The sequence below is a fragment of the Musca domestica genome, unplaced genomic scaffold (assembly GCF_030504385.1).
Source record: "Musca domestica strain aabys unplaced genomic scaffold, Musca_domestica.polishedcontigs.V.1.1 8, whole genome shotgun sequence".
Classification (NCBI taxonomy): Eukaryota; Metazoa; Arthropoda; class Insecta; order Diptera; family Muscidae; genus Musca; species Musca domestica.
This window is the reverse complement of record NW_026712409.1, coordinates 23048445-23168135: the sequence shown is the minus strand read 5'-3', so window position 1 is coordinate 23168135 and position 119691 is coordinate 23048445. Positions and strand designations below refer to the sequence as shown.

The following is a 119691-nucleotide window of genomic DNA, read 5'->3' as shown; positions in this document are numbered from 1 at the left end:
ATAATAATAATAATAATAATAATAATAATAATAATAATAATAATAATAACAAGAAAACAAGTAAAAAAGCTGTAAGTTCGGCCGGGTCGAACTTTGTATACCCTCCACCATTTAGTACAAATTTGGCAATTTTCAAAAAAAAAAAAATAAAATCCGTTAAAAATTCTGTTGAAATTTTAAAAACACCGAATGTAGCCGTATATTAGGTCCATACGACGACGTGGACCTGCATAAGCAACTTTGTCACAAGCTATTACAATATTTGAATGCGAAACTTAAAAAAAAATCTGTTTATAATGTAGCTAAAATCATCAAAATATAAGGAGGTACCATGGGGGTTATTAAACGTGGAGCTGCACAGACAATTTTCTGTCATAGGCTGTAGTATCCAATGCGAACTTCAAATACCAAATTTGAAACAATTCCGGTGAATAATGTCGCTAAAATCAATAAAATATCGAATATCGGGAGGAACCGTTATATGGGGGCTATACGAGGACGTGGATCTGTACAGATAATTTTCTGTTATAGGCTGTAGTATCCAATAGGAACTTCAAATACCAAATTTGAAACAATACCGATGAATAATGTCGCTAAAATCATCCAAATACCGAATATCGGGAGGTACCATTATATGGGGGTATACCAAGACGTGGACCTACATGGCCCATTTTCAATACCAAAAGTCCTGCAGACAATCAATCAATCTACTTCATTTCGCTCGGAAGCTAGAGTGATTTCCACAGACGGACGGACATCGCTAAATCGACATAGAATTTTATGCAGATCAAGAATATATACACTTTGTGAGGTCTAAAATGTATATTTCGAGGTGTTACAAACGGAATGACAAATTTAATATACCCTCCATACTATTGTGGAGGGTATGAAAATAATCATGTGAGCCCTTTTGTTAGAGCGCCATCTCCTGGAGAATAGTCAAACCTATCACATCTCAAATAATCTTTCTGTAGAGGCGGAAGATTCGGATGTTTCTGGTTTGAGGTTTTGCTAGAAAATGCGTTCATTTCGAAATTGTTGATGACATAGCCAATGTTGAAAGCAGTATTTTTACTAAAAGAAAATAATGCCAAGTTCGATATGCCTTTCCCCCTATTTATACAGATAATGAACTCGGAACTCAATTGGAAATTTCTTCTTCGATACGATAATACCATTCTTTGACTGATCTTGAGTAAACTGACCTCAAATGGCTTTTATGAAAAGTCAATTTTTAGAATATTCCATTTGATTTCTTTACTTTTTCATCGGATGGACATTTTCAAATACAATTTTCGAAGACTGAGAGATCTGAAAATGGGGACTTAAAAATTTATACAGTTTAAAGGATTTCCAGAGCTACATTCGCCAATTCTTAGCAACATATCATAAGAAGAACTGCTTTTCGAAAAAGGACTAGTGAAATAATTGACTGACTGAGAATCAACGCCCAGACAAAACGGTTGAAGCTAGGATCTTTAAATTTTGTAAGGTGTCAGTCCTAGGGCGTAGCATAGGGTTTTTTTTTAAATTCCTACTAAAAGTGTACAAAAAGTACTAAAAAATTAATATTTTTTGAAAATTTGTACCAAGTGTGCGAACTGTACCAAATGGTACTAACTTTGGAACAGTTTGGTTTATGCTAAACGGATGATGCTGGAATTTTAAAATATTGTATTGAGTTCACTGTTGGTGACAGGTTTGTGACAAAGAGGAGTTTTTGGAAATGTTTACTACAAATGCACGAATAGTACTAAATAGTACTATATTTAGTACAATTTCTTATTGGGAGAATAGATAGAGCTTGACATCTGAAATTTGGCATTAGGGTCGCTGTTCATATGTAGCCTGGACATATGAAGGTGATTTTGGAAATTCCTATTATAAAGTAAATACTACATTTTACTAAACTTGTTATTTGGTAAGGGATTAATTTGGAAGTCTACAATTTTGCATTAGGTTCACCTTTTCTGCAGATTTGGTTGGTACATGTCGGGGATTTGGAAATACGTACTAAAAAGTACGAAAAGTTCTAAATAGTACTAACTTTGGTATTTGGGTTGTATAGGATAAACAAACTAAAGGATTTTCGCATTTCTAACAATACGTGTACCAAAAGTACTAAAATGTACTAAATTTGATACAATTTGGATTTATATGAACGGACAGTGGTAGAATCTGGACATTTGAAGGGATAGGGGAAAAATCCGAAATTTGATATTTTTATACCCTCCAACATCCTTAAATAATCGTCGTAGACCCCATAAAGTATATATATTCATAATCAGCGTAAAATTCTAAGTAGATTTAACGTTGTCCGTCTGTCTGTTGAAATCACGATACAACCCACATTATTTGACGTAGAAATTTAGCAGAGCAATTTGTATTGTGTCTAGGATGGTTGGTATTGAAAATGAGATATATCGGTCCACGTTCTGGTATAGTCCCCATATAACGGTACCTTCCGATATTCGGTATTTTGATGATTTATGTCACATTTTTTCACGGATTTGTCTGAAAATTGGTATTTGTAGGTCATAACGGGTCCCTGTGCGTGTGGCAAAACATTGCATGTATAGGTCCACGTTATGGTATAGCCCCCATATAAAGCTACCTCCCGATATCCTGTATTTTAATTTTTTGCCACATTTTTTTCACTGATTTGTCTAAAAATTGGTATTTGTGGGTCATAATGGGTCCTAGTTCGTGTGGCGAAACATTGTATGTATAGGTCCACGTTTTGATATAGTCCCCATATAACGGTACCTCCCAATATTCGGTATTTTGATGATTTTTGACACATTTTTCAAGAATTTCTCTGAAAATTGGTAGTTGTAGATCATAATGGGTCCCAGTTCGTGTGGTCATTGTAATTATAGGTCCACGTTTTGGTATAGCCCCCATATAACGGTACCTTCCGATATTCGGTAATTTGATGATTTTTGCCATATTTCTTCACGGATTTGTCTGAAAATGGGTATTTGTAGGTCATAATATGTAGGTCCACGATTGTATGTAGGTCCACGATTTCGTATAGCCCCCATATAACGGTACCTCCCGATATTCCGCATTTTAATGGTTTTTGCCACATTTCTTCTAATGTTTCCTTTGCCCTAAGGTGGAGGGTATTAAAAGTTTGACCCGACCGAACTTAATGTTGTTTTACTTGTTGAATTTCTGTTAGTATCTGTATTTGAGATTTGGCGGAGGATTTGTAAATTTGTGCTTTAATTGTACGAAAAGTACTAAATGACATTAATTTGGTATTGGGTAAAGGAATTGAGCTGAAGTTCTGAAATTTGATTTTAAGGTATCTGTTGATATCTGGAATCGAGATTTGGAAGTGGTTCGTAAATGCGTGCTATATTTGTACAAAAAGTACTAAATAGTACTAAATTGGGTGTTGGGTGAAGGAATAGGACTGAAATTTGTTATCGTGACCTCTGTTGCTATCTGCGTTTGAGATTTGGCGGGGATTTGTAAATGAGTGCTATATTTACTAAGGCCACTGTTGGTATCTGGAATTGAGAAAAATAGTGATTAGGAAACACGTCCTATGTTTGTAAGAGAAGTACTAAATGGTGCCATATTCGGTATTGGATGAGGGGATAGGACTGGAATCCCGAAATTTGACACTGAGGTCTCTGTTGGTATTTGGGATTGAGATATGGAGGTGGTTTTGGAAATGTGTACTACAGGTGCAGTTGCACGAAAAGTGCTAAATAGTTCTATATTTGGTACAATTTCGTATTGGGTGCACAGATAGTGCTTGGGATCTAAAATCGCTATTCATGTGTAGACATATGGAGATGGTTTCGGAAATGTGTACTATAATTGTACGAAAAGTACTGAACGGTACTATATTTGGTATTGGGTGAAGGGATAAGGAATCCTTAAATTTGATATTGAGGTCTCTGTTGGCATCTGTGTTTGAGATTTGGCGGTGGTTTGTACGAAAACTACTAAATGATGCCATATTTGGTATAGAATATGAATCCTGAAATTTGATATAGATGTCACTGTTAGTGTCTGTGGTTAAAATATGACGGTGGTCTGGAAATGTGTACTATATTTGTTTGAAAAGTACTAAATAGTACTAAATTTGATATTACGTAAAGGAATACAGCTGAAATCCTGAAATTTAATACTGAGGTCTCTGTTAGTATCTGGGATGGAGATATGGAAGTATGTTTAGAAATGTGTACTACAGGTCCACGAAAATATTTCTATATTTGGTACTAAATAGTTCTATATTTTGTACAATTTTGTATTGGGTGAGAAGATAGTGTTTGAGATATGAAATTTGGTTTTTGGGGTTGCTGTTCATATGTAGGACACAATTATAGGACACATTTCCGAAACCACCTCCGGATGTCTAGTGGTTTCGGAAATGTGTCCTATTATTGTACGAAAAGTACTGAATGGTACCATATTTGGTGTTCGGTCAAGGGAATCCCCAAATTTGATATTGAGGTATTTATTGGTAACTGGTATTGAAATCTGGTGGTGGTTTTGCAAATGCGTACTATCATTGTTCGAAAAGTACTGAATGGTACTATTTATGTAACATTGTTGGTTCTAGGATTCTGAAATTTGATATTAAGGTCTCTCTTGGTGGTAGGTTTGTTATAAAGAGGGGTTTTGGAAATGTGTACTATGATTGTACGAAAAGTCCTGAATGGTACTAATTTTGGATATCTGTTTTTGTTTTATAGGGTTTACCTATGAAAATGTTGAATAATTTTGGACAGTTAAATCGAATCTGGGTTCATTGTGCAAAGGTTTATTAAGTTTAAAGTTTTTATTAAAGTTGTTGCAAAATGATCAGGCTTAATCCCTTTATTGTTGTTTTTATAAAAACAAAGTTTGTTTATTATTGGAGAACGATGGTAATGTTTACCAGGGGGTAAGGCAGGGAATACCTAGGTTTCAGAAAGAGATTGGTGGCTCTTTCCGAAACCTAGGAACGAATCTACAATTGTAAGGCGGACTTTCTGCTAACTTAGTTTTAAAATAACTATCTGAATTTTTTTTTTAAATATTAGAAAATATTGATCATAGCCATACATCCCCTCCCAAACGACTACCTCTGTTTGTTAGAAACATCTGGATTGTTATTAAATTGACATAATACATTAAGAGGACATTGAACTGTTTATGACATGTACGCCACATTGACATGACGTTAAATGCATGTCCACCCTCCAATAGCCGTTCATACATACTTACCCGTTTGCCCGTCAATCCAAATTTACGTCCTTCCAAAGCCCATAAAATAAAAGTTCGAAATGAAAATTTTAGAAATAAAAAAAGAGTTCAGTTGTTTTATTAAGTCGTGTTTTTTCAGTATTCTAACAAAAACATAAAATGGTGGTAATTGTGGTGGGGGGATTTCACTAAATGTATATATGACAAAAAAAAGGATAAATTAAAATATTTATGTATATATGTATGTTTCTATTATGTGTAGTAGTAGCAATTGTAGTAGTTTGGTTGGCTTGGCTTACTTTCCCTAACTTAAAGCTCCGTGATTATGGCTAAAAAACGAATTGTGTATAACTTATGGATTAGATAAGGCACCTTTGTGATTGGCTTTTCTTGGCTTACATTTGCATTTGTTGTATGTATTTTAAATTACTAAATAATACAATACAGACAAGTTGTTTTTAAATTAAACTTAATAATTAACTTATAATTATTATTTGTCATCTTCACCATCATCATTATTATTAATATTTATCACTAATTTATACAGGGTATCCTGTAGTGGGATTTTTTTAATTTTTTCGCTTTTTTTGGGACACCCTGTATATGTCTGGCACTTTGTTAACATAATACTAAACAAATTTAATTAATATATCTATGCAGAAATCAAAAGTGTCAGGAGTATTATTTTCTAAAAAATAATGTATTTCCCATTAAAAATTTACATCTAATCTATCAAAGCTTTAATAAAATTTTTTTTTTTGAAAACATTTTCCTGACACTCTATTTCGGCGAATAAAATCAAAAAATAAATAAAAAATAATTATCACTATACAACTACGACTATTTATAAATATTTGAGGCACTTTCCTATTCTTATCTAGTAGCTAAGCAGTTTGTGATTTTTTTTTGTGTCAACTCCTTTCTTAGGCGTATATAGGTGTGTGTGTATATGTATGTATTTGTATCCTTAGGCAGTATCACAGCACAACAGTTCATCGTTGTGATTACAATGGAATTCCATTTCCTTTTTGTTAATGGCATTTTTCGGCGATATCACCAGACTTTTTCGTTGCAGTGCGGCAGCACGCAATTTCTTGTTGCGTCGCTTACGCTTGCGATGTATGCAATACCAGACCACTGTGCAGAGGAGAAGAAAAAAAAGAAGAAGTCGATTATTAACACCTTTCGTTTTTTATTGTTTTTGTCAGTTTTTATTACTTACATAGAAGCACCACCAGAATGCCACCACAACAGCCGGCCACAAATATCCAAAGGTTACGAGCTTCCGCTTTGGCCACCGACGTCTTGCAAGTGTGAAAAGTTTCCGAATCTAGGGTAAAATTATATGGCAGTGGACAAATGGAGGGATCCAATGTTTCTACAATTAAAAAAGGGAGGGGGACAATGAAATTCTATGATTTATTCTTTTTTTAAATAAAAAAAAAATAATAAAAAATGAAACGGAAAAATACGCTGACTCCATTCTAAACAGATACCAAAGAGGAACATATAACAATTAAACAATTAAATAAAAAATCAAGAACAAATATTCCATACTGGCAAGTGTCCGCTACTACGTCAGCGAAAAGTCCGTCTTTTAGGCCAGTTTACAAAAATTTTTAATCAAAACTTCATACATGATACTTAGTTTTCAGATTTTCAAGTTTTTCCTTTTTCGAAAAGAATTATAGGAAAATGTTTAATTTTTACACCAAAAAGTCTTTAAAATATTTAATTTTGAAATTTACCGAAGTGGATATTAGTACAACTATTGGGCAGTGGATCAACATCCAATGTTTCTGTTCAAAACTATTTCAACGTCTCCATATGTAAACCCTAAAAACCAACAGAGACCTTAATATCAAATTTCAGAATCCCTTCATCCAAAACAATCTAAATATGTCCATCCTAGAAACCAACGGTGATCCAAAAGTCGTACAATTTAGTACTTTTCGAACAGTACACATTTGCAAAGCTACCACCAGATACCAACAGAGACCACAATATCAAATTTCGGGACTCAAGCTTTATACATTCACTTAATACCAAATTTAGTAACGCTTAGTACTTTTCGAACAATTATAGGACACCATTTCAAAACCACCTCCATATCTTTACCGCAGACTCCAACAGTGACATCTATATAAAATTCCAGGATTTCAACTCTATTCCTTCACCCTATACCAAATTTAGTACTTTTCGTACAATTACTGTACACATTTCCAAAACCACCTCAAAATCAAATTTAGTACCATTTCGTACATTCGTACAAATATAGGATACATTTTCAAACCACAGCTAAATCTCGAAAACAGATACTAACAGAGACCTCTATATCAAATGTTGGGATCACATCCAAGACCCAAGTCAGTACTATTTAGTGCATATCGTACACATTCCATATGTCAATTCCAGATACCAGCAGAGACCTCAATATCAAATTTGAAGATTCCAGTCCAATGCCAAATTTAGAACCACTTAATATAATTATAGTACGCATATCCACAGCCAACTCCTTATCTCAATTACAAACACAAACAATGACATCCATATCAAATTACAGGATTCCAGCCCTATCCTAAATTTAGTACCATTTGGTACTGTTCGCACAAATATATATATATATATATATATATATATATATATATATATATATATATATATATATATATATATATATATATATATATATATATATATATATATATATATATACGGATTTCCAACAACACCGCCAAATCTCAAATAGAGACACCATCAGTAATCTAAGTATTAAATTTCAGAATTTTATCTCTATCCCTTCATCCCATATCAAATATAGTACCATGCAGTACTTTTCGTACACTTATAGTATACTCTTCCGAAACCACCTGCATATGCCTAGGCTACACATAAACAGCGATCCTAATATCAAATTTAAGATTTCAAACACTCTCTGTTTACCTAATACCAAATTATATCAAATATAGTACTAATTAGTACTTTTCGTGCAATTGTAGTACATATTTCCAAAATTAAATTTTATTCTCAATCTTATACACTAACAGTGAACCTGTGCAGTTCTTACTCTTATTACACATTTCCAAAACGACCTTGTTGTAGCAACCCCATTTCCAAGAATTGATACTCATACCAAGTTTCATGATTTTACCACTATTCTTTCACATAATTCCTAATCGTACCGAATTCAGTACATTTTAGTACTTTTGTTACAGGTATTGTTAGAATTTGGAAAAAAAACCCTTAGTTTGTCTATCCTACATAACATGAAAGACTCTCATTCCAAATTTCAGATTTCTAGCTCTATTCCTTCCCCAAATACCAAAGTTAATACTATTTAGTACTTTTCGTACTTAACAGGGTGAGATGAAAGAAACTGCAACCAATTTCAGACTGCTGTCATTTCTAAGCCATAAATGAAACTTTTGTGTTTCGTTCCATCGCTCGTTACCGATGTTACGAGATACTGGTAGCGTAGCCCGAAGTCAAGACCGGAATGGATGGAAGAAAACAGCAACATCAGCAGAAATGGTTCGAAAAGTAAAGAAGCGACTTGATCGAAACCAGCGTCGCAGTGGCCGAAAAATGGCTCGTGATCTGAACATATCCCATTCGGCAAATATTGAAAAATGAGCTGGGGGTGAAGCCATTGAAATTCAAAAAAGTGCAAAAATTTACACCGCAACAGAAATAAAATAGACTCAAAAGAGGTAAAGAGTTGCTTCGCTTAGCCGAAAGTGGTGAACTGCCGAATTTGGTTTTCTTCGATGAGAAAACATTCGTTGTCCAGCAGTTTGTAAACAAACAAAATGCTCGTGTTTACTTGTCAAAGAGGTCAGCTGAAAATATGCACCTTCGGTTGGCCACCAGAACTCAAGCCCCGGCCATGGTGATGGTGTGGGCCTCCATAACAGCCGACGATCGCTCTCCGCTCGTATTAATTGACAGTGGCATCAGAATAAATGCCGAATATAATCGCGAAAATATTCTGGAGGGTGTATTAAAGCCTTGGGCACGCAAACATTTTGGCCGCAGACCTTGGGCATTCCAAAAAGCACCATCGCACTTAGCACGCGCCACCCAAGAATAGTTACAAAATGAGGTTCCTCGCTTCATTTCCAGCGCACAATTAGCACCAAAATTTTCGGATACCAATCCGTTGGACTATTATGTCTGGAGTATTTTGGATAGCAAGGTTGGCACTCAAAAATACCAAAGTGTCGATCACCTCAAGCAAGCGCTTCGCCGGGAATGGGCCAAAATACCGCAGTGCAACATTTAGGCAGCGTGTGACGGTGTCATTGGCCGTTTGAAGGCCATAATTCGTGCCAAAGGTGACCAATTGGAACAAATCTAAACTTATTCTAAAATTTGATGCTATTTCCGACATATTTTGCTTTCATTCTTTTGACTTTTCCGACTCTTGACTTTTCCTTACTGGTTATTATTATTATTATTATTATGATTATTTTTTTTACTAATTTTGGTAATTTTTTTTATTCGAAAATCTTGATTTTTTACAAAATCTTTTCTTCAACTCACCCACACAAACAGGTACAAATTTCGTTTTGACCGACAACGCCCTCAAATGATTATTGGCCTGTTGACACTGGCACTGATCCAATTGGGTCCGTGTCAGATCGATACTCTTTAAATTGCACATATTTGCAAAACGATCTATGCTGAGATCCATCAGGGGATTCATTGAGGCATTTATGTGCCATAGTTCTGCAAAAAAGGGGAACATAAATTAATAAATTACAATTGTAGATGATTTTTAATCGAACTTACTTGGTAGTATACCCAAATCGGGTATATCTTGCAGACCACAGTCGGCCACATTGAGATATTCCAGTGGCGCCTTTATCGGTCTGTCCAAGGCCTCAAGATCACGTTCCAAGTGGATCAATTCATTGCTGTCGATGTAGAGATTTCTCAGCGAAGGCAGCTGCAACAGTTCCAGGGGTATGGTCAATAGACCGTTATTTGATAAATCAATTTCCTGTAATTACAAAAACAAAAATGCAAAAAAAAACTAATTAGTTAATGTAACAATTTAGCATCGAGTTAATTGAGCGCAACATGTGAACTGTCTACAAAAGTCACTGATGATTGACAAGAAGTGTCATAATTAGTTTGAAGTAGCGTGCGAGCATCTTCCCCATCCAATGTGACAATTGCATGCAAATGTTCTCTACAACGGATTTGTTAATTATTTTTTTTTTGTGAATTTATTTTTCTCGCATTCAATTGTCTATTTTGTTTAATTAACCGTTACATTGATTTGTTAATTTACATTTCGCATTTGTTGTTCAAATTTTGTTGGAGATAATATCGCTTACCTGCAGTGATGTGAGATGGGAAAATGTACCCGGTTCCACCGATTGTATCATGTTGTCATACAACAATAAATATTTAATATTTTTGTAGGGTTGAAATGAGCTGCGCTTTAGCTTCTTGATGCGATTGTAGGATAAGTCCAAGACCTGGAAGAAAATAGAAAAATGTTTTTTTATTATTAAAATTTAGAAAATTAAAAAAAATAAATAATTTCAAATTAAATAACGAAGTATAAAATATCTGAACTGAAGACAAAAAAGTTTATTGACCTTTAGTTGAAAAATATCAAACATTCGAAATGCAAAAAATTGAGTGTAAGAAAAAACATATAAATATTTATATTTTTAATAAAAAAACAACTAAAACCAGTAAAGAAAGTCTTAAAGTCGGGCTAGGCCGACTTTATGATACCCTACACCACTTTGCTAATTTAGTAGAGCTCCACATAACAATTAAAAGTTTTTATGGGATAATTTAATCATACACGCTATGATTATAATTATAATTTAAAGTTCAAAGGACTAAATATGCCGAAGCATTTGTATCTTTTAAATTCGGAATTGTATTGCCCATTTGGTGCACAATTATTTTGAAATCGGATAAAGATATATATGGGAGCTATATCCAAATCTGAACCGATCTCGATAAAATTTGGCAAAGACATATCTGAGCTGTATTTGATATATGTCCCTGAATATCGTTGTTACGGAGTGCATATTAAGGTTGTGGGTAACAAATATAACAAATCGGATGAATAATATATATGGAAGCTATAGCTATATCTGAACCGATCTTCACCAAATTTGACATACTAGCTTCTAGACTCAATTCGGTCGTAAGTGCCAAATTCCATCCCATTTGGACAAATATTAGACGTTTGGTGCACAATCAAAGGTAAATCGGACGAAGTTATATATGGGAGCTATATCCAAATCTGAACCGATCTCGATACAATTTAGCAAATGTATTTCTGAGCTGTATTTGATATATTTCTCCAAATATTGTTGTTACAGAGTGCATATTACGGCGGCGGTGGACAAAAATAACAAATCGGATGAACAATATATATGGGAGCTATAGCTATATCTAAATCGATTTCGATCAAATTTGGCATACATATTTTCAGGCCTAATTTGGGTGTATATGCAAAATTCCATACAATTCGGGATGATATTACACGTTTGGTGCACAATAAAAAGCAAATCGGACAAAGATATATATGGGAGCTATATCTAAATTTTTACCGATTATCTCCAATTTCAATAGGGTTCGTCCTTGGGCCAAACAAATGATCTGTGCAAAATTTCATCTGGATCGGGCAATAAATGCGACCTGTACTTTGTTTACAAAAATATATTGACAGACGGACAGACGGACGGACGGACATGCATAAATCGACTCAGAATGTGATTCTATGCAGATCATCAAAAGGAACTATGGGTCTATCTCGTTTCCTTTTGCCTGTTACAAACAAATGCACAAAGACATAATACCCTGACCACCTTGTGGTGTAGGGTATAAAAACTGTAAGTGCGGCCGGGCCGAATTTTGAATACCCTCCATCATTTGCAACGAATTTGGAAATTCTCAGAAACAATAAAATCTTAAAAACACCGAATGTAGCTGTAATGTAATGGTCTATACGACGACATGGACCTGCATAGGTAACTTTTGTCATAAGCCATTACAATATACAAATGCGAAACTTAAAAAAATCGGTGAATAATGTAGCTAAAATCATTAAAATACCGAATATCGGGAGGTGCTTATATATGGGGGCTATACGAAGACGTGGACCTGCACAGACAATTTTCTGTTTTAGGCTGTAGTATCCATTTCGAACTTCAAATACCAAACTTGAAACAATTCCGTTGAATAATGTCTCTAAAATCATCAAAATACCGAATATCGGGAGGTACCGTTATATGCGAGCTATACTAAAACATGGACCTACATGGTCCATTTTCAATACCAAAAATCCTTTAGACATAATATACATTTGAATAAATGTTATCAATCTACTTCATTTCGTTCGAAGGCTAGAGTGATTTCCACAGACGGACAGACGGGTGGACATCGCTAAATCGACAAGGTAAAAAGTATCAGTCGGTTTTGCCGACAGATATATACCCTCAGCCAATGTCCGACTATTTAAATATGTTTTGACTTCTGCTATGATTATTCAATTGTTGACCCTCTTTGGAGAAGGTTCCGAAGCAATGAACCATTATTGTTCATTTCGTATCGGTCCTACATAAATATGATATAAATATAGCGACGTATCAGGTTTGGATTATATTGATTACTTCCTTCACTTTATATGAGACTAGCTGAACCCGGTGCGCTTCGCTACCCCTTTTGATTTTATATGCATTCAAAATTTTATTTACGAATATATGTTGGATAAAGAAAAACAAATTTAAAAATTAAAAAAAAATATTGCACTAATTTAATGCGTTAATAAACAAAATCATTACAAAAGCAGTAACATGACATGCATACACGAAGGGTTTGTCCTTTTGATTTATTTATTTCATAGCAAATACCAAGCGTGCAGGAAACTGCAATTTTTTTAAGTAGAGTGGCATTTCTATTGCTATTAGTGAATTCGAGATAGCAACATACTTCGCCGTAATAAGCGTATTTCAAATAAATTGTTGTGTTGTTTTTTAGCGTTAGCCTAAGGCGTTGTGGGTCAATGGTTCTTATTAAAATCATATCCCAATCTGATCCGATTTAAATATAATTTTAAAAAAATTACTTTTACACCAAACTCCGCCACACCTTTCATATTTCATTGAAATTGGTGCGTCAAATATGTGAAATCGGCCGAGAATATATGTATGGGAGCTATATCCAAATCTTCACTAATTTCCAATTTATTTATCACATTTATTATTATAACCAAATTCCGCCACACATTCTGAATTTCATTGGAATCGGTCATATATATCGTGTTTGGTGCATAATATGTATGAAATCGGCCTCAACTGATTTCAATATAATTTGGCAATTTTTTCTGGTGCCAGATTTTGTCTTCTCGCTTTGGGTGCATCAAATATGTGAAATCGGCTGAGTATATATATGGGAGCTATAATCACATCTGAGCGTATTTGAATATATTTTATTTTTGTACCAAATTTAGCCACTCATGCCGAATTTCGTTGGAATCGGAAATACGTATCGTGTTTTGTGCATCAAATATGTGAAATCGGCGGAAAATATATCTGGGAGCTATATCCAAATCTGAACCGATTTTAATATAATTTGACTAATTTATTTTCTAATCAAAATCCCGTTACATATTCCAAATTTCTTTGGAATCGAACATACATATCGTGTATGGTGCATAAAATACATGAAATCGGTCGAAAATATATATGAGAGCTATATCCAAAACTGAACCGATTTCAATTTAATTTGACAAATTCATTTTGGCTCCCAATTCCGTTACTTATTTTAAATTTCATTACAATTGGAAATACATGTCGTGTTTGGTCCACCAAATACATGAAATCGGCCGAAAATGTATATGGGAGCTATATCCAAATCTGAACCGATTTCAATATAATTTGGGAAATCAATTTTTTAGATAAAATCTATCACACGTTTCAAATTTCATTGAAATTGGGGATACATAGCCTGCTTGGTGCATCAAATGCTTGAAATCGGCCGAAAATATATATGGGAGCTATATCCAAATCTGAACCGATTTCAATATAATTTGACAAATTTATTTTCGGATTAAATCCCGTCACATATTCCAAATTTCATTGGAATCGAACATTCATATTGTGTTTGAGGCATCAAATGAACGAAATCGGTCGAAAATATATATGGGAGCTATATCTAAATCTGAACCGATTACAATATAATTTGGAAAACTTATTTTTGTTCCAAATTCCGTTACGTATTCCAAATTTGGAGACTGTATCTTCAACCAATCAATAGATATGTGCATATAAAATCTAAATTTTTGGGAGGTACCTCCGATTCTGATGCTATATCTCCAGTTCCAAGTGGAAATTCAAAAATGTATATAGCCTATGTTACTTTCAGGCGATGTTGCAGTATATATGGAAATTTTCAGGGAAATCTATTCAGCGGTTTTCGAGTCCATAAATTACAAACAAACATACAAACATTTTCCTCTTTTATAGATATAGAAGATATGTGATAATTTTTAAAAAAAATGTTAAAATGTGCTTGAGGTACCGGATATAGTCGACCGAAGTATTTCATACTTCATCTAATACAGATAACAATATTGGAAATCAGAAAATCGAACATTTGAATCTAATTTTATGCAAAATCATAAATTCCATATTCCTCTCAGTTTCTGCAACGCGAGATATATTTAAATATAGCAAGCAGTAAAGAATCAAGTTGTAAAGTCGCAAGTTATGACAGATCAAAGTATTGTGACCCTTTTTGGGTCAGGTATAAAATAAAATTTAATCTAAAAAATAATAAAACAAGTAAGCAAAGGCTACAGTCGAGCGGGGCCGACCGTTGAATACCCTACAACACTATAATAAACCATACAGTTGATATAGGCAGATACTCGAAAGAATTCCACAAGATTTTGTGACAAATAATAAAAGAAAACCATCGGGTTCCGTTCTCTAATTTTCGAATAATAGCAACTTAAACTAATTTGCTCATTTCCAATTTATTGGTAGATGTTGCACGTAAATGGTCTTCCTAGATCTGGAACCAATATTTCTCAAAAAAATGAGAAACAGACATTTGACTATATTCTTCAACGAAATCAGCGTTAACGAAATAGTCAGAAGTGCGTCTTTCCTGTATTTGTGAATTCTCCAAAAAGTCACTGGAATCGACATTTTCGTATTTTGTCTACAAAATTTGGCAAACTATTTCACACATTGAATATTTTTGGATGGCCATCCAAAACTGCTTGGCTTTTGTAATGTCCGGTAACCCCCATTCAAATGTGCGTGAGGATCGGGCGACAATTTTGCAGTGTTTTGGTCTATTTCAACCCCTAAATATATGGCGATCATCTCCAAAAAGAGTAGGCTTCTATTCTGACCCTCATCTTATCGCCATGCAAAATTTCGTAAGGATCGGTCCATAAATGCGATCTGTATATGATATCCTGATATCCCAACTACTTAGTTTTGTTAGCTGTAGAATTAGTACTAAATGTTTAATTCAAAATGAAAATATGCCAAAAATATGACAAAATTGAAAAAATATGAGAAAATTTTACAAAATCAATATTTTCATCTTTAGAGAGATATTTTTATGAGATTTTTTTAGACGCTTTTTCTTTCCAGCCAAGAGGCCATTCTAAACTAATGAGAACTTTCGAAATCGGTTCAGCCGTTCTCGACATATAAGAGATTTTTCAAGCATATCTTCTTTGATATACATATATATCGCACATATTTTGCTATATATCCGTATTGTTGGATGTTAACATCAGTGTAAAGATCAGAAGTAACCTTGTCATGGCTTTGTGATTTCGCCGGGATTTAAAATATTCGCGGTTTAATGAAAAATTTTGAATTTTTTCAACACAAAATATATGGTCTATTTCACCGCTAAATGTTATCCGATGACCACCCAAATTGGTAGGCTTCTTCCCCGCCCTAAACTCTAGCTACATGCGAAATTCCGCGTCGATTGGTCTGTAATTGCGACCTGTATAGCTACTGCAAAATCCGACATTTTTTCAGTATTTGGTCCATTTCAACCCCTAAACAATTGGCGATCATCTCCAAAAGAAATAGGGTTCTATTCTGACCCCAGTCCCACCTCCATTCTAAATTTCGTGAAGATCGGGCCATAATTGCGACCTGTAGAGTGATTACAAATTAACATGGACAGACGGACAGACGGACAGACGGACGGACGGACATACATAGCTAGATCGACTCAGCTCGGCGAGCTAGGAAGATCCATATATACTTTCCTATGTGGGAAACCAATATTTCGAGGTGTTACATAATTTTTGGGCCAATCAAACTTATAATACCCCCAACACATAGTGTTGTAGGGTATAAAAATTATAATAAAAACTTCCAACTTTTGATTAACTTTTATTAATTAATAAGATTTAATAAACAACTTTACTTTTCCTACAACTTTGTTGTCTCGACAGTTATGTTTCAAAAAAACGAGAATTCTCTTCCCACTCCAATTGTGTGCGAACAATGTGCTCCACACTAGAAGACCTCATCCACCAAGACTCCACAACAATGTAAACGAGGTATTATTTAGCAATTAAGACCAATTGAGCTTCATTTATGCAAGGGGCATGGGCTTGGAATTGTGGCTGGGCCAGCATTTTTTTTTTCGAAATTTACCAGAAAACCACAAATGAAGAACTCAGACAAAATAAAATTAAAAACAAAAACAAAAGTGAATTCAAAAAAGCTCTGCTCTGAAACCTCGGAAATTTGTGTGTGAATGCAGCACATATTTGGTTTCATTGAAATAAATTGATGGCCATGATGAACGGTAAGGGCGTAGATGTCTGTGTGAATCAGTTATAAACAATTTTGACATGTGATTCCAATTGGACTGAGTTTAAATCGAAAACTAAGAACCTACAGAAGGGATTTTCATGCAAGGTCTTTACTGGTCTTTCCGTAAGCTTAAAATATTTAGCAACCTTCGCCGTGTACTCCTATCCATCATCTATTTCTAGAAGGCTTCATTGATTTTCATTGTAAAAAAAATCCCCAATGACTTTCGATCAATCTTCTAACTATTGGTCTTCTATCTGTGAACAACTCGGTGGTTTTCGAGTTTTCTAACAAGAAGTAAAGATTCCGCAACCTTTTTTTATACCCTCCACCATACGTAGCATGGAGGACATATTAAGTTCGTCATTCCGTTTGTAAGTCATCGAAATAATAATTGTAGACCTAACATAGTATATATATTCTTGATCAGCGTAAAATTCTAAGATGAATTAGCCCTGTCCGCCCGTCTGTTGTAGTCACGTAAGAGTCAAAAAGTATATATATTCTTGATCAGAGTAATATTCTAAGATGAATTAGCCCTGTCCGCCCGTCTGTTGTAGTCACGTTAGAGTCAAAACGTATATATATTCTTGATCAGCGTAAAATTCTAAGATGAATTAGCCCTGTCCGCCCGTCTGTCACGTTAGAGTCAAAACGAATAAAGAACGAAGCTAAAATTTTGCACAGATCCGTCTTTTGTCTGCAGGCAGGTCGAGTTCGAAGATGGGCTATAGCGATCCACTATGTCGTATCGTATTCTTAGAACTTTACTCCATGGAAGAGAATTGTCCATGGGTCCACTATATCCTGAAGCTCCCGTATTTTAACGAAATTTTCGACCGGCTTTGTTTTTAATTTGGCGACATTATTTAATGAAATTGTTATAAGTTTCGTATTTTCGTATACTTATGCAGGTCCATGTCTTCCTCTAGCCCCCATATAACGGTTTTCATTTAAGTAATATTTTTTGACGGTTTTTTTTTTTTTTTTTGTTTTGAAGATCCTTCAAAATGTTGGAAGGTATTAAAAGTTCGGTTTTCTAAAATTAAAATATCATCAAAATTCCGAATATAGGGAAGTACTTTTTTATTGGGGCTATACGAAGACGTGGGCCTTCACACACAATTTTACCGAAAAAGGGAGGTGCCATTATATGGGGGCTATACCAAAACGTGGACCTACATCACCCATTTTCAATGCCAAAAGTCCTGCAGACATAATACACATTTGAGTAAAATTTCATCAGCCTACTTCATTTCGTTCGGAAGCTAGAGTGAATCGACATAGAATTTTATGCTGATCAAGAATATATGTACTTTGTGGGGTCTAAAATGCATATTTCGAGGTGTTACAAACGGAATGACAGACTTTGTAAATTCTTCACAAAAGCCCACTATTGTTATATTTTTTTAAGTAATAAGGCTAATTATAATTTGTGAATGTCTCTGATCTTTCACAGACATACGCAAAATACTGGAACTCTTTCACAATCTGCCACAATCCATGCTTCTTAACAATCCATGCTTCTCAACAAATTTGGTACCAGGCCACAAATAAAGGGAACAGAAAATATTTTTTTCAGATTTTTAGGTATTATATGAAACGTTACAGCTTCAATGTATTCCCAAGAAATATTCCCCAAAGGGTTTCCAACAATATTTCCAAGCACACTATGTTACAAAAACGCAAGGGTTACGAGGAGTCATACAATTTATGAAAGTCTATTAATTTTTACTCAAAACTAAAAGCATTGATACTCCCTCTCTCTCTCTCTCTCTCTCTCACTTCTCTCATACGAATGCAATTTGATGCCATGACATGCAATAAACTCCTCTTCATTTAATTGAAAATGTAAATCCCCCACAACAACAATAACAACATTAAAACCGAATAGAATATCCAGGGCCGACACATTGACTGCACAAACATGCACACAAACACACTCACAAATTATGCTCGTCTGTCCGCCCTTTATTGTCATTCCTGCATTCAGTCGCCCGTCTGTTATTTTCGTCAACAACAACAACTACAAATCAAGTCCACTTAAATTGCAACATAATGACAATAATTGAATATCATTCATTCAATTATCATTGAATGAATGAATGAAAGAATATGCAACGACTGAAATTACACACCCGATGTGCTAAAGCAAGTTTCACGAGACTCGGACATTAGACGAAACACAATAACCGCTATGATGCACGACATTTTAATATTACACATGGAACCAATATAATAGATATTGGAATAGATACATTTTGAATATCGAACTTACCTCCACCGATGACTTGAGATATTGCGGCACCTCCTTCAGATTCATGTCGAAACAGCGTATCTTCAGTAATTTCTCCACTCGTAAATATTTGCATTTTCGTTCTTCGGGTCCGACGAAGCCAAATGCCAACATTTTGCCAAATATCGTGAGGAAGGATATTTGCAAGATCACCGAACTGAGTTCCATACTGAAATGAGAAACGAAACAGGACATTTCAATTTGGGAAGGTCAATGAGCAGTTGAGGAATGTTTTTTTGTTGTTTTTGTTGTATTTAAAGATGATGATGATGAAATATGCAAAAATATTTACGGTATTCGAATAAAACAATTTATGTTGATCTCATTATGGTGGCGCATGCATGTTTCGTATGTCGCGATGTATGTGTATGTTTGTGGGGGGTACTTCATGAAACCACTTCAACAAGTGCTAGAGGTATGTGTATAAGCTTGAAACGGCAAAAAGAGAATTTCTGTCGGGAGTGAAATATAAGAAGGATATCTTATGGACTATTCAACCCAATAAACGCACAGGAGGCAATGAACACTTTGCGAAATAAATATAAGTACATGAGGAAATTTTACCACAAAATTGCCACGCGACATTAAAGAGAGTGCGAGACGTAAGAGAGTGATGACGTAAGAAAAAAGTGAATTCTCTCATGAAGGCCTGTAGGATGTGTCCAACTGTCCAACCCCTATCGAAGGATTTTCAAATGTAATAGTCCTGCAAAAGGCCTTCCTGTCGAGAGTAGGCCCATGACTTCAAGCCATGGAAGACCTTCGGAAGGCTTTCCATTTATTTTTTATGTACATAAGAACTCTGTCCAAAGAAGGCGTAAGGTCATTCTATGGACCTTCTGTCCATAGAAAACCTGTGGAAGGTTCTTTATCAGTAGGAGATTTTTGGGAAATCTGTTGTCCCTCGAAGACTTGTGAATTTCTTGTGACTATTGAAGATAAGATGGAAGATCTTTTTATCCCTAGAAGAACTGTCCTTATCAGTAGGAGACTTTTGGAAAATCTGTTGTCCTTCGAAAACTTGTGAATTTTTTTCTGACTAATGATATGTGGAAGGTTTTTCTTATTGGAAAATCTTTTATCCTTAGAAGACCTGTCTTCAGTCCATAGTACATAAAATAACTGTGGAAGATATTTTGTTCCTAGAAGACCTGTGGAAGAATTGCGGAAGGTCTTCTGATCGTAGAACAGCTATAGAGGGACTTCTGTCAATAGAAGATCTGTGAAAGATTATTTGCTTTTACGAAACCTGTGGAAGGTCTATATAAGACTTGTGGGAGGTCTTCTGACTACAGAAGATCTCTGGAAGACCTTCAGTATATAGAAGACCTGTGGAAGATCTTCTTCTTCCTAGGAGACCTGATTGAGCCTTTTTGACTATATAACAGCTATGGAAGTCTTCTGTCTATAGAAGACCAGTTGGCGGTCTTCTGACCATAGAAGGTCTGTGGTAGGTCTTTTTAATATAGATGACCTCGGAAAGAATTTTGGCTATATATCTGTCCATAGAAGATCTGTGAAAGGTCTTCTGACCATTAAAGGTCCGTGTAAGGTCTTCTTAATATAGATGACCTCGGAAGTACTACTGACCATAGCAGACCTCTGGGACGTCTACTGGCTATAGAAGACCTTAGAAGATATTTTGTCCCTAGAAGACGTTGGATTGTCTTCTGATTAAAGAAGACTTGTGAGGAGTCTTTTGTCCCTAGGAAACCTGGAGACCTTCTCCTTCTGACGATAGAAGACCTGCGGAAGGTTTTCTGACTATAGAAGACCTGTAGAAGGTCTTCTGACCATTAATATAGATGACCTCAGAAGGTCTTCTAACTATAGAAGACCTGTGGGACGTTTACTGACTATGACGTGTGGAAGGTCTTGTGACTGTTGAAGATTTAGGGCCCTTGGAAGATATTTTGTCCCTTGAAGACCTGTAGAATGTCTTCTGATTATAGAAGACCTGTAGAATGTCTTCTGATTATAGAAGACTTGTGAGGAGTCTTTTGTCCCCAGGAGACTTGCGAAGATCTTTTGTCCCTAGGAGACCTGTGGAAGGTCTTCTGACTATAGAAAAACTGTAGAAGTTCTTCTGAATATAGATGAACTCTGGAAGGTCTTCTGACTATAGAACAACTATGAAAGGTCTCCAGACTAAAAAAGATCTATGGAAAATCTTCTGACAATTGAAGATCTGTGGAATACCTTTTATAAATAGACGACCCTTGGAAGATTTTTTGCATTTGGAAGACCTGTGGAAGATCCTTTGACTATAGAAACCTTGTGGAAGGTCTGACAATAGCAGACCTGTAGGGTGTCCGTCAAAATTAGAAGACTTATTGAAGATCTTCTAAATTAACAAGGCCTATAGAAGCTATTTTAACAACATGGAATGTGTGTATGGTCTTCTAACTATGGAGGAGGTGTTGGAGGTGTCCGTCAAAAATAGAAGACTTATTGAAGATCTTCTAATAACATGGAATGTGTGGATGATCTTCTAACTATGGAGGAGGTGTTGAAGGTCTTCTGATCGTAGAAGACCTGTGGATATTCACCCATCTATAGAAGCCTTGTTCAACGTCTTCTCTCTGAAAGGTCTGTTGAAAATCGTCTCTCTTTGAAAGACTTATTGAAGGTCTTCTCTCTATGAAAACTTCGAGAAAGTATAGGTCTTCCAGAGAGGATATACTTTTCACAAGTTTTTAATAAACAGAATTGTGGAAAATGTCGTCCATTTGGAAGATCTGTAATAGGTCTTCTAAATGTGGAAGATTTTCCAACAATAGAAGATCTGTGGACAGTTGTTCTATATCTAAAAGACATGTACAAAATCTCTTTACTATGTTTAGGTCATAGAATTGCTGGAGGAGATTTTTTACTCAATGAAGATTCTTCTCTTTCTCTCTCTCCCTCTCTCTTGAAGAACTAATTTCTATAAAAGACTCGTCGATATTTTCCTGAAACACGTTAAAAATATATAACTTTTTCCTTCACCTAATCTTACCCTATACAAACAAATCGCAGTGTATCTAAAAGAATAATTTTCATTAACATTTTATTGCTGTTGTTCTTGGTTCTTATTAGTATTGTTTTGTGAATGAAATTCGTTTTCAATTCCAAGATTGTTGTTGTTTCTGTTTTTGGATTGAAATACGATATCCTTCCTGTATGTCTGCTCTGGCAGGACATGCTACGAGACCCTCGGGCATGCAGCCAGCAGTCCATTGTGCTAAAGTGTAAAAATTTCGCTATAGCAAGGTAAGGTAATTTCAGGGGAATTCAATTGAAATGCTCGCACGAATCCATATATTCACAGATTCTTTGAAACAGTTATGGCATAAAAATTGAAATAGTTCAAAAGTTTCCATTTTTTAAACTCTACTTTGTGTGACGTTTTTTTTTTATCAAGCAAATAAACAAATTAGTACCTTTTTTGTTTCATTTTATTTAGAGAACATAAAAAACTATTTTGTTAAAATAAAATAAATATTATGGGGCGTTGTTGTCGTGAATTTTCGAAAAGTTAATCTATCATTCAAAATTCATTCATGCCTATCGCCGCATTCATCCGCACGTCTATTCATTGATTATTTGATTTTTCTTTACGCTAACGCTAGCAATAATTTTTATTTTCATTTTTTTTTCTTTACTTGACTTCCAAACAATTTGTAGCGGAATAAAGTAATCACATTTCCCTCGAACAGAGAATCCATCAAATTAGAATGCCACAAATTAACGCAGCAGTAAAAATGTCATCGGTCTAATTCATCATCAAAAAAAAAAAAAAAAAAAAAAAAAAAGAGCCTTAGAACAAAAAGTCAATTCACCGCTCGCTTGAATTCATTCAGAGAATGTAACACAATTTCGGTTAAGATTCAAGTTCACAAATAATTTAACGCCAAGCGGCTGGGAAATTGATCAACCCACCCACAAAACGGCACACTCCCCATACACCATCCCCAAAAGCAGAGACAACAACCAGAGGAAATAATAAAAAAGCCAAAAAAGAAAAAAAAAAACAGAAAAATGTAAACAAATAGAGGTGTGTTTACAGATATGCACAGTGGGCCATGAACAGTAAATACAGATAACTTGCTTTATAGTATAATTTTGGATTTGAAATCCTGGCTTATTATTGAAAAAAACGTAATAGATTGCATACATTGGGGCCTTTGGTGTGACTGTAATATGGAATTGAAAAAAAAATGCAGCAACATTTTAGAAAGTGACCTCGATACCAAATTTCAAATTCCATCCCTATCCCAAAACCCACAGCACATTTTGTAACACTGCATTTTTCGTTCATTCAAAGTACACATTTCCAAAATAACCTCCTCCTCTCAACTATAGATACAAACAGTTACGCTCATATCAAATTTCAGGATTACAGCATTATTCCTTCACTCAATACCAAATTTAGTACTTTTAGTACAATTTTAGTATATATTTCCAAAACCAAAATTCCAGATACAAACAGAGACCACAATGTCAAATTTAGAGATCCTATCCCCTCACCCAGTACCAAATTTAGTACCATTTAGTATTTTTCGTACAAATGCTGGAGGCATTTCCAAACCACCAGCAAATTTCAAACACAGATAATATCAGTAATCTAAATATCAAATTTCAGTTTTCTCTACTTTCACCCAATACCAAACATAGTACCATTAAGTACTTTTCGTACAATTATAGTACACATTTCCGAAACCACCTCTATGTGTCTGGGCTACACATGACACAGCTACACATAGTACTATTTAGTTCTTTCCGTGCACTTGTAGTACACACTTCCAAAACCACCTCCAGCTCCAGCTCCATCCTTTCACCCAATACAAAATATATTACCATAAAGTACTAAGTTTCAGATCTCAAGCACTATCAAATTTCGGGATTCCAGCTCTATCCTTTCACCCAATACCAAATATTGTACCATAGAGTACCAAATTTCAGATCTCAAGCACTATCTTTGCACTTGTAGTACACCTTTCCAAAACCAACTTCATACCTCAATCCAACAGAGACCTCAGTATCAAATTTCGGGATTCTAGCCCTATTCCCTTACCCAGTACCATTTAGTACTTTTCGTACAATTACCATGCACATCTCCAGAACCACCTCCAAATCTCAATTCCAGATACCAGCAGAAACCTCAATATCAAATTTGAGTATTCCAGTCCTATCCCTTCAACCAATACCAAACATAGTACCATCAAGTACTTTTCGTACAATTATGGTACACACTTCCTAAAACCACCTCTATATTTCCAGGCTACCCATTATCAGCGACTCGAATACTAAATTTCAAAGCACTATTTGGTTCGCCCAATTCAACAAATTTCCAAAGCAACCTTCATATCTCAATCCAAGATACCAACAGAGACCTCAGTATCAAGTTTTGGGGATTCCAGCCCTATCCCCCTACCTAGTACCAAATTTTGTACCACTTAGTACTTTTCGTACAAATGTTGAACGCATTTCCAAAACACCTCCAAACCCCAAAAACAGATACCATCAGTAATATAAATATCAAATTTCAGATTTTTTCTTTGCCTTCGCTCAATATCAAATATAGTACCATTAAGTACTTTTCGTACAATTAAAGTACACACTTCCTAAACCAACTTTCATATGCCCAGGTTACCCATTAACAGCGACCCTAATACCAAATTTCAGAATTCAAGCACTTTACCAAATGGTACCAAATATAGTACTATTTGGTACTCTTCGTGCACTTGTAGTACACATTTCCAAAAAAACTTTTTTTACTACAAACTAACCCCAAAGAGTACCGCAATTCAAATTTTCAAAGTCCCAGCTTCATCCGTTCACCCTAAATCAAACTGTTCCAAATTTAGTACCATTTAGTACAGTTCGCATAATTAGTATATATTTCCAAAACCACCCTTATATATCAAACTTACTTTAAATCCTTGATTCTCATACCAAATTTCAAGTTTTTAGCTCCATACGTTCACATTACACCAAATGGTACCATTTTTAGTACCAATTTAGAACTTTTCAGAACCTTACATTCTGAATTTTCAAAATACTTTCGGCAATACTAACCTGCACTTCACCAAATTTCAGAATTCCACCTCATTCCGTTTGTTTTAATACCAAGTATTACATTTTTAGTACATGTTAGTACTTTTCGTACCCTTGCCGTACTACAAACATCCAAAAACCCAGCCTACGTACCAAATTTGACCCTAGTGAAAAATTTTAAGATTTTAGCTGGCCGTTAATTTTCGGTCAGTCAGTCAGTTATATCACAACTCTATGATATATATTGACAAACCCCGAGGCCTACATAAGGTCGGTCAGAGGGCCCATCTGACAACTAAGTTTGCCGGCAAAATATATATTCTGGTTTGAAATTCAGAGAGAGTCAAATCAAAATATTTCAAATACTACTAAGTTTATTGTCAAATTGTTGTCAAAAGTAGTCATCTTGGCCGACCTTGTGTAGGCCTTTGAAAACACATTATTTGGTAATGAGCTTTCATGTTTTCTTGTTAGAACAGAACCACTGTATTTACCTGCCAATTGTCTATCGGTCTGGGTAGGCAATTTATGTGACCTCTGTCGTATTGTGTGCGCCTTTCATTCCAACACAAATTGTCGTCACTTCCAGTAGCAATGATAATTTAATGGTTCAGAGTATTTGCATTACACAAAATTATAGGTACAAACCCCGAGATGTCTGACCACATTATGGATGTGACAATCATGAATGGTGATCGTGAGTGATCACACGCACACACTCAACTAAACATATCTGAGTTACATGCAAGAATATATATGATCTTCACACACACACAAAAAGTAGTGTGCAATTTTCTCCTCGATTTGCGAATCAAAATTCTGGCCCACAAAAATTACTTTCAAAAACATACTTGCAAATATAATTTGAAAAAGTCTTAAGAAAATTATACCCCCCGTAAAAATGTGTTGATTGAAATTATTAAGATTGATTACAAAAAAATGGCCAATGCTATTCGCTATAAATTTCCAAAGAATTATGTATTTTCAATTTTGTGGAACTTTAAATTGACATAGAATTTATTTTTTGATGCCGGTGATTAATCACCCAATCAATGGGCCAATTTCCTTTTAAAAATAAACTGAACCTGCTCTTTTTTATTATTATTAACAGTTAGTGTATTTTGGGCCAAAAATTACTCATATTAATTATAAATGTTTATTTATAGATTAAATTAAATTTAACTATTTGTTATTTTAATAAAACAAAACAATGTTATTGTGTTTATTTGGATATATTATAAATTATGGTTATATTATTGTGTTGGTCTTTTTATACCCTCAGCCATATGGCTATAGAGGGTATATATCATTTGATACGGTCAAATAACGGTTTTAGACCCTAGGTCTCTTGGGACCAAATCCGTTTCAGAACATTTGGAGAGGATCTAGCGATGTCCGTCCCTCCGTCTGTCTGGCTGGTGCGCACGATAACTCTCGAAGGGAGTATCCGATTTGGTCCAAACTTGGTACATCTTAATATTTTTTTCAAACTTAGATCGGGTTCGGAGATGGGCAATATCGGTCCACTCCTTCTGGTGGAAATTTTCAAAAAAAAAATATTTTTTGCACATCCTAACATTTGCGACAGTGCTAAGTTAGGTATGAAAATAGACAATATCAGTACATTCCATCAAGTACCTCCCCCACAAATGGTTAAAATTTTGAATAATTACAACTCTTATAAAATGTGATGTAAGAGTCCGTTTGTATTCAAATTTCACACATACCAATATTTATATTAACCCAAGGTCTGGTGGAATATATCGGTTCACCCCTTCTCGTACCTTCCCCACAAATGGTCGAAATTTTCAAAAATATACGTTTTTTGCATAAATAGAGAAACGATAATCCGATTTTGCTCCAAGCTTGCAAATCCTAATATTCGCGTCAGTGCTAAGTTAGGTATGAAAATAGACAATATCGGTACATTCCATCAAGTATCTCCCTCACAAATGGTCAAAATTTTGAATAACTACAACTCTCATAAAATGTGATGTAAGATTCCGATTGTCTTCAAATTTCATACATCCCAATATTTATATTAACCCAAGGTCTGGTGTTAAGATAGAATATATCGATCCACTTCTTCTGGTACCTCCCCCACAAATGGTTGAAAATTTCAAAAAATACTTATTTTTTGCATAGAAAGAAAAACGATAATTCGATTTTTCTCCAACTTTGCATATCCTAATATTTCCATCAGTGCTAGGTCTGGTGCGAACATTGACAATATCGGTCCGTTTCTTCTGGTACCTCCCTCACAAACGATCAAAATTTTGAATATCTATGAAGCTCATAAAAAGCGAAATCCACATCCGATTCCATTCCAGACATGGTATAACTAAAATATTCCCAACAACACAAGATCTGAGATAAATATGGTAGAGATCGGACCATTTCTTTTGCTACCTGCTCCACATAGGGTTCAGGATTTTGAAAAACAAAACGCTCAAAAAAGCGAAATAAGAATCCAACTCTCTTCAAATTTCACACATACAAACATATTTGCTAACATAAGATCTGTTGCGAAGATGCTATATATATGCGAACCCCTTCTGGTACCTCACCCACAAAGGGACACAATTTTCCAATACTTTTATCTGTCATAAATTGCAAAACAACTCAGCGATTCTTTACAACTTGCTATATATAAATATATGTCTCTCAACAAGAATCCTGAGATGAATATGGAATTTAAGATTTCCCAAAAATTGGATATAATATACTAAACAATATATACTAAACAAAACGTAAACAATTTTGTGTATTGTCAAATAAATGTAAATTATTTATTATTTTCTAGATGTAAGACATTTCCCTTGGCGTTTCCTTGAAAAAATTATGAATTTATTAACCTTTGCTGGAAAGCAAATTTTTGACGACCTTCTATGCAATATAAGTTATTATTTTTTTTGCTAATAATAAAAATCATAAATTACATTAATATTATTAATTATGTTTTGGATTCTTTAAAACACTCATAAATTCTAAAAAGCATTTTGATGTAGTTCCACGGCAAAAGTCGTGTAATACGCCAACACCAACACACCACCCTTTCCAAAATATTTCCACACAAATTTGTCAACAACTCAGAATTATAGCCAATAAAAACTTTAAAATTTTATTTTTATGTTTTCAATTTAAAACCATTAAAAAAACAATATGTGGCTAAGGTGTTTAATAGTGTAACGAAAACCATAGAGAATTACGTTGTAATATGGAGAGCATCAGAGATATTAATTTACTCTCAGCTATCTGTTGGGCGCCACTGTTACAGGAATTAAAAATATGTCATCACTGCCATGACTGGGGAACATTTTATGTCACAGACTCTTTTTAAATATTGGAAAAAAATCTATCGATTGCTACACTTATTTTAATGTCTCCCTAGGGGGTTAATGAGGTGCATTATACATTTCAAAAATCTATTTGAAAAATCACTAGGGTTATAAATTTTACAAGGCCAATTACACATTTAACATGATGCTTAAAGTGAATTTTAACCTTTTATGTACAACATTTTTATAGTAAACATTTAAACATTCATTTCATACCCTCCACCATTCTATGGAGGGTATATTAGCTTTGTCAATCCTCGAAATATTCATGATAGACCCTACAAAATATATAAAATCTGGATCAGCGTAAAATTCTAAGACGATCTGTCTGTGTGTCTGTCTGTTTGTTTGCCCATCCGCCTGTCTGTTGTAATCATGCTATTTTTCAAACGAATTGAGTTAGAAGGCCAAAATGTTGCATATGCGTGTATTCTGACAGAAGTTAGGTTTTATTCAAAAATGGGTCATGTCGCTCCACGTTTTTGTGTAGCCCACATATAACGATACCTCCCGATATTCAGTATTTTGATGAACTGACTGAATTGTTTCAAATTTCGTATTTGAGGATCTTAATGGGTACTACAGCCTATGCCAAAAACTTACTTATGCAGGAGCACGTCTTCATATAGCCACCTCCCGATGTTCGTTATTTTGATGATTTTCGAGACATTACTTACCGGAATTGTTTAAAATTTCGTATTTGAAGTCCATAATGAATGCTTTAACCTATGACAGAAAATCGGTATTTTTCGTGAAACCGTCACACGCTGCACAAATGTTGCTCTGCGGTATTTTGGCCCATTCCCGGCGAAATGCTTGCTTGAGGTGATCGACACTTTGGTATTTTTTAGTGTCGACCTTTCTTGCCAAAATACTCCAGACACAAGAGACACAATAGTCTAACGGATAGGTATCCGGAGATTTTGGTGGCCATTGTGCACTGGAAATGAAGCGAGGAACCTCATGTTTGCGTGCCCAAGGCTTTAATACACCCTCCAGAATATTTTCACAACAGTATTTGGCATTTATTCTGATGTTGATTAATACGAGCGGAGGGCGACCATCGGCTGTTATGGCGGCCCACACCATCACCATGGCCGGCGTTTGAGTTCTGTTCTGGTGGCCAACCGAAGGTGCACATTTTAAGCTGACCTCTTTGGCAAGTAAACACGATCATTTTGTTTGTTTACAAACTGCTGGACAACGAAATTTTCTCATCGGAGAAAATTAAATTCGGCAGTTCACCACTTTCGGCGAAGCGAAGCAACTCCTTAGCTCTTTCGAATCTATTTTCTTTCTGTTGCGGTGTAATTTCTTGCGCTTTTTGGAATTTCAATGGCTTTACCCCGAACGCATTTTTCAATATTTTGCATTTTTCAATATATTGCCGATTGCGATATGTTCAGCTCACGCTCCATTTTTCGGCCACTGCGAAGCGGGTTTCGATCAAGTAGCTTTTTTACTTTCCGAACCATTTCTGCTGATGTTGCTGTTTTCTTCCGTCCACTTCCTTGACGTCGGGCTACGCTTCCAATATCACGGTAACGAGCGATGGTACGAGACACAAAATATGTATTCACATTTAAACGCTGGAGTGCTCTAACGATAGCCACTTGTGGTTTTCCAGCCAAATATAAAGAAATCACACTATCACGCTTGAATTCCATCACGAACAACATTTTTTCTGGAAAATTCTCATCAAATTGCTTTTATACGATTGTAAAAAATATAGTGATCTGTCATTGGAATAATTTTAACAACTGTCGGACGAGTGCCTTAGAAATGACAGCAGTCTAAAGTTGGTAGCATTTTTTTTATCTCACCCTGTATAAACATTCAACTCAACCAAAATTTGCTCGACACTGTATTAAAAGTTATCTATCTGTACCTTGAGATACCTCTACGATTTCTTCATAAATTTATAGAACAATTTGCTTGTCTTATCAGAAACGCTTGCTATCAGAATTCAACGTAGATATGTACGAACGTAGTTGAGAAATCTTGGAGATAATTGTTTGTTTTATCAGCCTAAAGAGGAGGGTGAAGAAAATAAAATGCACAAGAAAATCGTTTTCATAAATAATCAGTCCAATTATAACAATTCAATTCCGTGAGGAATTTTCTTTCTTTTCCCTTTCACGAATGTTCCAGAAATTATGCCACTTTGTACCTAACCACAATTCTATTCCAATAATTTAAAAAGGGACAATAGAACATTGTTGAAATTGGGAGTTCAGAATCAGGGTAATTCTTTAAGATTAATACGAGCGGAGAGCGACCATCGCCTGTTATGGCGGCCCACACCATCACCATGGCCGGCGCTTGAGTTCTGGTGGCCAACCGAAGGTGGACATTTTCAGTTTACCTCGATCATTTTGTATTTTAAAAAAAGCTGCTGGACAACGAATGTTTTCTGATCGGAGACCACCAAATTCGGCAGTTCACCACTTTCGGCCAAGCGAAGCAACTCTTTAGCTCTTTTGGGTCTATTTTCTTTCTGTTGCGGTGTAAGTTCTTGCGCTTTTTGGAATTTCAATGGCTTTACCCCGAACGCATTTTTCAATATTTGCCGAATGGAATATTGCGATATGATAAGCTCACGAGTCATTTTTCGGCCACTGTGACGCGGGTTTCGATCAAGTCGCTTCTTTACTTTTCGAACCATTTCTGCTGATGTTGCTATTTTTTTCCATCCACTTCCTTGACGTCGGGCTACGCGGTAAAGAGCGATGGTACGAGACACAAAAGATTTATTCACATTTAAATGCTGAGGTGTTCTAACGAAGCCCCATGTGGTTTTCCAGCCAAATATAAAGAAATCACACTATCACGCTTGAATTCCATCACGAATAACTTTTTTTTTTTCTAGAAAATTCTCAAAAAAATGCTTTTGTACGCTGGTAAATAATGTAATGAGCTGTCACTAGAATAATTCTGAGCCACTCGTCCGACAGCTGTCAATGTCGGACGAGTGGCTTAGAAATGACAGCAGTCTGAAGTTGGTTGCAGTTTTTTTCATCTTACCCTGTATTTACTAGTTTTTTTGTTTCCGTGCAAAACAAAGGAAAGCAGTTCTCTCAGAGCCGATATGAAATCTCGATTTTTTATTAGTTTTACCATTAAAAAAAACGTATGGCATGTATTAAAGTGTTCATTCGGTTTTTTTTTCCACAACAGCTAATTGACTTCTAGTTACTCAAATTTCTCAAAATCATAACGAATTGCGGCTTCAGCAAAAAAGCAACTTTAGAACTTCTTGCGTTCATTGAAAACTAATAAATTCTGCAATAATGTCATTCGATAAAGATAGTGTTTAAACAATAACATATTAAATTGTATTTTATGCCTTTGTTTATTTTTTATTCTTACGACAAAATGTTGATATCAGAACAAAAAAAAATTTAAAAAAAATCGATCAAGAAAAAAACGCAAAAAATGGAACAATAGCCAGAAAATCTCGGTTATCGCGATGATAAACACAACATCAGCAACAATAAATAAACAAATAAATAAAATAGCAAACATAATCACAATCGTTCTGGTCATTCTACCTGTGCTCAAAAGAAATTGCAAATTGACACCTCATGAAATGACATGACATGAAACTTAAATCGTCACATGGAATTTATGATTGCCGGGGATGTTCAATGAATGGCTGGATGACTGACTGACGGGTGGCATTTCAAAATCTCATGAAAAAAATGGATTTTCATAACAGAGTTGGCTTAAGTTTGACGTGTCATACAAAAATGTTCAACTTCCTCACAACGGTAAAACGCTAGGTCCAATCTTTAAAACGACCAACTAATAACGTTGATAATTTTCAAAATTCTTCCAATTGTTTTATTTATACCCTACAACACTATGTGTTGGGGGTATTATAAGTTTGATTGGGCCAAAAATTATGTAACTCCTCGAAATATTGATTTCCCACATAGGAAAGTATATATGGATCTTCCTATCTAGCCGAGTTGAGTCGATCTAGCTATGTATGTCCGTCCGTCCGTCCGTCTGTCCGTCTGTCCATGTTAATTTGTAATCCCTCTACAGGTCGCAATTATGGCCCGATCTTCACGAAATTTAGAATGGAGGTGGGGCTAGGGTCAGAATAGAAGCCTATTTCTTTTGGAGATGATCGCCAAATGTTTAGGGGTTGAAATGGACCAAATACTGAAAAAAATGTCGGATTTTGCAGTAGCTATACAGGTCGCAATTATAGACCAATCAACGCGGAATTTCGCATGTAGCTAGAGTTTAGGGCGGGGAAGAATCCTACCAATTTGGGTGGTCATCGGATAATATTTAGCGGTATATATATGTGCGTATAAATATGTGCGATATATATGTCTATCAAAGAAGATATGCTTGAAAGATCTCTTATATGTCGAGAACGGCTGAACTGATTTCGACAGTTCTCATTAATTCAGAATGGCCTCTTGGCAGGAAAGAAAAAACGTCTAAAAAATCGCATAAAAATATGTCCCTAAAGATGAAAATATTGATTTTGTAACATGTTCTCATATTTTTTCAATTTTGTCATATTTTTGGCATATTTTCATTTTGAATTAAACATTTTGTAATATTTCTACAGCTAACAAAACTAAGTAGTTAGGATATCAGGATATCATATACAGATCGCATTTATGGCCCAATCCTTACGAAATTTTGCATGAGGATAAGATGAGGGTCAGAATAGAAGCCTATTCTTTATTTAGGGGTTGAATTGGACCAAAAAACTGCAATATGGTCGGCAGGTCGTAATTATCGCCCGATCCTCACGCACATTTGAATGGGGGTTACCGGACATTGCAAAAGCCAAGCAGTTTTGGATGGCCATCCAAAAATATTCAATGTGTGAAGGAGTTTGCCAACTTTTGTAGACAAAATACAAAAAAGGTCCATTGCAGTGACTTTTTGGAGAATTCACAAATACAGGAAGGACGCACTTCTGACTATTTCGTTAACGCTGATTTCATTGGAGAATATAGTCAAATGTCTGTATCTCATATAGATGCGTTTCAGTCAAAAACCAATAATAAATGTTAATCTTTTGCCACTTCTGTGAGATTATAGGTCTTTGGGAAATATTGGTTCCAGATCTAGGAAGACCATTTACGTGCAACATCTACCAATAAATTGGAAATGAGCAAATTAGTTTAAGTTGCTATTATTCGAAAATTAGAGAACGAAACCTGATGGTTTTCTTTTATTATTTGTCACAAAATCTTGTGGAATTCTTTCGAGTATCTCGCCTATATAAACAGTATCGTTTATTATAGTGTTGTTGGGTATTCAACGGTCGGCCACGCTCGACTGTAGCCTTTGCTTACTTGTTTCCAAATACAAACATTCACAAAAATTAAAAGTTTCAAACAAGTAAGCAAAGGCTATAGTCGTGCGGGTCCGACCATGTGATACCCCACAACACTACAATATGTTAGAAGCACCCTTATGTCCAAATCGATTTTAAAAGAGTTCGCTTTTGATATTATGTCGCGGAGCACCGCCCAGATATTACCCTTAGCATTTTGACCAGAGACATTTGCCCAATATTTACGCACTCCGTCATGCTGTTAGTTCTTGTGGTCCATTTTACAGCTAAATATAATCCAATGGTCATCAAAAAGGCTAGAATTCTTTCTCGTCCTTTACTCTCTTCTCTGGCGTGTCGATTGGCTTCAATTGTGTGATGAGGAATTTTTTTGCTGTTTTTGGTTCATATTTTGCGATCTTCTCCAAAAGCAAGAGGCCCCTCTGTATCTCTAAATTTAGACTCATCTATATGATTTGCTTGTCTACGATATTTGGCTATATTCGTCAACAAAATCAGCATAAAAAGGCCAGAAGAATTTCGCCTGTAAGTTATTTTTTTAGCGTTTCGGTGGAATGGAAGAGTTGGTATTTTTTTTTCACAAAGTCAGGAACATTTTTCGTTGTTGGTCCATTTCAACTCCTAAATATATTGTAGATATCTTTGAAAGCAATAGGCCTAGCTCTTCATGAGCCTAAGCCTACCCTTGTGAAAATTTTCATTTTTCTGTATATAATAACCCCAACCTGTGTTGTGAGGTGAAAAAAATATTATAAAAAAAATCGCATGCGATGCTTCAAAATCTCTATTAACATCACCATTTGCATCTTTTTATGCGATTTTTTTAGATTTTCTTCTTTAATGCTAAGAGGGCATTCTGAATTGACAAAATTTGTCAAAATCGCTCCAGCCATTCTTGAGATATAAGAATTTCAGCTAACATCCCCTTCCTTTTTATATATGCATTGTATATATGTCGCTATATATATCCGATTGACCCTTTCGTCTATTTGTGATTTCGCCGGGATTAAAAATATTGGCGGTTTAATGGTAAATTTAACTTTTATTTAACATAAATGTTCTGGTCTATTTCACCCACTAAACATTACCCGATCACCATCAAAATTGGAAGGCTTCTGCCTAGGCCTAAGCTTTAGCTCCATGCTAGCTTCCGTTTTAATTGGTCTATAATTGCGACCTGTAGAGCAACTGCAAAATCAGGAAAATTTTCAGTTTTTCAATTTCGACCCTAAATATTATGCGATCATCTCCAAAAGCAATAGGCTACTCTGGCTCTAGCCCCACTTCCATTTTAAATTTCCTGAAGATCGGACCATAATTGCCACTTGTAAAGTGATTACAAATTATAATGGACAGACGGACGGACATACATAGCTAGAACGACTCAGCTCGGCGAGATAGGAAGATCCATATATACTTTCCTATGTGGGAAACCAATATTTCGAGGTGTTCCATAATTTTTGGCCCAGTCAAACATATAATACCCCAAACAAATAGTGTTGTAGGGTATAATGAGCTTTAGAATCTTAAAAACATTTCCATTCAAACTTTTACTGTATTTTTTCCTCCTCCTCTCCCTCTCTCTCTCTCTCTCTCTCTTATCCCCTTAAATTTCATAAAATATGGGTCACTTTCCTGGGTCGATTCCATGCGTCTTACATACCCCCATTACCTATGTGCAAAAACACACGCATGTAAATTCTATTTCCTCGCTAATTTTAGTGTCCAACTTCATCATTTACAACTTCATACATGTTTGACCTACAATAATTAAGAAAAACACACTTGCACATTTGGCCGATATTCAAAAAAACTAATAAAAACCGGCGGAAGATTTGCAAATTAAAAATAAAACGAAAATTTCCGGTGTTTCTTTTGCATTTTCAAAAAGATAAAACGACTGAATGACTGCCAAAACAAACGTAACGAAATGAAGAAGACATTTGGAAGATGAAATAAAATTGTGGCATATTTTCAATATTGTTGTTCTTATTTTGTTTGCTTCAGTGCAACATAAGCCCAAGAAACGGAAACTTCAAAATAAAGCCAAATGTTGGCAGGCGTTGAAATCTATGAAAATCTTCGAATATGAAATGTGAAAAATTTACACACATTACTCATACGACGTAGATGGCCAAATACGCTGGAGATAATGGATGAAAGAACGAGGGGAGGGTGTTTATTAATGGCGAGAAATGGATACTAAAAAAAAATTAATAAAAAAAAATATTCAGGGAAATAAAATCCTTCTCAGTACAGAGAGTAAATTTTTTTAGAAAAAAAACTGAAGAGTGGGTACCGGTTTTTTTTTATGAAAAAATTACCTCAAATTTTTATTAAAAAAAAAAACGGTCCTTATGACTCCTGGTGAATTCTTTTCCATACGTCTGTGTTTTTTCTAAAGCAAAAGTGCAACACTTCCTCAAGGGCTTTCAGGGCCATACTTTTGGACTTTAAAATTTAATTTTTCTTTTTAATTTTTTATCAGTACTTCCATAGCTATAATTGGGGTTTAAAAAAGGGCATTTGTTCAAGAACTTCCAGAGTTATATTAGAGATGTTAAATGACATTTATTTAAGGACTTTCAGAGCTATAATTGTGGACTTTATATGACATTTGTTCTAGGTTTCTCAGAGCTATATTTGTGGACTTTAAAATTACATTTCTTCAAGAGCTTACAAAGCTATATTTGAGGACTTTAAAGGACGTTAGATCAAAGAACTTTGAAAGACTTTGTAGGACATTTGTTCCAGAACGATAAATATTGATTTATTGATTTTAAAGGACACTTGTTCCAGAGTTATAATTGTGGACTTAAAAGGACACTTGTTCAAAGACTTCCAGAACTATAATTGTGAACTTCAAAGGAACATTGTTTAAGGGACTTCCAGAGCGATAATTGTGGATTTTAAAGGACACTTGCTCAAGGATTTCCAGAGCTGCAATTGTGGTCTTTAAAATACTTTCGTTCAAGGACCTCCAGAGTTATAAATTTTAATTTGTTGAAAGAATATTTTTCCGTGATTTTCGGAGCTGCAATCTTTCGGAAATTAGATTTCAGATTTTGAAGGAATAATAATAAAATAAGGATTTTGAGCGCTTTAAATAATAGATTTTTATGATACCATCAGAACTATGAAAATGAATTTTGCCTCATTTTTTTATTTAAAAAAGATCCCTACAACTCCTTGTGAGAGACCTCAATTCTGAGGTCGGATAATTTTTTCTATAGAAAAAAGTTGAGACCTCAATTCTGAGGTCGGATAAGTTTTTTCTATAGAAAAAGGCTGAGACCTCAATTCTGAGGTCGGATAATTTTTTTCTATAGAAAAAAGTTGAGACCTCAGTTCTGAGGTCGGATAAGTTTTTCCTATGGAAAAAAGTTGAGACCTCAGTTCTGAGGTCGGATAAGTTTTTTCTATAGAAAAAAGTTGAGACCTCCGTTCTGAGGTCGGATAAGTTTTTTCTATAGAAAAAAGTTGAGACCTCAGTTCTGAGGTCGGATAAGTTTTTTCTATAGAAAAAAGTTGAGACCTCATTTCTGAGGTCGGATAAGTTTTTTCTATAGAAAAAAGTTGAGACCTCAGTTCTGAGGTCGGATAAGTTTTTTCTATAGAAAAAAGTTGAGACCTCATTTCTGAGGTCGGATAAGTTTTTTCTATAGAAAAAAGTTGAGACCTCAGTTCTGAGGTCGGATAAGTTTTTCTATAGAAAAAAGTTGAGACCTCAGTTCTGAGGTCGGATAAGTTTTTTCTATAGAAAAAAGTTGAGACCTCAGTTCTGAGGTCGGATAAGTTTTTTCTATAGAAAAAAGTTGAGACCTCAGTTCTGAGGTCGGATAAGTTTTTTCTATAGAAAAAAGTTGAGACCTCAGTTCTGAGGTCGGATAAGTTTTTTCTATAGAAAAAAGTTGAGACCTCAGTTCTGAGGTCGGATAAGTTTTTTCTATAGAAAAAAGTTGAGACCTCAGTTCTGAGGTCGGATAAGTTTTTTCTATAGAAAAAAGTTGAGACCTCAGTTCTGAGGTCGGATAAGTTTTTTCTATAGAAAAAAGTTGAGACCTCAGTTCTGAGGTCGGATAAGTTTTTTCTATAGAAAAAAGTTGAGACCTCAGTTCTGAGGTCGGATAAGTTTTTTCTATAGAAAAAAGTTGAGACCTCAGTTCTGAGGTCGGATAAGTTTTTTCTATAGAAAAAAGTTGAGACCTCAGTTCTGAGGTCGGATAAGTTTTTTCTATAGAAAAAAGTTGAGACCTCAGTTCTGAGGTCGGATAAGTTTTTTCTATAGAAAAAAGTTGAGACCTCAGTTCTGAGGTCGGATAAGTTTTTTCTATAGAAAAAAGTTGAGACCTCAGTTCTGAGGTCGGATAATTTTTTCTATAGAAAAAAGTTGAGACCTCAACTCTGAGGTCGGATAAGTTTTTTCTATAGAAAAAAGTTGAGACCTCAACTCTGAGGTCGGATAAGTTTTTTCTATAGAAAAAAGTTGAGACCACAATTCTGAGGTCAGATAATTTTTTCTATAGAAAAAAGTTGAGACCTCAATTCTGAGGTCGGATAATTTTTTCTATAGAAAAAAGTTGAGACCTCAATTCTGAGTCGGATAATTTTTTCTATAGAAAAAAGTTGAGACCTAAATTCTGAGTCGGATAATTTTTTCTATAGAAAAAAGTTGAGACCTCAATTCTGAGGTCGGATAATTTTTTCTATAGAAAAAAGTTGAGACCTCAATTTTGAAGTCTGATTTTTTCCTATCGATAAAAGTGAGACCTCATTCCTGAGGTCTGATTTTTTTTCCTATCGAAAAAGTGAGACCAGTTCTGAGGTCTCAAGATTTTTTTTATAGAAAATTTTTCTGAATATTTATAATCTGACCTCGTTTTCTAAAATTTATTTCAATATTTGCGTTGTTTTTTTCAAATGTGTTTTATAAACGATTTTCAATTATGATCGATGTGGGTATTCGATTGGTTATTGATCACCGGCCAAATGGTGGCCAAACAGTGGTGGTCTGGCTATTAAGCCTTGTGGCGGCATGGCGGATGGATACATATGTCCATACATACATATACATATTGTTAACAAAATATGTATTAATTGATTCGGAAACCAAGCCACAGTACTTTGCAACAACAAAGAAAAACAATAATGATATTAATAAAAACAACAACAACAACAAATATATATGAAATGAAAAGGCTATCTATAAATAATCAATATGGATATTTGAGAGTCAGTTTTATTGTTGTTGTTATTGTTTATCATCCGGAAAAACAGAAATTCTAAAACATTTAGAAAAAAAAAACAAGAACACTTAAGTAAACATTTATTACACCTCCAAAGCCTTTAGCGATGTCTTGCCATTGTTGTTTTTTTTTTTTTGTTATGATTATGGCTGTCCATTGTCTTTTCAGAATTTGTTGTTTTGAATTCAAAATACCAGGGATTTCGATTTCAAACTTCAAAATTGTCTACGCTTTCCGTTCAAATGTATCTGATGTCAGAATGTTTGTGAATTATGGAAAGAAATTTTCTTCCATTTCCCATTCTCCTCAACTATCTAATACTTTTTCGGAATCGATTTGGACACATATGTAGGTGGCTACTTGGGCAGGCAGATTTGTTGTTCCTTTTTTTTTTTTGTTCTTTCGACTGGATTATTGGCCATAAATTCGTTAAGAATTCTTCTTTATGCTGTCATAGATGAGCTGGACCACACGCCACAAATCGAAAAGAACATTTGTTGCACATTTTTCTCATTCATTCATTCGTAAATATTTTTAATACTTCCGTTTATGATTTGTGAGCGGGGTGGGGGAAAAAGTGGGAAACTTGAAGAGAATTTCAAACACCAACCATAAACGTTTACATTGGGACCGTATAAAAATACGAGAAAATCCAAGGCGTTACCTGAAAAGAAACGAAATAAAGAAGAAATAAGATATGAGGAAAAATAGATTTAAAAGAGAATTAAAAAAAAATTTAATTATTTTAAGAATATTTTTAAGGACTATTATAGTCATAAACTAGAATTTTTTCAGATATATTTTTCCAAGGTCTATCAAACCCATAAAAGTGGATTTTAATACAATTTTTATGGACTATCAGAGTCATAAACGGTTATTTTTAAAATAATTTATTTCAAGGATCAAACGTGGATTTGTTAAAAAGACATTTCAAGGACTATCGAAATCATAAACGTGGAGCTATAACTACAGACTATGTTCAAGGACTTCTATTTCCTTTATGTGCACTTTGTCGAAGGATCTCCTGAGTTATAATTGTAGACTTTGAAGGACCTTTGTCCAAGGACTTTCAGAGCTAAAATTGTGGACTTTAGAGGTAATTTTTTCAGAGTTATAATGGTTGACGTTAAAGGACATTTGTTAAAGGACTTTCAGAGCTTTATTTATGCACTTCAAAGGACATTTGTACAAGGACTGCCGGGGCTTTAATTGTGGACTTAAAATAAATTTATTCAAGGACTTCCAGGAATTTAAAGGACATTCGTTTAAGGACTTTCAGAGCTATAATGGTGGACTTTAAAAGATATATTTTCGGGGACTTTCAGAGCCATAACTGTAGGACACCTGCACTAGTTTTGTCACAGCTATATTTGAGGAGTTTAAAGGGTATTTGTTCAAAAACTTCCAGAGCTATATTTTTTGACTTTTAAACTTAATTTTTTTAAAGAATTGTTTCCAGAGCTTTTAAGGGACATATCTATAAAATTGGACTTCAAAGGAGATTTGTTCAAGAACATTCGGAGCTACTATTGTCAGTTTTTAACGACATTTGTTCAAGATTGCAAGAGCAATCTTTTAGATCTTTAAAGAACCTATGTTCAAGAACTATAATTGTGGGCATTAAAGGACATTTATCAAAGGACCTCCAGAGCTATAATTGTAGACGTTAAAGGACCTTTGTTCAACTACTTCCAGAGCTATAATTATGGACTTTAAATGACCTTTGTTCAAGGATTTCAAGACATATAATTGTTGACCTAAAGTGATTTTGTTTTCAAGGACTTCCAGAGCTATAATTGTGGACTTTAAAGGACATTTGTTCAAGCTATTTCAGTACAATACTTATGGACTTTAAAGGACATTAGTTCAAGGACTTCCAGAGCTATAAAATCTTTTAAGGCGATTACTTCAAGGACCTTTGGACTTTAAAGGAAATATTTTCCAGGACTTCCACAGCTATAATTTTTTACTTTAAAGGACATTTATTGAAGGACTTCCCGAGCTGTAATTGTGGACTTTAAAGGACATTTGTTCAAGGTTTGCCATATCTATAAAATTGGACTTCAAAAGAGATTTGCTCAAGGACGTTCGGAGCTATCATTGTGGACTTTGACATTTTAAATATTAAAATTTTTTCTAGGACTTCAAAGCTATAATAAAGGACTACTAAAGCTATAATTATGGGTTTTATATGACATAATTCTGGACTTTGAAGGACATTTGTTCAAGGACCTCCAGAGCTATTCTAGTAGTCTTTACAATTTTTTTCTAATTTTTCAGGACTTCCAGAGCTATAATTGTGGACTTTAAAGATCATTTGTTCAAGGACTTCGATAGCTATAATTGTGGTCATGAAATGGATTTTTTTCCAGGTTATCAGAGCTTTATTTTATAGGATATGATTACGGTTATTAAACCACAATTTTGAAAAAATATTTTTAAATAATTTTCTGTGATTTAAGTGTGAATTTTTATGTGTTTTTTTAATAAGGGCAAACAACAACAAATTACATTAAGTTTGGTCAGGCTGAAGTTTTTCGACCCTCCATTATTTGAAAACTAAACATATTTAAAAAAAATCGAATATATTCAAAATCCCAAGAATTTGGGAGTTATAGCGGGCTACAAAAAAAATATTGAAAAATATGTTGAGAAGAGCTAATCTACTCCCAATGAAGCCAAAATATCAGATTACAGATGGTTCGATTCGAAATTGGTTCGATATCGAAAATCAGAAGATACTATTGTTTACCAAAAATAGTGGCCCTTTTTTAAATATTTTGGCAAAAAAATCTAAAAAGCGACATCGCAAAATGTATCTTACATTTTACTTACATAGATTACTTGGTCGGAAATTGGTGATAAAAACCTTCAAAATGTGAAAAATCAGGAGGTACCTTAACGAGGACTGGTATATCCCCTTTCCAATACCAAAATCCTAGGAAAAATATTACAATCTGCATTAAATATCAAAGCTATATCATTAATAGTGTTAGCTAGCTCCATCGTTATTTCAACATCGACCTAAAATTTTAATCTGATCATGAATAAAAAATTTACGAGACCCGTTTAATGGTGCAAGGTGTAAAAAAATCATCTCGACAATTTTCCAAAATGTTTTCTTTCAAATATTCGGCATTTTTTCTTTAATGGAAAACATCATTGAACCCAGGTCATTCTTATTAAATAAATTATTAAAAATCTTGAAATTTATGCCAAGAAACTTTTTTTTGTAAAAAACTTCTAAACCCCTGGAATTTTGTAAGAATTTTACAACAACCACAAGAAAAGTGTGTTTCTTGTCATTCATTTTTGTTTTGTGTTTGCAATATTTATTTATTAATAAATTGTATGCCCACCACCACCCTCATACCCATGCCTCCTGTAATGTCAAAAATGAATATTTCAGACCCGCGAAAAACATGTTTGACATACCGCCTCCTCGCCCCACCCTCATATCGAACGTTGTAATGAGTTGAAGAAAAGCAAATCCCCACCTAAATTATTGGAATTATTTATGTAGCTTGTGTTTGTTTGCATTTCTGTCTTCGGTCATTTCAAATGATTTGGGGCGCTTTTCTTGTCTTGTTTTTGTTTTCAAATAATTTTGGCCACATACTGGGAAATGGAAATTAGGCATAGACATTTTCTATCACCCATCATGATTAACAGGTGTTTCGACTATATCCCTCCCTCCCTCTCTTCCGCCCTCACTTTCATTGTATCATTTGAAAATGTTGGAAAATTAAAAAAGAAATATATAATCGGATTTTTTGGATTCCAAAAAAAACAGAAACAGAAATTGTGTGGGCAGCCTGCCGTCCATCCATAATTCCCTCCATTTGATTATTTATTAAATTTGTAATTTTTCTTGTCTTGTTTTTTGCTTTTGATGAAAATTTACAATGAATTTTCGAAGATTTATTGCATGATTCGTATTGATTTATGGGGGTTTTGAGATGTATGTGATGTGTCTAATTTAAGGGGGTATTAGAGTGCTGATGAGAGGTGGGTGTCCAGCAATACCACTGGGAACAATACAATTTTTCATAACTTCAAACGAAAGAGGATTTAATTTTGAAATGTAAATCCTTTTATAGGTATTTGGGGATTTTATATTGTCATTCGGGGAATTCTTGCAGCAAAATGGTGGGGAAATGGAAAATTTAAGATGATTTTCTCAGAATATTTTAGAATGTACTTTATTTACATATGACTTTTATTTAAATTGCATTTTTCCTCTCCTCGTGGCTGTTATCAACAAGTGGTTGTTTGTTGTTTACGCTCCACTCTCTGTTGTGATGTTTGAGAAGAGTAAACAACAACTTCCCTCCCAGACTCTCCCAACTCATTTACACAATTACGCATAACGGTTTGGAAAATTCACTTTATGTGGACAAAAGATACGCATCATAATGGTCCCCAAGTCATTCCCCACACAGACAAACCCGGATCAATTGTTTGTCACTCACACACACACACGCGGACACCTCCCCCATAAAAACACACACACGCACTCAGAGACACCACTACATCAACGAGTAACGTTAATTGATTTAAATTGATCGTAAAAAAGCCAAGTGAGAAAAAAACGTTGAGCAAATATGACATGAAAACAACATAAATGTCTATTGGAACAAAAATAAACAACAACAACAACAATGCTAAGATGAATAACAAGAAGTCAATGAATTTGTAATGAAAATGAAAGGAATTCCAGTAAAATCTATTCGAATGATGAATTTCATCTATATTAAAGAAGATCTACAGAAATCTGATATATATATATATATATATATATATATATATATATATATATATATATATATATATATATATATATATATATATACATCTTCAAGAACATATCCCAGGCCTAAAACAAAATTTAAAGGTTTTTCAAATTTTTGCAAATAGAATAACATGTAAAGATATTTTCTTAACGATATTTTCTTTCTATAGACGAGCTTTTAAAGTTCTACAGGGTGAGATGAAAAAACTGCAACCAACTTCAGACTGCTGTCATTCCTAAGCCACTCGTCCGACAGCTTTTAAAATTATTCCAGTGAGAGCTCATTATATTGTTTTCACAGCGTACAAAAGCATTTTGGTGAGAATTTTTCGGAAAAAAGTTATTGGTGATGGAATTCAAGCGGGATAGTGTGATTTCTTTATATTTGGCTTGAAAACCACAAGTGGCTATCATTAGAGCACTTAAGCATTTAAAAACATTTGTGTCTCGTACCATCGCTCGTCACCGTGATACTGGTAGCGTAGCCCGACGTCAAGGAAGTGAATGGAAGAAAACAGCAACGTCAGCAGAAATGGTTCGAAAAGTAAAGAAGCGACTTGATCGAAACCCGCGTCGCAGTGGTTTCTTTTTAGTACGTATTTATACATCTACCCCCAAATCTGAACCCTGCAATCTAACAGGGATCCTAATGCTAAATTTCGGATTTCAAACAGTATCCGTTCACGCGATAGTAAATTTAGTACCTTTCGTACGCTTGCAGAATGAATTTCCAACCCCACATAGTACACTTAGTACACATTTCCAAAACAGGTATTTTCAAATTCCCCGCCATGTATCATCAATTCCGCACAAACGGTGATCCTGATGCCAAATTTTAGACTTCCTGTTTAATTCCTTACCCAAATATCAAATTGATTACGATTTAGTACGTATTTATAAATTTCAAAACCCAAACTCCAAATTTTAAACCTACACGCCAGCACCACACAAAAGCTGATCCTGATGCCAAATTTTGCACTTTCAACTGAATCTCATACCCAAATACCAAAACCTACACGCCAATAGTGATCCCATTTGCCAAATGTAGTACCATTTAGTACCTTTCGTACGCTTGCTGAACAAATTCCTATCCCCCCTACTCAGTAGACGTAGTACACATTTCCAGCACCGCACAAAAGCTGATCCCGATGTCAAATTTTACACTTCCAACTGTATCTCATACCCAAATACCAAATTTAGTACAATTTAGTACCTTTTAGTACGTAGTTATAAAACCACCTTCAAACCTCAACCCTTCACACTAACAAATTTCAGATTTTAAGCAGTATCCTTTCACGCAATATCAAATCTACTACCATTTAGTACCTTTCAAACGCTTGCTCAACAAATTTCCAAGCCCACTTTTCAAAACCATCTTCGTATACCAATCCTACTGCCCAAACTAAGTTTTTATACCAAATGTCAAGATTTTAGCTACAGTCGTTCACAAAATACCAAAAGGTACGACATTTAGTGTTTTTAGTACTTTTCGTACACTTCTAGTCCGAATTTCTAAAAACCCAGCCTAATCTCAACCTTACCCTCCAACATTGACCCACATGCAAAATTCCAAGATTCTAGATTTACCCGTTTCGCCTAAGGGTTGATGAATCTGCCAATCAGTCAGTCAGTCAGCCATTTTTATACCCTCCACCATTCTATGGAAGGTGTATTAAGATTTACATTCCGCTTCCACTTCTCGAAACACTCATGTCAGACCCAACAAAGTATATATATTCTTGAACAGCGTAAAATTCTAGTTCGATGTAGAATGTCTTTGTGCATTTGTTTGTAACAGGCAAAAGGAAACGAGATAGACCCATAGTTCCTTTTGATGATCTGCATAGAATCACATTCTGAGTCGATGTATACATGTCCGTCCGTCTGTCCATGTATTTTTGTAAACAAAGTGCAGTTCGCATTTATTGCCCTATCCAGATGAAATTTTCCACAAATCATTTGTTTGGCCCAAGCACGAACCCTATTGAAATTGGAGATAATCGATAAAAATTTAGAAATAGCTCGCATATATATCTTCTTCCGATTTGCCTTTTATTGTGCACCAAACGTGTAATATCAGCGCGAATAGTATGGAATTTTGCACATACAACCAAATTAGGTCTGCAAATAAGTATGCCAAATTTGATCGAAATCGGTTCAGATATAGCTATAGCTCCCATATATAGTGTTCATCCGATTTGTTATATTTGTTACCCACAGCCCTAATATGCACTCATATTTGGACAAATTTATCAAATACAGATCAGAAATACATTTGCTAAATTTTATCGAGATCGGCTCAGATTTGGATATATCTCCCGTGTATATAACTTCGTCCGATTTACCTTTTATTGTGCACCAAACGTCTAATATTTGTCCAAATGGGATGAAATTTCACACTTACGACCGAATTGAGTCTAGAAGCTAGTATGTCAAATTTGGTGAAGATCGGTTCAGATATAGCTATAGCTCCCATATATACTGTTCATCCGATTTCTTATATTTGTTACCCACAGCCGTAATATGCACTCCGTAACAACGATATTCAGGGAAATATATCAAATACAGCTCAGAAATATCTTTGCCAAATTTTATCGAGATCGGTTCCGATTTGGATATAGCTCCCATATATATCTTTATCCGATTTCAAATTAATTGTGCACCAAATGGGCAATCAAGTCTGAATTTAAAAGACACAAATGCTTCGGTACATTTAGTCCTTTGAACTTTAAATTATAATAAAATAATATAATAATCATAGCGTGTATGATGGAATTCTCCCATAATTCCAGCCCAGCCCGACTTTAAAACTTTCTTTACTGGTTTCATTTATAGAACAAGAATCCAGTCCCTGGCAAAAATTTAAGAATCGAACAGTTTCAAACTTTCTTTGAAAAGATTTTATGAACAAATATCGTCTCATAAAAGTCTCCATTGTTGTTTTCTGAGTTCTTTTATCGATTCTCTTTTTTTCTTCCTTGTATATTACAAATAGAACTACTTATCTATTTTTTGTTACAAAAAAAAAAAACTACAAGATTTCAATTTCTTATTTTTAGAAACATGCCTAAATGTTCTATATTTACCTTGTCACATTTTTACTAAGGGACACATGGCCGAGGCACACACAATTTCGACAGGAGTAGTGTCATAAAATGATTCGTAGCCAAACACACAGATAGGTGGGGCAGCCAAGCAAACCAGAATCTTTAATTTTTTTTTTTTTTTTTAAATTTTCAATACTACGTGATGTATGCAATGTTCCGCCGTTAAGACCTTTCAGAACAGTGTCGTCTGATAAGTTTTGTTATTGTTAATGTCTCGCGGTGAATCGAGAATGCAACGAGGCGTCTAATCAGCCGCAATCACTTTGTTTTGTTTTCTCTTTTTTTTTTCAGACATCCCTTGCCCACCTGTCATACTTTGGCAGAGTAATTTACTTAGAACCCAAACGAATGTGTAACAACATTTCATGACACACACACACATTCCGACTGATTAGAAAGAAATTGCTGACAAGCGATAAAGAGTGAAGGTAACAAAGTTTAAATGGTTACTTATTGTGGTTATCAAAATTTTAAAGAAATAGCAAATTAGTGATAGGCCGGAAAGGATCAATGAGTGAGTGATCAGTAAAGTATTTATTTAGGAAATGTTTTAAAAAGTCATATCGAAAAGTCAACAATATTTTCCTAAAATAAAGTCTGGTAAAGTTTTTCACAGAAGGTTTTTGGATTAGTCCAACAATTATCTGTCGATAGTTCTATTCAAGATCTATTGAATTTCTCATAGAATATACAGGGTGAGATAAACAAACTGCAACCAACTTCACACTGCTGTCATTTTTAAGCCACTCGCCTGACAGCTGTTGAAATTATTCCAGTGACAGCTCATTATATTGTTTTCACAGCGTATGAGAATTTTCCAGAAAAAACCACATTTTCCGCTGGAAAACCACAAGTGGCTATCGTTAGAACACTCCAGCATTTAAATGTGAATAAATCTTTTGTGTCTCGTAACATCGCTCGTTGCCGTGATACTGGTAGCGTAGCCCGAAGTCAAAAACGGAACGGATGGAAAAAAAAACAGCAACATCAGCAGAAAAGCTTCGAAAAGAAAAGAAGAGACTTGATTGAAACCCGCGTCGCAGTGGCCGAAAAATACCTCGTGAACTGAACATATCGCAATATTCCAATCGGCAAATATTGAAAAATGAGCACGGTGTAAAGCCATTGAAAGTTGGCACTAAAAAATACTAAAGTGTCGATCACCTCAAGCAAGCGCTTCGCCGGGAATGGGCCAAAATACCGCAGAGCAACATTTGGGCAGCGTGTGACGGTTTCATTGGCCGTTTGAAGACCATAATTCGTGCCAAAGGTGACCAATTCGAACAAATATAAACTTATTGTAAAATTTGATGCTATCTCCGACATTTTTGCTTTCATTCAATAAAATTTAAAAAAAAAATGAAAAAATTATTGCTTTTGATTTTGTTGCAGTTTATTTTATCCCACCCTGTATGGTGATAGGTTCTGGTGATCTTTTCATAGAACATTCGGTGATCTTTTCTAAAAAAAAAAAACATTTGATTTTCTGGTGATGATTTATTTGAAGATCTGGTGATTTCTATCAGATTTCTATCTAGTGATCTTCTATAAAAAAAATATCTGGGGATCTCACATCAGAAGATGTGTTGTTCTTCTCTTAGAAGATGTGGTAATGTGGTAATCTACTTGTGCAAGATCTAGGGATCTCATATCAAATGATCTGGCAATCTTCTATAATCAAAAAAAATCTCCAATAAGGCGATATTTTCTCATAAGATCTGGCGATATTATCTTAGAAGAAAATCCGGTAATCTTCTTGTGCAAGATCTGGGGTTGCCCTAATAGAAGATCTGATGATCTTCTCTTTGAAGATTTGGTGATCTGCTCTTTGAATCTTCTCTAAAAAGGAAATCTGGTGATCTTCTCTAAAAAAAAATCTGGTGGTCCTCTAATTTATAATCTGGTGACCTATAGTGGAAAATCTGGGAAACTCCTATCAGAAGATCTGGTGATCTTCTAGTGAAAAGTCTGGTGATCTTCTCTCAGAAGATGTAGTGATCTTCTCTCAGAAGATCTAGTGATCTTCTCTCAGGAGATCTAATGATCTTCTCTCAGGAGATCTAGTGATCTTCTCTCAGAAGATCTGGTGAGCTTCTCTAAAAAGGAAATCTGGTGATCTTCTCTAAAAATATTCTGGTGGTCCTCTAATTTATAATCTGGTGACGTATAGTGGAAAATCTGGGGATCTCCTATCAGAAGATCTGGTGATCTTCTAGTGAAAAGTCTGGTGATCTTCTCTCAGAATATCTAGTGATCTTCTCTCAGGATATCTCGTGATCCTCTCTCATGAGATCTCATGATCTTCTCTCAGAAGATCTGGAGATCTTCTCTTAGAAAATCTGGTGATCTTCTCTTAAAAGATCTGGAGATCTTCTCTAAAACGACAATTTGGTGGTCTTCTAGTGCAAAATCTGGGGATCTCCAGTCAGAAGATCTGCTGATCTTCTCTAAAAAGAAAATGTGATGATCTCTTATCAGAAGATCTGGTGGTCTTCTCTTAGAAGGTCTTGTGATCCTCTCTCAAAAGATTTGATCTTCTCTCAGAAGAGAATGTAATGAACTTCTAGTGAAAGATCTGGGGATCTCGGGATTTGATGATCCTTGCATGGATCCTTTATTAGAATAGAATCTCCGGCTACATCTGAATAACTCCCAAATCCCAAAGCTTATGGCTTAACTCAAAATTTTTTCTCCAAATAGCATTGCTCATCAAAAAACCCAACATCAACAACAAAAAGAAAACTATTACGAATTTTCCAAATCAATTGACCTCCAATTCAATTAAAAGGAGAAACAAATAAAAAATTAAATATAGAAAAAAATTCAATTATAGCATTGGCAAATGCAGTGTCGGAATGGGAAACGTGCTTTAAGTGTTTGTTCAACAATTTTTAATTTTTTTTTATTTTTCAAAATAGTTTTTATTCCAATATGCCCCACATTCAGGGAATAAAAATATCATTCCCCTCTTTTCCCCAATTGGGCCCCAATGTGAGGGTCATTTACTCACACAAACACACACACACACAGATGTTCACTATGAACCAACAAGAAACCGCAATTCTTAAGGAATGCCTTAAATCCAACGTCCACAGTGGCGATGTTGACCACTGAAATGAAATTCTTTAATTGTTCTTAATTGAAATAAACTACATTTGCAAGATGTGATAAAAATATAATAAATTTCGTTGGTTTTTTTTGTGTGGTGTATTTGTTTGGAATTGTATATTTTTTTCTAATTTTTTGTTTTGAAAACCATAATCGTGGTTTGCATTTCCTTTAAAAGTTGATAATAGCATGGCAAGTGGCAAAGTGTTTGATATGGAATTTTGAAATAAATATCGAAATAACACAAAAATTGTTTTGACGCGATTTTGCATGATTTAAGATTAGCTGGGGTTAAGGGTTCAATGTGGTATTACGATAATGTTTTCAAGGGTAAGTTTTGGAGATAATAAGTAAAAAAAAAACAAAAAACCTGCCCTAAACTTAATCAAAATTTTGAATATAACCAAAGAAAAGACTTTTGGAAAAAGTGAGGTCTGGAATGGGACAGCCTTTTCATACCCTCAGCCATATGGCTAGAGGGGGTGTATATCATTTCATACGGCAAAAACGTGCAACATCGAAATAACGGTTTTAGACCCCAAGTATCTTTGGAAAGACTTTTAGACAAAGTGAGGTCTGGAATGGGACAGCCTTTTTATACCCTCAGCCCTATGGCTATATCATTTCATACGGCAAAACGTGCTTCATCGAAATAACGGTCTTAGACCCTAGGTCTCTTTGGACCAAATCCGTTTCAGGACATTTGGAGTCGATCTAGCGATGTCCGTCCGTCTGTCTGGCTGGCTAGTGCTCACGATAACTCTCAAAGGGAGTATCCGATTTGGTACATCGTAAAATTATTATCAAACTTAGATTGAGTTCGGATATGGGCAATATTGGCTCACTCTTTTTGGTACCTCCCACACAAAATGTCAACATTTCCAAAGAAAATAATTTACTTCACAGAAAGAGAACGGTTTTTCCGATTTTGCACCAACTTTGCGAGTCCTAATATTTGCATCGGCGATGGGTCGGGTGCGAAAATGGACAATATCGGTCGACTCCATCAAGTGCTTCCCCCAGAAGGGTCAAAATTTTGAATAATTATAACACTTATAAATTGTGATGTAAGTGTCCGATTGTCTTCAAATAACACTCGTCTCAATATTTTTATTAAAGATGTAAAGATGTTATATATTGGTCCACTCCTTCTAGCACCCACCACCCCCACCCCCCCAGAAAGGGTCAACATTTTGAGTATCCAGGAAGCTCACAAAACTCGAAATTTACTTCTGATTCCATTCAGACTTGGAACATTGCAATATTTCCATAAACATAATTTTGGAGGGTGTATTAAAGCCTTGGGCACGCAAACATTTTGGCCGCAGACCTTGGACATTCCAACAGGACTCAGCACTCGCCACCCAAGAATGGTTACAAAATGAGGCTCCTCGCTTCATTTCCAGCGCACAATTAGCACCAAAATTTCCGGATACCAATCCGTTGGCCAAGCAAGGTTGGCAAAAAATAAACTACCAAAGTGTCGATCACCTCAAGCAAGCGCTTCGCCGGGAATGGGCCAAAATACCGCAGAGCAACATTCGGGCAGCGTGTGACGGTTTCATTGGCCGTTTGAAGGCCATAATTTGTGCCAAAGGTGATCAATTCGAACAAATCTAAACTTATTCCAAAATTTGATGCTATTTCCAAAATTTTTTGCTTTCAAAAAATGTAAAAATGATGGTATTTGACTTTGTTGCAGTTTTTTATCTCACCCTGTAGAACATATCACAGGTTCAGAAAGTGATTCCAATTCGAATATCATTACCAATAATTATGCGATTGTTTCCTATTTTTCCCTTCTACAAATACACTGACTCATAGAAATCATGCATTGTAGACTGTCCGGAAACAGGCCACTATATCTGACTTTATTAACCCAATTCGGTTGAATATTCCCCTGTTTGAAGTTAATGAATCATGTTTCCATGCGATATCACAAATATGAATAATGAGTACTATTTTTGAATGTCTCCGAACCAATCATACATTTATTTATAATTTTTGTCTGGGTAAGGGAAAGTTTTTTAACCGAACATATTTTGAACATAAGTTTATCTAAAACAATTTCTTAGGATTTGTGATGCGAATTTTGAATTTCCGATGAGAATGAAAAAATCCCCGAAAATTTTCCATTTTCAGGCTTCGGCGGTTCCTTATTTTAGTGTTTACACATTCAATAAAATATAATATTTTTTGTATAGCAATTTGGGCCACAGATTTTTCTATAATCCTCCAATTCCCATGTCCATATATTCACTTACCTTTTCATGTGTTGTCTGGAATATTTTCCACGGTTGTTTGTGTTTAATCCAAATTTAAATAGTAAATATTAATCCCAGAGATAAGGTCATGCTTGTGGGGGACCGGGAGAAATTTTATGAAGGTAGATAAGGTTCCAAAATATATTTTTCTTATTTCTTTAAAGCTCATGTGCTCATTTTTCCATTCATTTCAATAACACGACTTTTTTTTTTCAAATAATACACACATTTTATTCACTAAAAACACACTTCGACTTCATTCATAATTTGAAAACACATTTTTTCATTAATTTTTGTTTTATTAATTTTGCTGCATTTCTTTACACATTTTTATTTGATAAAATGAAAACAGCTTTGTTTTTAATATTTTCTATAGTTTATTTATATTTACAACAATATTTTCCCATTTATTTCTATTGCAAATAATTTGAAATTTAATAATTCAAAAAACAATCAAATGTAACGCCCGCAAGAAAAGCGCGCCGCTTTTTGTTTCGTTTTATGAAGAAATTCTTTTTTCTCGTTAAAATCAACCGTTCGTCCGTTCTATACCGACTGCTGTACGAAATTGAAATTCGTCTCCGTGTATTGCTTGCTCTTCGTGTGTAAGGGGGAAAAACAGAACATTCGTGTATTAGCGGTCACACAAACACAGATGCAGAAACAGTGAGTGCGCTCTCCCTGCAATCAAATCAACAACAACGACACAACAAATGCAAACACACAGCAAATGGAAAATCCAAACATAAAAAGAGAACTTCTAGGTAAAAGAAAAAACTCTCCAAATGTGATCGTAAAGAGAAAGATTGTTTTTCTATTCCACAGGTAGGTGTTTCGGATTGTGTGTGGTTGTGTGCGCCGGCTCGTATGTGTGTTTATTGAGGTTGTAACGTTGTGATAATTTGGGCAACAAAAAGAGAATCAAAACAACCGGCATGGTATAGTTATTAAGGTAGATGGGTTGCTAAAATGTTGAATCATTTTGGTAGGTGCTAATCAATAAAACTAAAAAATTTTTTAATAAGAGTTTTTATTTTTTGATGAAATATATACAGGGTGAGATTAAAAAATGCAACAAAGTCAAACGTCATAATTTTTATTTTTTTACAAGCAACAAATGTCGAAAAAACATCAAATTTTAGAATAAGTTTAGATTTGTTCGAATTGGTCACCTTTGGCACGAATTATGGCCTTCAAACGGCCAATGAAACCGTCACAGGCTGCCCGAATATTGCTCTGCGCCCATTCCCGGCGAAGCGCTTGCTTGAGGTAATTGACACTTTGGTATTTTTTAGTGCCAACCTTGCTTTCCAAAATACTCCAGACACAATAGTCCAACGAATTGGTATCCAAAGATTTTGGGGGCCATTGTGCGCTGGAAATTAATCGAGGAACATCATTTAATAACCATTTTCACAGCAGAGCTTGTGTTAGTAGAAATAATGGGATGTGTAAAACACGGAGAGAGTCGAATGCTTATTTCGGATATTATGATCGTTTTGGTTATTCATAACTTTGACCCTTTGTGAGGTACCAGAAGGAATTGTCCGATCTCTGCTCTATAACAGATCATGTGGTGATGGAAATATTGAGTTGTGCCAAGTTAGAATGGAATCGTATGTTAATTTCACGTTTTATGAGTTCCATGGCTATCCAATATTTAGACCGTTTGTGAGACAGGTACCAGGTTTCGGCAAATAAACATATTGTGATGTGTGTAATTTGATCGGACTCCCACTTCACATTTTATAAAAGTTATAATTATTTAAAACGTTTACCCTTTGTGGGGATGTACTTGATGAAGTGGACCGATATTGTCTATTTTCTCACCTTATCTAGCACTGATGCAAATATTAGGATTCGCAAAGTTGGAGCAAGCTTGGATTATCCTTTCTCTTGCTGTGTAGCAATTTTTTTTTTTTTTTTGAAAATTTCGAACTTTTGTGGGTGAGGTATCAGAAGGAGTGGACTGATATTACCCATCTCCGAAGTCGATCTAAGTTTGATAATAATATTACGATGTACCTAGTTTGGAACAAATCGGATACTCCCGTGAGCACCAGTTAGGCAGACACACGGACGGACATCGCTATATCGACTCCAAATGTCCTGGAACGGATTTGATCGAAAGAAACCTAGGGTCTAAAACCGTTACTTTAATGAGGCACGTTTTGGAGGTATCAAATGATATATGCCCTCTCTGGCCATATGGCTGAGGGTATAAAAAATCCGCCATTTTACCAATTAATGCGTAATTGAAGCTTGTGTCGGTTCATTTAAGTCAATCACCGTGTGACGTCAAATAACCGCTCTTGTTGAAAAACTCATTATTTTGCTTGCCGAGTGAATCTAAATAGCTATATTAACAAACTTATTTGTATACGCATCTCTTTCTCATATATCCGCTGTCTATAATTCGAAAACCTCTACAATTTCACATTCCATTCCCAGCCTTTGGCTTGATTAGAACATTAAACCCCACGTTGGGCGCCAACTCTTAATACTCCTCATTTATAAAGTACGATTCCATAATTCCTTCTTCATTCTTTTTATACCGTCTCGTGGACAAGAAGTGTTTCTCAGATGAGACAAAAAACTTTGTGTGGGACATTAAAAATATATTTCAAAATTATGTTTCGGATTGGTATTAGGAAATGTTTAGCAATTCAACTTATTTTTGATCAGTTCTAGATCTACAAGAATGTAAAACGTATTACTACAATAACCGTTTTTCCCTTTATGGCATCGAACAAAAATAGTAAATTCTTGCAGGTTAAAATATTTTTGATCATGGGATTGATTCGGTCAAGTGTTTATGATATAAAAAAACTCATTCATCTCATTTTTATTCTCACCTTAAAGATCTTTTTATGTAAAAAAAAGAAGTTTTAGATTAACTTAGTTCAATTTCGGACCATAATTTTTACTTGCTCACCCTACGTTCCTTTGTTATTTCACGAAGAAGCCTACTTGCTTGATCTATGTATTCTCACCATTACTTTCAATCATAGTATAATTAGAAAGGTATTCTCATGTAGACATATGATACCAAATTAGATTTTTAATTTCATTCTTCTCAACTAAAGGCGTATGGCAAATGTGAGGTTGTATACACATTTAAAGGTGAGAATACATAAAACGCTTTTCTGACTAGCCCAAGTCATCGGCTGGCTTCATCGGAAAAGAACAAAGGAACCTTGGGCCAAAATCGAACTAAGTCAACCTAAAACTCCTTTGCTCCCCTACGAAGAAGTCAGTCGATGACTTAAGCAAGTCAAAAAAAGCCTTTTATGTACGTCTATAGCAGGTCCAAGGTTGTTAAAGATTCATCTTTTTAATTTCCCATCCAAATCTACAAATTCAAATCGAATTATTACATCTCCTAAACTTACGTTCATTTTTGCCCAGTTTGACTGTAACTATTCCAAAAACTTATGCAATGTAGAGCACTCATTTCTGTCGCAATTAAAAGAGAACTCAGAGATTAAAGTTCTATAAAAGAGAATCTCTTTAGAAACTATGTTTCCTCACTGTTGGTTTGAACACTTTTTTTGAAAATTTATTTTTTTTTCAATTGATAAGAAAGTAAAAAAATCATAATTGATAAGCAAGTGGCGGCACTGGTACTGATGTCAACGGCGTGTCGAGTGGCGGAGATAAAAGCATCGTCCGACACAGAAAATGTGTCATTGCTCTTTTTTTATGAAAATGAATTTCGTCAATGCGGTTCAAGAGTTTTTTTTTCGGTACATACCAGATAAAACGGCCGAATTGTACATTCTTTCCGTTCATTAACAAATTTTTGTTAATCATATTTATTTGTTTTTGTTGTTATTTCGTTTATTTGTACAGATCTTCAGATTTCCAATGAAGTGGCTGCACTTGCTCTGCAGCCTTACACAGGAAGGGTAAATGGGAGAACCCAAATGAAATTGTAACTGTGTTGGAGAACTGAGTCAACGCGCCAAAACACTTGTCTCTGTATGGGTGTGAGCGGCGTGTACATGGAGAATGTAAACAAGATTTTTTAAAAAACAACAGCAACAACAACAAATTATCATTGCTGGTGACGATGATTCCGTCCTCCGTTCTTGTTTTCATTCATCTTGAAAATTGAGAGTGACGACAACGACGACGGCGAAGATGATAATCAAAGGTGTTTTCTTCAAAGTCGTCACATCGTTGTTGTTGTTGTTGTCGGGTTTTTTGTTATTGCAATGCTCCATGCGTTGACTACGACTTGTGCAAGAAGAGTCATCCTCCTTTATTTAGAACTGAGTGTTAATCAATGTAACACGTTGTGCGTTTCCATTTAACTTCTTGCACACTACAGCCAACATTTTAGGTATTGAGTTTTCCGGTTCCTCAGCTGCCGTTTAGAAATCTACAAAAAATAGAATTTATCTCCTTCTATGAAGGAAAAGTGTTCAAGGTCAATGATGTCACAGCTAAGTGTTTTGTAATACTAAAAACAATGAAGTGTGAATGCAATTAACAAATGCTTCTGGTTCTTGCAGTGGGTCGGAATCGAATTTCATTGAATGGCATTTTTCGTTCGAAAGGATTAATGTTTGGAAATACATAAATGTGTAATTATTTTTAGAATGGAGGGCATTCAGTTGGTCGTAAATCTGTAGAAGGCCGTTTAAGAATTATAAACGGGACAAAATCGAACTAAATCAACCCAAAACTGCTTTGTCCCTCTACGAAGAAGCCAGCCGATGACTGAAGTCAGTCAGAAAAGCATTTTATGTATTCTCACCTTAAGGGCTTTACATATGTGCGGTCACTTTTTTATCCATGTGTACAGGGTGAGATGAAAAAATTGCAACCAACTTCAGACTGCTGTCATTTCTAAGCCACTCATCCGACAGCTGTTGAAATTATTTCAGTGACAGCTCATTATATTATTTTCACAGCGCACAAAATTATTTTGGTGATAATTTTCCAGAAAAAAAGTTATTCGTGATGGAATTCAAGCGTGATAGTGTGATTTCTTTATATTCGGCTGAAAAACCACAAGTGGCTATCCTTAGAGCACTCCAGCATTTAAATGTGAATAAATCTTTTGTGTCTCGTACCATCAATCGTTACTGTGATACATCGCGCAGCCCGACATATTTCAAGAAAGTGGACGGAAGAAAACAGCAACATCAGCAGAAATGGTTCGACTTGATCGAAACCCGTGGCTCGTGAGCTGAACATATCGCAATATTCCATTCGGCAAATATTGAAAAATGAGATCGGGGTAAAGTCATTGAAATTCCAAAAAGTGCAAGAACTTACACCGCAACTGAAAGAAAATAGTCTCAAAAGCACTCAGCACCATCGCACTCAACATGCGCCACCCAAGAATGGTTACAAAATGAGGTTCCTCCCTTCATTTCCAGCGCACAATGACCACAAAAATCTCCGGATACCAATCCGTTGGACTATTGTGTCGGGAGTATTTTGGAAAGCATGGTTGGCACTAAAAAATACCAAAGTGTCGATTACCTCAAGCAAGCGCTTCGCCGGGAATGGGCCAAAGTACCGCAGATCAACATTCGGGCAGCGTGTGACGGTTTCATTGGCTGTTTGAAGGCCATAATTCGTGCCAAAGGTGACCAATTGATGCTATTTCCGACATTTTTTGTTTTCATTCAATAAAATTAAAAAAAAAATAAAAATTATGGCGTTTGACTTTGTTGCAGTTTTTTTATCTCACCCTGTATGTATTGAAAATTGTGACTATTTGTATTCACGGCAGATCTTGTTTTAGAAAAAAATGTTAAATTGTGTGAAATTTGAAGAGAATTGGATGCTTATTTCACTTTCTTTGAGCTTTTTGTTCTTCAAAATCTTGAACCCCATGTAGGGGAGGTACAAGAAGTAATTTTCCAATCTCTACCATCTTTATAACAGATCTTGTGTTGATGGAAATATTGAGATATACTAAGTGTGAATGAAATCGGATGTTAATTTCGTGTTTTATGAGTTCCATGGATATTCAAAATTTTGACCCATAGGGGGAAGTACCACAAGAAGTGGCTGATATATTCCACCTTAACACCAGACCTTGGTTTACTTATATTGGGATGTGTATAATTAAAGGAGAACCGGATGCTTATTTCGGATTTTATGATCATTTTGGCTATTCAAAACTTTGACCCTTTGTGGGGCCAGTACCAGAAGGAATGGTCCGATCTTTGCCATATTTTCTAACAGATCTTGTGTTGATGGAAATACTGAAATATGCTAAGTCTGAATGAAATCGAATCTTAATTTTGCGTTTTATTAATTTCATGAATATTCAAAATGTTGACCCTTTGTGGGGGATGTTCAAGAAGGAGTGGTCCGAAAATTTCTATCTTCACACCAAACTTTGGGTTATCAAAATTATTGTGATGTGTGTAATTTAAAGACAATCGGACACTTACATTACATTTTATAAGATTTAAAATTCTTCAAAATTGTGACCTTTGTGGGGGAGGTACTTGATGGAGTAGACCGATATTATATATCTTCGCACCTGACCTAGCACTGATGCAAATATTAGATTTCGCAAAGTTGGAGCCAAATCAGATTATCCTTTCTCCTTCTGCGCAGTAAATTATTTTCCTTAAAAATGTTGACATTTTGTGGGGGAGGTACCAGAAGGAGTGGACCGATATTGCCCATCTCCGAACTCGGTCGCAGTTTGACAATAAAATTACAATAGAAGAGAGAAATCAAGAAAATATGAAGAGAAGGTAGAATTTACCACCAACTCGTTAGTTAAAGGTAAAAATATTCACAGGTCTTTGTTAGGGATACATAGGTCGACTTTTGGTATGAACACAGAGAACAAGATTTTTAGTTGCTTAGTGCATTTTTACAGTTCCTAATATAATAAAAAAATATTTTCAAAGCAAGGCTATAAGATTCCTACGGACTACGATCGTAGAATTAATAAGGTAAAGTCAAGCAATCATATGTTTACATTTTTTTTTCGAAATAATTCATTTGACAACAATTCATTGTAAAATGTTTATTTAAAAATCCATTGTATATTCACAAATCAGAGATGGGGAACCCTTTTTCTACACAGTGTAATTTGACAAGGTAAGTTACAACAAGTTAAAAAACAGTAAGTTCAGCCGGACCGAACTTTGAATACCCTCCACCATTTGGAACAAATTTGGAAATTTTCAAAAAATAAAATCCTTAAAAAAATCTGTTAAAATTTTAAAAATACCAAATATAGCCATTATATTGGGGTCTATACGACGGGGACCTACATAGGCATTGTTTGTCATAAACCATTACCATATTCACATTCGCAACTTGAAATAAACGGTGAATAATGTAGCTAAAATCATCATAAAATATCGTATATAGGGAGGTACCGTTATATCGGAGCTGTGCGAAGACCTGGACGAGCATAGAAAATTTTCTGTCAGAGGCTGTAGCATCCATTACGAAGTGCAAATGCGATATTTCAAACAATTTCGGTAGGTATTGTACCTAAACTCGTCAAAATACCGAATATAGGGAGGTACTGATATATGGGGCCTATGCGAAGACCTGCATAGACAATTTTCTGTCACAGGCTGTAGTTGCCATTGCGGACTCTAAATACGTAATTTGAAACAATTCCGGTGAATAATGTCGCTAAAATCATAAAAATATCGAATATCGGGAGGTACCGTTATATGGAGGCTATGTGAAAAGGTGGACCTGCACAGACAATTTTATGTCTTAGGCTGTAGTATCCATTTCGAACTTCAAACACCAAATTTGAAACAATTCCGTTGAATAATGTCTCTAAAATCATCAAAATATCGAATATCGGGAGGTACCGTTGTATGGGGGCTATATTAAAATGTGGACCTACATGGCCCATTTACGAACTCAACCTGCCTACTGGCAAAAGAAATATGTGTGCAATTTTAGCCTTCTATCTCAATTCGTTCGAAAATTACACCAGACAGACAGTCAGACAGACGGACATCTCTAAGTCGACTTAGAATTTTACGTTGATCAAGAATATATACTTTGTTGGGTCTGACATGAGTATTTTGACGAGTAATAAATGGAATGACAAAGTTGATATACCCTCCATAGTAAGGGTTTTTTAATAATGCCGCCGAAAATATCATAAAGTCGATTTTTTGTATGCACTGATCCGGTTACTTTTATGATATCGAAAAAACGCAAATAGAGTAGATTCTTGCAGGTTCGGGAATACCCACTTAAGTTGCGGAAGGTCTTAAGTTGTTGTCGATGAATTGACTGCTTGAGTTAGAGTCATTCAAAGAACCACCCTATGGTCGGCATAGAAAAAAGTATCATGGTGAGGGGAAGACCCAACGATAACAAAAGGGAATCTCTTGATAAGCCTATCTGTTAAGCAAAGCTTAGTTGCATTAACATCGAATTTCTTTAATTCCCATTCATTAGCTTTCTATAAAATAATTTCTCTTACACATGTAACTATCCATTAAGACCCATTCATTTCTTATAGCGCACTAATGCGTTGCTCCACATGCCCCTATCTGGACCTTGGTCATTATTGATTTTTTTATTTCACACAGCTGTTCGACATTTGTTGTTCTTCTTCCATTTGATTTGTGAAATAATTATCAAGTTTGAAAAGCGCAGTAACTACAACATGATGGTCTTACAAAGTAGTTCTTAGTAGCTATTTTTTTTTTCAATAAAATATTTACGTTAAATTGTTACCACAGACTGGTTATCTAATCGAAACCGAGAGATCTTTCGATAATAAACAATACCCCTATGTTTGGCCTTTCGACATATCCAACTACCTTACATTTGTAATGACATTCTTGGCACTATTTATGGGTCGTACTAATCTACTTCATTTAATTGATAAGAGAAATATTTACAAAGTATTTTTACATGAAGTTTATAAAACCTCAACAGCGTAAGTATGTTAATTGGCTGTGAGCTTGATATGGGCCAAATATTTGGTATATTTTTGGTATCATAGAATTGTTTTTATATCACACTTGTAAATCATAGTTGTAGTTGTTTGTTACTCGAGTTTAATTAACACCCTGCATCTCTAGTTTTCTTGGAGGAGTAATGGAAATTTTCGATTATCAATTATAACATTGCCCTGCCAATACTCCCTGGTATTCCAAAGTTTGTAACTAAATTTTCCACCCTAGTAGGCTATTTTTATACCCTACACCACAAGGTGGTCAGGGTATTATGTCGTTGTGCATTTGTTTGTAACAGGCAAAAGGAAACAAGATAGATCCATAGCTCTTTTTGATTTTCTCCATAGAATCACATTCTAAGTTGATTTCTGTAAGTCCGTCCGTCTGTCCATGTATTTTTGTAAACAAAGTACAGAGCATCTATGCCCGATTGAAATGACATTTTGAACAAATCATGTGTTTGACCCAAGGACCAACCCTATTGACATTAAAGATAATCGGTCAAAATTTAGATATACAGGGTGAGATGAAAAAAATGCAACCAATTTCAGACTGTTGTCACATCTAAGCCACTCGTCCGACAGCTATTAAAATTATTCCAGTGACAGCTCATTATATTGTTTACAAGCATACAAAAGCATTTTGGTAAGAATTTTCCAAAAAAAAAGTTATTTGTGATGGAATTCAAGCGTGATAGTGTGATTTCTTTATATTTGGCTGGAATACCACAAGTGGCTATCGTTAGAGCACTCCAGCATTTAAATGTGAATTAATCGTTTGTGTCTCGTACCATCACTCGTTATCGTGATACTTGTAGCGTAGCCCGACGTCAAGGAAGTGGACGGAAGAAAACAGCAACATCAGCAGAAATGTTTCGAAAAGTAAAGAAGCGATTTGATCGAAACTCGCGTCGCAGTGACCGAAAAATGGCTCGTAAGCTGAGCCAACATTCCATTCGGCAAATATTGAAAAATGAGCTCGGGGTAAAGTCATTGAAATTCCAAAAAGTTCAACAACTTACACCGCAACAGAAAGAAAATAGACTTAAAATGGGCTAAAAAGTTGCTTCGCTTGGCCGAAAGTGCTGAACTGCCGAATTTGGTTTTCTCCGATGAGAAAACATTCGTTGTCCAGCATTCGCCAAAGAGGTCAGCTGAAAATATGCACCTTTGGTTGGCCATGCTGATGGTGTGGGCCGCCATAACAGCCGACGGTCGCTCTCCACTCGTATTAATCGTCCGTGGCATCAGAATAAATGCCGAATATTATCGCGAAAATATTCTGGAGGGTGTATTAAAGCCTTGGGCACGCAAACATTTTGGCTGCCGACCTTGGATATTCCAACAGGACTCAGCACGCGCTACCCAGGAATGGTTAAAAAAAATGAGGTTCCTCGCTTCATTTCTAGCGCACAATGGCCACCAAAATCTCCGGATACCAATCCGTTGTACTATTGCGTATGGAGTATTTTGGAAAGCAAGGTGGACACTAAAAAAAATACCAAAGTGTCGATCATCTCAAGCAAGTACTTCGCCGGTAATGGGCCAAAATACCGCAGAGCAACAATCGGGCAGCGTGCGACGGTTTCATTGGCCGTTTGCAGGCCATAATTCGTGTCACAGGTGACTAATTCGAACAAATCTAAACTTATTCTAAAATTTGATGATATTTTCGACATTTTTTGCCTTCATTCAATAAAATTAAAAAAAATGTAAAAATTGTGAGCCTTTGTAGGTGAGGTACCAAAAGGGGCTCGCAGTCATATATCACCTCACAACTGATCTCGTGTTAGAAAAAAATGTTTGTGTGTGTGAAATTTGAAGAGAGTTGGATGCTTATTTCGCTTTCTTTGAGCGTTTTGTTTTTAAAATCTTGAACCCTATGTGGGAGAGGTACCAGAAGAAATGGTCCGATCTCTGTCATTTTTATAACAGATGTTGTGTTAGTCGGAATATTAAGACGTACCAATTCTGAATTGAATCCGATGGTTATTTCGCGTTTTATGAGCTTTTGTGAGGGGGATGTACCAGAAGGAGTGTACCGATATATCCAATCTTCACAGCAGATCTTGTGTTAGTAGAAATAATGGGATGTGTCAAAAATAGACAGATCCGGATGCTTATTTCGGATTTGATAATCATTTTGGTTATTCAAAAATTTGACCCTTTATGTGAGAGGTACCAGAAGGACTGGTCCGATTTCTACCATCTTTATAACAAATTTGGTGTTGATGAAAGTATTGAGATGTACCAAGTTTGAATAGAATCAGATGTTCATTTCGTGTTTTACGAACACGAGGGAAGTACCACATCTCTCACATCACATTTTATAAGAGTTATAATTATCCAAAATGTTGACCCTTTGTGGGAGAGGTACTTGATGGCGTGAACCGACATTATCATTGTCCATTTTCGCACCTGACCTAGCACTGATTCAAATATTAGAATTTGCAAATTTGGAGCAAAATTGGATTATTCTTTCCATTTCTGTGCAATAAAATATTTTTTCGAAAATTTTACCTCTTGTGGGATGGTACCAGAATGAGTGCAACGATATTGCCCATCTCCGAACTAGATCTAAGTTTGACAAAAATATTACGATGTATCAAGTATAGACCAAATCGGATACTCCCTTCGAGAGTTATCGTGCGCACTAGCCAGACAGACGGACGAACATCGCTAGATCGACTCCAAATGTCCTGAAACGGATTTGGTTCAAATAGACTTAGGATCAAAAACCGTTATTTCGATGAGGAACGTTTTGCCCGTATCAAATGATATATGTATACCCTCTTTAGCCATATGGCTGAGGATATAACTAGCCATACGGATAAGGGTATAAAAACACAAGCAAATTATCACTGATGACATTAAAATGCATTTTCAATGCTTCCCAATGAAGCATTTAGTAAAAAAATAAACTAATTAACAAAGCAAAACAATAAAAAATATGTAAATAAGAAAAATTATAAACTACTGATTAGAAATGGCATAAAAATCTCAATACATCAAACAACATGAGCCTCTGAATGTGCCGTTTAATTACGAATGGATATAACCGGAAATTTGCAAATCTGACTTAGATTCTATATTAACACTTCATATAAAAATCAGAACAAATTAGAAAGACACGATTCCATTGAGGAAATTGGAACCAGAACATGTTATGGGATTTATATAAAAGGTGTGTCATAACCTCCACAACTTCTTAACTCTCCCGCGAAAAGTCAATTGAGAAAAAAACTCGTTTTTGTTCTTCAAACACACAACCCCTTATGGACTCGAAGAACAATGGAGTTAAGGTCATTTCCCTTCTCGTAAATAGAAATGAACAACAAAATTTTGGGATCCACCAAAAATGAAGAAGAAGAAGAGTCATGCTTCACAGTTTATGACCCTGTCATGGTTTGGTGATGCTGGATTTATTTTCAAATCGACTTCGTTAAATGACTCTAAATTTAAAAAACAAAAATACAACAATTCTCCATTTCCAGGTAGTTGCTTGTTGTAACATTTTCTAAGGTAGAATACCCCGTTGCATTGTTGTTGCCGCCCAGCATCTTCATCTTGTTAAGCATTTGTGATGCCACACATGCAACAGATGATTGGAGGAAGGTTTCACTGCTGCAAGATGTTTTGCTGTGGCAAGCATAGACGGAACAACAGGTAGATGACCTTTTTGATGTTTTTCATTCTTCTCTTTTCTCAAAAGTGAAGAAGGGCTGATGGGATTTGCTTTTGTTTTAATGGTCTTTTAAATTGTTTTGTGAAAAGTTTTTAACTCGAAGAATGTTCTTAGGTAAAATCGTAACGCTGTGAAGCTTAATCTGTTCATTTAAATGTTGGTCATGCGGTAAAGAAATTAGTTTAATCTATCGTTTAGCGGATTGAGTGTTTGTCTTAATCCTAACAGAATGTTGATTATTTTAAGAACTTATCAAGGCTTAAAGTACAGGAGATGTGACACATTTATGTTCTGGGAGAGTGTGTATGGGTTTCATAGGTCGTTTATGGGTAGAAAATGTTCTATAGATACTCAACAAGCGGAGAGATCTTCTTTGTTTTATACCGAATAAGAGAATATTGGCGAAGAGATGGGGAATAACATCGCCCTCTTAGGACTGTGGAATTCAAAAACAAATAAAAATTCCCTCCACCATTTGAAAGAAACTTGAAAATTTTGGGGGCTATACGAAGGCGTGGACCTGCATAAATATTTTTTTGTCATAGTACCCATTAAGATCTTCAAATTCGAAATTTGAAACAATTCCGGCGAATAATGCCGCTAAAATCATCAAAATACCGAATATCGCGAGGTATCCTTATATGGGGGCTATACGAAGACGTGGAGATGCATAGGAATTTTTAAGCATAGACTGTAGTACCTATTACAAACTTCGAATACGAAATTTGAAACAATTCGGGTAAATGGTGTCACTAAAATTATCAGAACCCCAGTAGGCAGGTTAAATAAACAAACAAAATACACGTGTGTGCAAGATTTTACCCTTCCATCTCAATTCGTTCGAAAGATAGAGTGATTACAGACAGACGGACCACGCCAAATCGTCTTAGAATTTTACGCTGATCCAGAAAATATATACTTTGTAGGGTCTATTCCAGGATTTACAAACGGAATGATAAAGCTAATATACCCTCCATAGAATGGTGGAGGGTATAAAAATAGGTCAACATATTGGGAAATGTAGCCGAGACCGATTTCTATACCCACCACCATAGTGTGGATGGTACATTAAGTTTGTCATTCCGTTTGTAACTCCTCGAAGTATAACACCACAGAGTATATATATTCTTGATCAGCATAAAATTCTATGTCGATTTAGCGATGTCCGTTCGTCTGTACGTCTTTGGAAATAACTCTAGCTTCCGAACGAAATGTAATAGGTTGATAAAATTTTACTCAAATGCATGTTATGTCTGCAGGACTTTGGGTATTGAAAATGGGCCCTATATAATGGTACCCCCCTATTTTCGGTATTTTTGTTATTTCGTGTTGCGCACGACAACTCTCGAAGGGAGTATGCGATTGGTAAATCCTAATATTATTACCAAACTTGGATCGAGTTCGGAGATGTGCAATATCGGTCCACTCTTCTGGTACCTCCCCCACAAAAAGTCCACAATTTCAAAAAAAAATTGTGAATATTGTGAATATGACATACAGGGTGAGATAAAAACAGCAACAAATTTAAATAAAAATTAAATTTTATTGAATGATGGCAAAAACTGTCGGAAATAACCTCAAATTTTAGAATAAGTTTAGATTTGTTCGAATTGGTCACCTTTGGCACGAATTATGGCCTTCAAACCGTCACACTCTGCCCGAATGTTGCTTTGCGGTATTTTGGCCCATTCCCGGCGAAGCGCCTGCTTGATATGATAGACACTTTTAGTGCCAACCTTGCTTTCCAAAATACTCCATACACAATAGTGTTTATCCGCAGATTTTGCGCTGGAAATGAGGAGAGGAACTTCATTTTGTAACCATTCTTGGGTGGCGCAAGCTGAGTGCGATACTTCTGGTCCAAGGTCTGCGGCCAAAATGTTTGCGTGCCCAAGACTTTAATACACCCTCCGCTATAATATTCGGCATTTATTCTGATGCCACGGTCGATTAAATGAGCGGAGAGCGGCCATCGGCTGTTATGGCGGCCCACACCATCACCATGGCCGGCGCTTGAGTTCTGGTGACCAACCGAAGGTACACATTTCCGGTTGACCTCTTTGGCAAGTAAACACGATAATTTTGTTTGTTTACAAACTGCTGGACAACGAATGTTTTCTTATCGGAGAAAACCAAATTCGGAAGTTCACCACTTTCGGCCAAGCGAAGCAGCTCTTTTGATTCCATTTTCTTTCTGTTGCGGTGTAAGTTCTTGCACTATTTGGAATTTCTATGGCCTTACCCCGAGCTCATTTTTCAATATTTGCCGAATGGAATATTGCGATATGTTCAGCTCACGAGCTATTTTTCGGCCACTGCGACGCCCGTTTCGATCAAGTCGCTTCTTTACTTTTCGAAACATTTCTGCTGATGTTGCTGTTTTCTTCCGTCCACTTCCTTGACGTCGGGCTACGCTACTAGTATCACGGTAACGAGCGATGGTACGAGACACAAAAGATTTATTCACATTTAAATGCCAGAGTGCTCTAACGATAGCCACTTGTGGTTTTCCAGCCAAATAAAAAATAACACCATTACGCTTGAATTCCATCACGAATAAATTTTTTCTGGAAAATTCTCACCAAAATGCTTTTGTACGCTTGTAAACAATATAATGAGCTGTCACTGGAATAGTTTTAACAACTGTCGGACGAGTGGCTTAGAAATGACAGCAGTCTGAAATTGGTTTGAGTTTTTTCATCTCACCCTGTATATCTGCCAACCCCTTCTGCTACTTCACCCACAAAGGGTCACAATTTCGAATACTTTTATCTATCATAACTTGCATAATACAAGTCGGCGATTATTTACAACTTGTTATATCTAAATATTTCTCTTAACCAGAAATCTGATTTGAATATGTATTTTATTGAAATTTATGATTTCGCATAAAATTAGAAATGTCCTTCAAATGGTAATGTTCGATTTCCTTGCACATACCAATATTTTTATCTGTACTAGGTGAATTATGAAAATGGAATATTTCGGTCCGCTATATCAGTTACCTCACGCATATTTCCACATTTTCCAAAAAATTTGCACATATCCCATATTAAGTATAGGAAGTAGTCGATATAGTCAAAATCTGGCACGTTGTAATATTTTTTTGAATCTTCAGATACGAATTGGGTAATATTGGCCAACTGCTTTGGAACCTACTCCATCATAACTCAAGGCTGGGGATATACATCTGTCGGCAAAACTGACTGATACTATTTTACTTGTTATTCAAAATTTTGGCATTTTGTGGGGGATGTATTTGATGGAAAAGACCGATATTGTCCATTTTAGCTCCTGGGCTAGCACTGTTGCAAATATTAGGGTTTGCGAAGTTGGAGCAAAATCAGATTATCCTTTCTCTTGCTGAGCAGTAAAATACATTTTTTTTTTTTGAAAATTTCGACCCTTTGGGGGGGATGTACTAAAAGGATTGAACCGATACTGGCATTCTCCGAACTCAATCTAAGTTTGACAATAATATTACGATGTACCATGTTTGAACCAAATCGGATACTCCCTTCGAGAGTTATCGTGCGAACCAACTAGCCAAGCCAGACAGACTGATGGACAGACATCGCTAGATCGACTCTAAATGTCCTGAAACGAATTTCTTCCAATAGGTACGTAAGTATGCACAATAGTGAATTTTCAATGCACCAGATCATTTTTCATTTGTGGAAGTTGCTTTTGTTTTCCTCCAGAGGTGTATCCTACCTTACGTACCCTAATTGGTCATTGTGTCATCACTCTACTTTAAATGTGTATTTCACCTTAGATTCTTTGCAATTATGTTGTCAAATCTCACAGCCGGATGGAGCAACATCCTCCAGTGACTGACTGATCTTTAGTCAAGAATTTAATTTATTTAACCTTTTTGATGTCGTCATTGCACTACCTATTTAAACATGAAATTTCTTCAAACTTTTCATGAAGAAATAAATCACAATAATCTTTCAGTTTATAGAATTTTTTTTTTATTTTTTAGGAATCGTTTTTACATTTTTTTTTTCAAATTGATATTGTATATGATTTTGTTTTTTTTTTGGCTTTTATCTTCATATATATATTGCTGTTTATGGTGCAATTATACAGTTTGTTTGTTATTGTTTATTTTTACAAAATATTTGTTTTTTAGCACTGTGATATATTGTTATGTATTTTTTTATTGTTTAAAAAACGGAGTTTTTGCTTTCTTTGTAATAGAAGACATTAGTTACACATTTATGATGAACTTTGTTTTGTTGCTTTTTTGCTAATTAGTAATAGTAGTTGTTGTTGTAGTAGTAGTAGTTCGTTATAATAGTAGCGGTGTACATTATGCTATTTGATGTGTAAGTGGATAGGTAGGTATTTTGGGGATATTGTTTGTTTGCTGTTGGTGTTTGGTTATGGTAGAGGGTGGGAAATTAACAAAATTGTTTCTAACTAATATTAAAATAAATAATTCACAATTACGAGATATTACAGTTTTGCAGTATTGAGTGGCGTAAAATTGAAGTAAAATAAAATAACAAAATCTTTTTGTTTAAAGAACAAAAGAAAAATCAACAATTCAGTATTATTTATGTAAAACAAAGAAACATTAATAAGTTATAGGGTTTTTATTATTTTTTATTTCTTTTGGAACTTAAACTAAAACACAAATTCATCAACCTCTTGTTTGAAATAAAATATTGCAGTTTTTTAGGTTATTTCTTGTTGCAATTGTATGCATTTCTTCCCATGAGCAATATACAATATTAGTTTTATTCTTTTTTTTTTGAAAATTTCTGATTTTTTTTTGTAAAAAAATGAGCCCATTTATTTAATGCTTTATAGGTTATTATTTTTTTTTTTTATTATAATTTTTCGTTCGTTTTAGTTTTGCTTACAATTATTTTTAATTTATAAAACTCAACAATAAAAAAATTAATTCCTGTTTTTTCCCAAGGAAACTTTTAAAAAACATGTTTCTTCTTTTTTTTTTTTTTTTGTTTTATTAAATTAATACTTTACTTGAAATTTCTTTGAGAAATGTTCAGCATTTGTTTTCAATAGTTATTTAAATTTGTATTGTATTTAATTTTCTTTTTTGAATTCAATCTCAAAATTTCGTTTTTTGCTTTGCTTCTTTTTTGACTACTGAAAAAAAGAAAGCCGTAGTTTAACTACTTACATATTAGCTGCTTTTTTTGTTATATTTTTAATAATTTAAAGGTACATCCACATACAATTTTTAGAAAAAAAAAAAAGAAAAAAAATGGTTTGCTTACAACTAATTTTGTTGATTTTTTTTCGGGTCCAAAATATAACCTCTTTTTAAGGCGTTTTTTTTTATTACAAAAACATTTTCAAGAAACATAAAAATATTTAAATTCAATTTTTATTTTTATTTATTTATTTTTTTTTTTTTTCAAATAATTATTATTTTATCACACATATTCAAAACAATGCAAATGGGAATCGAGAAAAGAAAAAAGAAAATCACTTGCCTCTTTCTTTCTCACCGTTTGCATGTTAGTTCGTTTCGTTTGTTTTGCCTACTTTTGCTTTACTTGCATTGCCTACTTTTAGGAGGCTTTGTTAATAGTATGCCACATTTCTCTTTTGATTTCGTTTTATTTATTCCAAAGAGATTTTCAATGACCGATGTTCTCTTTTGTTTTTTTTTTTTTTTGAAGTCGTGGTGCAAATACGATGCCGTCTCTCTTTTAGTTTCAAACAGTATTTCTTGATTCTAGATTCAAAATATGAATTTTTCAATTAAAAAAGGGATTTTTTAACAAAAAAAAAGTATAAATTATGAATATGAAGTTACTAAAGTTATAAACTAATATTGGAGGATTTTTAAAAAAAAAATTGAAATATTTAAAAAAAAACATGAACATTACAATTGACAATAGGGAATTTTTGTAAAAAATATATGTATTATATCCACATTGGACTATTCTATTACATAAAGAAGAGGCCTTCTATGGATAGAAGACAGTCAAATGTCAAAGATCTTCTTTGAACGGAAGACATTTTGGGTTGTCAAAAAAAACTTTAGATCTTCTATGAAAAGAATAGAAGGCTTTCAAATGACCTTCTTCGCATAAAACACTTTCAAATGATGTTCTGAGGAACTCCAAAAAAGTCTTCTACAGATAAAACGATCTTTTATTAAAAAATAAAATCCTTTAAAGGAGGGCCCATTATGAAATGAAGACCTCCAAAAATGCCTTCTATCTATCGAAAGGTCTTCAATGAATCGGACATTTTAAGAAAAATCCGAGGATGGATCTTTAAAGAAAAATACTATTTTATGATATATGCATTAACTTAGAAAAGTCTTGAAAGGTCTTCCATGATTAAAGGACTCCAGAAGACCGTGAAAAGAACAAGAAAAATGAACATTAAAATTGGCAAAAGGGATTTTTTGTAAAAAAAAAGGTGTTTATTCCATCCACATTGGACTATTCTTTTACATAAAGAAGATTTTTTAAATGCCTTCTAGGATAGAAGACAGTCAAATGTCAAATGGGTTGTCAGATAAAAACTTTTGGTCTTCTATGAAAAGAATAGGCTTTCAAATGACCTTTGGATAAAACACTTTCAAATGGTGTTCTGAGGAACTCCAACAAAGTCTTCTACAGATATAAGGTTCTAATATTAATAAATAAAATCCTTTTAATGAGGCACTTCTTTCAAAAGAAGACCTCCAAAAAGGCCTTCTATCAATCAAAAGGTCTTCAATGAATAGGACATTTTAAGAAAAATCCGTGATTGGATCTTTAAAAAAATGCTATTTCATTATCTACACATTAACATCGAAAGGTCTTCTATGTTTAAAGGCCTTAAGAGGGCGGTCTTCTATGACTGACTGGCTTCCATGGATTTTCGGCTTTTAATGAAGACAAAATCGGAAACTAATTAATTTGGCACCGACCCGGAAACAGGTTTCTTTCATTGTTATATTAGAACCTTCGAAAGGACTTCAAAAGCTCTATAATGGATAGAAGTCATTAAGATATACTTCTGTGGATTTTCGATTTTTAATATAGACAAAATATACAAGAATATTTTAAATACTGAAAGCCCACAATGGAAGATAATTAATTCGTTTCCGTTGCAGAAACAATTTTCTTTTCCTTCGAAAGGTGTTCTATGATTCAATACTTCAAAAAGGGTTTTTCGGAAACTAGCTTTTCGCACAACTATTGCAGCAAGTCATGTTAATTTTTTCCTTTCCTTCAAAGAAAAATGCTATTTTATTTATGGTCTTCTTCTTCTTCCTAACTGCTTCTATAAGGCCTTGAAAGGGTCTTCTATGATTAAAGGACTCCAGAAGACTTTGAAAATAGCTTTCATGGATTTTCGGCTTTTAATGAAGACAACATATTCTTGTAGCTGGAAGATCGCCAATGGAGACTAATTAATTTGGCCTCGTCTCGAAAGGATTAAAGGACTCAAAAAGCTCTTTAATGGATAGAAGTCCTTGAGTGATACTTCTATGGAGTTTCGATTTTTAATATAGACTAAATATTCTTGTAGCTGAAAGACCATCATTGGGAGATACATCTTTCGGTCCCGTCGCGGAAACAAGATTCTTTTATGGAAGGTAATATAACCTTTTAAACGTGTTCCATGATTCTACACTTCGAAAACGGTTTTTTATCGGAAGCAGGCTGTTCACACAACTATTGCAAGTCATTGTTAAATTTTGTTGGCCGAGAAATGTTCCGAGTGGCAAATTTTAGGAACTTCCAGGAAATTTGGGGGAAATTCCTCTGGTAATCTTAAATTAAGGAAGAAACGCATGATCCTTGTCCGACTCATTGGGTTCAAGACTAATTTCTGTTTTCTGAATTTCTGTTCAGCAACACCGCACCAGGCTTTACCGTTTTGAGACCTATGGATCATTTATTTGGATAATTGCGGCAATTCAAGACCTACTCTGGGGAAATTCTTCGCTAAGTGAGCAATAAAATGATCCGTGCCCGGTTTACGTAATTCAAAACTACATATGAACTCTCTCGTGACGTCGAATTTCTGTTCAGCGGCATTACCTCAGGCCTTGCAGTATTATGGGACCTCTGGTCACTCTTTTGGATAATTGCGGCAATTCACGAGCTACTCTGGGGAAATTCTTCACCCTCATTACTATGACCGTCTATAAGTAAGTGGCCAATAAAATGATTTTTGTCCGGCTCACGTAAATCAAAACTACATATGAACTCTCTCGCAACGTCAAATTTCCCAGAATTGCTGAACAGAAGCATTACATTAGTTCTTGCAGTATTATGAGACCTCTGAAGCACATATTTTGTATATTGATGGCAATTCAAGAATAGCTTGTGAAAACTGTTCGTCCTCAGGACTGACAACATCTATATAGAGTTGTCATCATAAAAAATATCAGAATTTTTTCTAAACTTTAAATTTCCACATAGATTTTTTTTAATAAAAAAATTGAATACATAAAATAATAAAAAAAAGGAATTTAAATAAAAACTTAATTTAAAAAAAAAATAAATTTCTTAAGGAATAATTTTTTTTAGTTTTGAATTTTGTTTGGTTAAAATATTAAAAAAAAAACATCCTAATATTGAAGTCATTTTTTTACTTTAACAACAAAACATTGAAAATTCATTTGAAGAAAACTTAAGTGAGAACTTTCAAATAAAATGATTGATTTTTGGAACTATATTTTTTTAATATTAAAATTCCTCCACTAAGAAGTTCCTTAAGTATTAAGATTTTCTCGTTTTGTGTATTATTTCAATATACAAAGAAAATAATTTAGAATTTAAATAAAAACAAAAAAATAAATTTTAAAATTCAATTTAAAATATTCATTTTTTAGAAACGAGATTTATTTTCAATATCCCTTAAAAAGAGTCGTATAAAAATATCAAAAAAAAAAATTGTTCAAGTCTTTTCATATTGTTTGAAACTAAAAGAGAAGTAGCTATCGAATAACCTTTCTCAAACTTCAGTAAACACCAATATTTCGAATACTTCAAAATTTCCTCAAATTATTGGCATCATAAGGAACAGAATTCGTTATAACAATTTCATGCTGTAGTACTATTAATCAGGGATTATACATAATCACTTCGTTTTTCAAATATTGTTTAAAACAATAAATAATAATATTTATTCGTATTTAGATTCATTCATTCATTGATTTCGATCATGTTATACACACATACACATGTAGCAGATGTTGTAGTAATAGTAAGAAAAATATTATTTTCTTAATTAACAAAAAAGGAATAGGAAATATTTAAAATATTACTCTTTGAGTTCAAACATTTGCCTAACAGAACAGCGGCAGCAGCACACATTTACACGATGAGGAGATTTCAGTTATCATTTATTTTATTTTCATAGTTTCTTCATCATCCTTTTGCTGAGGGATTATAATTTATTGCAAAATTAAATGCAATTTCTTTCCTTTTTTCATTTTTAATGGGAATTGTTTTTCGTTGCCCTCAATCTCTTTGAATTATACCCTCTACCTCGTTTTGTATCGCATCACACACATTGAAAGCCTTCCATTCAGGCCAATTTCTCTTTTCTTTTCATCATTTTCATTATCATTCTCATCTTTTGCATATTGCTTTTTCTTGTAATTTGTTTTTGTTATTGTTGTGGTTCCGGTTCTATGTCCCCGCCGTTACTTTGCTTTTTACTCTCTTGGTCGATGGTATCGGCGAAACCATTGCTCATTGTACCCAAACCACTGCTGGCATCGGTGCCACTGCCACCACCACCATTCATGATCACATTTTGTAGTTCCTGAATCACATTCTTCTCCTGATAAAACAGCCGTACAATGTTCAACGAATCACTGGACTTCAAAAACTCCAATTGGAATGTTTCAGAGAAACGTACATCTACGAATTGGGCGAATTGCTGCTGCACCTCAGCCGTTTGGGGACATGTGGAGTCCAGCGAACAATGTTTGCTGTAACGCTCCATTTTCAACAGATCCTCGGGTAGTTTACGCAATTTATCAGTTATGGAATTGTTGCCGAAATCAATGTAATGTACTTCACATTTATTCTCTTCGAGTACGGCTACAATTTCCGCTCTATAGTAGGCACCATCTTCGGGAAATTCGGCAGCGCACAGGGCTCCAGCTTGAATATCGGTAAATTCGGCAAATTCACTCTCAGCATCGAGCAAAACATCGGTGACCTTTTCCAAGGCCGAGACATCCTTGCTCAGCTGGACATAGAAAGACTGTGGTGAATTGACGTGAATGATGCTGCAATCATGCAATTCAGGTAGGGGTGAAAATGCCTCCTCAATACCAGCAGCATCACTTTCCACTGCCTTTTGCAATTCCTCGGCCAGATCTTTGTAATTCACCTGTAACTTTACCGTATGTATCCTGGTGTTCTCATCATCCACAATGTCTTCCTCAATGTCGTAATAATCACCAAAATGGCTTTCAATCAGTGTGGCGAATCTTTCTTCCAGCACAGAGTCACTGACATTTGTGGGTATCTTATTCAATTGGCATCGCAAGGCCATTGAGGGAATGGCTCGTAACTCTTCCGACATTTCCCGTATCTCAGTTGTAACAATAGTATTGCCAAAGTCCAAGAGGAACACCTCATAACCACCCTTGTCATCGGCCAATATCTTTTCAATTCGTCCACGATAATAACGATCATCTTCCGGGGCAAAGGCAACACACACCATACCTAATTCACCTTGTTTCAACTCCGCCATGTCTGCCTTCACTTTATGGCTGGCCAGGGACTTGGCCAATTGTTCCATTTTTCCCGAGTTCGATTTCAATTGTATGTAAAATTGGGCCGGTGAGATGGCATGAGAAATGAGACAAGTTTTGGTGGCCTTCAACAGCTCTTCTTCGGTCATAACTGCCTCCTGGGTCATTGTCTGGGTGTTGTGATCAAGGCCCAATTGTTTGTTTAACAAATCACAAAGATTATCTGTACCATTCAAGGCCAAAACTTTCACAACGGCCGGCACGGAGCCCTCAGCTTCACTGAGTATTCCCACACGGACCTGGCCCTCCCATTGATTGATCAAATTATTGAAAATTTCCGTGGCAATGGAACCGAATTGCAAAAATTTGGCATAATTCTGCAATTGGCAATGACTGGACAAACTCTTGATATTCAACAGGTCTTGCGGCAGGGTTTTCAATTCACTGGTCACTGCCTCATTACCGAAATCAATGAACAAAACACGGTACTGTTTCTCGGGCATTATTTCCAAAATGCGAGCCCTGTACAAGGCCTTATCCTCGGGATAGACAGCAGCACAGAGCTGTAGTTTAGCTGGGTTCTCCAACGTTTCCATGTGTGTGGAATTCAGAACTTGGGTCATTTCCTCCAATTGGGCAGTGTCTCGGGTGAATTGTACATAGAAATCACATGGAGAATTGACATGTGACACAAAGGCATTATGACATTCGGTTTCGCAAATGGATGTCTGCAGGGATGAACTATTGAAACTGGTGTTCATTAAGTCTGCTGCCGTTTCGGGTAAGGGTTTCTTTTCACACAACTCCTGCAGCTCATTGTTAATATTTTGACCATCGATTAGCAAGTGAACAATGGCATGGTCCTTGGCTGGCTCACGTAATTCAACACTGAATATGGTCTCTCCTGTGGCGGCAATTTCCATGAACTTCTGTTCAGCTGCATCGGACCAGGCCTTGCAGTTTTCTGGCACCTCCAGAGCACATTTCTTGGACAATGGCGGCAGCTCGGCAATATCTTGGGAAATTTCCCTGCATTCGGGGCTAATACTTGTATTGCCATAGTCAATGAAGAGAACCTCATAACCATCGGGAACTTGTCTCACCAGTTTCGCTCTATACCACATTTCATCATCGGGGAAGAGAGCAGCCACAATTTTATTCTTTTCAAACTTCTCCAGTTTCTTCAACTTCTCATTGTCAGCCAAATAGATTTCAATCAATTCCAAACCCTTGGAGTCCTTCTCATATTGTATATAGAAATCGGATATACCATTTACATGAGAGATATAGCAATACAAACCCGATTCCACCAATTCCAATGGTTTGGCATAACCATCTTCTATGAGTTTCTCGGTAACATTAACACCCTCGATGTACAAATTGACGTAGCTCTTTTTGTTTTCACCACCATGGGTAATGAATTCGTAGTCCAGCACCTTGGTATAAGATTCATTGAATATGGCATTGGCAGCATCTAGCCAATCCAGGGTGCCATTTGGCCGTATGGGTAAGGCACAAGGTATGCACAAAGGTTCTACATCAGGGAAGACCAGCATCTCTTTGAGATCCGTGTTGTCGGTGACACAATCGGTGTTGCCAAAATCAATGAATTGTAAGACCATTAATTCGGCATCGAGAATCTTGGCACGATACCATTGTTTGTCCACCGAATACATGGAAATGCAATAGGCACCATTTATGACACGCATAAGCGGTGGCAATGAGCTGGCCACGATTTGTAGATTTTCCTGTAGCTTTTGTAAATCCTTGACCTTATCCATGGGATGTATAAAGAATTGGGCGGGGTTATTGCAATGGGCGAGAATGGCATGTTCCCAGTCGGCAAAGGGATTGACAACAGGCTCGGGTGTAATGGCTTTCTCCGGTTCTGGAATAGCTTCCTTTACGGGAGCAGGAGCAGGGACCGTAACGGGAACAGTAGTAGCAGTTGGCTTTTCCAATTCCTTGGTTGGTTTTTCAATTGGCTTTTTAGTTTCCTGGGTTTTAGCTGGCTGTTCGGCGACGGTGGCGGCCTTCTTATCCACTGCCACTTTAGTTTCTTCCACTTTAATTTCCACCGGTTTAATTTCTTTCTCTGTCGGTCCAGCTTCCTTGTTCTTCTTTTTCTTGGGCGATGCAGTTTTCGCTTTCTTATTTTTATCACCGCCCACAGCTGCCACAATTGCCGCTGCACTGGCTGGGGTCTCCTCTTCTTCATCCTCAATGGTCAGATCAACGCACTCAATATATTCCAATTGATTTGGTTTCTCCTTTTCCAAAACTTTGCGCATATAATCCACATCACGAGATTTAATCAATTTCTGTTCCTTCAACATGTCAATCATGTTACGACCGTCGGCCATTATCAACTCAGCAATCAAATGATTGTTCTTCACCTCCAAACATTTTACGGTGATTTCCTGATCCAAAGTCAAGCTGGTCAATTTATTGATTACAGCTATATCGGATTCATTGGAACCACCAGCTTGATTATTATTATTTCCCGATTTTTTACCCTTTTGTTTTTGCTGCATCTCAGCCGATAAGGTTTTCAGTGGTAAATTAATTTCCACACCATAGGCATCCTTATTTAAATAGAATTTCTCATCCAATTGTTTGAGATCTTTCTTCTCAACCAATTCCGTATTACCATAATCAATGTACAGCACTTCCACTGGGCCTTCGGCAGATTTGTTGTTTATAATGCGACCACGATACCAATTACCATCACTTCCCTTGGCTGCGCACACCTTTTCGGGTTCAAAGGATTGAAGCAGGGTACCTGAAAGAGAATGAAAGACAATTTTTGAAATCAATATGTTTTTGGTTTTGTTTAGAATTAGAATTTACCTTGATTTTCATAATGATTATACATGTCATCCAAAAGTTGAGCCATTTCCATTTCGGTGGCAATAATTTGTCCATAGACCCGATAAGGGGTTGATACATAACCAACACGTATCTTAAATGTATCCAATAGAATGGGTGCGGTGCAAATATACCAGGGTATATCTTCTTTCAGCAATGGAAGCAGGGGTCGTAATAGAACTCTGTAAAATGAAATAAGGATTAATCAGGAGAAAACCTTGGGAATGGTCCAAAGGAGAACTTGAAGTCTTCTATATTCCATAGAGGACTTTGGGTCCCATTATTTTCAATAGAAGACCTAGAGGTTCTCCATTTTCATAAGAAGACCTCAAGGACTTTGAAGCCAATATATGTTTTCGAAAATCAGTAATCAGAAGGAAACCTTGGGAATAGTCCAAAAAAGAACTTGAAGTCTTCTATATTCCATAAAGGACTTTGGGTCCCATTATTATTAAAAATAGAATACCTAAAGGTTCTCTATTTTCATAAGAAGACCTCAAGGACGTTGAAGCCTACTATTTTCAGTAGATGTTTTCAAGGTCTTCTATTTTAAGTAGTCGAGATTGAGGTTTTCTATTTCCGATGGAAAACATTAAAGTCTTCTATTACCAATAGAGGGGTATCAGGTCTTCTATTTCCGATAGAGGACCTTGAGGCCTTCTCTTTCTGATGAAGGACATTGATGTCTTCTATTTTCGTTAGAGGACCTTGAGGTCTTCTGTTTCGAAGAGACGACCATGAGGTCTCAAAAAATGTTTTTGAGGTCTTCTATTTCAAATAGTTGTGATTGAGGTCTTTTATTTTCGATAAAGGACCTTAAAGTCTTCTATTACCGATAGAGGAACATGAGATATTCTATTTCCGATAGAGGACCTATTTCCAATGCAGAACCTTGAAGTCTTCTATTTCCGATGAAGGACCTTGATGACTTCTATTTCCGATGGTGGATGTTTATGTTTTTTATTTCCGATCGATGACCTTGAGGTCTTCTCTTTTGAATAGACGACTTTCAATAGAGGACCTTTATGGCTTCTATTTCCGATAGAGGATCTTGATGTTTTCTATTTTCGATTGAGGACCTTGAGATCTTCTCTTTCGAACAGGCGACCATGAGGTCTCTAAATAGAGGACCTTGAGATCTGTTATCTTCAATAGATTGATTTGGGGACTTCTCTTTTCCATTGAGACCCTTGAGGTCTTCTATTTCTAATAGAGGAACTTGAGATCTTCTATTTCCTAAAGGGAGCACATTGAAGTTTTCTATTTTCAAGGTAAGTGCTTGAGGTCTTCTATTTTTCAATAGAGGACCTTGAGGTCTTTTATTTTCAATAGAGGATATTGTGATCTTCTATTTCCAATTGAGAGCCTTGAAGTCTCCTGTTTTATATTGAGACTTCGTCTTCTTCTTTTTTCAATAGAGGATCTTTAAGTCTTCTCTTTAGAATAGAGCGCCTTGACAATGGAGCACCTTGGGGTCTTCTACTTAAAATAAAATATTTTGAGGTCTTCTACTTGAGGTGTTCGATATTCGATAGAAGACCCTGATTTTTTCCAATTGCAATGTACGGCCTTTTGCTGCAGAGTATGTTCTCTTCTATCGACTACTTACACTTTATTATCATTGACATCCTTAACATTCAGGACACAGGATTTTCCCGCATAGAACTGCTTGAATTTTTTGGCAACATCCTGATTGGATTTCACATAGCGAACATCATCGTAGGAACACAACACCTCAATGTGTTTGATATTATCACAGCCATAGAAAGGTAATTGAATTTTAAAGTTAAGCATATCTTTGATGGAAGATATTTTGGCACGTACTTGTTGGCCAGCCAATAGATCCAAGCGGAGTTCTAAAAGCCAAACAGAAAAACAAATAATTATTAAAGTAATCATCATCAAAAAAAATCCTACTGTGAAATACTTTACCTGGACAGATTTCCGTAATCAGTTTTTCATTCTTCAGTGTCTCCTTGAGGGAAACCTTATTGACCATAACATTGACAAAGTACAAATCATTTTGCGAATTCTTTTCAATGTATTCACATTGCAGTGTTACACCCTGGGGCAAATATTTATCCATACGATCAATGATATAGAGATGATCATAGTTCGAGACTATGCCATCGAAACCACACAGATATGCCATAATGGGAAAATCGGCAAACTTCTTTTCCACCGGCCAAATATCTTCCGAAGTCACGGTGTACATGTTGCCGAAGTCAACAAAGTGTACCTTATATTTACGCAACATTTGATTGCAGGCCAAAATGCGGGCGCGATAGATGATATTGTCCTTGCGTTGTCGGGCCATTACATGGGAGCCCACACGCAGCTGCAGCTGTTGCAAAGGCAATTTGCTGTAAAATTGTTGAATCTCCTTCATGAAACGTTCAAATTCCACGGACCGAGATTTTAGTTGGGTATAGAATTGATGTGGCGATATCCACCAGGAAATAATGACCTCTTCGCGACATGGTGTCTCCAAGGGCTTGACCGGGAATCCCTTGTTCAATGGGACAAAATTATAGGCGGGTGTTTCTTTTTGTTTCGCCGCCCCACTCTCTTGGGATTTCTTTGAGGTCTCACTGGAAGTGTCTGTGGATTTCTTCGATGTTTCGCTGTTGAATGATTTGTTGTTCTGCTGCTGTTGTTGTTGTTGTTGCTGCTGCTGTTGCTTTTGTTGTTGTTGCTGGTTATGTTGTTTCAGTTGACTCTGTGAGAATCCTTGCGGTGCATTTTGTGGTCTCTGCTGCTTCTGTTGCTGTTGTTGCTGCTGTTGTTTTTGTTTATTTTGGAATCTTGGTGGAGTGTTGTTGGCCATTAGCTTGTTGTTATTGTAACTGCTGGCATTGCTTCGTTTATCACTTGCAACGGAATTGTTGGAGCTGTGCTGCTGTTGATTTTGATATTGTTGTTGTTGCTGCTGTTGTTTATGATTTGGATAATTTTTGTAGTATTGCTTACGTTGCTGTTGTGGCTGTTGCTGTTGATTCTGATTTGGTCTAAAGTCACTGGAGGTTGAGCGAGAATCCCGCGTCTCAGCCATCGAACTGTGGGAGCTTGTCTTATCCCACTCCGAATTGGAGACTGAACTCTGGAAGCTTTGATTATTACGCTGCTGCTGCTGCTGAGCATATTGTGTTTGCTGCTGCTGGTGCTGTTGTTGCTGCTTTTGTTTGTTTTGCATACGCAATTCTTCACTCTGGACAGTGGTGGAATTCAAAATCTGTCCCTTCTTGCTGGAATGGACAGATGTTACATCCGAAGCAATCGAAGGAGTCTTATGGCCATTTTCAGCATGGGCTGCTGCCAATTTGTGGACATTAAAATCATCCTTTTCCAATGTCAAATATTGTTCAAATGGCATCGAAAGTTTGTACAACTTTTTCATGACATTCAGATCCTTGGTGCAAAGATTCACCAGGTTGACACCATCCGGCTGAATGCGAAAGACTTTGACAGTAAATGACCTACGCTCACGATTCGATTCTTCGGCCAACATTTCGAATTGTGTTGTGGCCAAATCTTTGCTCAATTCATTGTTCTCGAAACCCTTTAAGCAGCACTGCACGGCCTGGCGCGGCAGCTTAAGATGCTTTTCCGCTATGGTACTCAGGAGATTCTTGGTTACCTTCTGCTCATAGCCAAAGTCCACATGCCGTACAATAATGGCTGTGGCATCGGCGCGCAGAACCTCAGCACGATACCATTCATTTTCATACTTCACAATACAGGGAGCACCGAGAGCCAAGTGATTGGGTACATTTTGATTTTTATTGTAGTACAAGAACATGTCATCCATCAGCTTTTCGAAAGCCGGAATATTGTCCACCTTTTGGACATAGAAATTTTTAGGCGAGTCAATGTAGCGAATCTCCACAACATCATTGTTACGCAAAGGCTCTGCCTTGGCATAAACCAAACGGGTCTTTTGTATTTGCCTCAAGACATGTAGTATGTTCTTCTCCTGCATATACAGTTCACAATACTGAACTAAGGGTGGACCTTCCAGAGGCATTACCTTTAGTTTACAGTTTTTGTAGATAACCAAATCCTTAAAGGCCTTTTTCAAACTATCATCTATGGGCTCCAATTCCTTGTGGCCCGACAGTGTGAAACGTATGGCAAATGCCTTGTATTTAAGGAACTCTTCGGGTATTTCATATAAATCTCTGTAGTGTACCATTTCGGCATTGCCATAATCAATGTAGGCTACCTTACAGGCCATCGGTTGGACGCCGGTAATCAAAGCACGATAGAGCTGTCCATCCTCAGAGTAGCGGGCAATACAAGCTGTACCCAACAAGGGCTTATCGTTGAACGGTTTCAACTCTACCTTTTCGATGCGATTCATCATGTCGGTCAGATCATCTTGATGTGTAACCAATTGGACGGAAAACAGGAAGGGGCCATTCTCAACGAAACTAATGCTAACATCGTAGATTTGTCCCACAACCAAATTGTTCGATTTAAAGGTGGCTGGAGTGGTACGACGGGGTGGTGAAAGGGGACTGATGGCGGCCACGGCTGAAGGTGTCAAGCCGCCGCCGTTATTCATGGCACCAAGTGTCTGCTGCTGCAGATGTGCTGGAGGTGGTGGTCTCTGATAGCGTGCATTATATACATTAAATTGTGGCACAGACGTTGGCATAACTCCAGGCAGGCCATTGTATGTTCCTCCTGTTGTTGCGGCAGTGACTAATGCATGGTGATGTGCTGCGGCGGCGGCGGCCGTATGTGGTGGTGGTGCTTGTTGGGCATAATGTAGACCGGTAAAGGGAATGCGATTGTTTTGTAAATGAATACCTGGAGAAAAGGGAAGAGATTAATGATGTTGGCAAATGAGCTGAATATCATATTAACTTACCTTGCATCATGGATCTTAGATTGCCAATTGACTGGGGCATACGTGGCTGTACTGGGCCAGACTAGAAAGGAAGGAAAAAAGAGTGATAATCATTAATGGAACTGTAAAAATATATTTATGATATATTCGTAGATCTTTTTTATCTGAAATATAGGGTATCTTATATTTGCATAATTAGCCTAAACAATGTCTTCCTTATATAAAGATAAGCCATAGATCTCATAATCGGAATAAAAAACCATAGCAGGAAGTGTTTTCCTCACAAATAACTTCTATGTGACCTTATATTTATGTAAAACCTACGAGAAGCATCAAGCCTTCATCAAGCTATCGGACACTCGGTCACTGGGCTTACCTAAGCATAGTCAAGAAAGATTCGTAATGGACATCTGGAGCACCCCCTTAATTTATACTAAAGTAATGCATGTCTCTAATTGGCCTTGTGGCCAAGAACTTAATAGTTTCATAATAATAATTAAGAGTTGTGTTAGGATACTTCCAATTGAAGATCACGAGAAAGTTCGAGAGGGACTATCTTAGCCCAACCTCTTTTAAGGGAACTTTCGATTAGATACCGAACAGAGGAGAAACCAGTCGAAGTTTCTAAAATATCGACGAATTTGAAAAGTGTCTGTTAACCTGGGAAGGTGGCTACTTTGGAGACCGGATCAAATCAATCCTCTAAAAATTGTTGCAAAGGTTTTGAAATCGAAGGTACAAAGCTGGCCTCTAAACCAAGGGAATGCAGGGCTCTATCAAATTCTTCAAACGATTCAAGTGATAAAGATCAAACCGAAGCCTTTCCTATACCCTTCAAATCGGCAACTGAACTCGCCGTTTGACTATTCGAATAAAATCAATAGGTAGACCTACATTGCATATTTTTTCAGGAAGAGTTAAGCTACCCTCTTTGAGTCCGTAATGTCAAATTACAGTTGAATTGGTTGGTAAATGGGAAGATACATCCGAAAATCAGGTGATACCGTTTATGGGGCCTAAACCAAAAAGTGGACTAACATTGAATATATATTTTCATATCCCCAGCCATATGGCTAGTGAGGGTATATATAATTTGATACGAGCAAAAAGTGCTTCATCGAAATAACAATTTTAGACCATAGGCATCTTTCCACCAAATGCGTTTCAGGACATTTGGAGTCGATCTAGCGATATCCTCCGTACGTCTGTCTATCTGGCTGGTGCGCGCGATAACTATCGAAGGGATTGCCCGATTCCATCCAAACTTGGTACATCGTAATATTATTGTCAGACTTAGATCGAGTTCAGAGATGGACAATATCGGTCCACTCCTTTTGGTACTTCCACCACAAAATGTCAACATTTTCAATGAAAATAATTTACTGCACAGAAAGAGAAAGAACAATCCGATTTTGCTAGGTCAGGAAAATGGACGAAAATGGACAATATCGTTTCACTCCATCCAGTACCTCCCCCACAAAGGGCCAAATTTTGAATAACAATAACTCTTATAAAATGTGATGTAAGTGTCCGATTGTCTTCAAATTACACACATCACGATATTTTTATAATCCCAAGGTTTGGTGTGAATATGGAATATATCGGTCCTCTCCTTCTGGTACTCCCCCACAAAGGGTTTGAATATCCATGAAGCTCATAAAACACGAAATTAACATCCGATTTCATTTAGACTTGGCTCATTTCAATATTTACATAAACACAAGATCTATTATAACGATGGGAGAGATCGAACTATTCTTTCTGGTACCTGCCCTACAAAGACTCGAAGTTTTGAATAACAAAAACGAGTATAAAATCCGAAATAATCATCTGGTTCTCTTCAAATTACACACCTCACAATATTTTTATCAACGCAAAGTCTATCGTGAAAATGTGATATATCTCATTCCGGTACCTCCCCCACAAAGGGTCATCGGATGGCTTCTTCGGAAAAGAACGAAGGAGCGTAGGGACAAAATCGAATTAATTCAAACTAAAACTCATTTGTTCCTCTACGAAGAAACCAGCCGATGGCTTAAGTCAGTCAAAAAAGGGTTTTATCTATTCTCATCTTCAAATCTCATACAGCTGTGGAATGTGCAAACAATTTCCTGTGGCTATCGAATATTAGTCTATTATTCCAAGTATCGAATGATCCCTTCCTTACTCTCCCTACTCACTCCACATCACTGTGGTAGACATTCATGCAAATCGCAAAAAAGTGCAACCAGTAAAAATTTCCCATTCCATCTAAAAGTGGCTGTCAATTATTGTCTAAATAAACTATAGATTCCAGAGAAACCTATCGAAAACATCTCACATATTTAACCCGGAAACCATAACTCATAAACCCACAAATAAACAACAACACAACAATTTATAAAATGTTTGTGTTTAGACAATTTCACATTTGACATGGTAGGCCTGACCGACACACATTTAAAGGAAACCAAAGAAATGTAAGAGAAAACCAAATACCAAATACAAGGAAGTGGTGAACTGTTTTATAGTTCCCCAAAACTACTTACCATCATAATATTCCGCATATTACCATGCTGGACTGCGGCCATGTGCATTTGTTGCTGTGTCAGATGTGGATGTTGCAACTGTTGGAGACGTGCTGAAAGAGCACTTCTACCAGCCAACATTTGGTGCTGGGGATGGCCGCCGCCGCCAATAGCAGCACCTGCTGCCATGCCACCAGCCATGTTGTTGTTGTTGGAATTGATAATAGATGCTGATGTTTGTTGATGATGATGTGCTGCTGCTGCTGGTGTTGGTATTGGTGTTGACTTTTGCTGCTGTTGATAATTTTTATTGTAGTAATTACTGTTGTTATTGTTAATATTCTTTTGATTATTCATATTCAACGTTGGCATATTATTGTTATTGAGGGCGGCAGCTTGTTGCTGCTGTTTTTGTTGTTGTTGCTTAAGAATTTTCGAAAAATTCTCAAACAACAAATCGTTGGCAATGGGTGCACCCATGGCCTTTTGGTGTATCAGAAATTCAGCAATATTGAATTCTTTCCATTTCATTGTGATGAATTTAAATTGATTAAACTGCAAGGGGGAAGAGGAACATTAGTTTCAGTTTTTCAAAAAAGGCCAAACCGATGAGCTATACTTACTTCTTTTATAATGGAAACCTCTACGGTATGATGTGAAATCATTCGTGTCAATTCATCTAATTGTGATTTCTTCCAGTCTTCGCAAATGCCCAAAACTATATATTGCGAGCACATAGTGGGGACATTTGCTATTTCTTCTGGATTTTGTGGAAATAGTAACTGAAATGAGAACACAGAAACAAGAAGTAATTAAAAATTATTAAATATTGAAAATATTAAAAAAAAATACAATGATTTTATATTATAAAAGAAGATGGCATTGCTGAAAGACACTAAGCGTCTGTAAATCATGGACATTGAGTGCTAATACCAAAAAGAGGAGAACGGAACCGATGGCCTGATTAATGACTAAATTGGCCATCTTCAAATCTCTAAAATTTGGAAGTTGGGATTATACCATTATGTATTGAATAGTTTTTTAAAGAAGTCAATCTTTAACGCCACTAAGAATCGGAAATATCAAATTAAAGCTAATTTCAAAATCTCGAAATACTAAAAATCAGGAAGTATAGTTACGTACCAAAAGTTGACCTACATTGAATATTTTTCCAGGAGGAATTGAGCTACCCTTTGTGAGTCCGCAGTGTCAAATAACAGTTGAATTGGTTGGTAATTGGGAAGATACATCCGAAAATCAGGAGATACCGTTTTATGGGGCATATACCGAAAACTGGACTAACCCGACCGACCCTTTAGACGATATATACATTTATGCTGAGATGGAAAATGGCAAGGGTGTGGGATCTGAATCAACTGATTTTAAAGTCGACCACACGCTGAACCCACCTTTCTGTATTTTTATCAGGATTACAGAGGATGCCAATGTAGAGGCAAATCCTACAATGAATATTTTGTAAGTGTTGTAAATCTTTTCAATAAAATAGCTGAATTAGTTGAAAGTTCGACCCAAAACCGTCGAAATATCAAAAAGTGGACCTACATTGAAGATTTTCATGAGGATTAAATCTGCCCACAAATAGCAGTTGATTTGTTTTTGAAAATTTGGGGCCAAAAAATCAAACGGGACGTAGCAAATAAAAAGCCATATATTGGAAACAAATCCTTCAAAAAACCCGAAGGCTTCTACGAAGTGGTACTGCCTGATTCAACTTTCGATTCCCCGTCAGTGTGATTTCCATTGTCCTTTTTTCGCCGCGACCGAAACATACGAGAAACATACGGTTATACTGCCTGCGCCATCACTATTTACTTCGCCTCGGGTTGCTGGGCCCTCAGTTGATCTTTTTCTCTTCACCGCAACTGGCTGCTAGTGGCATTTCGTCGCCTTTTGGGCCCATTTGACGAAGTTGGCGCAGACTGTGGGGTTTTTCTGACCGCTCGCCATGATCATCTTATGGGCAGACTTTGCCCTGCCCTTCGGTTTCTTCACCTTCGACCCTGTTGTGGCAGGTGGAGATGGCGAAGTCACAGCTAGGATCGGCAGTGTCTGATTGGATAATTTAGAGGAAGATTTCGACCTGGTCATCTTTCTCGCAGACGTTTTCCAGATCTGCGTTGTCTTTCTCCGAATTTGGGTGGTATCTCCGGATCTGAAGCCATAGCAGACGTTTTAATAGACTGCTTAAACTCTGTCTCCTTCGAAACTATCTTTCCAGGTAAGTAGGTACATTTCGCAGTCGTCGACAGGTTGCACTGTTGCTCTGTAAGTGAGATTCCTTCTTATTGGAAGATCCCTTAAAATTGTGTCGGAATAGTTGCTTTCGAACTTTTTAACGATCTGCAGATCAGTTTTGATAATTTGTAACTGTAATCTTGGCCGGACCCCCAATCAACATAAGGATTGTGGTAATTAACTGCTCGTCTTCTTTTTGTCTCTCACCACTTTGGATTTGGCCCTTTTGGCGACCGGAGAAGAGAGCGACAACGCTTCTGCCTCAAGCGCCTAGACAGCAAGGGCTTAACTAACTAACCTAACCAACAAACTTGGGCCAAACCCTTCGAAATACAGAAAATAAAGAGGTACTGGGTTATACCAAAAAGTGAGATATTTGGAAAATTGGGACCAAATATCGTCAAAATATCGAAAAGCATGAGATACTGTCATTACATGGGGCTATACCAAAAAGTTTATTCACATTTAATATTTATAGAGAATGATTTCTCTACGAGAAATATCAAATTACAACGGATTTGGTTGGAAACCAGGGCATCTCCAATCTGAAATCTCGTTATATGGGTTTACATAGAAAAAATCGATTTCCAATCAAGAGGGCAGCATTTAAATTGGTTATGGGGATTATATTGAAATGATCGACCATCCCACAGATTTTACGAAGCGACATATTTTCAATCGTATGATAAGATATCCCCTCTTTTATGGTTAAGGGTATTAAAGATCTCCCTTTTTACGAAATTCCAGGAAATAGTGTTCTATTTCAAGTCACCATAAAATCTGATAGAAAAATCTAGTTTTGTATTACTTTTTTCTTTTCAAAACAGTTTGTTCTTCGTCGAAAAATATGGCACATTCGATTGACTGGCTCTGTCTCAATGTCTCATTATCGTACATCCACCGTTCACATTAACATTGAAGCTGATAATGACGACATGACATTCCAAGTCTTATTTGGATAAAACCGGCTCGGTAGCAGAGTGGGTGTATAAAATAATTGCTTAACCACCATCAGCCACTATCCGTCGTTTAGTAACATGGGTTGTTGGCAGCAACCGACCATAAAAGACGAAGCGTGAACTATGCCGCTTAGTTCTCGACGACATCACACAGCAAAATAGAAGAGGGGGGGTTTTGAGAATTTATTAGCAATCTATGAGAGGTATGTCATTTGCTGCGATAAATAATTAAATACAAAAAAAAAAATGATCAAATAGATATTTGCAAAAGCTTTTAAAGAAAAAGAAGAAAAGAAAAAAAAACAAGTTAAAAAGCAGAATGTTCCGCCGGGTCGAACTTTGAATACCCTCCACCATTTGAAACGAATTTGAAAATTTTCACAAAATAAAATCCTTAAAAATTTCTGTTTAAATTTTAAAAATACCGAATATAGCCATTTTATTGGGGTCTATACGACATGGACCTACATAGGCATTGTTTGTCATAAGCCATTACCATATTTAAATTCGAAAAAATAAAAATAAACGGTGAATAATGTAGCTAAAATCATCAAAATATCGTATATAGGAAGGTAGCGTTATATCGGAGCTGTGCGAAGACCTGAACCAGCATAGACAATTTTCTGCCATAGATTGTAGCATCCATTACGAACTTCAAATACGCGTCTCAAACAATTTCGGTGGGTATTGTACCTAAACTCGTCAAACTACCGAATATAGGGGGGTACTGATATATGGGGCCTATACGAAGACCTGTATCTGCATAGACAATTTTCTGTCACAGACTGTAGATCCCATTACGAATTCTAAATACGTAATTTGAAACAATTCCGGTAAACAATGACGATAAAATTATCAAAATACCGAATATTGGGTGGTGCCGTTATATGGGGGCTATACGAAGACGTGGACCTGGCACAGACAACTATCTGTCTTAGGCTGTAGTATCCACTACGAACTTTAAATAGCAAATTTGAAACAATTCCGGTAAATAATGTAGCTAAAATCATCAAAATACCGAATATCGGAAGGTACCGTTATATGGGGGCTATACAATGAAGAGGACCTGAACAGACAATCTCCTGTCATAGGCTGTAGCATCCATTACGAAAATCAAATACCAAATTTGATACAATTCCGGGGAATAATGTTGCTAAAATCAACAAAGTACCGAATATCGGGCGGTTCCGTTATATGGGGGCTATACGAAGAGGTGGATCTGCACAGACAATTTTCTATCTTGGGCTGTAGCATCTGTTACCAACTTCAAATACCAAATTTGAAGCAATTCCGGTGAATAATGTAAGTAAAATCATCAAAATACCGAATATCGGGAGGTACCGTTATATGGGGACTATACAAAGACGGGGACCTGATCAGACAATCTGCTGTCATAGGCTGTACCAAATTTGACACAATTCCGGGAATAATGTTGCTAAAATCATCAAAATACCGAATATAGGGAGGTACCGTTATAGGGGGGCTATACGAAGAGGTGGACCTGCACAGACAACTTTCTACCTTGGGATGTAACATCCGTTACGAACTTCAAATACCAAATTTGAAGCAATTCCGGTGAATAATGTCGAGTAAATCACCAAAATACCGAATATCGGGAGGTACCATTATATGGGTGCCTAGACCTATATGGCCCATTTCAAATACCAAAAGTCCTGCAGACATAATAAACATTTGAGTAACATTTTATCAATCTACTTCATTTCGTTTGGAAGCTAGAGTGATTTCCACAGACGGGTAGACGGACGGACGGACGGACATCGCTAAATCGATATAGAATTTTATGCTTATCAAGAATATATATACTTTGTGAGGTCTAAAATATATATTTTGAGGAGTTACAAACGGAATAACAAACTTAATATACCCTCCTTACTATGGTGGAGGGTATTAAAACAAATTTGATAGATAATTTTTTGCAAGGCTATGATTACATTTTTTGAGATTTGTGTTGTTATTATTATGACGAAGATCTTTCGAAAATATAAGCTAGATATACATTATTTGAAATTAATTGGATTATGACAAGTCAGGAGTTACTGGGAGGGATACTAAAAATGTACATGGGATTTATGGGGATATTGACCTATTATTAAATTTACATTAACATTATTTTTCTGAACATTCCCACAAAAATCTATTTAGAGCGATATGGACAATAGCGGATTACTTTACATAAACCTTTAACAAAAATTCATCATCAAAAATTATACATTTTTTGTTTGCCAAAAAAGAAGTATAAATTTGCAATTTCATATACCCACCAATTAAAGCTTAACGCTGGCACGACAACTAAAAAGCCACCACACATCAGCGGTGATTAATTAAAGCTACTTTAGATGCAAGACAACGATTTGTTCATTGATTCAGTTGAAATTTCTCTATCTCGTGCAGTTTCTTTTTCTCTTTTTTTTTTCAAAATAAAAAAATATATATATTTAAATATCAGGCAAGGCACACACACTAAAAGTAATTCAATGTCTGCTGTAGGTTTACTGAAGAGGAAAAAGCAATGAAAACAACAGCAACAACAAATGAATGCACATATAATTTAATTGCGATTCATCATTAATTTATTAGATATTGTCAGATAAAAATTAAGCCACACAAGAACAAGAAAAAAGCAATGAATTGCTGCAAAAATGATTAAATAAAGAAAATGATAAACAAAATTTCGTATAGCAAGTTTTTAGTTTTTAGTTTTTTTTTCTAGAAAAATATTTTTCAAAAATTGAAGATATGTCAAATAACAAAGGTAAAATTGCTGTCAAACTCTGGGAAAACAATTTAAATAGTATCAGTTAGTGTGACCGACAGATGTGTTCCCTCAGCCAATGTCCGTTTATTTAGATATCCAGGGTGAGATGAAAAAAACAGCAACTAACTTCAGACTGCTGTCATTCCTAAGCCACTCGTCCGACAGCTGTTAAAATTATTCTAATGACAGCTCATTATATTGTTTGCAAGCGTACAAAAGCATTTTGGTGAGAATTTTCCAAAAAAAAAAAAGATATTCGTGATGGAATTCAAGCGTGATAGTGTGATTTCTTTATATTTAGCTGAAAAACCACAAGTGGCTATTGTTAGAGCACTCCAGCATTTAAATGTAAATAAATCTTCTGTGACTCGTACCATCGCTCGTTACCGAGATACTGGTAGCGTAGTCCGACGTCAAGGAAATGGACGGAAGAAAAGAACAATATCAGCAGAAATGGTTCGAAAAGTAAAGAAGCGACTTTTCCATTCGGCAAATACTGAAAAACGAGCCAATGAAATTCCAAAAAGTGCAAGAGCTCACACCGCAACAGAAAGACAATAGACTCAAAAAAGCTAAACAACTGCTTCCCTTGGCCGAAAGTGGTGAACTGCCGAATTAGGTGGTCTCCGATGAGAAAACATTCGTTGTCCAGCAGCTTGTTAACAAACAAAATGATCGTGTTTACTTGCCAAAGAGGTCAGCTGAAAATGTGTATCTTCGGTTGACCACCAGAACTCAAGCGCCGGCTATGGTGGGTGGGTGTGGGCCGCCATAACAGCCGATGGTCACTCTCCGCTCGTATTAATCGACCGTGGCATCAGAATAAATGTCGAATATTATCGCGAAAATATTCTGGAGGGTGTATTAAAACCTTGGGCTCGCAAACATTTTCGCCGCTGACCTTGGACATTCCAACAGAATTCAGCATCATCGCACTCAGCACACGACACCCAAAAATGGTTACAAAATGAGGTTCCTCGCTTCATTTCCAGCGCACAATGACCACCAAAATCTCCGGATACCAATCCGTTGGACTATTGTGTCTGGAGTACTTTGGAAAGACACTAAAACGGTAGGCACTAAAAAATACCAAAGTGTCGATCACCTCAAGCAAGCGCTTTGTCGGGAATGGGCCAAAATACTGCAGAGCAACATTCTGGCAGCGTGTGGCGGTTTAATTGGGCGTTTGAAGGCCATAATTCGTGACCAATTCGAACAAATCTAAACTTATTCTAAAATTTGATGCTATTTCCGACATTTATTGATTTCCTTCAATAAAATTTAAAAAAAAAATGTTAAAATTATGGCGTTTGACTTTGTTGCAGTTTTTTTCATTTCACCCTGTGTTTACATTAGATCTTTGGTTGATAGAGATATAGAGATGTGAATTTTTGGCTGATTCTGTTGGAAATTGTGTGAAAAACCTTCAAAGTATCGAAAATCTAGAGGTAGCGTTATATGGGGTCTATACCTAAACTTGGACCAATATAGCTCATTTTAAATACCAATCAGCCTACATATAACATAAGCCTTTGTAGCAAATTTCAAAACTATAGATTAAATAATGTGGACTACCATTGTATAGAATCGGATATTTATTTCGCCTTTTGGTTATTTCCCGCTTTGTGAGAGAGGTACCAGATGGAATCGTCCAACATTGTCCATCATTGCATTTGACCTTGCACTCATAAAATTATTACGACTTACAATATCTTATCCTAGAAGGCAAGAGTGTTTTTGAACGTCTTCCACTCATAGAACGCCAGAAAGCAGTCTCATAGAAGGCCACCAGGTCTTCTCATAGAAGGCTAGAAGGTCATCTTCTAGAAATCCAGAAAATCTTCTCATAGAAGGCCAGAAGGTCTTCTGATAGAAGGCCAAAAGGTCTTCTCACAAAAGATTGGAAGATCTCTCGCAGAAGGACAGAAGATCTTCTTACAGAAGGCCAGAAGGTCTTCTCATAGAAGGCCAAAGGGTCTTCTCATAAAAGGTCGGAAGGTCTTCTTATGGAAGGCCAGACGGTCTTTTCATAGAAGGCCAGAAGATCTTCTCATAGAAGGCCAGAAGGTCTTCTCATAGAAAGCCAGAAGGTCTTCTCATAGAAGGCCAGAAGGTCTTCTCATAGAAGGCCAGAAGGTCTTCTCATAGAAGGCCAGAAGGTCTTCTCATAGAAGGCCAGAAGGTCTTCTCATAGAAGGCCAGAAGGTCTTCTCATAGAAGGCCAGAAGGTCTTCTCATAGAAGGCTAGAAGGTCTTCTCATAGAAGGCCGGAAGGTCTTCTCACAGAAGGCCAGAAGGTCTTCTCATAGAAGGCCAGAAGGTCTTCTCAAAGAATGCTGGAAGGTCTTCTTATAGAAATCCAGATGGTCTTCTCATAGAAGGCCAGAAAGTCTTCTCATAGAAGGCCAGAAGGTCTTCTTATGGAAGGCCACAATATCTTCTCATAAAAGGCCAGTAGTTATTCTCCTAGAAGTCCAGAAAGTCTTCTCATTAAAGTCCAGAAGGTCTTCTCATAGAAAGTCAGAAGATCTTCTCATTGAAGGTCAGAAGGTATTCTCATAGAAGGCCGGAAGGTCTTCTCATAGAAGGCCGGAAGGTCTTCTCATAGAAGGCCGGAAGGTCTTCTCATAGAAGGCCGGAAGGTCTTCTCATAGAAGGCCAGAAGGTCTTCTCATAGAAGGCCAAAAGATCTTCTCATAGAAGGCCAGAAGGTCTTCTCATAGAAGGTCAGAAGGTCTTCTCATAGAAGGCCAGAAGGTCTTCTCATAGAAGGCCAGAAGGTCTTCTTATAGAAGGCCAGAAGGTTTTCTTATAGAAGGCCATAGAAGTTCAGAATGTCGTCTCATGGAAGGCCGGAAGGTCTTCTCATAGAAGGCCAGAAAGTCTTTTCATATAAGGTCAGAATGTCGTCTCATGGAAGGCCAGAAGGTCTTCTCATTAAAGTCCAGAAGGTCATCTTACAAAAGGTCGGAAGGTCTTCTCATGGAAGGCCAGAAGGTTTTCTCATTGTAGGATCTTCGGACAAAATATACCTTAAAGCAAAAAACAACTCGTCTCGAAAAAAAATATCACAATATATATTTTTGGTCAGGTAAACAACAATCGTTGCATTTGTTTTCATTTAGAAATAAATTATTTTTACTGTGACACTTTATCGTTCGAGGCAGATATTTTGTTTTGATTAAAAGAAAAAATCTCCTGCAAACATAAATTTTATATGAAAAATTTTTCGTGCTGACAAAAAAATAAAGATTTGCAAAAATTTGGTCCTATTTGAAATCATTTTGGAGTAAATCTCCGACAGAAGAAGAAGCAGACATGAGTTGTCGGATGGTGTGTACCGGCGAAGGGGCAACGACCACGACATCTGGTGGAAAATGCATGAGACCGGGTCCAATGACACGAAATGGTTATTTGAACTTTTTACGAGAATATCGTCAAAAACATTGCGGCTTAACGGCCGTGGAAACGGTGCGACAGGGAGCCTTTGCATGGAACAAATTGTCCCAAGAAGAAAAGAACCGCTACAAAAAAATGGTAAAGAATTTAAGAGAAAAATGTAATTGAAATTTAGTAATGCATTTCCACACATGTACATGTCCCGTTGACAGGCTTCAGCGGTTTCCAGCCGACCTCGTCGCAGTGCTTTTGCGCCGCGTAGAATGAGACGCAGTGCAAGTTCTAGATCTCGACGTTCCGCTCGTAGAACAACGATGGCTGCTGGTAGAACATCGCGTCGAAGGCAACGGCGTGCCGCAAAACGTAGACGAAACTAAAATTCCTTGGACGAAATTGAAATGTTTTTGTAGTATCAAATTTTGTCGTCATAGGAATTATTTTAAATAAAATTTAAATGTTGTTTTATCCCCAAAATATTTTTTTTTCTTTTATTTCAATTGAAGGTCAGAAGGTCTATTCATTGAAGGCCAGAAGGCCTTCTCATAGGACAGAAGGTCTACTCATAGGACAGAAGGTCTACTCATTGAAGGCATTCTCATAGAAGGCCAAAAGGTCTACTCATAGCAGGCCAGAAGGTCTTCTCACATAAGGCCAGAAGGGTTTCTCATAAAAGGCCAGAAGGGCTTCTCATAGGCCAGAAAGTCTACTTTACTCATTGAAGATCAAAAGGTCTACTTATTGAAGGCCAGAAGGTCTACTCATAGTAGGCCAGAAGGTCTTCTCATAAAAGGTCATAGAAGGCCAGAAGGTCTTCTGATAGAAGATCTTCTCATCGAAGGCCGGAAGGCCTTCTCATAGAAGGCCAGAAGGTCTTCTCATAGAAGGCCAGAAGGTCTTCTCATAGAAGGCCAGAAGGTCTTCTCATAGAAGGCCAGAAGGTCTTCTCATAGAAGGCCAGAAGGTCTTCTCATAGAAGGCCAAAAGGTCTTCTCATAGTAGGCCAGAAGGTCTTCTCACATAAGGTCAGAAGGGCTTCTCATAAAAGGCCAGAGGGGCTTCTCATAGAAGGCCAGAAAGTCTATTTTACTCATTGAAGGTCAAAAGGTCTACTTATTGAAGGCCAGAAGGTCTACTCATAGTAGGCCAGAAGGTCTTCTCATAGTAGGCCAGAAGGTCTTCTCATAGAAGGCCGGAAGGTCCTCTCATAGAAGGCCAGAAGGTCTTCTCATAGAAGGCCAGAAGGTCTTCTCATAGAAGACCAGAAGGTCTTCTCATAGAAGGCCAGAAGGTCTTCTCATAGAAGGCCAGAAGGTCTTCTCATAGAAGGCCAAAAGGTCTTCTCATAGTAGGCCAGAAGGTCTTCTCACATAAGGTCAGAAGGGCTTCTCATAAAAGGCCAGAAGGGCTTCTCATAGAAGGCCAGAAAGTCTATTTTACTCATTGAAGGTCAAAAGGTCTACTTATTGAAGGCCAGAAGGTCTACTCATAGTAGGCCAGAAGGTCTTCTCATAGTAGGCCAGAAGGTCTTCTCATAAAAGGTCATAGAAGGCCAGAAGGTCTTCTGATAGAAGGTCTTCTCACATAAGGCCAGAACGTCTTCTCATTGAAGTCCAGAAGGTCTTCTTATAGAAGGTCAGAAGATCTTCTCATAGAAGGCCAAAATGGCTTCTCATAGAAGGCAAGAAGGGCTTCTCATAGAAAGCCAGAAAGGCTTCTCATAGAAGGCCAGAAGGGCTTCTCATAGAAGCCCGGAAGGTCTTCACATAGAAGCCCGGAAGGTCTTCACATAGAAGGCCGGAAAGTCTTCACATCGAAGGCCGAAAGGTCTTTACATAGAAGGCCGGAGGTCTCCGTCTGGCTCCAAAGAGAGTTGGACAGTGGAAAAATAAGTGCTCCACCGTCGTGGTTTCCTCCTCGTGCTGACAAAGCCTGCGGTATTCGGCAATTAACTCCAACTCTAATATATAGAGTAAAGTGTGTTTTTGGGCCCTTTCTTCACGCTTACACCGATAAATCTTTCCCACTCAGGTTAGTGGTCTGTAATATTACTCCGATATAAAAGCACGAGTAATTATTTCTTCGGGCGGTTCACCCGAAACTTCCTTTCAGTCCAGTGTTAAAAGATCCAAGGGTAAAATATGAAGAATCACGTTCAGGGAAATTTTCGGGGACGTTTTTTTTTTTACTCCGGAAAATAGAAGCAAGAAGGTATGGACAGTAGAAATAGTACACAGATTATTGCTGCTACACTACTTGGTAATAGGACTCAAAGACTACGATCATTTTGGCATGGCAAACTTGCGGCCCTAGGCCCACATTTTTCTAACAGCTTTCAAATAATGTTCCAATGGCACTCTATCTAATATGGACAGCGGGAAATATGGCATTAGAGAATATCAAATGTAAATATGTATATTTTCACATTTCATTAATCAAGCGTGCTGCTGCTTCTGCTGCCAGCTTTGGTTTCTTCCGACTTGTTGCAACAGACTTTGAAACAAAATTACAAACGAAATAAAAAACATATCAAAACACGACAACTTTTGAAAGGTTTCGAAAGCATCAGACAGACACACAACAACACCACACACATTGTGCACGGAAACCCATTGAAATCTGCCAAAAATGTTGAACAAAAGGCAGAAACGCATTATGGAGAAATTAAAAGTCCATAAAAAGTAATAGTTTTCACAAGCAAAAAATACAAAAACAAAAGCATATGCATATGCATGCTACCTATAGAGCTAGATTAAACGGGCCACAATGCAATCAATCAGACACAATTACCAGCCACCATCAAACAGCTTTGCTTGGTTGCCTTGCCTGTCTGACTGCCAGCCAGCTTGGATGCCTTTAGGGGGCGGGGACTGCTGCCTTGCTGTTTCTGGCTGGTTAACGTTGTGATGGTAATTTGACGGCCGCTGGACAATGTGCGCCGGCGGCGGCACAATCGATTGTGATATTTGCTATACATTCTGACACACAAACGTACGCTTTAGTTTGAGTGAGCTAATGCACATCACACTATACGAATATTAATTAATGCTTGAGCGATGATGCATAACTCAAAATATGTGCCTATTTCGAAAAAAATATGAAATCAAAGACGACGTAAAGTTTGGCTAGGTCGGAAGTTGATATACCCTCCCTTTTAAGTTATCATGAGAACGAAAATTAACAGCCTGTTTATGTAAGTCAAAGAAAAAGAAAACACCAATTCGAATATATCAGTTGATACGGCTAAAACGTGCCTCATCAAAATAACGGTTTTAGATCGTAGGTCTCTTTAAACCAAAACCGTTTCAGGACATTTGGAGTCAATCTAGCGATTCTTGTCCGTTTGTCTGGCATCTGCGCACAATAACTCTCGAAGTGATTACCCGAAATTGAATATAATTGTCAATCTTAGATCGAGTTCACAGATGGGCAATATCGGTCCACTCCTTCTGGTACCCGCCCCACAATATGTCAACATTTTTTTCCAACTCTGCAAATCCTAATTAGCCCCAGTGCTAGGTCAGGTGCGAAAATGGACCATATCGGTCCACTCCACCAAGTACCTCCCCTACATTTTGAATAATTAAAACTCTTATAAAACGGGATGAAAGCCTCCGATTGTCTTCAAATTATTACATACATCACAATATTTTTATTAAGTCAAGGTCTGATGTGAAGATGGGTCAAAATTTTGAATATTCATGAAGCTCATAAAACACGAAAATAACATCCGTTTCCATTGAGACTTAGCACATCTAAATATTCATTAATACAAGATCTGTTATAAAGATAGTAGAGATCGGACCATTCCTTCTGATACCTTCCCCTCAAAGGGTCAAAGTTTTGAATAACAAAAACGATCATAAAATCCGAAATAAGCATCTGGTTCTCTTCTAATTACAAGCATCCAAATGTTTTTAATAACCCAAGGTCTTTTGTGAAGATGGGATATATCGCTCCAATTCTTCTGGTACCTCCCCCACAAAGGGTCAACATTTTGAGTATCGATTACATTCAGACTTAGCACACCTCAATATTTCCATCAACACAAGATCTGTTATAAAGATAGTAGAGATCGGACAATTCCTTCTGGTACCTCCCCCACAAGGGGTCAAAGTTTTGAATAACAAAAATGATCATAAAATCCGAAATAAGCATCCGGTTCTTTTCAAATTATACACATCACAATATTTTTAATAACCCAAGGTCTGGTGTGAAGATGGAATATATCGATCCACTCCTTTTGGTACCTCCCCCACAAAGGGTCAAAATTAAATAATTTTAGAATTTTACGAATATATACGTTGTTTGGCCGAAAATATTTGTTTCAATTATTTACAAACAGAATGGAAAGCTTAATATCCTCTTTATAAAATGGAATGAAATTCCTAAGCGGTCATAATGTTATTTTGCAAAATTAACATATGACACATTTTAACCATCAGAAAATAGTAGCCGAACATTTGCATTCCAATACCACACCCATTCATTCATTCATTGGCATTAGTGTGCCGAACTATGTCAAAACAAATCATAAACAAAATGACAAAAAACGCGCTAATACGATGACAATAGTCAAAATAACAAAACGAACAAACAAAAAAGAAAACCGCCAACTTCCTCCACTTACCTCATAACTGACCACCGTTGCAGTACAGCCATAATCGATAATATCTATTTCCACTTTTGGCGGTGTTTGCGCCGATGGGGTGGCTGTGTTGATGACTTTTGTAATGCGTGAACGTACAAATTCAAAATCTGCCGGTGCGGCGCCATTAATACGTTTATAAAGACACATGGCACCAGGCAAAAGGAGAGCCTGTTGACGTTGCACCGGCCATGATGGTTCGATGGTATAGCATTTTGGTAAGATTTTTTGAACCTGCAATGAAAAAGAGGACAATGAAAGTGGGAATGAGTACAATGTTAAAAAAAACATGTTTATAAGAAGTTATGTTCGGTTGGACCGAACTTTTTTTATATCGTACACCGTGTGATGAGTGAATTTATGGAATAAATGGCTATATTGAAAATAACTTAAATTTAGTAGTTCCGTTATATGAGGGCCAGGGATGTATTTCTAAACCAACTGGCAAAAAAATAATAATAAAACCCAATAAGGAAGTCAAAAGTCGGGCGGGCCGACTACAAAATAATTTATTTGAAGTAGAGCATACCACCTATCAACCATTGGCTTTAGATCAGTTACAATTTGGTTTCAGAGGGAACCAATATATTATTGGAGGCATATCAAATCCTGCATCGATTTTCACTAAATTTGACGGAGATACTTTTGTCTTTTATACCAAAATGGAAACGTACGACCCGAAATTCACTTTGGCTGACATAAGCCATTATTTGCACAATAAACATGATATCGCATTAAGGATGTAAATGATAGCTACAGCCAAATCTCGATAAAATTTGGCAAAGGTAAGAAGTAAGGAGCTCTATAAGATATCTCGGATGTACCAAATTTCCATTTCCAAATTATCCAAATTTGAACCGATCTAGATAAAATTTGGCATGGATATTTCTGGGCTGTATATGATATCTGGTACTAAATATTATTGTTTTCGAATGCATATTACGAAAGTGAGGGACTTAAACACCAAATCGGATTAAACATATGTGTGGGAGCTATAGCTACATCTGAACCGTTATATTTTCACCAAATTTGATGTACTTGCTTCTAGGCTCAATTCGGTTGGATGTGCCAAAATTGAGGACATTTGGACTGATATTGGCCATTTATTGCACAATTAACCCGAAATCGGTTGAAGATATATGTGGGAGATATATCCAAATTTAAACCGACCTTGATAAAATTTGACAGAGGTATTTCTGGGCTGTATCTGATATCTGGTAACAAATATCATTGTTTTCGAATGCATATTACGAATGTGAGGGACATAAACACACAATCGAATGAAACATATATATGGGAGCTATAGCTAGATCTAAACCGATTTTCACCAAATTTGATGTACTTGCTTCTAGGCTCAATTCGGTTAGATGTGCCAATATTAAGGACATTTGGACTGATATTGGCCATTTAATGCACAATTAACCCGAAATCGGATAAAGATATATATGGGAGCTATATCTAAATTTGAACCAATCTTGATAAAATTTAGCAGAGGTATTTCTGGGCTGTATCTCATATATGGAACCAAATATCATTGTTTTCGAATGCATATTACGAAAGTGAGGGACATAAACACCAAATCGGATGAAACTTATATGTGGGAGCTATAGCTATATCTAAACCGATTTTCACCAAATTTGATGTACTTGCTTCTAGACTGAATTCGGTTGGATGTGCCAAAATTCAGGACATTTGGACTGATATTGGCCATTTGGTGCACAATTAACCCGAAATCGGTTGAAGATATATGTGGGAGCTATATCTAAATTTGAACCGATTCTCACAAATTTCTATAGGGTTCATACTTGGGCCAAACAAATAATGTTTGCAAAATTTCATCTCAATCGGATAATAAATGCAACCTGCATTTTGTTCACAGAATACATGTACAGACGAAAGGACGGACAGAGAGGCGGGCTGATATGCATAAATCGACTCGGAAAGTGATTGTATGAAGATCCGCAAAAGCAACTATAGTTCTTTCTCGCTTCTTTCTCCATTTTACAAACAAATGAACAAAGACATAACACCCTTACCACTATGTGGTGTGGGGTATAAATAGAAAACATGACAAGAAAAGTATTAATTCCCTGATGAGGGCGATACATATATTGCATATTTTTTGAAAATTAATCTACCCAGAAAGAATGCCAAATGTCAAATAACAGCAGATTTGGTTTGGAAATTGAGGCCGAAACCAAGGAGTAGACGTGAACAGCGCACATAGATGTGGAATAATTTAATGACATCTACTTTAAATAAAAAATGTGGCTGAACCTTGTATTGGGCTATACCAAATACATGACATATATTGATCATTTTTTGCGCGGAAGTCCACCATATCAAAAACCTTCAAAATACATGTATATAAGAAGTTATATGACGGTTGTACCAAAACATGAGCCGATACATTCCATTTTCAATAAAAAAATCGGTCTTGAAGAATATCAATGCCAGTGGAAAACTTCAGTTCTATATTTACCGGTGCGCTTCGCTACCCCTTTTGATTTTATATGCATTCAAAATTTTATTTACGAATATATGTTGGATAAAGAAAAACAAATTTAAAAATTAAAAAAAAATATATTGCACTAATTTAATGCGTTAATAAACAAAATCATTACAAAAGCAGTAACATGACATGCATACACGAAGGGTTTGTCCTTTGGATTTATTTATTTCATAGCAAATACCAAGCGTGCAGGAAACTGCAATTTTTTTAAGTAGAGTGGTTTTTCTATCGCAATTAGTGAATTCGAGATAGCAACATACTTCGCCGTAATAAGCGTATTTCAAATAAATTGTTGTGTTGTTTTTTAGTGTTAGCCTAAGGCGTTGTGGGTCAATGGATCTTATTAAAATCATATCCCAATCTGATCCGATTTAAATATAATTTAAAAAAAAAATACTTTTACACAAAACTCCGCCACACCTTTTATAATTCATTGAAATTGGTGCGTCAAATATGTGAAATCGGCCGAGAATATATATATAGGAGCTATATCCAAATCTTAACTAATTTCCAATTAATTTATCACATTTATTATTATAACCAAATTCCACCACACATTCTGAATTTCATTGGAATCGGTCATATATATCGTGTTTGGTGCATAATATGTATGAAATCGGCCGAAATATATATGTTAGCTATATCCAAACCTCAACTGATTTCAATATAATTTGGCAATTTTTGCTGGTGCTAGATTTTGTCTCTCTCGCTTTGGGTGCATCAAATATGTAAAATCGGCTAAGTATATATATGGGAGCTATTTGAAACTGAGCGTATTTGAATATAATTTGTCAAATTTATTTTTGTACCAAATTTAGCCACTCATGCCGAATTTCGTTGGAATCGGAAATACGTATCGTGTTTTGTGTATCAAATATGTGAAATCGGCGGAAAATATATATGGGAGCTATATCGAAATCTGAACCGATTTTAATATAATTTGACTAATTTATTTTCTAATCAAAATCCCGTTACATATTCCAAATTTCTTTGGAATCGAACATACATATCGTGTATGGTGCATAAAATACATTAAATCGGTCGAAAATATATATGAGAGCTATATCCAAATCTGAACCGATTTTAATATAATTTGACAAATGTATATTTGTTTTAAATTGCGCTACACATTCCAAATTTCATTGAAATTAGGGATACATAGCGTGTTTGGTGCATCAAATACATGAAATCGGTCGAAAATATATATGGGAGCTATATCCAAATCTGAACCGATTTCAATTTAATTTGACAAATTCATTTTGGCTCCCAATTCCGTTACTTATTTTAAATTTCATTACAATTGGAAATACATGTCGTGTTTGGTCCACCAAATACATGAAATCGGCCGAAAATGTATATGGGAGCTATATCCAAATCTGAACCGATTTCAATATAATTTGGGAAATCAATTTTTTAGATAAAATCTATCACACGTTTCAAATTTCATTGAAATTGGGGATACATAGCGTGTTTGGTGCATCAAATGCTTGGAATCGGCCGAAAATATATATGGGAGCTATATCCAAATCAGAACCGATTTCAATATAATTTGACAAATTTATTTTCGGATTAAATCCCGTCACACATTCCAAATTTCATTGGAATCGAACATTCATATTGTGTTTGAGGCATCAAATGAACGAAATCGGTCGAAAATATATATGGGAGCTATATCCAAATCTGAACCGATTACAATATAATTTGGCAAACTTATTTTTGTTCCAAATTCCGTTACGTATTCCAAATTTGGAGAATGTATCTTCAACCAATCAATAGATATGTGCATATAAAATCTAAATTTTTGGGAGGTACCTCCGATTCTGATGCTATATCTCCAGTACCAAGTGGAAATTCAAAAATGTATATAGCCTATGTTACTTTCAGGCGATGTTGCAGTATATATGGAAATTTTCACGAAAATCTATTCAGCGGTTTTCAAGTCCATAAATTACAAACAAACAAACATACAAACATTTTCTTCTTTTATAGATATAGATAGTGCAGCTCTATCGTGATTTCGTCGATTATATATGCCAATAGTCAGGCGGCCTGTAGTTTCTAAATTCATTTACAATTAAATCTATGACAATTCTGGAATGTAGGAATTAATGAGCCTAGTAACATATTCATCGACTATATATCTGCCGATAGTCAGGCGGCCTGAAGTCTCTAAATTCATTTACAATTAAATCTATGACAATTCTGGAATGTAGGAATGCTCTGGAAAGGATTAACCTAACCTAACATGTTTGTCTAGATTACAAAAATCCCAATTAAGGACAAAATTAATCAATTTCTCTAGAAATAGATTACAAATCAATGAGTTTAACAACTGTTTCCAACAAAATTTGAGGAGTTATAGGAGAAAAACAATAGAATCGCATCTTAAGTATTTTTCATATGAAACATGCTCAACAATTAACAGTTCTTGACACTTAGTCATATTCATCAACTTTCTGGAATGGATGATGTCTTTAAAAGCTCTAAATGATGTCATAATTGGTTATAATTAACAAAACAAAACAAAAAACAAAAAAAAAATAATAATGAAACTAAAAAATATAACTGTTAGTAAGACAAAGTCTGTGCTGTTAATGCTTTAAGAAGCACATCAACAGCAAAAAGAGGGAAAACTTTGAACTCTCACCTGCATACGCACTACATTCATGGCATCGGGATTAAGTTGACCGCTGATCTTCAAATACGGTCCCAAAGAGTCGACGTGTGTAATAAAGAGACGTTGTTTGCGTTCATTGTTGCTGCCGTTGCTGCTGCTGCCGTTGGTGCCACCAGACGACACCGCTGATGAAGATGATATTGAGGTCGCTGATGTCGTCGTTGCTGTTGTTGTTGTGGCAGCGGCACAGCCACCATTTGTAAGCGTTGGAGTTGTTGTGTTCGTCGTCGTCGTACCAGCCGATGACGAGGAGGAAGATGATGATGCGCTTGCAGCATTTAAACCCTGGGAGGTGCTCATTTTGTTGGTTTCGTCTTTGTTGTAATTTGTCGTTTATTTTTTATTTTTGGAAATTCTTTTCTTGATGTTTGTTGGAGGACAGAGTTCCCGCCGCTTCGAGGACGTTGTTTTGTTTCAATTAATCTGCAATTGCTGCAGATGATGATGACGTTGCACGAGTATTATGCGTTCCGAATTAAGTCACGTTCTTCACTTGGCATTTCTCGCCATGAAATAGAAGGGAATTTTACGCCACCAGTTTTGTTGGAGGAATTCCGACGATAGAATGAATCTGCCCCAAACAAGCGCAAGAATGTTTGTTGTTGTCGTCGTTTCGTATAACTTTTGTCCGCCGTCGTTGTCGAGATTTCGATTTTCTGCTGATTTGACGCTTTTTTTCTGCTCGGTCGGTCGTCTGTTCTGTTGCGCTATATTCAGGTTATTTATGCCTCGTTCGCTGTTTTACTGCAAGAAAACAAAAGAAACAATAACAAATCACACAATGAGTTCAATTGTTGTTGCAGCAAAAGAAGAAGAAAAAAAAAATAATGAATGTTTATTGAAAAATGTGAAACGTTTTTGTCCGTTTTTGTTTGTAATAACTTTTTGCATGTCTTTTGAGCGTTTATTTAACACCAAAAAAATTAACTAAGGCATCACCAACCACCATTAGAAAACCGTTTAAAGCGCAAGAAAAATAACAGCAAGTCTCGGGGTTTGTTGTGTTGTTTCGCCTTCGTTTATCTTTCTCTAATAAGCTTTCGACTTATTGCCGGCCGGGCACAAGAATCTAAAATAATTACACGGTTCAAATCTTCCACGGATGCTTTTGCTTTCCTTTTTTTCTTCTTGTTCTTTTTTCAAAGTCATGTCAAAATGTACCGTTTTAAAATAGAACAAACGGCATTACCAACATTTAGGTCGAGATGAGATTGCCTAGCCTACTTTGATCAAAGGATGGTTGACTGAGAACAGTTGAGAGGAGAGCACATCAGGGTTGCCAAATTATAATTTTATGTGAGATTTATAAAAAATGACATTTTAAATTTAGCGAATCGTTCGTTAAATTGACATACTTTTTTGTAGAATATGTCTTCAAGAAACGAATATTTAGAACATTATCCTACCTAATTGATTTTATTTTGATATGTTTGGTTCCCAGAAGTAAAAAACCATAACATTAAACAGTATTTGTGAACAAAAGAAGTAAAATAGTATCAGTTGGTTTGCCGACTGCTATTATTTTTATTATTATTCGAACTGTTGACCCTCGGAAGCAGTTGGCCAATATCGACGTATCGTATCTGACCTAAGACGGATATAAATATTACAAAGTGCCAAATTTGGACTATATTGACTACTTCCTATACTTTAAATAAGATATGTGTAAATTTTTGGAAAATGTGGACACATGCGTATGGTAACAGATATAGCGGACCTATACTTTAAATAAGATATGTGTAAATTTTTGGAAAATGTGGACACATGCGTATGGTAACAGATATAGCGGACCGAAGTATTCCATTTTCATACTTCATCTAATACAGTTACAAATATTGGTATGTGAAAAATGTGAAGGAAACCGAACATTTATATCCAATTTTATGCGAAATCATAAATTTCATATTAATGGCAAGTTGTAAAGAATTGGAAATTGTTACCCTTGATGGGTGAGGTACCAGAAGGGGTTCGCAGTTATATATCACCTTTACAAACAGATCTTGTGTTAGCAAAAATGTTTGAAATTTGAAGAGTGTTGGATGGTTATTTCGCTTTTTTGAGCGTTTTTTTTTTTTTTCAAAATCTTGAACCCTATGTGGGGGTGGTACCAGAAGAAATGTTTCGATTTCTACCATATTTATATCAGATCTTGTGTTCATAGAAATATTGAGATGTACCAAGTCTGACCGAGATCGGATGTTAATTTCAAGTTTTATAAACTTCATGGGTACCCAAAATTTTATGGGGGAGGCACCAGAAGGACTGGACCGATATATCACATCTTAACACCAGACCATGGGTTGATAAAAATATTGTGATGTGATTAATTTGAAGAGAACCGGATGCTTATTTCGGATTTTATGATCGTTTCGGTTATTTAAAACTTTGACCCTTTTTGTAGGAGGTATCAGAAGTATTAGTCCGACATCTACCATTTTATAACCAGTCTTGTGTTGACGGAAGCATTGAGATACACCAAGTCTGAATGTAATCGGATGTTAATTTCGTGTTTTATGAGCTTCATAAATATTCAAAATGTTGGCTCTTTGTTGGGGGAGCTACCAGAAGGAGTTAACCGATATATCCCATTTTCACACCAGACCTTGGGTTATTAACAAGGGAACCGGATGCTTATTTTGGATTTATGATGGTTTTTTTATTCAAAAGGTACCAGACGCTCATTTCGGATTTTATGATCGTTTCGGTTATTCAAAACTTTTACCTTTTGTGTAGGAGATACCTGAAGTTATAGTCCGACCTCTAGCATTTTATAACCAGTCTTGTGTTGACGGAAGCATTGAGATGCGCCAAGTCTGAATGTAATCGGATGTTAGTTTCGTGTTTTATGAGCTTCATGAATATTCAAAATTTTGACCCTTTGTGGTGGAGGTACCAGAAGGAGTGTATCGATATATTCCATCCTTACACCAGCTCTTGGGTTAATAAAAATATTGATATGTGTGTAATTTGAAGACAATCGGACACTTACATCGCAATTTATAAGAGTTACAACTATTCAAAATGTTGACCCTTTGTGGGAGAGAAGTACTGGATGGAGTGGACCGATATTTTCCATTTTCGCACATGACCTGGCACTAATGCAAATATTAGGATGTACAAAGTTGGAGCAAAATCGGATTATACTTCCATCATTTCCTTTGATAATGTTGGCATTTTGTGGGGGAGGTACCAGAGGAAGTGGACTAAACTAAACTATTTTTTTAAAATTCGGTTTCACGGTTTTGGAAAGTGTCACCAATCAACGAAAAAATTCACATATAAAAAAAATCATACACATATTCACCTTTTCAATGACGTCAAATGACATCGACTATGACGTTTGTGTGAACTAGCCAACAGAAAATTTAACCTCAAAATCATATCTAATTTCCATGCCCAGAGTTACTTTTTCTCCATGTTATCCATGTGAATTGTGTTAAGTACCTATATGCGAATTTTATATTATCAACCTCCGTCGTGAGCTTATCTCTTTTGATAATGGAAATTTGGTTTGCAAATAATTTAGGTAAACACATGCCAAATACATGTTTAAAAAATGTGTATGAACGAAACATGCACACACACCTAGGCAAACATATGGGAAAGACGAAAAAGTTATCAGCCTCAAGCTGTCTTATTTCCGGCATTTGCATGCGAATATCAAGGTTGCTGAACTAATCAAGAATTCTTTCAAATCGATAAAGAAAAATGAAACTTTTTACTTCACCGGCAGGTGACAACAGCCACATTTGTTAAATAAGAAACGTGCTGATGTGCAAAAAATTGATCAAGAAAATGTTGTAAAAAAATATTTTAGATAAAATTTTTTAAGATAATTTATTTTAATTTTATTATATAAGTTAGGGGCTTCTTTTTATTTCACTGTAAGATAAATAAATGAAAATGAAATGTTTTGAAAACCTTCCCTGGGATTGTCTATAAAGAAGTCTCGTAAAAGACATCGGGATTCGAGTTCGCGCACTACGGCTTTAGAGGTTTAAATATAGAAACAGATGGAAGTAATATACGGGGAGCTGTGTCTTAATTTGAATCCATTTCCACAAAGGTATTTTAATATTGTATGTATGTGACCTTTAGAGTCCATAATATGAAAGACAAAAATGTTGACTCTCAAGCGAAATGATTAGAAAATATATAACTAAAAAGTATCAGTTGTATGCCAATTGCATACCCTTAGCCAATGTCCAATTTTTATACCCTCAGCCATATGGCTAGAAAGGGGATATATAATTCGATACTTCCAAAGCGCGCCTCATCGAAATAATGGACCTTAGGTCTCTTTGGACTAAATCAGTTTCAGGATATTTGGAGTCGATCTAGCGATGTCCGTCCGTCCGTCTAAGTATCCAATTTATTCTAAACTTGGTACATCGTAATATTATTGTCAAACTTAGATCGAGTTCAGAGACGGACAATATCGCTCCACTCCTTCTGGTTCCTCCCCCCACAAAATGTCAAGATTTTGAAGAAAATAATTTACTGCACAAAAAGAATTCCAATATTTGTACCAGTGCTATGTCAGGTGCGAAAATGGACAATATCGATCTACTCCATCGAGTACCTGCCCCACAAATGGTCGAAATTTTAAATAATAATATCTCTTATAAAATGTCCGATTGTCTTCAAATTTCACACATCACAATATTTGTATTAACCCAAGGTCTGGTGTAAAGGCGGAATATATCGGTCCACTCCTTCTGGTACCTCCCCCACAAAGGCTCAACATTTTGAATATTCATGAATCTCATAAAACGCGATCCGATTCCATACAGACTTATACATTTTAATATTTCTAGCAACACAAGATCTGTTATAAAGATGGTTGAGATCGCACCATTTCTTCCGGAAAAACAAAACGCTCAAAGAAAGCGAAATAAGCATCCAAATTCATCCATCTCCTCAATTTTCCCACATGAAAAAATATTTGCTAACACAAGATCTGTTGTGAAGATGATATACATCTACGAACCCCTTCTGGCACCTAACCCACAAAGTGTCACAATTTCCAATATTTATATCTGTCATAACTTGCGTTGACGATTCTTCACAGCTTGCTATATCTCAAGCAGAAACCTGATATGAATTAGTAATTTAGCGGAATTTATGATTTCGGATAAAATTGGATGTAAATGTTCGATTTCATTCAAATTTTGAACATATAAATATTTGTATTGGATAGAGTATGAAAATTGAATACCTCGGCCCGCTATATATTTTACCTCACATACATATCTCATATAAAGTAAAGGAAGTAGTCGATATAGTCCATATATGGTACGTTGTAATATTTATATCAGACTTAAGTCAGATACGAATTGGTCAACATTGGCTAACTGCTTCGGAACCTCCCCCATAAACGGCCAACAGTTCGAATAATCACAACTCAAGGCTGGGGGTTTACATCTGTCGGGAAAACCTACTGATACTATTTTACTTGTAGAAAATTTTGAAAGACTTCTAGTTCTCGCATTAAAATATCAAATTCACCTATGTATCAATGTATCTTCCTATAAGAAAACAAAACAAATTCAAATTCCAACAAAAGAATTCATGTTTTTTCCATTTCTCAAACACGTCTTCCATCTCCCATTCGTTTATCTATAATTTCAATTTCGTAATTTCTTTTATAAATTTACCAATAAGAAACTAAACACACACACGCACATTTATACTCTGAATGACATCAACACCAAAAACAACTTCGTCTACTGGCAGCGTTGGTATTCATCATTATTATCATCGCAGTTGTTGTTGTTGTCTTCATGTAATCTCTAAAACATGTTTACAAACATTCAAGAGCACTCACAAAAACAAAAACAGCTGATCTAAAAACACAACATAAAAATATGAATTTCAACAAAAACAGATCTTGACAGGGAGAGTAAAGTAAAGAGTAATTGAGAAGAAACACACCCGTTCCGACGACCTACTCAGTGCAAACATCATTATACAACAACATCACAGCGTGTGTGCATGTGTGTGAGTCAAGTTTTTATGCATGGACTTCAATGCTCCACGCATAAATTCATGCATGCATGCGTATGTTTGTTTGTTTATTTACCAAAAACAACATGCCCATACACACATGCACAAATACACGTGCTGTCTGTTGTAAACAAGACACAAGGGAAGAATGAGTGTTTCCCTGTTTCGTTAATTATAGGGCGAAAAAGGGCAAACCTTGTAGATATTTGTTTGGCAATGAAATTTCATGAGTTCTGTTAAAGTGGGGGCCAAAGACAACACCAAAAAATAGGATTTGAGGGACAAGAAGTAATAAACAACTGTCAAGTGTAATTTATGGATGGATCGGGGAAAATGACAGGGTGTGCTATTAATATTTAATCTTTTACTAAAAGAGCATGTTTAATATAAGAAAAGTTCTTCAAGATGTTACACAAATGGAGAACTTAAAAGAATTACTTCAATGTGTATGGCTTTTAAAGTGATTTGGCTATTATAAATACAAAAAAATACAAGGAGTTCCAACAACAATGAACGTAGGACCCTGGCTCTTTTCTGCTTGTCCAAACGTCATCTACCACAAAACAGTCTCAGTACAATGTAAATAATACAAAAACTGGGAACATTGTAGGAAATGTTTGGTTTAATCCGATTTTGAACCGATATATATTTGCCATACATTAGCGTGCTTTCAAATGGCAGTTATCTAATAATTTTGGTAATTATTACCAAAACGGATATGCGTAAGTCGTCTGTTCCTGGAGTGAGGATTTTCTACCTGATTAAGACGAGAGTGCCACAGTCCAATTAGACTGAAAGCAGATTCCTGAAACTGGCATTAGAGGTAAAAACGTTGGCTGATGATTGAAAATGGAAAAACAACAAAAAAAAGAGCAGCAGTGCAGATATTTTTACAACTATAATCGTCTGGATTCAAAGACCCACATCTTTGGATTCAGGACAGATAATAGTATAACTTGATATATATTTTGGGGACCCCTACAATGGGCCCTTTTTCGAATTGGAACAACTCTATTCTAGTAAAAACTCTTCGATTTTTTTTTTTCAAAATTTTTTACAGATAGGTATTTTTACCCTGATTCCGGGAAACGGGGGACGGACCCGGAACACCAGATTTATGACCCGAAATACCAGTATCAAAAACCCGTGCTAGACCCGGATCAACTCCACATGGTTTGAAAGAAAAAAAAAAAACCTTTAAAACCCTATCCAACAAGTGGCGGAGTTTTAGTAAACTTTAGTTCGCGTAGGGTAGGTTTTTTAAACGGTTTTCGGTACATACCACAGGAAAATTAAAAATAGAATGAAGAGTTTTTACTATACCAGAGTTAAGTCCATAAATTTTCAAATATTTTACAAATCGAAATCAGGCTACAAATACCTATCCCTTGCAAAAGATACCGGAACAACTCTAATTTAGTAAAAACTTTTCGATTTTTTCCGTAGGTATTTATTTTTCTCTGACTTCTGCCAAATTATGGCTGACACTCTTACCTTTCCAAAATGCTACAATTTGTGCTAATACCTTTTTCGGGTCCAGAGATATGGGTTTCTTCATCCGCATAACCCGATTCTAACCAGTTCATTAAAATTATTAAAAAAAGGGTTTATTTCGCGTAGCAGTCGTTAGAATTACACTTGTTGGATAGGTATTTTCATAAGCTTTCAAACGGGTAATTGGATCCCGTTCTAGTCGGGGTCTTGAACCCGGACTTTTGGGTCGAAAATCTGGGGTTACTGGTCTGTCCCCCAAGAAAAAATAGTCTCCACTGAATATGTTCAACACCGGCTAACGCAAACCAAAAATTTCTAAATTTGATGCTTTTGTAGTCCAACGACGGCTACGCGAAACCCTTTTTTTTATTGAAAAAATAATGTTTCCCCCAAATCAGGGTAAAAATACCTACCTCTGGAAAAATTTCGAAAAAATCGAAGATGTTTTACTAAACTAGAGTAGTTCCGTTTCTCGGGATCAGGGTAAAAATACCCACCACTTGATAAAATTTAGAAAAAATTGAAGATTTTTAACTAAACTAGAGTTAAGCCAAGATACCCGAGATTGTTTTACTAAACTACAGTTTTTCTCCCAAACCCCCCAAAACCTTTTTTTTTTCGCAAATTTTACACGTGCGAACAGATTCTTACAAATGGAATCCTTTTCAATTTAATACTTTCCTACTGTCCCAGAAATAAAAAGTCAATTGGCAACTCTACGAACTCAATAACTTACCTAAGTTTTAAGCGAAGACAAGAATATGATGAAATAATAGACGCAGAATAGAAGACGCAAATTTATCAAATCAAAATTATAAGGCTTTACGACAAATACAATGTGATGACGGATGTTTTCATTCGTTGTTGGTGTTGTTTCTGTTACAATATTTTTTATTGTAGTTTTATTCGTAAGTTTAGTTTTGTGGTCGTCGTCGTCTTTGTCGTCGTGGTCGTTATTATGTTTGAGACACCTCTGCGCTAAACTGCAAACGCCTCCACAGATTTACAACACAACACACCGCAAAGAGGAGATGGTCTTTGCAGTGTGTGTTGACGTTTTGGGCTGCAGCAATTTCCGTGGGGTTTGGGAGATGTTATTCCAGTTGGATTTTTTTATTCTTTGCTTGTTTTCCGACACTTGCACTTGTACACTTTTAATCTTTTCACCAAAAAAAATATAGACAAATTTTCCTTTTATTATATTTTGATTCAGATGTCAGTGTGGATTTATTGCGTTCTCTCAATTACGCGCTCTCTCTCTCACTTGAATATCTTGAGTATATCTTTTGCTATCTTTCTCACTTGATTAATTTATTATTTGTGATTTTCCTTTACTTTCGATAATTTAATGAATAATATTGCCAGGAATTTGTTTTTCCGTTTTTCTTTATTTGGATTCTTATAGCACTTTGCACACACTTTTTCTTCTTCTTGTTGTTGTTGTTTTTCTGTTTCACTTCACAAATTGTTTGTGGTCAGTTTATTTTTTGTTGTTATTTTTAAGTGTGTGTCGGTGTGTTTTGATGAATTTTTTGGAACGGTCAAGCACAGCTGTCTTTGAGTGTGTTTGTGTGTCTTTCCTCTTCTTTTTTGCACTTTGCGTTATGACTTTTTTTTGTTAAATAAACTTATGTATTTTTTTTTCTTGTTTCGTTAGCTTCTTCTTATTCTTGTTTCCTTTGCTTTAGCTGTGCTAATTATTCATCATTTACTCACGGTTTTCTCTCAAGTGAATATAGATGTGTGTGTGTATGAATATTTAAACAAAAAATGTCGTCGTGGATTAAATATGCATAAATTTTCCTTAAATATTATAAAACTTTTTTTTAATTTTGTCGTTTCTCACTAAAGTAGTTAATTCAATTAATTCAGTCTTTTAGGTTACAGTTATTAAGCAAATAAATAAATGTCAATCACCGTTCATTGCTATCTTTCTCTGGCTGTGGGCTGCTTACCACGTCTTGATGAGAGTCTGTCGGCTAATTGGAATTTGCTTTAATTTTGTTGTTTAATGCCGTTCGGGGGAAGCAAAAGTGAAATGTTTTTTTTTTTAATTATTTTACAGAGACCAACCCGTACAACAATTAGAGCGCACTACATATACACTGACGAATGTGTGTGTTTCGGTATGCATGCACATACATATAGATGATCGGATCTGTGTAGACTACTTGGCAGTTTTCTTTTTCTATATCGTGAGGCGTAGATAAATCGCTCGCTCCCACTTTCACGTGGAGTTCAAGAAGAAAAAGATTGTTCCTTTTTTTTTTTGGCGTCTTTCTTTTGTTTCACTTTTTCAAGTGTGTGTGGTATATTTTCTTTTGGATCTCCGTTAGTTGGCTCTTTGATTGCTGTCTTTACCCACTTTTTGTTTCTCTTTTTCGTATATATAAATGTTCCAAATCACGTTACACGTTCATTTGAGAGATTAAATCAAAATGCAATGTCTTATTAGTTTTGTTTTTTTGGTTAGAAATTGTTCGAACTAAAAAAATAAATGAATAAAAAACTCCAAAAACGTTCCGTTTTATTTTATAAGGCGCAAACTGTTTTTAACACACGTCTCCCCTTTCTCAAGAAAATTTGACGACTGAGTTGAGAAGGGATATATAAGTCGACTTTCGAAAAATCGCTCAATCGACATTTGATGTTGACGGTAAGAATCGCAAAGTCGACTGACTGTATCGATTTTCGATGTTGAGAGGGTAGAATAAGTTTGAGAAAAAGTTGAAAAATACGAATTATAATAACCTACTAATGACGCCGTATAAGAAAAAATAAAAAAATCAACTTATATTTGAAAAAAAAATTAAATATTTTTGACAAATCAATGTTCCCAAGCTTTGATGCATCTACCTGTATTCTTCTGCCATGGTAACCTTATGGAGCCGAAAATTACAAAACTTGTAGCTTCTTGCAGGTTCCGGAACAGAACAATAATTCAACACATTAACAATATTTTGTGTTAAAAATAGAAATGAATAATGTAAAGAAACAAAAAAACTCTGTACCAGAACTTCACAACAAAATTGCAAAATTTGTAGATCCTTGCAGGTTCTGGAACAAAGAAAATGTTTGTAATTGTAATATATATCAAATGGGTGAATTTTGAATATTATCTATTATTACAACGTTATTTGTTAATAGATTTTAGATAAGGACCTGGTGTATTTGGGTAATACGGACGTGCAGAAAATTTTATTATAGTGGGGAAGTTGAATATTTGTGTCCACTAAAGGTGAGGTTACATAAGCAGCTTGACATCATGGCTAGGCATATTGATGTCAAATTATAAGGGGAAACGACGGCAGAATTCCAGCGAGGGTAATTCGAGTGATCTAATGACATACGGAAGCAGGCCCTAGTTGTCCTCATCAATTTCTTCGATGGATGTTATCTCTACCACGTGGCATGAACAAAAAAATCTTTTCTTCTGATCTCTCTCTCTCTAAGAACATGTATGACGCTCTGCTTCATTTCCATTGACTATAAAAAGTATTTCTAAAAACCCGCTAGTATCGTATCAGCTAGTCGATAAATCGATTATGTTAAAGTCGACGTAAATAGCCCTATTCCACTAATAACCAGCTGAGGTGAAAATACACTTCTGAAACCCTACCGTCCAACAGCGAGTTTCCGATCTGTACAACTCTTATTTCAAATCGGGGTGTTTTTGTTTTGCTTTCGATTTTTATCACACATTCGACTTTGTTCGTCTTTTCTTTTTATCGCGGCGTCATTATTCGATAGCAGCTTTGTGGTCTGGCTCATTTCTCATCATTTTCATTTCTGTGAGTGTGTGGCGGCGTCGGTAGGTACGTAATTCTCGAATTTTCTTGGATATTTTTAATATTTTTACATATTTCCAGTTGGTTACTCATATTATCGGAACACATTATTGCCAAAATCACTTTCGTCCTACAGTAGAAGGCCACGATGACTGCGCCACGTCGTTTACGCAAGGAGCTAACAGATTTACAACAATGCCAATTGAAATCGTTTCGTGAAATCGCCACCGATGATGACAATCTATTGCGATGGACCGGCTTGATTGTGCCCGAAAATCCACCCTACAACAAGGGAGCTTTTCGCATTGAGATCAACTTTCCGGCCGAATATCCATTTAAGCCACCAAAGATTAATTTCAAAACAAAAATCTATCATCCTAATATCGATGAGAAGGGGCAAGTGTGTTTGCCCATCATAAGCACGGAAAATTGGAAACCTGCCACACGAACAGATCAAGTCATACAGGCGCTGATAGCTCTCATAAACGATCCGGAACCAGAGCATCCATTGCGTTCCGATTTGGCGGAAGAGTTTCTGAGGGATCGAAAGAAATTCATGAAGAATGCTGAAGATTTCACCCGCAAGAACAGCGAAAAAAGGCCAGCTGATTAGTAAGCGAACGATGACTGACAGCTAGTAAGAAAAAAATCTGCAGTGAGAAAAAAATGAAAACAAAACGAAAAAAAAGACTTCAGAACTATTGCACCTAAGAAAGAAAGAAATGTAACAAAATCAACAACAATAAGAATAACATTGTGAGCAAGATTTGTCGTCCCCGCTTCGAATATAAGTATGTTCTTTTTGCATTACCTCTCTTAAACCTTTTGCTGCCTTTATGCGTTTTTTTATTTTTCCAAAAATCAATAATAATTGTAACAAAGAGAACAACAAACACACTATTGTGAATTTACAACAACATGAGAAATAGTAGAAGTCGCAGTAAAATGCAACACAACCAACCGAACTAAAAACTAAAATCATCTGTCGGACACCCACCACCACCAGCCCCTGCTCATTGTACTCTATTGTCAGAGAAAAAAAAAAGAACGCTTTCCTTGCAATGCCACTCATCCACCATTCATTTACCTATCCCATTGTGTTTTTGTTGCTTTTGCTCTTACCAACGGCAATTATTCAGTCATTGAGGAACCCCCCCAACAACACTCACTCACACACACCACAACCTTACCATTATTGTATCATTATTATTTTAAAATTGTACTATATTGTTTTACAAAATTCTATTTTCAAACATTTAACAAAAACAAAATAAATTGTATTAAAAAGAATACAGAATTTAAAAAATAGAAATGAACAAAGTAATGGAACAAAGAAGAAACAAAACAAAAATATATGAAAAACTGAACATTTTAATAAAAAAAACACGGAATTTTTTAATTGAGAGAGATGCAATAAATATGTTTAGGTTAAAGAACGTGGTTTGTGTCTCGACTAATGAGCTGTTTTCAATTTATGTGATCCCCAGAAATAAGTGACTAACATATGTTTCGGAAGGCATAACATAAGATTTCATTGGCTTGGAAAGGAGAGGAGAAAAAAATTAAAAGTTACTCGTTTCTCTTCCCACCAATATTGGAAAACATTTTTATTTTTTGAAATTCAAAATCCTATACCTATAAAATATGTTGCATATTTTTAGGCTTTATGTCTTTTCTGGTTTTTCTTAATGGCAAAATTATTACACTTCTATAGGCTACTCATAATAGCCTATTGACCAATAGTCATCCCATGAGAATGCTTCATTGGTCTTCCATGAGCATGAGTCTTCTACGAATAGAACTTCAATTAGAATTCGATTCTTATTGGAAGAGCTTTTCGTCTTAATTTGGAAGACATTTTGGGTTTCTTCTGTAGAAAAATCGTTTTTTTATGAAAAGACTTTGTGGTCTTCTATGCAAAGATCTTCTGTCCATCTATAGAAAGACCGTTTAATATTCTATCGGCAGATCTTCCCTCAATCTATGAGAATACCTTCTGGTCTATTAGTTTTCTAGGAGAAGTCCTTTCGGTCTGCAAGAGAATTCTTTGGGATCGTCAATGACAAGACCTTTTGGTCTTCAGTGAGAAGACCTTCTGGTCTTCAATGAGAAGACCTTCTGGTCTTCAATGAGAAGACCTTCTGGTCTTCAATGAGAAGACCTTCTGGTCTTCAATGAGAAGACCTTCTGGTCTTCTATGAGAAGACCTTCTGGTCTTCTATGAGAAGACCTTCTGGTCTTCTATGAGAAGACCTTCTGGTCTTCTATGAGAAGACCTTCTGGTCTTCTATGAGAAGACCTTCTGGTCTTCTATGAGAAGACCTTCTGGTCTTCTATGAGAAGACCTTCTGGTCTTAAATGAGAAGACCTTCTGGTCTTAAATGAGAAGACCTTCTGGTCTTCTATGAGAAGACCTTCTGGTCTTCAATGAGAAGACCTTCTGGTCTTCAATGAGAAGACCTTCTGGTCTTCAATGAGAAGACCTTCTGGTCTTCAATGAGAAGACCTTCTGGTCTTCAATGAGAAGACCTTCTGGTCTTCAATGAGAAGACCTTCTGGTCTTCAATGAGAAGACCTTCTGGTCTTCAATGAGAAGACCTTCTGGTCTTCAATGAGAAGACCTTCTGGTCTTCAATGAGAAGACCTTCTGGTCTTCAATGAGAAGACCTTCTGGTCTTCAATGAGAAGACCTTCTGGTCTTCAATGAGAAGACCTTCTGGTCTTCAATGAGAAGACCTTCTGGTCTTCAATGAGAAGACCTTCTGGTCTTCAATGAGAAGACCTTCTGGTCTTCAATGAGAAGACCATCTGGTCTTCTATGAGAAGACCATCTGGTATTCTATAAGAAGAACTTCTGGTCTTCTATGAGAAGACCTCCTGGTCTTCTCTGAGAAGACCTATGGTATTCTATGAGAAGACCTTCTGGTATTCTATGAGAAGACCTTCTGGTATTCTATGAGAGGACCTCCTGGTCTTCTTTGAGAAGACTACACTCCCCTATGAAAAGGTTTTTCGAGTCTTCCATGAGAAGAGCTTCTTCTCTTCTATGAGGAGACTTGCGAGTCTTTC

The 119691-nt window shown here is 36.0% G+C and overlaps 4 protein-coding genes across 7 annotated transcripts; 2 read left to right on the top strand and 2 right to left on the bottom strand.

The window, feature by feature from the left end:
- Positions 1-5972: 5972 nt before the first annotated feature.
- LOC101896283 (leucine-rich repeat-containing protein 4) lies at positions 5973-53145 on the bottom strand. The gene is made up of 7 exons (XM_011293357.3): positions 52568-53145; positions 19324-19510; positions 10551-10694; positions 10000-10210; positions 9751-9936; positions 6431-6586; positions 5973-6345 (listed from the first exon to the last, which is right to left on the bottom strand). Exons 1-7 carry the CDS (start codon positions 52573-52575, stop codon positions 6176-6178), a joined length of 1062 nt encoding a protein of 353 aa, XP_011291659.1. The 5' UTR covers positions 52576-53145; the 3' UTR covers positions 5973-6175.
- A 16222-nt stretch (positions 53146-69367) lies between these two features.
- On the bottom strand, positions 69368-115445 carry LOC101896118 (maternal protein tudor). Of its 3 annotated transcripts, XM_059130883.1 has the most exons (11): positions 115200-115445; positions 113571-114637; positions 105305-106078; positions 100128-100379; positions 86734-86892; positions 86132-86665; positions 83625-83685; positions 80684-83563; positions 80361-80607; positions 78734-78933; positions 69368-78665 (listed from the first exon to the last, which is right to left on the bottom strand). In XM_059130883.1, the coding sequence occupies exons 3-11, from the start codon at positions 105632-105634 to the stop codon at positions 74785-74787; spliced, it is 8544 nt and encodes a 2847-aa protein (XP_058986866.1). In that variant the 5' UTR covers positions 105635-106078; positions 113571-114637; positions 115200-115445; the 3' UTR covers positions 69368-74784. The 3 variants fall into 3 exon arrangements, with proteins under 3 accessions (XP_058986866.1, XP_005181497.1, XP_011291658.1); XM_005181440.4 differs by having other exon boundaries at positions 113571-115445; XM_011293356.3 differs by lacking the exons at positions 113571-114637; positions 115200-115445 and adding an exon at positions 106278-106399.
- Positions 95236-95976, top strand: LOC101898014 (protamine-like). The gene is made up of 2 exons (XM_005181452.4): positions 95236-95638; positions 95713-95976. Exons 1-2 carry the CDS (start codon positions 95420-95422, stop codon positions 95875-95877), a joined length of 384 nt encoding a protein of 127 aa, XP_005181509.1. The 5' UTR covers positions 95236-95419; the 3' UTR covers positions 95878-95976.
- A 1046-nt stretch (positions 115446-116491) lies between the features above and the next one.
- On the top strand, positions 116492-117942 carry LOC101895830 (ubiquitin-conjugating enzyme E2-18 kDa). 2 transcript variants are annotated; one of them, XM_005181438.4, is made up of 2 exons: positions 116492-116649; positions 116704-117942. In XM_005181438.4, the coding sequence occupies exon 2, from the start codon at positions 116771-116773 to the stop codon at positions 117233-117235; it is 465 nt and encodes a 154-aa protein (XP_005181495.1). In that variant the 5' UTR covers positions 116492-116649; positions 116704-116770; the 3' UTR covers positions 117236-117942. The 2 variants fall into 2 exon arrangements, with proteins under 2 accessions (XP_005181495.1, XP_005181496.1); XM_005181439.4 differs by having other exon boundaries at positions 116495-116645.
- Positions 117943-119691: the final 1749 nt, after the last annotated feature.

Bases quoted from the DNA above. Each gene is read 5' to 3' on its own strand.
- LOC101896283 (XM_011293357.3), bottom strand. The intron at 10,695-19,323 runs GTAAGTTCGATA...ATTTTCTTCCAG, and splicing joins ATCTCAAGTCATCGGTGGAG to GTCTTGGACTTATCCTACAA. The intron at 6,587-9,750 runs GTGAGTTGAAGA...TTTTAATTGTAG, and splicing joins ATTTGTACCTGTTTGTGTGG to AAACATTGGATCCCTCCATT.
- LOC101898014 (XM_005181452.4), top strand. From the start codon at position 95,420: ATGAGTTGTCGGATGGTGTGTACCGGCGAAGGGGCAACGACCACGACA. The intron at 95,639-95,712 runs GTAAAGAATTTA...TCCCGTTGACAG, and splicing joins AGAACCGCTACAAAAAAATG to GCTTCAGCGGTTTCCAGCCG.
- LOC101896118 (XM_005181440.4), bottom strand. From the start codon at position 105,634: ATGAGCACCTCCCAGGGTTTAAATGCTGCAAGCGCATCATCATCTTCC. The intron at 80,608-80,683 runs GTAAAGTATTTC...TTTGGCTTTTAG, and splicing joins GATTACGGAAATCTGTCCAG to AACTCCGCTTGGATCTATTG. The intron at 78,934-80,360 runs GTAAGTAGTCGA...TTCATTTTACAG, and splicing joins GATGTCAATGATAATAAAGT to AGTTCTATTACGACCCCTGC.
- LOC101895830 (XM_005181438.4), top strand. From the start codon at position 116,771: ATGACTGCGCCACGTCGTTTACGCAAGGAGCTAACAGATTTACAACAA.